The sequence below is a fragment of the Hemitrygon akajei genome, chromosome 3 (genome assembly GCF_048418815.1).
Source record: "Hemitrygon akajei chromosome 3, sHemAka1.3, whole genome shotgun sequence".
Classification (NCBI taxonomy): domain Eukaryota; kingdom Metazoa; phylum Chordata; class Chondrichthyes; order Myliobatiformes; family Dasyatidae; genus Hemitrygon; species Hemitrygon akajei.
Window position 1 is genome coordinate 89,336,390 of NC_133126.1, and position 144,179 is coordinate 89,480,568.

A 144,179-nucleotide genomic window follows, 5' to 3' on the forward strand; every position below is an offset into this window, starting at 1 on the left:
TGTGGTATGGAAACTGGACAGCGGTGGACAGGAGGCTCTATAACCGGTGGTTAAAACTGCCCAGTGCATCTCTGTCACCAGTCTGCCCATCACCAAGGACATATAGACAGAAAGGTGCAGGAAAAAGTCCATCAATACCGTAAAAGGTCCCATTTATGGACTGTTTGTCCCACTCCCATTAGAGGAGAGGCTAAGCAACATCCATGCCAGGATCACTAGACTCAAAAACAGTTACTACCCCCAAGCTGTCAGGCTGTACCATACTTCCATTAACCCAGCCCACCACCATCACATCCACATCAGCCACTCCTCTCAACATTCCCTCAGCACCCTTCATCCCTCATGCTTACACTCCACACCTCCTACCTACACTGACACAGTCACTGTCCTTCGTCTGCTGCTACCTAGAAGTGTTTTTTCTGCCAAGAGTCACTTGTTACTTTATCATTTCCTGTCAGTCACCTTGCGTTCAGATACTCCTGTATCACTTTGTGCACATACAATCAGTCCATGTACTTCAGCTAATCTTATGTATATACGACCACACTCTGTTTCTTGTACATTCTGTTCATGGTTTTGTTTTATATTTATATTTATGATATTTATTATTATGTACTTTAGATTATTTTGTGGGTTTTGTTTTGCTGCATCAGATCCAGAGTAACAATATTTTGTTCTCCTTTACACTCGCGAACTGAAGAATCATGTATCTTGAATCCTCCAACAACAGGGGAGATGTGAGGTGGAGGTATACAATAACACAAAGAGCTTTGAGTTATGGAATCTTGCCCTCGTGCAAGTGACCATTTGGCCCAATTTGCCTTGGTCAGTTGTTTATCCTATTCCACTTTTCTGTCCACACTTTTCCTTGGCCCTTCAAACTATTTTCCCTTTCTGCTCCTTTGAAATCCAATTCTTTTTCCTAAGTATGCTCGCATACCCTTGTGTCAGTGTTCAGGCAGACAAGAACAACTCACTGAGTAAAGGACTGTAACCATATTGGCCTGCTTTATTTCAGTTCATTCCAAGGATGAATGTTATTTCAAAAGACTGCTCTCTCATTAGGGAGAACTTGAATAGTAATGAGTGTTTTTTTTCAGTTCATCTTCTGAGACAAGAGGATGGTTGGGATGTCTACCATTTACTGCCCCTAGATGGGATGGTTTGTTGTGGCTGATATTTAGGAGCCTCTGATCTGAAGTATTAACCCCGTTTTCTCTTCCACAGATGCTGATTAACCAGAATGTTCCATTTGTATCTCTACACAATTACATTTGGCAGCAAATGCATCTGAAAACTCTCCCTTTATTTTGTGTTCCCTTGTATCTCCCAACTGGAAAATCTCTTTGAATTGCATATCTGACCTATAAAATGCAAATTTTCCTTTTCCATTGCATGCTTCACTGTAGCTCTGAACAGCAAGACAGGTATATTCTATGTTTCACTGCCTCTCTCAACTGGAAAATCCCCCTATACATGTCGGAGTAGTTCTTTTTATATTGCTGGTTTTACAATAACTCTGGACTGAAACTGTCTCTTTTTATCTGATGCTTCTCAGAACTCCAGAATCTGAACTTACTGTCTGACAGCAAATTTCACAACAGCTTACCAGGAAATTCTCCTTTCACTTTATCAGTTTCACTGTAACTCGTTCTGATGAAAGGCCATTGGCCAGAAACATTAATCCTCTCTTCTCCATCCATAGATGCTGCCTGACCTGCTGAATACTTCCAGCATATTGCAGTGGCTCTGATATCCACTGAGTAAAGATGGGAGATCTGGAAGGATGCCTATTGAACTAATAATTCCACAATCGTAGTTACTTTTTACGTTACTTTATTTTGTATTAATTGAATTGAAACTCCACAGCTATCATGATTGGATCTAAAATTGGGTTTCCATGTTATGTCCATTAATTTAACCACTGCACCACCACAGGCGATTCAACCATCCATGAAATAGAAAATACTTGACCTGAAATTGGACAATGTTGGCTCCTGCATCAGCAAGTATCAAGAATATGTTTTAGAACCACACCCACTGAGCACTTGCTCTTAAGTACTCATGAACAGTTGGGTGGAGGTCACCTGACATCTCCTAAGGTGGCAGCTCTCTCCAGTACCTTGACACCAAAATAGAAAATAATAGGTAAGTAAAGTTTATGGCAGGATACTGAGGAGTTGATGGAGTACATTTTCACCTTTCTGGAGTACAATCATTCTCTCTGTCTCTTTCTCCTGCCCTCACACCCTTGTTTTTCTCTCTTCTCTGGGACAGCAGGCTGTTTCTTTACAGCCCTGGCTTTTAAATGACAAAGGGCCAGCTTCCAAGCCCAAGTGGTTAGGAGAGAAATGAGATCTCTCACATTACACCTGTCACTGGGAGAACTGGTCCAGTGCGTGGGTTAGATACAACCCTACCCTTCTAACTTCTGCTCTCTGAAAAAACCCAGAAAGGATAAATTCGTCTTTGGCCACCAACTCCACTGTACATCCAGTTCCATTGCTGTCACAGAGCTCATTAGAAGCTGCAAGGGAAGTACAACTAGCAATTCTACCCCCTCCTGGCACGTATCCATGCAAACGGCCCAAGTGCTACACCTGCCTATATACCTCTTCGCTCACCTCCGTTCAGGGCTCAAAACAATCCTTCCAGGTGAGGTAACACTTCACCTGTGAATCTGTTGGGGCCGTCCATTGTGTCTAATGCTCCTGATGTGGCCTCCTCTACATTGGTGAGACCCTTTGTAAACTGGAGATTATTGTATTGAACACCTCCGCATCATCCACCACAACCAGGATTTACCAGTATCCAAACATTTTAATTCCAATTGCCATTTCTGTTCCTGTACCAACGTGTCAGTCCACAGCCTCGTCTTGTGCCAACATGAGGCTGCCCTCAGGGTGGAGGAGCAACACTTTATATTTGGTCTGGGTAGCCTCTAACCTGATGGCATGAATATCAATTCCTCCTTCTGGTAAACATTCCCTTTCCCCCAACCTTTTTATTCTGGCATCTTCCCCCCTTCGTTCTCATTCCTGAAGAACGGTCTCGGCCCAAAATGTCAGCTATCTATTGATTTCTACAGATGCTGCCTGGCCTGCGAGTTCCTCCAGGATTTTGTGTGGGTTCCTTTGGATTTCCAGCATCTGCAGACTTCCTTGATTTAAGATTGCCCTGAAAGCACTTCAGAATCACTTGAACAAATAGAGATATCACACTCCTGCACCAATTAGTGGTGTTGAAAGGAAGTAAATGAAAAGAACTTGAAATTTTCTGTCCTTGCACAAATTATGGACATCCCATGTGGTGAAGGCCACTGTGTTATAGGGACTGTGGTCGTGCTTTCAGATTGTGCAGCTCAGCAGCTGGCAGTTCTGAAGAGAAATTGGCAACCTGCAGATACCGAAAATCTTAGATAAAACAGTAGAAATTGCTGGGAATGTAGAGGGGCGAGCAACACACACAAACGCAGATATCTGAGCTAACCCTTCAGGTCTTCAAACTTCTGTTATTTCCACAAATGCTGAGAGTTTCCAGAATTTTCTGTTTTTAGTTCTGAAGGGAGTATTGTGTTAAGAGTAGTGGATGAAACTGCCAGTTCCTGAATTCTAACTTCCTCCACTGTTGAACTCTGATGTGTCGAGCAGACAGGCTGGATACACTTCAGAACTGGCTCCCCCGGAAACGCTTCACAACAGCCATAACTAGCTTAGCCCCATTCCTTTGAAAAGGATCACTGACACAAATGGAAAAGTAAAGATTTTTTTTAAAAATTATCAATACTAATACTTTTAATTTATATCTAATAGATGTGTTCTATAGAGATTTATTAATGTAATAATCAGTACTTTAGTAATTGGTTTATATTATTGTCACATGTACCTGGGGTCCTGTCGTAAACTCTGTATACCTGTCTGGACACGCCCCTCTGCTGACTGCTCCTGTGGCTCCTCCCACAGACCCCTGTATAAAGGCAATTGGGGCACTGCTCCTCCCTCAGTCTTCGACATGTCGTGCTCCCTTTTCGCTGTTAATAAAAGCCTATCGTTCACTTCCAGTCTCCTAGAGTTATTGATGGTGCATCAATTTTATTAACAGCGATTTTAAAACATGGAGAGCATTTTACGACCCGACAGATTGGATCTCAACCCTCAATCCCAATGCTTTCGAACTCTGGCTCGCATGCTTCAAATTGTACCTGGAGGAGATTCAAGAGACCGAGCCTGCCACAATGTGCAGAGTTCTCCTCTCCAGGGTCAGTCCAAGGGTCTACTCCATTATCAAGGACCAATCAAACTACCAGGGCGCAATGGATGCCCTCAGAAGACAATACTTGCGGCCGGTGAACACCGTCTACGCAAGACATCGCTTAGCGACATGGCAGCAGCGGGCAGGAGAGTCGAGCGCTGAGTTCGTCCGGGCCCTACAGACACTCGTGCGGGCCTGCGATTGCAGGGGGCTGATGGAGGAACAGCATGCGGAGCTCCTGGTACGAGACACCTTCGTTACGGGGATCAGGTCAGTGTACATGCGCCAGCGGCTGCTGGAATGAGCCAATCTTACCTTACATTCAGCGATTGAGCTGGCCGACACGCTGGAGGCCGCTCTGCACAACGCTGATGCTCTCCAGGCGCGCAATCTCCCGCCGGCCCTGTGGACGCCGCAGACCCCGCAACCCGCCAGCGAATCGACCACGGCTGCTGCCAGTCACAAATCTGTGAAGTGTTACTTCTGCGGACTTGAGAAGCACCCCCAAAAATGCTGCCCGGCCCAAGAAGCTACCTGCTCCAGTTGCGGAAAGAAGGGCCACTTCGCCAAGGCCTGTAAGTCCAAACCGCAAGCGGGGTCGAGCAGCGCCGTGTGCGAGGCATGAGGGTCGCCATCTTGGTCACTGCCATCTTGCCTGCCTGCTGCGTGCGAGACATGGGGGCAGCCATCTTGTTCAGCGCCACCTCGCACAGCCTACAAACCACATGTGCTTACCGGGCAGCCCACCGCGCCGGACCAAGATGGCGATGCAAAACTGGCCTCCGTGACCTTCAACCAAAGTGCTCCACACCAGCTCGCAAGGTCAATGATGGACATCCTGGTGGAGGGGCGCAGGACTAGCTGCCTGTTTGACACGGGCAACACAGAGAGTTTTATTCACCCGGACACAGTGCAACGCTGCGGACTTGTGACACGGCCGGTAAGCCAGAGGGTCACCATGGCTTCTGGGTCGCACACAACAGACATCCGGGGGGGGGGGGGGGGTTGTGTAACGACACTAGTGGTGCAGGGCACAGAATATCGGGACTTTGCGCTACTGGTCATGCCTCAACTGTGTGCCCCTTGCTATTGGGGCTCGACTTCCAGAGCCACCTGAAAAGTGTGACAATGGAGTATGATGGGCCCCTCCCACCAATCACTGTCGGAAATCCTCAGTTCTGTAGGAATACATCACATACCCCGCTACTGACCACACACACACACCGACCCGCACATCCCACCCAACACCATGCCAGCAGCCGCGCTACAGACACCACTTGCAGCCTCTCCACCCTCAAGATCCCTCCCCCACCACTGTTCACCAACCTGACCCCCAACTGTAAACCTGTGGGAACTAAAAGCAGGAGGTACAGTGTGGGGGACAGGGCCTTTATTAATTCGGAGGTGCAGCGGCTGTTCAGGGAGGGGATCATTGAGACAAGCACAAGTCCTTGGAGGGCCCAGGTGGTCGTTGTTCAGACCGGGCAGAAAAATAGGATGGTCGTGGACTATAGCCAGACCATCAATAGGTTCACGCAGCTTGACGCGTACCCCCTACCCCGCATCACGGATATGGTCAATCAGATAGCTCAGTACAAGGTGTACTTGACCATAGACCTGAAATCCGCTTACCATCAGCTCCCCATCCGCCCGGAGGACCACCCCTACACTGCCTTTGAGGCAGGCGGCAGGCTCTATCACTTCCTGCGCATCCCCTTCAGTGTCACGAATGGTGTCTCTGTCTTCCAGAGGGAAGTGGACCGGATGGTGGCCACGTTCCCATATCTGGATAACATCACCATCTGCGGTCACGACTGGCAGGATCAGGACACCAACCTCCAACGATTTTTCCAAACGGCCAAAACTTTTAACCTTACCTATAACAGGGACAAGTATGTGTTTGGAACCACCCGACTTGCTCTTCTTGGATATGTCGTGGAGAACGGGGTCATCGGCCCTGACCCCGACCGTATACTCCCCCTTCCCACCACCATCAGAGCCCTCAGACGGTGCCTGGGCTTCTTTTCCTATTACGCCCAATGGGTCCCTCACTACGCAGACAAGGCCCGCCCCCTGGTCAAGTCCTCTGTATTTCCCCTCTCAGTCGAGGCCCGCGTGGCCTTCAGCCGCATTAAAGGGGACATTGCCAAAGCAGCGATGCATGCGGTGGACGAGACCATTCCCTTCCAAGTAGAGAGTGACGCCTCTGATTTCGCGCTGGCTGCTACCCTCAATCAGGCAGGAAGGCCGGTAGCATTCTTTTCTCGTACCCTTCAAAGGCCCTGAAATTCAGCACTCCGCAGTGGAGAAAGAAGCCCAGGCCATAGTGGAAGCTATTAGGCACTGGAGGCACTATCTCGCCGGCAAAAGGTTCACCTTGCTGACCGACCAGCGCTCAGTCTCGTTCATGTTTAGCAACCAACAGCGGGGCAAAATAAAAAATGATAAAATTTTGCGGTGGAGAATAGAACTCTCCACCTACAACTATGATATCCTGTACTGGCCTGGAAGGCTCAATGAGCCCCCTGATGCCCTATCCCGGGGAGCGTGTGCCAGCACGCAGCTCGACCGGCTATACGCCCTCCATGCAGATCTTTGCCAACCGGGGGTCACCCGGCTTTTCCATTTCATGAAAGCCCAGAACCTGCCTTAGTCCCTTGAGGAAATCAGGACGATGACCAGGGACTGCCAAGTCTGCGCTGAGTGCAAACCGCACTTCTACCGTCCTGAAAAGGCACAACTTATCAAGGCCACCCGCCCCTTTGAGCGACTGAGTGTCGACTTTAAAGGCCCCCTTCCCTCCACCGACCGCAATGTATACTTTCTTAACATAATCAATGAGTACTCGTGGTTCCCCTTTGCCATCCCCTGCCCCGATACCACTGCCACATCCGTCATAAAAGCCCTGCACCAGCTCTTCACTCTGTTCGGATATCCCTGCTATATCCACAGTGATAGAGGGTCCTTGTTTATGAGTGACGAGCTGCGCCAATACCTGCTGGCTAGGGGTATTGCTACTAGTAGGACCACGAGCTATAATCCCCGGGGAAATGGACAGGTGGAGAGGGAGAATGCCACTGTGTGGAAGGTCACACTCTTAGCCTTTAAGTCAAAAGGGATTGCCGGTCTCTCGATGGCAGGAGGTCCTCCCTGAGGCGCTCCACTCCATCCGCTCCCCGTTATGCACGTCCACCAATGCCACCCCCCATGAGCGACTCTTTTCTTTTCCCAGGAAGTCAGCCACCGGGACAACCCTACCGGCTTGGCTGACGTCCCCAGGGCCAGTGCTGCTCCGGAAACATGCGAGGAGCAATAAATACTCCCCGCTGGTCGAGAGGGTTCACCTACTTCATGCGAACCCCCAGTATGCCTATGTGGTCTTACCTGATGGGCAGGAGGACACGGTCTCCATCCGCGACCTGGCGCCCACAGGAGCAGCAGACCACTACCCCGAACACTCCACGGTGACTATGAACCCCGTACCCACCGATGTATATACCCACGAGACACCGCGCACACCAAGCCCTACACAGACTCCTCACGATACTCCCATACCGGGCGCCACGCACACGCACGAGGGATTACTGATGCCTAACGGGCTGGCACCTCAAGTCAGGCCGGAGCCAGCACAACCACCGTCACCGGTGCAATCACCACCGGTGCTACGTAGATCGCAGCGACAGACTCGACCGCCTGATAGACTTAACCTGTAAATATACTTGTAAGAAACTTCGCCCCATGGGGACTCTCTTTTAAAACAAAGGAGGGGTGAATGTGGTGAACTACATATACCTGTCTGGACACGCCCCTCTGCTGACTGCTCCTGTGGCTCCTCCCACAGACCCTGTATAAATGCGATTGGGGCACTGCTCCTCCCTCAGTCTTCGACATGTCGTGCTCCCTTTTCGCTGTTAATAAAAGCCTATCGTTCACCTCCAGTGTCCGAGAGTTATTGATGGTGCATCAGGTGCAATGCAAAACTTAGTTTTGCACGCCATCTGGACAGATCATCTCACAACAATTTCCCAGGGCTGAAATGGCTGCCACAAGAGGACACGGGTTTAAGATGCTGGGAAGTAGGTACAGAGAAGATGTCAGGGGTTAGTCTTTTTACTCAGAGAGTGGTGAGTGTGTGGAATGGGCTGCCGGCAATGGTGGAGGAGGCAAATATGATAGTGTATTTTAAGAGACTTTCAGATAGGTACATGGAGCTTAGTAAAATAGGGGGCTATAGGTAAGCCTAGTAATTTCTAAGGTAGGGACATGTTCGGCACAACTTTGTGGACCAAAGGGCCTGTATTGTGCTGTACATTTTCTATGTTTCTAACATCATGTCCTCTCCTATTGGGTATGATGGTATCTTATGCCCAATAGGAGAGGGATAAAAGAGAACATCCTAAATGGATGGGGTCTTTGACTGCACTGGCTGCTTTACCGAAGCAGCAAGGGGGGCCGGTTTCTGTGATTTACTGAGCAATGTCCGAAACTCTCTGCAGTTCCTTGCAGTCATGGTCAGAGAATTGCCACACCAAGCTGTGATGCATTCAGATAGTGCATTTATAAAAATTGGTGAGTGATGAGTTTTAATTTTTGAGTCTATCCCCAATTAGCAAAGATATTTAGAAGATGCCAAAAAGGACAAGCTGTGCACAGGCTGGCAGAGAGTTTCAGGAGCAAGGTCCTGGGATCCGAGGCAAAGCCATCACCCTCACACACCTCTACCTCATGGAGTTCCTTCTCATCTAGACCTGTGCAATCATGCAAGGTCCAATAGGAACCTGAAGAAATGAGAAACACAATGTGACCATCATAAGAAACATTCTCCCGATCCAAAGATTTTTGACTATATAGAACATAGAACATAGACAATACAGCACAGCACAGGCCCTTCGGCCCACAATGTTGTGCCGACCCACAATACGTGTTTGTATTGGCAGAAGAATAATCAAAGAAACAGATTGGAGGTAATTGTTAAAGTCAAAAATGTTTATTCTTGCACACCTTGTTGTGACTGAAATTTAATATCTGGGAGGTTAGTGGAAGCAGATTTAATGAAAAGTTTTCAGAGGAAATTAAATACATATTGTACACAAAAAGGACAGATTTGCAGTGACACTGAAAATGAATAGGAGAGTGGGACTAATTGGATAGCTCTTTCAGAGAGCCAGTGTTGGTGTGATGGTGTTCATCTGCACTGCACAATTCTATGACCTTTTAAATCTTTCATCTGTTATTTTAAATGATTCTGTTGACCTATAGATTTATTTTATGCTATTTTAGGGTATTAGCATTTAGCAGTGTCTGTGATCTATCTCTTGATGTGGTGTGATATAGAAAGGGACTATGTTGGAGCGCATTTCGGAGACCGAGACGATTTCCTGGCAGTCCAAGTGCTAATTGCTTCCTTGATCAACGCTGTCTATGATTTAACAGGAATATTTCCACTTCCATATTCTGAGGGAGTTCTGCAGATTCAGGGCATGTCACCGTAGCGGTCAGCGCAATGCTATTACAGCTCAGGGTGTCGGAGGTCAGAGTTCAATCCCAGCATCCTCTGTAAGGAGTTTGCACGTCCTCTCGGTGGACGTGTGGGTTTGCTCCGGACCAAAGACGCACCAATTAGTAGGTTGGTTGATAATTGCAAATTGTCTTATGATTGAACTTGGGTTAAACCGGAGGTTGCTGGCAGCACAGGTCGAAGTGCTGGAAGGGCCTATTTCATACGGTATCTCCAAATAAATAAAAATAAAATATAACGGAGAGTAGACACTCATGCTTTGGACTGTAAAATGATAAGGATGGATGTCAGGCATCACTTGAGATTAATGAGAGTTTTATGTCGACGGCTGAGCAGAGTGATTTAAAGAGCCCCTTGAGTGTTTAGAGTAATTTTTGAGCTAATGGCTTGGTTCACTGCTCAGCTCTGTTTAAATAATCTTTTCCCACCTTTTGACGCGATTTCCAGATATCTATTAAGCAAAGTCAGTATTTGAAAGTGATGTACCAGAGGCAAAAGCCCATAGGAACACACTCGTAGTGGCATAGCTTGGGGACACATTTAATAGGAAGTTGACAGGCAACTTTTTTTTTTAAACAGAGGGTGATATACCTATGAAAGCAAGTGTCTGAGGCATGTACAATAACAACATTAAAAAGACAATTGAACAGGTATGTGGGTAGGAAAGAATTGGAACTTTATGGGATGGTTTTGGATTGGCATCTTGGTCAGTGTGAACCAGATGGATCGAAGAGCCTTTTTCTGTGCTGCATGAATCTTTGACTTACGTATATGCAATACTAGCTTTGTGTGGATTAGCATTTTGTTATTTCTTCTACTGAAACTTGATCTGAGGTCTTTGATTGATACGAAGAATGAAAACTGATTGATCCGTGCTGCTGTTTCTGAGCTTGAAGGTTCCAGACACATTGAAACTGCTTAAAAAATAAATACAGGTCACTGAATTATGGACCCAGACATTAACTGAGACGTGTACAAGGAGCTAGGTGGTATGGTGGGTGGAGTGTAGAGTGGGAAAGAGGGATGCCATGTCTCATTAGATGTCAGGGTCAGACGACCATTGGTGAAGAAAGAGAGTATAGGAGTGATAAAAAGGGTTGGAAGGCACAGCCAATAATGGGAAGCTACATTTTGGGGATATTAAGAGGCCAGAACTGGAGCAGCACTGATATTCAAGAAGTCTGTGGGCAGAAATAGGGAGGGAAGGAACATGAAGAAGTTTGAACAACAGTTTTAAGACTGAGTGAAGGCTTAGCACAAGGCCTTCTCCCCCCTCCCATCAGGCAGAAAATACAAGAGGAGGAAAACATGCATTACCAGGCTCAAGGATAGCTTCCCTTGTATGACCTCAATGTGCTGACAAAGATAAAAATATCTGTATGGATGTGATGCAAAACTTTGTCACATGTGACAATAATAAACTGAGTGCCAATGGCATTGGTGAATTAGGCAGCGATGTGTCCTAGTGATGGGTCTCAGCCCAAAATGTTAACTGTTTACTCCTCTTCAAAGTATTACCTGACCTGCTGAGTTCCTCCAGCATCTTGTGTGCATTGCTTGAGATTTACAGCATCTGCAAAATCCCTTGTATTTCGAGTTTTGAGTGACCTCAAATGCATGGAGGATAGAATCTGGGAGATCGGTGAAGTCTAGCTAATGCACAGGGAAATGCTTCAGCAGCAGGTGCTGTGAAGTAGGGCAGGGTTTTATCAAAGTTCCATGGATGAGAAAAGGGAGGCTTTGTAAAGGTGTGCGTATAAAATTAGATGTTCTTCCGAGTCGGATATGAACCAGAACTTTTGTCATCTTCGTGTCCGTTTGCCAGGAAGAGGGGTAGGTCAATAGCTGAAGAATGGAGCTGAAGACAATGGTTTTCCCTCATGAGAGGAAATTTCTACTCATCCAGACAAACACTGACAAATTAGTTCTGGGTTCAGGTCAGCAGAGGTGATGCTATATAAGGCTCAGAACTGTCTGCATATGCGTGGAGACTATTTTCAGATTAAAGCCCTTCCTGTGCTGCTTATCACTTTGCTTTGTCTACACGTAGGCCATCACTTCACTCCTCCTACCCACACCTCCCACTTCCTCCCATCCCCATTTACCCGATGCTTCCCCTTACCCCTTTTCACTTTGATTGCCACAAGCCCTCATAAAGTACAAACAATGGTCCATGCTCCCATTTGAGTCACTCAGCAGCCTGCTCTTGTCTGTTCTGCCAGAGAGCTGTTACCCCTTTGCAAAAGTACCCCACCTACCAGATGCAGAAGCAGTGTGCAACAGAAACACAAAGATGGGAACTTAGCGACACAGTTAAATATCACTGTTTCACATGTCATGCCGCCACCAGACCTAGACTTTTGACAATAAGTGAAATCTGATCAGTTTGTAAGATAGTACATACCAAACCACACATTATTTCTGCTGAAACACATCCATGCATTGGCTAGACTTTATTATTCCAACGCTTTTGTGACCTGTTTCCCTTGTCCTCCCCTCTATAAATCTGAGGCTATTCTAATTTCATCTGCACCAACCCCTTCACAATGGCTTTGCTCCAGCCTCAGGCTAAGCAATGGCTCAACTCTCTTACACAATCACACCCTTCTGACGTTTGTAGTCCATTCTAGCCTATAACAGACTTGCCTTTGCTAGGACTAATATAACTTTCCCTGTCTATCTCTCTCACAGGAAGGCAGGAAAGTTACTGTATATTAGTCCCAGAAAAGATGACAAAGGTGGTGTTTGTCACCCTGGCCTTCATCGGTGAGGACACTGTTTGGAAGAGTTGGGATGTTATGTAACAGTTGTGCAAAATGTTGGTGAGACCACATTTGGATAATTGTGTACAGTTTTGTCTATCCTGTGATAGGAAAGACATCAGAGAATGCAGAGAATATTTATGAGGATGTTGCCAGAACTCAAGGCTTGAGTTAAAGGGAGAGCCTGGGCAAGCTGGGACTTGATTCATTGGCATCTGAGAGATTGAGTGGATTCCTTATCAAGGTGTATAAGACCACAAGGAGCATTGATGGGTGAATGCACAGTCTTATTCCCAGAGAAGGGAATCTAAAACCGGAGGGTATAGCTATAAGATGCCAGCTGAAGGTTTAAAAAGGACCTGCGGAGCAACTTTCGAGAGTGGTGGGTATGTGGATTGAGCTCCAGAGGGGGTGGTTGAGGAAAGTCCAATAACACAAATTAAAAAGACATTTGGTTAAGTATGTGGATAGGACAGGTTAGAGGAATCCTTGCAACGGGTGTGGAAACACCAATGCCCTAAAACAGAAAACCTGCAGGGAATGGTGGATGTGGCTCTGACCATCGTGAGTAAGGCACCCCCCCACCACCATTAAGCATATCTGCACCAGGCGTTGTCGCAGGGGGCAGCGTCTGCCGTTGGCAACCCCTAACACCTAGGTCATGCCCTCTTCTCGCTGCTGTCATCGGGAAGAAAGCTCAGGAGCCTCAGGACTCATGCCATCAGGTTCAGGAACAGTTACTACCCCTCAAACATCAGGCTCCTGAACCAAAGGGGATAACTTCACTTGCTCCATCACCAAAGTGCTCCCACAACATATGGACTCACTTTCAAGGACTTTTCATCTCATAATAATTATTATTTCTTTCTTTTTGTATTTGCGCAGTTTGTTGTCTTTTGCGCATTGGTTGTATGCCCAGCTGGTGTGGTCTTTCATTGATTCGATTATTCTATTCTGCATTATTGAGTATGCCTGCAAAGAAGGTGAACCTTGAGGTTGTATAGGCTGATACATATGTACTTTGATAATAATTTTACCCTGAACTTTGAAGGACACATGCACATGGGATCAGTTCGGTAGATACTGTTGGGGGCATGAGTGAGCTGAACTGGTTTCTATGCTGTTTGCCAGGGCTTCAAGTTATCCAACAGGGATGATGGAAGGTGACAATTGAAGATCCTTCTAAGGGTGTGTTATTAAGTTGGTGAACTGTACACTAGCTCAGACACTCACACGTGGCTAGGGTTTGACCGGGTCCCCAGCCAGCGGGGGACGGTGGTGGACTCAGGGACATCATTGAGTCTTAGGTGTCAGATGACACAGGCCACCCAAGTTCTGCTTGGCTGGTACTAGCTCTGGGGACTTCTCCACGGCAGCAAGCAAAGCACAAGCACTGGCCGGTCTTCTGAGTACACTGACCACAGTCGCGGGGAACTGTAGGAATCTGCCTCAGGCGTGAGTGGGAACATGTGGCAAGGTGTGTCCAATGTGTCTTGCATCCAGCGAGTGACCACCTTCCTCGAGGCATCTGACCACAGTTATACAGGACTTCACCTGGAAGGCTGTATGCAACCCTCATCTCCATAGCCAAAAAAACATCATATACCTGCAGAAGACAGAGGGCTGCACACTGGGACAGCTAGTAAAGCTGCTCTCTCACTGCTTCAGCAACTGGCTTCTGGTTGTCTGTGCAGAGTTTGCACATTCTTCCTGTGACAGCTGAGTTTCCTCCAGGTGCTCTGGGTTCTTCCCATTTCCTGATGATACAAAGGTTGGTTGGGTAATTAGCCCCAGAGCATAGCTGCGTGGTAAATTTGGGAGCAATTCATCGGAAGAGAGAACGACAAAAGGGGATTAATGTAGGTGTAGTGTAAATGGGTGTTTGCTGGTCAGCATGAACTTGACAAGCTGAAAGCTCTGTCTCTATGTTGTCAGACTTGATGACTTTCCATAATTCATCTGATTTGCTCCACGATAGTGCATTTGTCTTACAGGGAGAGACCGAGTATAATCAACGTCTATTCTCTCGTACTTCAAAGAATGAGAGTTGATCTAATTGAACCATACAGAACCCTGTTCCTCCTCCCCACCTTGCATTTCTGTCCAAGGTCTGACATTACATGGATGTCCCTATCAATTACTTCTTTCTGGCACAACGGTTAAGCAGGTTTTCAGTGAAGAGCCACCAAGCCTCCCCGACAGCCAAAGCAAGGTTCAAAAGATGGGATGTCGATGTGCCTCCTGCCAGCATCTCTGCTCTCTCCAAACGGGCCCATCAATAGAGCTCTAGCTGAACGTTAAGAACTGGGCTCCAGGCAAATCAGTACAGACTTCTCTTCAACTGTAACTCCATAATAGCTTAAAATACTGGAGACCCAAATAGTTAACCACAAATTAAGTTATGAATTGCTGACCTCTTCTTATAATGTTAGCACAATTTTTTAAATGTCACAGCAGACTGACGAGTTCATCTACTGAGGATATATGGATGACACTAAGGAATAATAAAGGTACAACCACACTAATGGGATTATATTATCGACCACTCAATAGTCAGTGATATTTAGAGGAGCAAATTTATAGAGAGATCACAGACTGTTGCAAGAAACATAAGGTTCTAAGAGTAGATGATTTCAGCTTTCCACTTATTAACTGGAACTCCCCAGGCTGTAAAAGGGTTGGATGAGACAGAGTTTGTCAAATAGTTTCAAGGAAGTTTCCTTATTCAATATACTGTATAGAGGTCCCAACTAGAGAAGGTACAATACTGGATCTCCTATTAGGGAACGAGACAGAAAGGTGACAAAAATGCGTGTAGGAGGGAAACACTTCAGATCCAGTGATCATAATTCCATTAGTTTCTAGATAATTATGGAGAAGGATAGGTTTGGTTCTCCAAATAGATTCTAAATTGGAGAAAGGCCAATTTTGGTGGCATCAGAATGTATCTGGCAAGTGTGGATTGTGGTAGATTATTTTCTGGCAATGGTATGCTTGGTAAGCGGGAGACTTACAAAAAAGAAATCTTGAGAGTACAGAGTTTGTACATCCCTGTCAGAATAAAAGGCAAGGCTTACAGGTTTAAGGAACTTTGGTTTCTGAGAGATATTGAGGCCTGGTTAAGAAGGAGAAGGTGGTGCTTAGCAGGTATCAACAAAAGGAACAAATAAGTACTTGAGCAGTGTAAGAAATGAAAGAGAATATTTAGAGGGATATCAGGAGAGCTAGGCTAAAAGAAAACATGAGGTTGTTCTAGCAAACAAGGTGAAGGATAACCCCAAGGGTTTCTACAGATATTTTAAGAGCAAAAAGATAGCAAGGTACAAAATTGGTTGCACTTGAAAATCAGCAGGGTCATCTATGCATGGAGCCAAAAAAACTGGGAGAGATTTTAAATGTATTTTTCTGCATCTGTAATTACTAGGGAGACAAATACAAAGCCCATATCAGTGAAGCAAAATAGCTTTGAGGTCATTGACTGTATACAGATTATATAGAGGAGGAGGTACTTGGTGTCTTGAGATAATTTTAGGGTGGATAAATCCCCAGGGCCTGACAAAGTGTTCCCTCAGAAATTTCAGAGTCCACTAGAAGAGAATGTAAAACATCCTTAGTCATGAGTGAGGTGCTGGAGGATTGGAGGATAGCTAAGGTTGTTCCAATGTTATAGGCTGGTGAGTCTGATGTCAGTAGTGGGTAAACTATTGGAAGGTGTTCTAAGGGACCAGATATACAAGTGTTTGAATAGACAAGGCCTGATTAGGGATAGTCAACATGCTACATCATGCCTAACCAAACTTTGAGTTTTTCGAGGAAGTTACCAGGAAAGTTGATGAAGGCAGTGGATGTTGTCTACATGGACCTTAGCAAAGTATTTGACAAGGTCCCACCTGGGAGGTCCCACCTCAGTCACTTGGTATTCAGGATGAGGTAATAAATTAGATTCAACATTGGTTTTGTGGAAGAAGCCAGAGAATGGTAGAAAATGGTTGTCTCGCTGAGTAGAAGCCTGTGAGTAGTGTGTTGTAGGGATCCGGTCTGAGTCTGTAGTTGTTTGTCATCTATATCAGCAATCTGGATGACAATGTGGTAAGCTAGATCAGCATATTTGCAGATGACATCAAGATTGGGGGTGTAGTGGATAGTGAGGAAGGCCAACAAAGCTTGCAGCAGAATCTAGACCAGCTGGAAAAATGGGCTGAAAATCGGCAGAATGGAACTTAATGCAGACAAATCTGAACGTGCACTTGAGAGGACAAGCCAGGGTAAGACCTACACAGTGAACAGAAGGGCTCTGAGTGTGGTAGAACAAAGGGAGCTGGGAATACAGATCCATAATCCCTTGAAAGTGGCATCGCAGGTAGATAGCTGTAAAGAGAGCTTTTAGCACATTGGCCTTCATAAATTAAAATATTGAGTACAGGAGCTAGGATATTATGTTGAGGTTGAACAAGACATTAGTCTAATTTGGAGTATTGTGTGCAGTTGTGGTCATCCTACCTACAGTGAAGATATGGATAAGACTGAAGGAGTTCTGAGAAAATTTACAAAGATGTTGCTGAGACTTGACAATCTGAGTTCTAGGGAAAGTTTGGATAGGTTAGGACTCAGTTCCCTGGAGCAAAGGAGAATGAGGGGAGATTTGATACAGCTATACAAAATTATGAGGGGTATAGGTTGAATAAATGCAAGCAGCCTTTTTCCACTGAGGTTGGGTGAGACTAGAACCAGAGGTCTTGGTTCAAGCACAAAAGTTGAAATATTAAAGAAGAACCTGAGGGGCAATTTCTTCACTCAGAGGGTGGTGAGAGTGTGGAATGAGTAGGAGTGGTGGATGAGGGTTGGGTTTTAACAGTTAAGAGAAGTCTGGATAGGTCCATTGATGGTACAAGTATGGAGGGATATAATCTAGATGCAAGTTGATGTGACTAGGCAAGAACTAGATGGACTGAAGGGCCTATTTCTATGTTGTAGTTCTCTGTGACTCAATGACATGTTGCCACTTGCATAATATTTAAGATTATTTCACAGAGTCATAGAAAAGAATAGCACAGAAATAGACCCTTCAGCCCATCTAGTCTATGTCGAGCCTTTGAATTTGCCAACTCACATCAACCTGCACCAGGACCATAGACCTCCAAAGCCCTACCACCCATGTACCTATCCAAACTTCTCTTAAACGCTGAAATCAAGCTTGCTTGTACCACTAGTATTGGCAGCTCGTTCCACATTCTCACAACCCTCTGAGTGAAGAAGTTTCCCTTCATATTCCCCTTAAACTTTTTCAACTTCTGCCCTTATCCCATGGCTCTAGTTGTAGTCCCATCCAACCTCAGTGGAAAAAGCCTGCTTGCATTTACCCTACCTACACCCCTCAGTTTTGTATACCCCTATCAAATTAGGCCTCGTCAATATCTTATACAACTTCAACATAACATCCTGTACTCAATACTTTGATCTACGAAGGCCAACATGCCAGAAGATTTCTTTCTGACCCTACCCACCTGTGATAGTTTCAATGAGCTATGGACCTGATCCCTTTGCTCGACCACACTCCTCAGTGACCTACCGCTCACTGTGTAAGACTGATTGGTCCTACCGAACTGCAACATCTCACACTTGTCTGCATTAACTTCTGTCAATTAAATTGATCGGTCTAAGCACTGTATTTTTCTCCAACATGTTAACATAAGAAGATTCAAAGGCAGCAATTTTAAGCAGCTGAGCCACAACCAGGTCTCAGCATACACATTGTAATATCGCTCCACTTGGGATTCACAATCCTGGAGTAATGATCCAGAGAGCAAGAAGCAAAGAAAGTTGTTCATTAATTAAGTAAATCTGAAATACAGAACTGTATGATTACGGTTGATAGTGAATCTATCAGACAGGTTAAGGAATGGAAATCTTCTGACCATTGCTTGCCCAGATAACTTTTCATTTCAGACTCGCAGTAATGTGGCTGACTCTTAATTGGCCGGTGAAATGACCCAGCAAGCGATCAGTTGGTGGGCAAAAGGAAGGGGGTAATAAATACTGGGCTTTCTGGTGACGCAGCAATTAAAACAATGTGTCTGTGTTTGCACACATAGCATGGCATTGAGCTGCCCTCCACCTGTATCACAGCCTGTGACAGGGAACTGCATTGTCCCTGTGTCTTGCTGCATGGCGTAAGAATCAGAGATTTGAAACACAATTGTTTTACATTTACATACTTGCTCATTATTATACAATTCAGAGGTTCCAGGTTTGGTGAAAAGTGGTTTCAAGAATCTACTTCTGAGTCCTTTCTGTTCGGTATCTTTCACAGACATTGCATTATGCAACTGTAATTAGATATGCTCAATCATTGTTATATTTCACATTGATTTAATTAAGTCAGAGTCTTAGAGCAATGCTCCCACAACTTTCAAAGGCACTTCATCTCATGTTCTCAATCTTTATTGCTTACTTATTAATTATTATTATTATTATTATTATTATTATTATTATTATTATTATTTCTTCTTTTTGTATTTGTGGAGTTTGTTGCCTTCTTCACTCAGGACAAATCCCCTTGTTGGGTGATCTTTCATTGATACCATTATGGTTATTACTCTATAGATCTACTGAGTATGCCCACAAGAAAATGAATCTCTGGGTTGTATATGGTGACGTACACGTACGTTAATAATAAATTTACTTTGAATTTTGAACATGAAAATAAGTCCCTGGTCCCACTGAGTCTGCTCTGACTATTAAGAACAAAGAAGAGAAAATCTGCAGATTTGGAAATCCAAGCAACACACAAAATACTGGAGGAACTCAGCAGGCCAGGCAGCTTCTATGGAAAAGAGTACAGTCGACGTTTCGGACTGAGACCCTTCAGCAGGACTGGAGAAAAATAGATGATTTAAAAGGTGGGGGAAGGGGAGAGAGAAACAACAGCTGAGAGCTGAAACTGGGAGGGGGAGGGGTGAAGTGAAGAGCTGGGAGGTTGATTGGTAAAAGAGATAAAGGGCTGGAGAAGAGAGAATCTAATAGGAGAGGACAGAAGGTCATGGGAAAAAGAAAAGGGGGAGGAGCACCAGAGGGAGGCGATGGGAAGGCAAGGAGATAAGGTGAGAGAGGGAAAAGGGGGTCGGGAATGATGAAGGGGGAGGGTTATTACCAGGTTCGAGAAATTGATGTTCATGCCATCAGGTTGGAGGCTACCCAGGCAGAACATAAGGTGTTGTTCCTCCAAGCCGAGTGTGGCCTCATCGCGATATCAGAGGAGGCCATGGATTGACATATCGGAATGGGAAGTGGAATTAAAATGGGTGGCCACTGGGTGATCCCGCTTTTTCTGGTGGACAGAATGTAGGTGCTCGGTGCAAAGCGGTCTCCGAATCATTGTCAGGTCTCACCGACGTACAGGAGGCCACACTGGGTGCACTGGGTACAGTAGATGACCCCAACAGACTCATCAGTGAAGTGTTGCCGCACCTGGAAGGACTGTTTGGGGCCCTGAATGGTAGAGAGGGAGGAGGTGTAGCACTTGTTCCACTTGCAGGTCTAAGTCCCAGGAGGGAGATCAGTGGGGAGGGAGGAATAGACAAGTGAGTCATGTAGGGAGCCATCCCTGCAGAGAAAAGAAAGTGAGGGGGTGGGGGAAGATGTGCTTGGTGGGGGGATCCCGTTGAAGATGGCAGAATTTCCAGAGAATTATGTGCTGGACATGGAGGCTGGTGGGGTGGTAGATGAGGACAAGAGGAACCCTATCCCTGGTAGGGTGGCCTGTAATATCACTGCACCCTTCCAGGAATGTGATATTAAATCTACTCCTCATCTTTTTTTTCCTCCAGTCCTGCTGAAGGGTCTCGGCCAAAATGTCAAATGTCTTTTCCATAGACGCGGCCTGGCCTGCTGAGTTCCTCCAGCATTTTGTGTCTGATTATTAAGCACCTATTTTCACTTTAGCCCACTTTATTTCCCCTCTAGATTCAAAGATTCAAAGTACATTTATTATCAAAGAATGTATAAAATTATATAACCTTGAGATTTGTCTGCTTACAGGCAGCCACAAAGCAAAAAACCTGAAAGAACCCAATTAAGAAAAGAAAGGGCACCCCCAGTTTGCAGAGAAAGAGAGAAAAAAAAATCACAAATCATGCAAACAATAGAAGCAAGCAACAACAACAACAGCATTCTGAAACCAAATGGAATCCTTAGATCCAAATCCCTGGAGCAGCCCGGAGCAGGCCCAAAGCCTCAGTCTCAGCTCATCATACTTGTGAGGCAAATGGCTGCAAAACTCACAAGCACAAAGCACAGCAGCCGTGCAATCTCACAGCCTCAGCGCTGCGGGGAAGAGGAGTGAATCACCTACCACTTTATCTATATGTTATGGGGAGTCCACTGTACCTAACCTACCCTTCAACCGCATGTCTATAGAGCGTGAGAGGAAGCGGGAGCGTGCACAGGTCACTGAGGGAACGTACAGACTCCTCGTAGATAGCACCCGAGGACAAGATTGAACCTGGGGTCACCAGCACTGTGAGCCTGCAGCACTTTTAGCGGAGTCCGTGTGCCAGCCATGATGTAGCGGTCTGCTCAGGTTTATGAAGAATTATGGCAATGCCTTCCTTACTAAGTCTCCACTCTTTGCCCTATTACACTCTCTTGTTCCCATGAAGAACGAGGTCTTCACAGGAGTCTCCTATTCCTACTGACAGTGCGTCACCACTGAAGGTCTGGCAAGGTCATAATCCTAAATCTGGAACCCATTGCCAGCCTACGTTTTCCACTGGCTACCTGTTGTTCCCTCTGGCAGTCTTTGAGCCACACTAACTCTGCATAGTAATATATACCCACTAACTCCATATGTAGTAATGCATATCCACTAATTCTATAGGTAGTAATATACAGTATATATGTGACAGCTGCTGTCTTCCAAGTCCGCAGGGTCAGAGTGCTTTAGAGGGGTCACCTTGGATCACTGTTTTGACCTTTGGCGGATACTAGTTTGATTGATCCTACTAAGGGCTGAGCTTACAGGTACATGCACTCCGCAGGCTTAAAGAAAATAGATAAACTTGTTAAAAGATGAAATGGAGTCTCCACCTTTTTTATATGTTCAGATATAACAGATAGGGCTGCAGTTTGTATGTTCAGTGTGGATCCAAAAGGCAGTGTCTAGACATCAATATCTGACCTCACTGCGCAAAGCAGGACGAGACAAAGTACTGTAGTACATTTTGCTCCCATACAATAGGGTTAACACTGATCACTGAGAAAGCAGTGAGATTTTCCCAAAGCCTTATGCCAAAGAAAATAATTCAGTTTGTTTTCCATGTTGTAAGAAGCTAGCTGGGCCATTTCTATTTTCACTTGCTCTCTCTGTATGCAAGTTGCCTTTTGCAATATTTACTCGACCCGGCTCTCCTACTGAACGTACCATTCTCTCTGCATGTAGTTGAAAAACACTTGGATCATATATTTGATTAATTTTGAACTAATAAAACAATATAAAGTTCAAGTTTCAGACTATGATGATGAATTGGCTGGCACGGTAGCGTAGTGGTTAGCATAACACTATTGCAGCACCCGTGACCCGGGTTCAATTCTGGCCACTGGCTGTAAAGAGTTTGTACATTCTCCCCGTGACCTCATGTGTTTCCTCCGGATGCTCCACTTTCCTCCCACATTCCAAGGCGTCTGAGCTAGAAGATTAATCAGCCACGTGGGTGTAATTAGGCTGCACAGACCTGGTGGGCCAAAAGGGTCTATTACCACAGTACAGGTGTCCTCCCTCCCTTTACAAAGGTAGAGCGTTCCTATGAAACCTTTCTTAAGCCGAAATGGCGCAAAGCGAAGAAACATTAATTTATATGGGAAACATTTTCGTAAAAACGAAAATCCTCTTTGTAATGTGAAAACTGGCTACTAATGTAGGTCTTTTGTAAAAGCGAAGTGGCGTAAAGCGGACATTTGTAAAGCGGGGGGCATCTGTGTGTCTTCAAAACTAAACTAAATTTAAACTAAACTAAATAAGCATATTTTAGTTGAAATTCACTCAGTGCCACATCATTAGGTACCTCCTGTACCGAGTAAAGTGGCCACAGAGTGTATGCCCATGGTCTTCTGCCGCTGTAGCCCCTTCAATGTTCGATGTGTGTCCGTTCAAAGATGCTCTTCTGCACACTACTGTTTTAACACCTGTTTATTTGAGTTACTGTTGCCTTCTTATCAGCTTGAACCAGCCTGGCCATTCTCCTCCGACCTCTCTCATTAACAGTGTTTACACCCACAAAACTGCTGCTTGCTGGATGTTTTGTTATTTGCACCATTCTCAGTAAACTCTGGACCAGGAGCTCCAAACCTGAGATACACAGACCCCTCGTTTAATGATAAGGCTCCATGGTGTAAAGATGTTTGGGAACCGCTCCTCCTGAGACTGTCTTGTGTGAAGATCCCAGGAAATCAGCAGTTTTTGAGATACTCAAACCACCCCATTTGGCACCAACAATCATTCCATGATCAAAGTCACTTGGATCACGTTTCTTCCCCATTCTGATGTTTGATCTGAACAACTGAACCTCTTGACCATGCCCACGTCCTTTTATGCATCAAGTTGCTGCCAGGTGACTGGCTGATTAGATATTTGCATTAACAAACAGGTGTACACCAAATAAGTTGTTCTCTGAGTGACCACGACCTTGTCGTTGGGTTTGGAAGCTTGTACACCTCAATGACAAGGAGAGTTAGTTGGCTGGAGTCAGGACTTTATGCATGGCTCTTGGTAGGGTCACCCATGCCAAACAGGTCAATGTGTAGAGGCTAGGCTAAGAGTGGTCCATCAGTCCTCCAGATTCAGGGGTTCAGCTCAGGACTAACAACCTGACTGGTAAAACAAAATTGTTACAGAAACAGCAATGAAAAATCCTTCTACATCTGCGCGTGACGGTATTCCTGAGTCTCCACCTGGGACTTGCATGACCGACAGTAGTGAAAACTGAGTTACTGACATGATGAAGAAAGCCCTGGACACCACCAGAGATGGAGGACCTTCAATGCTGCCCTTAACGGGCAGTCAAGAGTGTACATTTACTGATTTAGTGTCTCTCATCATTCAAAGAGACCAACTAATGTATCCCAAACTGTAAACAGTGAACAATGAAGCATGCTACATCATTCACTGTGCTGGTTATAAATTAATAGAGTAAAGGAAGTGGGCCTTGCAATGGAAACTATCCAAATGCAACAGGAAGAAAAGAACTTGTTGAAGTCATGATACACCTCAATGATGAAGGTTGGGCCCAGCGGCCTACTGAGGGACTGCTCCTAAAGGAGGAAGGCTTGTTCCTCGCTGAATTCAGGAGGCTTGCGCTCAAGCTTCCTCCACACTTGTACAGTCATATGGCACAGAAGTGGGTCCTTTCAGCTGCCCCTATTCGTGCCAACCTATCAACACTAATTCCATTTACCTTCATCAGTCCTGTATCCCTATTTATCTTTTCCATCCCTGTGTAAACACTTTTAAATATTACAACTGTAATCTGCAAATTCAATGTATAAAGTAAACCTGTCCCTTTCTAGGCTAAAAAGATAATAAAGGAACAGATTACCAAAGCACTGAGCTGTGGGTAGAGATGATCTATAATGTGGGGGCAGATATAAGCAGTTTCAGTGACTTACAGGATGCGGGGTTGAAATCCTGATATAAAATGAACAGGAAACCAAGACTTTGCAAGATCTCTATTTGTTCATCTATTTAACTTATTTGTTCATTCAGAATTTGTAGATACTTCTGACAAGACTAGAATCCAGTGCCAAGGTTCCTCAAAACTGCACAGCTGGAACAAAATCATAACATTGCCACAGACGGGTGCAGAGGCCAAGTCATTGAGTATATTTAAAGCAGAGGTTGATAGGTTCTTAATTAGTAAGGGCATCAGAAGTTATAGGGGGACTACGAGAGAATGGGGTTTGAGAGGAATAATAAATCTCCCATGATCAAACAGCAGAACAGACTGAACAGGCTGAATGGCTTAATTCTGTTCCTTTGTCTCATTGTCTTTTGGATTCACCCAATGTGAGAACTTGATCCCAGTGACACAAAGGAATGGCAATATATCCCAAAACCAGTGGAGGCGGAGATGTTCCCATGGCCTAGCCACCCCGTCTGTTTGAATGACAGATTTGGCAGTGGCATAGAAGGCTTTGCACATTGCTGTAAACTGCACATACAGCTTCTGTTATCTAGCATGATCTAACCCTCGCTGCAGCTTCCAGTCCTTTCAGTATCAGGTACACCTCAACATGCTCTTGCTTTCTCAATGAACGAGGATTGACTTGAAGGTAATGGAACATCAAACATTATCGTACAGTAAAGGCTCTTCATCTCCTGATGTTGTGCCAACCGATTCTAAAATCATTCTATCCCTTCTATCCCACATAACCCTGCATTTCTATCATCCATGTGCCTATTTAAGAGCACCTTAAATGTCCCTAAATATCTGCCTCTACACACACACCACTCTTTGTGTAAAAAAAAAATCCCCCTAACGTTCACCCTAATACTTTCCTCCAATCACCTTAAAATTATGCCCTCATATATGAGCCATTTCGGCTCTGGGGGAGAAAAAGGTCTGTGCACCTGATCTATGCCTCTCCTCATCTTGTACACCTCTTTCAAGTTTCCTTTCATTCTCCTTCGCTCCAAAAAGAAAAGCCCTAGCTCACTCAGCCTATCCTCAAAAGACATACCCTCTAATCTAGGCTGCATCCTGGCAAATCTCCTCTGCACCTTTTCTAAAGCTTCAACATGCTTCCTGTAATGAAGTGACCAGAACTGAACACAATATTCCAAGTGTGGTCTAACCAGGGTTTTAAAGAGCTGCAACATTATCTCACGGCTCTTGAACTCAGTCCCCCGACTAATGAAGGCCAACACACTATACACCTTCTTAACAACCCTATCAATATGCGTGGCAACTTTGAGGGATTTATGGACATGGGCACCAAGATTCCTCTGTTCCTCCACATTGCTATAAACCCTGCAATTAACCCTAGATTCTACCTTCAAATTTGACCTTCCAAAGTGAATCACTTCATATTTTTCCAGGTTGAACTCCATCTGCCACTTCTCAGCCCAGCTCTGAATCCTGTCAATGTCCCGTTATAACTTACGGCAACCTTCTACACTATCTACAACTCTGCCAACCTGTTTCATCTGCAAACCTACTGACCCACCATTCCACTTCCTCATCCAAGTTATTTATGCACAAAAAATGCAAAATCACCAACAGCGGTCCCAGAACAGATCCCTGGAGAACACCACTAGGGACGGACTTTGGGCAGAGTACTCTCCATCTACAACAGCCCTGAATGTACTCTGGGCAAGTCAATTCAGTATCCACAAAGCCAAGTTTCACTAGATTCCGTGCCTCCTGACTTCCTGAATGAGCCTACCATGGGGAATCTTATCAAAAGCCTTACAAAAATCCATATACACCACATTCCTTGTTCTACCTTCATCAAGGAATTCAGTCAGGTTTGTGAGACATGCCATGCCTCTCGCAAAGCAATCCTGACTATCCACAATCATACTATGATTAGATGGAGCAGGGTTAGATTATAGTGGAATGCAGACAAACAGTTGCCAATGCCGTAAGGATTCTCAGTCCACCTGCTTTAAACAGTGGTGGTAGCTATGCAAATAAAAAGGGTGTTTCTATCAGCTCTTCAGTATCTAGGCGTTCTGCCAGATGCTTATGTCAGGGATTTTGCAAGCTCAGCTGGGCTGAGCACACTCTTGCTGTGACCAGCCCCAATGCCTGGGTCAAACCTCTCTGATATGTCTGGTTTTATTCCTATTATCTTTCTACCAGCTACAATAATCAACATCAAATTCAGCAGACCTGGATCAGTACTAAGATTATTAATTTCCTGTATTAAAAATGTGCACAAGTTTGCAGCTACAAATGATACTACAAGTTTTTTTTTCCAAAAGTGTTGCTTCCTCAGAAATATTTTTCGTTTATGATGGACCACTTAAAGCTGAACACAAATATAATTTCAGACTAGTTGCATTGCATAGGAACTTGGAGAAACAAGAAATTAATTTTTATTGAATATAATGCATTTAATTGCACACTTGTGCTGTCACTTTGCAAAAGTTCAACTAAGATAAAAATGTTTTGTTGATGATTTTCATTTGTACTCAGTGTCTAAGGCTTCTCGCTTCAGTCTCTAACAATAATCAGTCATCATCGATGGATTCCAGTTACCCTGATACTGTTTCTCCATGACCGCAATGTCCTGGTGAAACCTTTCACCAGGCTCATTACTAACACTGCCAGGATTTGCAGGGAAGAAGTCTAAACGGGAATGCAGAAAATAAATCCTTAGTGACATGTTGCACTTCATGGTTTTGTAGGCTTCAAGCATGTTGTCAACCAGCTGCACGTTGTTTGGTGCTCTGTAGTTGCCAAAAAAGTTTTAAACAACATCCTTGAATGCCTTCTACGTGATTTTCTGTGGCCCCACTAGACTTTCTTCGAATTGCCTGTCATTGATGACCTGTTCAATTTGTGGTCCAACAAAAATGCCTTAATCTTGGCATCAGTTATTTTGACTTGAATTACGAATTGAAACAACATATTTAGGCAATTCCAAAAATGTTTCAGAAGTTTAACAGTTCATCTCTTGAGCCTCCCAATTTTCATCTATTGTACTTGGTTCTTCCTTCCCTATCTGTATATAATGCACTGAGTTAAGTGAAAAGGGATTGAGTTCCCCATTCAGTGAAGAGCAGGATTGCATAGCGAAGGTAAACAGAGTTCTGTACTTCAGTGACTGTGTATCAGTAGGTGTGTATGAACATGGTTGCGGTCCTCACTGAGTGGTCAGCAGGATTATTGTCTTCAGTCAAAAGAAGATTTTGTCTTGCCTGACAGAAGTGAGTTCTTTTCTGAGTGATAGTGAGCACGAGTGAGTTCCTTGCCACGTAGGGGTAAGTTTCTCACTGAAGAGTTTTGTTCTTCACTGAATGATGGTGAGGATATCAGTCCATAATCAGTAGAAATATTCCCTGATATGCTGACAGGATACCTCTTAGAGTTTTACAGAGTTACGTGTATTCTTCCTCCCACTACGGTACCACCATGTCTGCACCCTGTGGGAAACAAGTGTGTGAATGAAAAAGTCATAGATGCTGCAAATACAATGAAACTTGAAGAAGCAAACACTGGAAATACTCAGTCGTCAGGCAGCATCTGCAGAAAGAGAAATAGTTAATGTTCCTCGATTCTTCATTATAACTGGGAAAGGTAGAAAACAAGTTTGTCTTCAGTAAGTAGGAAGATAGTGGGGGAATGGGTAACATTAATGTTTGGTTAGAAACTGTTAAGTATTTCCTTTGTTCAGCCACCCATCCTCAGTCTATTTTTTTTATTTTCCTTTCCCAATTTGACAAAGGGTTCAGGACAAATTTGTGATGGAGGAGTTTGATATGTTGGGTGAAACTACGACTATGTCGAGCTGATTGCTTGACTAAATGGTAGGGCAGCTTGGTGGAGCAGACTCGATGGGCTGAATGGTCTAATTCTACTCCTATCTTTTATGGTCTTAAGTGTCCAGTTGTTTGCACCTTCTTTTATGACTTATGTAAAGAACTGGCAACAACTTACAGATAGCAATCTAACAAGAAGCCTCAACTTCTAGTTAGTGAGAGACCATAATCACTGGTTCCCTGGCCCCCACCGCCTTATTTTCACCATGGACGTCCAGTCCCTACATACCTCCATCCCCCACCAGGACGGTCTCAAAGCTCTTCGCTTCTTTTTGGATTCCACACCTAACCAATTCCCCTCTTCCACCACTCTCCTCCGTCTAGCGGAATTAGTTCTTACTCTCAATAATTTCTCCTTTGGCTCCTCCCACTTCCTCCAAACCAAGGGTGTAGTCATGGACACCAGTATGGGTCCCAGTTATGCCTGCCTTTTTCTTGGCTTTGTGGAACAGTCCATGTTCCAACTCTATACGGGTATCCGTCCCCCACTTTTCCTTTGCTACATCAACAAATGCATTGGCGCTGCCTCCTGCACACATGCTGAGCTCGTTGACTTCATTAACTTTGCCTCCAACTTTCACCCTGCCTTCAAATTTACCTGGTCCATTTCCAACACCCAACTCACCTTTCTTGATCTTTCTGTCTCCATCTCTGGAGACGGCTTATCTACTGATATCTACTATAAGCTTACGGACTCTCACAGTCACCTGGACTATTCCTCTTCCCACCCTGTGTCTTGCAAAAATGCTATCCCCTTCTCACAATTCCTCCGTCTCCGCCGTATCTGCTCTCAGGATGAGGCTTTTCATTCCAGGACAAAAGAGATGTCTTCCTTTTTTAAACAAAGGGGCTTCCCTTCTTCCACCATCAACTCTGTTCTCAAATGCATCTCTCCTATTTCTCGCACATCTGCCCTCACCCCATCCGCACACCACCCAACTAGGGATAAGGTTCCCCTTGTCCTCACCTACAACCCCACCAGACTTCAGGTCCAACGTATAATTCTCTGTAACTTCCCCACCTCCAACGGGATCCCACTACCAAACACATTTTTCCCTCCCCCCCCTTTCTGCTTTCCGCAGGGATCGCTCCCTACACGACTCCCTTGTCCACTCGTCCCCCCCATCCCTTCCCACCGATTTCCCTCTTGGCACTTATCCTTGTAAGCAGAATAAGTGCTACACCTGCCCTTACACTTCCTCCCTCACCACCATTCAGGGCCCCAGACAGTCCTTCCAGGTGAGTTGACACTTCACCTGTGAGTCGGCTGGTGTGGTATACTGCGTCCGGTGTTCCCGGTGTAGCCTTCTATATATTGGCGAGACAAGATGCAGACTGGGAGACCGTTTCGCTGAACACCTACGCTCTGTCCACCAGAGAAAGCAGGATCTCCCAGTGGCCACACATTTTAATTCCACGTCCCATTCACATTCTGATATGTCTATCCATGGCCTCCTCTACTGTCAAAATGAATCCAAACTCAGATTGGAGGAACAACACCTTATATACCGGCTGGGTAGCCTCCAACCTGATGGCATGAACATTGACTTCTCTAACTTCCGTTAATGCCCCTCCTCCCCTTCTTACCCCATCCCTGACATATTTAGTTGTTTGGTTTTTCTCTCTCTCTCTCTGACCAGCACTCTGCCTGTTCTCCATCTCCCTCTGGTGCTCCTCCCCTCCCCCTTTCTTTCTCCCTCAGCCTCCCGTCCCATGATCCTTTCCCTTCTCCAGCTCTGTATCACTTTCGCCAATCACCTTTCCAGCTCTTAGCTTCACCCCACCCCCTCCGGACTTCTCCTATCATTTCGCGTTTCCCCCTCCCCCCACTACTTTCAAATCTCTTACTATCTTTCCTTTCAGTTAGTCCTGACGAAGGGTCTCAGCCCGAAAGATCGACAGCGCTTCTCCCTATAGATGCTGCCTGGCCTGCTGCGTTCCACCAGCATTTTGTGTGTGTTGTTTGAATTTCCAGCATCTGCAGATTTCCTCGTGTTTGCACCATAATCACTGTCAACTTTGTGGGCTTGTAATGAGAACATAGGTAAAAGCAAGCCATTCTGTACATCATGCCATTTGTTGAATTTTGGATTGGACCAATAAAGCTTCATCTTGCTTTCCGTCACAATCAATGGAACCTGGCACACTGGGGTCAGTAGAAAATATTGTAGGACATAACTGCATCCAGACATGAGAAAAATACTGATGACCTGCTCAAAGCTCCCAACAATGACTGGTACTTCAATCAGTAAAAGAAATTAAAGATTTTGCTTTCTGCCAATGTGGTCTGGGCAAATAAGAGTTCACATTGTAACCTCCACCAACCATCAGGCTCTTGAACAAAAGGGGATAACTACACTCATTCTATTTCTGGTGTCCCCACAACTGATGGTCTCACTTTAAGGACTTTACTTGTTACTTTATACTCTTTATTTATTGCTCTGTGTTGATATTTGCATTTGCACAGTTTGTTGTTCATTGATCCTGTTTACAGTTACTGTTCTATAGATGCCTGGAGGAAAAAGAATTTCAGGGTTCTATGTGGTGACGTGTATGTACTCTAATAATAAATTTTACTTTGAACTTTCCCACAGCAAGACCTCACAATCAGAGGTCAGCAAAGGCTTGTGATGAAGCTCAGGGTATCCCTTGACCTGGTCCACTGCCACACTGCCTTTGTTCTTTAAAGGACCAAGAAATAAACCTCGAGTTTGTAGATCATACAGCCAATCCAGCCAGAATGTTGAAGATATACCACCATTTTGCACTAAGCAAGCTTGCACCATGTGACTAAAAACTAAATACTGATGCTTGGTGAGGATTAACTATTCTGCAGCACAGCAAGAAGAATGTTCTAACTCTTCTTTGATATACAGCATGGGATATTTTATCTACCTGAGAGGGCAGGCAGATTCTTAGATTAAAATCTGATCCAAAAAGATGCTGCTTTCTACATTGCAACGTCTCCTCAGTTTAAGATTTGGAATTTTCTAAGTGGTTACATTGGAAATCAATTTTAACAAGTGGTATATGACCAGAGGCATCAATAGGAAAACCATCAAACCAAGCTGTGTTTTAGCCTGAAGTCAATTTTTTTAATTAATAATTTTTAAAAGTTTATTACATCTGTTGACAGAGAAGTCAATATGTATTGCTGCCTTTCACTCTAAATACTACTACATTCAGAAGATAGAAATTGCACAGGTTCTAGTCACACAGAAAACTCAGTAACCTTGACTCCTAATGTTGTCCTAATTGGTTTTTAGCATATTACAGAAACTTTGTAATGACAGTATAGGTTGTACAATAAATCACAAAGCAATCATTTAAACCAGAGAAAATTACATACCAGAGCGGTGGCATTACATTAAGTGTAATCTGGACAGTTATTTCTTGGCAAATGTTGTGATTGTGTCAACATTTATTCTCCCTTGTCCAGCTACATGTTAGATTTTCTTTCAGAGTATCCCTCTTTAAGTAATTCTCTCTTCTTAGCTTTTACTCCAACTTCCTGCTTCAACTTTAATACCCATTCCCTCTACTTCTTCATTCTGTCTATCTCATTCTTTCCTTCTCTGTCCCCCCTCCCAGTTTGGTCTTTCTTCTACTCTGTTATTACATCTCTTTCTCCTCGCCCCCATTTTTATTTTCATTTTAATCTTTTCAAATTTCTCCCTCTTGCCCACAAATAGTCCCAGTCTCTTTCCCAGGATAGTGAAACCCAAAACTAGAGGGCATAGGTTTAAAGTGACAGAAGGAAGAGTTAAAGGGGACATGAGGGCATTTTTCCCCACTCACAAAGGGAGGTGGGCATATTGAACACTGCCAGAGAAAGTGGTAGAGGTGGGTACAATTGTGATGCTTAGAAAGCACTTCATAGGTTCATAGCTCGGAAGGCTTTAAAAGGTCCAGGTAAACTGGAGTAGCTCAGTAAGGTAACTTGGCTGGCATAAACGAGTTGGGCCAAAGTGCCTGTTTGTCATGCTCTATGAGGGAACTAAAAAGTGATGGAGGAGGTCGCAATGGGGAGTGGGACATGTAATGATGATCTAGAGGGCTATTTGGCACTCAGGAAACCAGGGAGATCAAGTGTTTATTAGCCTTTGCCAAATTTAATAGCAGGATGCATGCGATAAATTTAGATTTTCTTTCCCATTTGCAGTCTTTCTGATTGGAAGGTCTGCCTGAGATTGGTAAAGGCAAAGACTCTGGACAAGTGTAAGGAACATCTGGACAAACATCTGAATAGCCAAGGCATTATAGGCTGTGGATCAAGTGCTGGTAAATGGAACTAGTATAGATTGAGACTTGATGGGTGTAATAGATTGAGAAACTAGCTGGACAAGGTGTGTAAAGGAGAAAGGGAAACCTAGAGTCTGGGAGACATCATTTGGGGAAAAAGAGAAAGGAGAATGCAACGAAAGATATCGTTATGGGAAGGGACAGGGATCCATGGAGAACATGAGATTACTCTGGGAATTTGACCTTTTAGGCACAAACAAAACCATTAAGGTGTGTATCTCAAGCAGTAGTAAATCAAGGCAACTAGACTCGTTGCATTGTCTAGAAGACATTTCGCCACTCATCCAAGAGGCTTCCTCAGTTCCAATCCATGGTGAGTAGTTTTCCAGTTTATAAACTTCTCATTATCTCTACGACTCTTAACAACCCTCATGTGATTGCTATACCTTTAAACAACTCACAGAGTTTATATGCCAGAAACAGGGAACATGAACAACAACCTGAGCAGGGAAGTTATGGTAGGGTACAGGAACCATGGTGTACAAAGGCTGTAATAAATCTAGTCAAGAAGAAAAGAAAAGCTTACAAAAGGTTCAGAGAGCTAGGTAATGTTAGAGATCTAGAAGATTAAAAGGCTAACAGGAAGGAGCTTAAAAAGGAAATTAGGAGAGCCAGAAGGGGCCATGAGAAGGCCTTGGCAGGCAGGATTATGGAAAACCCCAAGGCATTCTACAAGTATGTGAAGAGCAAGAGGATAAGACGTGAAAGAATAGGACCTATCAAGTGTGACAGTGGGAAAGTGTGTATGGAAACGGAGAGAATAGCAGAGATACTTAATGAATACTTTAATACCTCAGTATTCACTATGGAAAAGGATCTTGGTGATTGTAGTGCTGACTTGCAGCAGACTGAAAATCTTGAGTATGTAGATATTAAGAAAGAGGATGTGCTGGAGCTTTTGGAAAGCATCGTTGAATAAGTCGCTGGGACCGAATAAGATGTATCCCAGGCTTCTGTGGGAGGCAAGAGAGGAAATTGCTGAGCCTCTGGCAATGATCTTTGAATCATCAATGGGGATGGGAGAGGTTCCAGAGGATTGGAGGGTTGCAGATATTGTTCCTTTATTCAACTTGGATAAAGGATGGTATGTTGCTTCCCTGGTGCCAGGGTCCAAGACATCTCAGATTGGGTGCAGGTTATTCTCGAGAGGGAGGGCAAGAATCCAGATGTTGTGGTCCATGTAGGGACCAATGACGTGGGTAGGATGAGTGAGGGGGTCCTGCGTAGGGAGTTCAGGGAGTTAGGTACGAAGCTGAAGGGCAGGACCCCCAGGGTAACAATCTCAGGATTGCTACCTGTGCCACGTGCGAGTGAGGCAAGGAACAGAAAGATTATACAGATTAATATGTGGCTGAGAGGATGGTGCAGGAGGGAGGGCTTCAGGTTTGTAGATAATTGGGCTTCGTTCCAGGGAAGGTGGGATCTGTTCCAAAGGGACGGTTTACACCTGAACTGGAGCGGTACTAACATTCTTGCAGGGAAGTTTGCTAGTGCTTCTTGGGGGGGGTTTAAACTAAATTTGTAGGGGGCGGGGATCCAGAATGTGAGAGAGGATAGCGAGAGGAAGAATAAAGGACAGGTGGGGACTACACGGTTCCGGAATATTAAGTGTGTAGTAGAGAAAGGTGAGGCGGAACAAGTGATAAGGAGGACACGTGTACAGAGGGATGGTCTGACGGAACATGGAGTTAAATGTGTTGAAAGAATAAGTAAATTTAGGAAGGACAACAAAATTCTAGGGGCGTATAGCCCGATGGGAGTTCGGGGAGCTGGGTTAAGCACAATAGGCAGCGATTCAAACAGAGAGAGGAGAAATGGGCTAAAAATTCTATATCTGAATGCACGAAGTGTCAGAAATAAGGCGGATGAGCTTGAAGCCCAGGTGCGAATGGGTAACTATGATGTTGTTGGGATAACGGAGACATGGCTGCAGGGAGATCAGACCTGGGAAATGAATGTACAAGGGTATACGTGCTATCGTAGGGACAGAAATGTGGGCAGAGGGGGTGGGGTGGCCCTGTTGGTGAGGAATGAGATTCAGTCCTTTGCAAGGGGGGACATAGGGTCAGGAGAAGTAGAGTCTGTGTGGATAGAATTGAGGAACAGTAAGGGCAAAAGGATCCAAATGGGTGTTGTCTACAGGCCACCAAACAGTAGCATGGATATTGGGTGCAAGTTGAATAGGGAGTTAACATTGGCATGTGGCGAAGGTAATGTCGCAGTAGTTATGGGGGATTTCAACATGCAGGTGAACTGGGAGAATCAGGTTGGTGCTGGACCACAGGATAGGGAGTTTGTAGAGTGCCTATGGGATGCATTCTTGGAACAGCTTGTACGAGAGCTGACCAGGGACAAGACTATTCTGGATTTAGTGTTATGTAATGAACAGGATTTGATAAGCGATCTTGCAGTAAGGGAGCCATTAGGAGGTAGTGATCATAATATGATAAGTTTTTATCTGCAATTTGAAAAGGATAAGGGCAGCTCGGAGGTGTCAGTGTTGCAGTTGAACAGGAGAAACTATGGAGCCATGAGGGAGGAGCTGGCCAAAGTTGACTGGACGGATATCCTAGCAGAAAAGACAGTGGAACAGCAATGGCAGGTATTCTTGGGAATAATACACAAGGTGCAAAATCAGTTCATCCCCCAGAGAAGGAAGAATTCAAAGGGGGGAAAGGGGCCACAGTGGTTGACAAAGGAAGTCAGAGATTGCATAGCATTAAAAAAAAAGTAAGTATGACAGAGCTAAGGTGAGTGGGAGGACAGATGATTGGGAAATTTTTAAGGAACAACAGAACTTAACTAAAAAGACAATACAGGGAGAAAAAATGAGGTACGAACGCAAGCTAGCCAGGAATATAAAGGAAGATAGCAAAAGCTTTTTTAGGAATGTGAAGAGAAAGAAGATAGTTAAGAACAATGTTGGGCCCTTGAAGAATGAATTGGGTGAAATTGTTATTGGAAACAGAGAAACGGCAGAAGAATTTAATGAGTACTTTAGATCTGTTTTCACTAAGGAAGACACAAGCAATCTCCCAGATGTATGGATGGGCCAAGGACATAGGGTAACAGAGGAAATGAAACAGATTGACATTAGGAAGGAAACGGTGATGAGAAGACTGATGGGACTGAAGGCTGACAAATCCCCAGGTCCAGATGGTCAGCATCCTAGGGTACTAAAGGAGGTGGCCCTGGAAATTGCGGATGCATTGGTAATCATTTTCCAATGTTCCTTAGATTCAGGATCAGTTCCTGAGGATTGGAGAATGGCTAATGTTATCCCACTTTTTAAGAAAGGAGGGAGGGAGAAAACAGAGAACTATTGACCTGTTAGCCTGACGTTGGTGGTGGGAAAGATGCTAGAGTCCATTATTAAGGATGAAATAGTGGCATATCTAGATAGCAGTGATAGGATTGGGCCGAGCCAGCATGGATTTACCAAGCGTAAATCATGCTTGACTAATCTGTTGGAGTTTTTCGAGGATGTAACCAGGAAGTTAGACAAGGGAGATCCAGTGGATGTAGTGTACCTCGATTTTCAGAAGGCATTTGATAAGGTCCCACATAGGAGATTGGTGGGTAAAATCAAAGCTCAGGGCATTGGGGGGAAGACATTGACATGGATAGAAAACTGGTTGGCAGATAGAAAGCAAAGGGTAGCGGTGAATGGGTGTTTCTCGGAATGGCAGGTGGTGACTAGTGGGGTGCCACAGGGCTCGGTATTGGGACCACAGCTGTTTACAATTTACGTCAACGATTTGGATGAAGGCATTGAAAATAACATCAGCAAATTTGCTGATGATACTAAGCTGGGTGGCGGTGTGACATGTGATGAGGATGTTAGGAGAATTCACGGTGACTTGGATAGGCTGGGTGAGTGGGCAGATACTTGGCAGATGACGTTTAATGTGAATAAGTGTGAGGTTATCCACTTTGGGAGTAAGAACAGGAAGGCAGATTATTATCTGAATGGTGTAGAGTTAGGTAAAGGAGAAATACAAAGAGATCTAGGAGTCCTTGTTCATCAGTCACTGAAGGTGAATGAGCAAGTGCAGCAGGCAGTGAGGAAGGCTAATGGAATGTTGGCCTTTATTACAAAGGGAATTGAGTACAAGAGCAAGGAAATCCTCTTGCATTTGTACAGAGCCCTGGTGAGACCACACCTGGAGTATTGTGTACAGTTTTGGTCTCCAGGGTTAAGGAAGAACATCCTGGCTGTAGAGGAAGTGCAGTGTAGATTCACGAAGTTAATTCCTGGGATGTCTGGACTGTCTTACGCAGAGAGGTTAGAGAGACTGGGCTTGTACACGCTGGAATTAAGGAGATTGAGAGGGGATCTGATTGAAACATATAAGATTATTAAGGGATTGGACAAGATAGAGGCAGGAAATATGTTCCAGATGCTGGGAGAGTCCAGTACCAGAGGGCATGGTTTGAGAATAAGGGGTAGGTCATTTAGGACAGAGTTAAGGAAAAACTTCTTCTCCCAGAGAGTTGTGGGGGTCTGGAATGCACTGCCTCGGAAGGTAGTGGAGGCCAATTCTCTGGATGCGTTCAAGAAGGAGCTAGATAGGTATCTTATGGATAGGGGAATCAAGGGATATGGGGACAAGGCAGGAACCGGGTATTGATAGTAGTTGATCAGCCATGATCTCAAAATGGCGGTGCAGGCTTGAAGGGCCGAATGGTCTACTTCTGCACCTATTGTCTATTGTCTATAAGAAAGGGAGTAGAGATAGCCCAGGAAATTATAGACCAGTGAGTCTTACTTCAGTGATTGGTAAGTTGATGGAGAAGATCCTGAGAGGCAGGATTTATGAACATTTGGAGAGATATAATATGATTAGGAGTAGTCAGCATGATTTTGTCAAGGGCAGGTTGTGCCTTACGAGCCTGATTGAATTTTTTGAGGATGTGACTAAACACATTGATGTCAGAGCAGTAGATGTCGTGTATATGGATTTCAGCAAGGCATTTGATAAGGTACCCCATGCAAGGCTTATTGAGAAAGTAAGGAGGCATGGGATCCAAGGGGACGTTGCTTTGTGGATCCAGAACTGGCTTGCCCACAGAAGGCAAAGAGTGGTTGTAGACAGGTCATATTCTGCATGGAGGTCGGTGACCAGTGATGTGTCTCAGGGATCTGTTCTGGGACCCCTCCTCTTTGTGGTTTTATAAATGACCTGGATGAGGAAGTGGAGGGATGGATTAGTAGGTTTGCTGATGACACAAAGGTTGGGGGTATTGTGGATAGTGTGGAGGACTGTCAAAGGTTACAGCAGGACATTGATAGGATGCAAAACTGGGCTGAGAGTGGCAGATGGAGTTCAACCCAGCTAAGTGTGAAGTGGTTCATTTTGGTAGGTCAAGTATGATGTCAGAATATAATATTAATGGTAAGACTCTTGGCAGTGTGTGGAGGATCAGAGGGATCTTGGGGTTCCATAGGACGCTCAAAGCAGCTGTGCAGGTTGACTCTGGTTAAGAAGGCATACAGTGTATTGGCCTTCATTAATCGTGGAATTGAATTTAGGAGCTGGGAGGTAATGTTGCAGCTATATAGGACCCTGGTCAGAACCCACTTGGAGTGCTCAGTTCTGGTCGCCTCACTACGGGAAGGATGTGGAAACCATAGAAAGGGTGCAGAGGAGATTCACAAGGATGTTGCCTGGATTGGGGAGCATGCCTTATGAGAACAGGTTGAGTGAACTTGGCCTTTTCTCCTTGGAGCGACGGAGGATGAGAGGTGACCTGACAGAGGTGTACAAGATGATGAGAGGCATTAATCGTGTGGATAGTCAGAGGCTTTTTCCTAGAGCTGAAGTGGTTGCCACAAGAGGACACAGGTTTGAGGTGCTGGGGAGTAGGTACAGAGGAGATGTCAGGGGTAAGTTTTTTTACACAGAGAGTGGTGAGTGCGTGGAATGGGTTGCCGGCAATGGTGGTGGAGATGGATACGATAGGGTCTTTTAAGAGACTTTTGGATAGGTACGTGGGGCTTAGAAAAATAGAGGGCTATGTGTAAGCCTAGTAATTTCTAAGGTAGGGACATGTTCGGCACAACTTTGTGGGCCGAAGGGCCTGTATTGTGCTGTAGGTTTTCTATTTTCTAAAACTACCCACCATGGATCAGAATGCTTGATATATAATTACCTGGATGACTGGGAACCTTCAGAGACACATTGAGGAGCGGAAGAGGGAGGGAGGGAGGGAGGGAGGGGTGTGGGTGCAATTAAGTTGATCACAGGTGAGGTTAATAAGTACAGTACCTTGATGGATTGCCTCTGTCTTGTCTTCTTGTGGCACAGACACTGGAAAAAATGAACACCTTCCATGGATCAGCCCACTTGCATTTTTTGTGTTAAACTTGGAGATTAAACATCTTGGCAGATAGTTTAAAATGGGAATAATCCAGGATTGGATAGGTTACAAAAAAAGTGATGTCGACAGAACTGGAAGGATGAGAGGCTGGATAGGCTGGGAATTTTCCCCTCACTGCAGCTCAGGAGTGACATTATGTGGTTTATAAAATCGTGCGGAGTACAGACAAGTTAAATAACCAGAGTGTTTTCCCTAGGGTCATCCAAAACTAGAAGACAGAGGATTAAAGTGAGAGAGGAAAGGTGTGAAAGGGTTCCGAAGGGCAAGTTTTTCTGCACAGAGGATGGTGCTGATATAGAATGAGCTGCCAGAGGTGGTGATCAAAAGACATTTGGACCCAGTAGGCCAAAGGACCACTTTATGTGCTGTATGATTCTCAGCCTCCTCACCAAAACTGTTTCTGGAGGGAGGTTAAAATTACTCCAGGCACACTTTATAATTTCACTAAAGCTCAAGTGGTGCCTGTACAGTTATGCCCTCCACAGAACTATTTCTGGAAGCCAGGTACCTGAGTTGGGCGTGCACATTAGATGGGTTACAAGGCATGGCCATCCCAATGAGTCATATACATGGAGAAGGCAGCAGCTGCATCTCTACATCCCCAGGGAAACCCAGTACATTCCTACCCAGGAACCTTGGTACCAAAGGCTGAATTGCATATTCAGGAGAAGCAGTCTTTCAATTATGGTGGAAGAAAGTGATGCCTCTTTTTCAAAAAAAAAGCTAAACTGTATTACTTGCTAAAATAATTCCATCATAAAGACAGGAAAGTACAGAAAATATTTAGCAGGTGAAGAAGATCTGAAGAGAGAGAAATGCTAGAGACAGACTCCTGAATTTACTAAAAGCACAAGTGAAACATGACAACATAAAGATCTGGTCAGGGTATTATCAAAGAAACTAAGATATTTTACTATTAACAGACTGTTTTGTCCCTCAACTATGAATAACTTGTTCACAATCTGCGCATCAGTCTACCTTCAAAAACGATTGATTTAGTAGAGGTGGTTCAAGGATGATTCTTGAATTTATTTACTTATTTAGAGATCCAGCATGGAACAGATCCTCCCAGCAAAGTCCCCAACAACCCACCGATTTAATCCTATTCAGATTGTTGGACAATTTACAATGACCAATTAACCTACTAACTGGTATGTCTTTGGACTGTGGGAGGAAACCCACACGCACGCTGGAAGAAATGTAGAAACTGGTTTACAGAGGATGCTGGAATTGAATTCCAATGCCCTCAGCTGTGCAAACCGCTACACTGCCACGGCAGTGAGATTCACTGAACAGAACACCTGATTAAAACGGGGAGATGTGTAAATGATATATATTCAATTTAAACTGAATGCTCAGCACATAAGGAACAAACACAACTTAAATATAAATAAATAATACAGATAGTGAAAGTAGTAACAGCTTTTCCCAGTTTGTGCAATCAATATCCCAATGTATAATCTATTTAAAATAGCCTCAGGAATACTTGGTTAAGAATGGCATTAAAGGTTAATAGAACAAATCTTAGCAGTATTTGTTCTTTGGAATATGATGATATTAAGGATACAGATAAGAGGTACCATTTGTAGAAAAACAAACAGTAACTCCTGTATATTATTCTTTCATGACCTGAAAATATCTAAGGGTCAACCAATAAATTTATTTCAAAACGTATTCCATTTATAATTCTTCACAAAGCACATTAACTAATTACTGTAGGATTAGTTTCTGGATAAATATTGGATAAAATAATGGGGAAGACATCACTGTTTTCCAGCTAGGATCGTTTGTGTCCAGCTGAGAGAGCCTTCACTTCAGTACTTACTGCTGTCCTACCTGCATTTAGCAGCCACCCATTTGCACCAGATAGTCGTTTCTTCAAATTCCAGTACAAAAATTCTCACAGTAGTACATAATTACAATTATCACTGAACCAATTAACCAACCTGTACCTAATCACAATTATCAGTGAACCAATTATTGCTTAGTTGTTGCTATAAACTCACTGTAGGGTTGATATTTTGTATTTTAATCATTACAGATAGAGTAAGACCATGTTTCTCTCAATTCAACTCATTAACTCCCTCCTGCCTGAAGTAAGACCTGGACCCACTGCAATTTACCTCAATGTAGCTGAGGTAGGACCTGGACCCAAGACATGAACATCCCTTAAGAACAGAGATGAGGAGGAATTTCTTTAACCAGAGAGTGGTGAATCTGTGAAGTCAATGCCACAGATGGCTGTGGAGACTAAGTTATTGGGTATATTTAAAGCTGAAGTTGATAGGTTCTTGATTAGGAAGGGCAGCAAAGTTTAAGGGGAGAAGGCAGGAGACCGGGTTGAAAGGGATAATAAATCTCCCATGATGGAATAGCCGATTGGCCTGATACTGTTGCAATGGCTTCTGGGCTAGTTTGCCTACTGCAGCAACAGATCTGTGTTGGACACAATCTCACTGACTCTCCTCTCTGATGTGAAGCGCTTAGTAAACAACAAAATGTGTCAAGCTGCTGTTTATCAACTAAAGCTCAGCATTAATCCCATCATGCCCTCATGAGCCATCGCTAAGCTTCTAAACCTGGTTGTCTATATCTCCATCTGCAATGGCTTTGTAATTGGGAGACTACAGCTGGTGTGGATTGGTGATAACATCTCCTCCTCATTGACAATCAACACAGGCGTACCTCAGAGATGAATGCTTAGCCCACTGCTCTACTATCATGTCTGTCTAGTTAAGCACAGCTCAAACAACATCTATAAGTTAATAGATAATTGGTAAAATCTCAGATGACAATGAGGAGGCATACAGTGGTGAGTCAGATCAGTTAGTTGAGTGGTGTCGCAATAATAACCACACACTCAGCACCAAGGAATTGACTCTGGACTTCAGGATGGGAATGCTGGGAGAACACATACAGTTCTCTTTGAGGGTTTAGTGGTGGAAAGGACGATCAGCTTTAAGTTCCTTGGTGTTAACATCTCAGAGGGTCTAATACAGGTGCAACACGTCGATGCACACCACTTTGTGAGGAGTTTGAGGAGATTTGGTAAGTCACCAAAGACTCCTGCAAATCTCTACAGATATCTGGTGGAGTTTGCTTCACTGCCTGGCACGGAGGCTCCCATGCACAGGATTGCCAGTGGTTGCAGAGCTTTCATAGACTCAGCCAACCCTCCCCCCCCCCCCCATCACTGAGGACACCTTCCAGAAGCTGGCATTCAGCAATAGGGACCCTCACCATCTGGGACATGACATCTTCCTTTTACCACCACTGGGGAGGAGGCACAGGAGCCCGAAGAGCCACACTCAAAGATTCAGAAACAGCTTTTTTTTCTGCTTCTGCCACTAGATTTCTGTATGGTCCATGAACATTAACTAATTATTCCTTTTATTGGCACTATTTATTTCTAGTTTATAGTAAATTTCCGTGTACTATACTGCTGTTACAAAACAACAAATTTCACCTTATATAAAACAGTCATAAATAAACCTGATATTCTCTCAAAATGCGTCAATACCACTCATTCTTCCAATTTAAATAATGCATCCATGAAGTGTTTGAGAGGCTGGTATCGAGAATCCAGCCCACCAGAGGACGGCTGGACGGACGCTAGATCGTGGAAGTTAGCAGTCCTCGGACATAAAAGCATCTGTTGATGTCTGTCCCATGCGTCAATGCACTTCTCACTGGAAATACACGCCTTGTCCCAGAAATGCATGGTAAAATGGCGAAGTCCCCTGCAACCCCATCCCCAGCGAAATCCTACCACAAGCACACACAAGCGGACCAGCTGTCAAAACTCTTCAACAGTTTGGAATGTCTGAGAATCTCTCTGACCTGCACGTATACTGAAAATTATTCGTACTACTAAGTAATAAATGTTTCGAAAGGATTGTGTTTTTATAAAGTTAAAAATGTCTTAAGTCGATTTCCTACAGAAATCACGTTATAACCAACAATTAAATATTTTAAGTTAACTCGGCATTTAAAAAAAAATTATATGGAAAGTTTAGATAGTCGCTCAGTCCGTGCTGTGTAAAATAGGGCAGATCAGAAGTCAGATTTTCCCGCCAGCTCCTCTGTGAAACTTGCCGGAAATCGACACTCCTTCGCTTCACTCCACCATCCATTCCCAGCCGGAGTGACCTCACGGAGGACCTCTCAGAAACGGACCGATTTCCTTGAGTCGCTCACAGAGCTGATTTGGTTTGTTAAATTGACCTTCCTTGCAGAAGGTGTGTTGTCACTGGTTTGACATTGTACGGGAAAGATTGTACTGCCGACAGTGCGGTGCTCCCTCAGTCCTGCATGAGACTGTCAGTCCAGGAGATGTGCTGAGGTAGTCAGGGCATGGTCAAGGAAAAACCACTGCTTGGTCAGTATTGCAATACTGGGTAGTCTCTGGCTACGCGAATACTGAGGCGGTCAGAGAAATTCATGGAGAGATTGGGGTGGATGCAGTCAGTATCATTGTGGCTGCTTCAGGAATGAGGTTATTATCAAGAGGCTAGAAATGGAGGAATACGGGTCTGAAGCGTTGCAGAGGAGAAGGAGATCAGGTCATTGAAGCGATTAAAGAGTGAAGTCGGCGAGATGGAAGTAGATGCTATGGAGGAACGGCAAGGTGCTCAATTCAGGGTCAACTGGAAGGGGTTTAGCCCCTGTGACGGGAGTGTGTTCATGGGATGCCGGGGTGTACCCAGGGGTCCGGTACGTCAAACCAGTTCAGCTTGCATTACCGGACCACGTTTCCAGCCAGCGTGTTTTGTTTATTGGGGGGGGGGGGGGGGGGAAATAAGGGCCAAAACGTCATGTGCCACTTTTATCATGGTGATGTCACGTACAAGTGACCTGATTATGCGAGGTGCGTCCCAAAGTGCCAAAACATGCGAAAGCCCCGTCTTGGCTTTTGTTACGTTTCTGCCCACTCTTCTGCTTACGTTTGCAGACGTTAACGTGAACAAATGTTTGCCCCGCGCAGCAAACAATGCACACTGGATAAAACAGGTGGAGACTGGTTCGCGCATTTACTGCATGTTCGGGTGGAAAGAGGGACAATCCGCTTTTTGGCCGTCTCCGGCAGTGGCGCAGTACTGCAAACAAACAGGCGAAGGGGTTAGGGATGACTCGTCTAGCAGTTGAATGAAAGTGATGCTCTGTAAACAATCGCAAAGACCCTTCTAGGTAGAAGACTCTATTTTTTATTGTGAAGTAATGCTGTGCGTGTCCGGAGCCTTCCTATTGCTAACATCACTTTGATTTTACTTTTGTTTTCATTTTATTTTTAATCTCTAGGTCCTTGGCCGTTCCGATAAGGGACGTGTGGACGTGTGCGTGATTTGCAGAATGTTGCATTCCAGTTCGCGGCGGAGTCACGTTCCCGGAAGCGGAGCATGACATGTTTTTTTTCGTCGATTGCCATTAAACTCCTCCAGCATCTGGAGTTAACGTCGTTGAAGGGGCGGGAGAGAAAGAATGCTCTCAAAATTGAACTGCGTAGTACGCCGCGTCTCAGTTGTTTGTAAACTTCGATTCAAGGTATAGTTTCCAATCAAAGTGATCTATTTTCAGCTGATATCACCCATCCTCTTTCTGGAAGGGCAAAATGCGAAAGAAGTTAAAAGTCTAATCGGCCTGTCTTAATTCGATTGCTATACTCTCTTAAGTGGGAAGCTAATATTTATAAATGTTATCCGTGAACGATCGTTCCTCCCTAACTAACCAAAGAGGAAAGACCTGCCGTTTTCAATTCCTTTGGAAACAGATTGAGTATGTTGAAAGCCGATTCTTGAATATGATCGATCATTGATTGGGAAGCGATCCGACCGATATAGTGTATGCTGTCGGAGTTTACATTCATTCCAGGAAGAAGGGTAAGCTTTTAACTGGGGGCGGGGGTGGGACGAAGGTTAGCTGTCTTTGCAGACCTTGGCCGAATCCCCCACGCATTCATCGTGGGGTGCACTTTTCTGCGCACACCCCGTCCTCTCCCGAGTGTCTCCGCCTCCTTCATTATTTATCCATTACCGCGGACCATATGGCAACCGTTACTTTTACTTTTGTTATGCAAATTTAATTTTTCTTTTGCGCACGTAATATTACCCACCAAAAAAAAACAACATGGCGCAGGGGAAGCCGGAGCTGGGCTGAAAAGTTGCTGCCTATATTTTTTTCTGGGGGAGGGGGGAAGAAATAAAATGAGCGTGTACACATAACACGGCGCTGGTTCGTGCGGAGCGGCGGCGCGAGAAGCCCAGGTAAGTGTCAGGCTGTCAGTCACCGACTTGTCCGGGGATCTGGGCTCGGCGCGCGGCGCGGCGCGGCGCGGACCGCACCGGACCGGACCTGCGAGACTCGCGCTGCTACCATTACATGCACTGGCCTTAAAAAAAAAGCACTTTTAAGTAGGTACCATATCCGCCACTCAGCGCGGATGCAATGCAAGGAGGGGAGTTAACCTCACCTACAAAGTTCCCGGTTATTTTAAAGGCGAGAAAGGCAATTTTTAAGGGGGGGGGGAATGGGTGATGGAGAGTGATTGACGGGCCGCGGCAGTTGGCTCCAGGCTCAGGCCGGCTGGGTATCCCGGGAGCCCCGTGTTTACCTCAGGAGCGGCGGCCGCCACCGCCGTTGCCTTCGCAGGCCGGGAGGCGGACGCCTGGGGCTGGAGGCCGGCCCGCCGTCCGCTGTAGGAGTCCCAGCCCGGCACCGGAGGCCGGGGCTGCGGAAGGGCAGCGAGACCGTTCCCTCTCACCCGCGGCGGCCGTGACCCCCGCCATCTTCTGAAACCCGGGGTAGAAGGAAGTGATAGGCTGAGGAGGGAAGGGCGATGAGGTAAAATAGTGGGGAGAAAACTCGGTGGAATGGAGATGAGACAATGAGTGATAGTTGGGACTGAAAGGCAGAAGGGGATATTGAAAAATCCAGAGAGAAATTGGGGAAGTGGCGCTCAGAAGGCAGGGAGGAGAGGATGTGAATTGGGAAGGAGTTATAGAAAGAAATAAGACAATAATGAAGGGGAGGTGTTCAAAAGGTTGTATTGACTTTAAAGAAGTAGAAGAGGGATGAGGTGGAATTGCAGGTTACCAAAAAGAAATAGATGGGTAGCATAGTGAAGAAGAGAACAAAAAAATTCATGGGCAACTTGAGGGAATTTCTGGAGAAAAGAGGGTATGAGTGCATGAGAGAGAGGGAAAGAAGGCGTCCAGTATAATGGAGATTGTACTCAATACATTATAGAGCAGAGAAAACCAAAGTGCTCTAAAGGGATTGAAAAGGAAGAAGGGAATATGAGTAAAAAGGTGAGGGTGAATTGAGGGGAGAATATGTTGAATATGAAATAGAAGAGGGGATGGAATACTATTGGAGAAAGGGGGAAGTGAATAAAGCTGAAAAGGAGAAGTGGAATTTGAAAATCAAGAGGTGATGGGAGGATGGAGTAAAGGAGAGGGTTAAGAGAAGAAAAATGAGTGATTTGGAAGTTGAAGGAAGAAAGCTGAAACCAAAGAGAAAGGGCAAGAGATTAAATGCTTGGAGTTAGTAAATGTAGGAGAGCTACAGTCAGGAAGATGGAATGAGAAGTGGAGTAGAGCAAGCTGGGAGAGATGATACAAAGTGTAAAGGGATTGGGGAATTTAAAAAATAGCAATAGGCTCAGAATAATTCAAAAATATCTGGACTACAAAAGGTACCAATTGGGGGAAAAAGTCCAATCTAGCCTAATTCTATCATAATTGCCCAATATGTCACAACTCCTCAATTGCACATCCAAGTACTTTTTAAATAAAGGTAGAGAGGTTTTTGCCATCTCTTTTGTATGCAGTAAATCCCAGACTCTAACTGCTCTCTGGGTGGAGATTTACAAAAATCCTCTATTTAAGCCACTTATAACTTTATATGCCTTATTGAAGTGTTCACTAAATTTCCACTTTTCTAAAGAGAACAATTATGGTTTATCCAATCTGTCCTTGTAGCTACCATTGTTGAGTCCTAGCAATCTCTTTGAACATTTTCCAGCACAATTACACCTTCCTTGTAATGAGATGAACTCTTTGCAGTGCTTGCTGTAACCTAATAATTCTAGAAACATAGAAAACCACACAATACAGGCCCTTTGGCCCAGAATACTGTGCCGAACATGTACTTACTTTAGAAATGACCTTGGGTTACTCATAGCCCTCTACTTTTCTAAGCTCCATGTGCCTATCCAAGAGTCTCTTAAAAGACCCTATTGTATCCGTCTCCAACCACCGTGACCAGCAGCCCATTCAACACACTCACCACTCTCTGCGTATATAAAAGAACTTACATCTGACATCTCTTCTGCACTGACTTCTAAGCACCTTAAAACTGTTCTCTCATTTTAGCCATTTCAGCCCTGGGAAAAAGCCTCTGACTATCCACACGATCAATGCCTCTCGTCATCTTATACACCTCTATCAGGTCACCTCTCATCCTATGTCGCTCCAAGGAATAAAGGCCTTGGTTCACTCAACCTATTCTCATAAGGCATGCTCGCCAATCCAGGCAACATCCTTGTAAATCTCCTCTGCACCCTTTCTATAGTTTACACATCCTTCATGTAGTGAGGTGACCAGAACTGAGCACAGCACTCCCAAGTAGGGTCTGACCAGGGTCCTATATGATTTTAGTCTTCTGGTCAGCTAATAAAACCACCTTCTTGACTTGTCTAACTTCCTTTAATGTGTTATACACTCAACCTGTTATCCAACCATTTATTGTTGAATGCTTTGCCTTCCTTCTGTGGATTAAATTCTATTTTCCATCTTTCTGCCAACTGACCAAATCATCTTTATCTTTCATATTCACTGTCAAACACAACAGCTTTCTGGTATGTGGGCTTTACTGACAGAGAGCAGTTTTGCATGTTTGCTTCCAAACAGATTTGCTGGACCATTTCTATGGGTCTGGAGTTGCACAGAAGCAATATAAAAATGGTTGACTGATTTCAGTTTATTAACTAAATCCACAGCTTCTGGGATGTGATTTGCACTCTGGTCTGTAGATCGATAGACCACTCTCCTCCCCCGCCCCGGCAACTTAATCACTGCCGCCACCATACTTGTTCAAATCATCTGCAAGCTTCTTCCTCAAAAGAACTGGCACAAACAAGAGAAAAAATTATAATGGAGTGGAATAGAAAGGGGAAAGGGAAATATAAGATCTAGTGAGATGGAAGGTAGACGAAGAAATGGAGTGGGCAGAAATAAACCAATTTGGGACTAGGGTTGCAGAAAAGGGAAAATGAAAGGAGCTAAGATGTGCGTGAGCCATTGATGGGAAGATGATCATGTGACTGTTTATTTGGTCAAAGACTTAAGTTGTAAAGTTCCTTTTTTAATCCTCTAAATCTGTAAAGTTGCTTCAATGTGGATTATATGGAGCAGTACAGTAAATTGAGGGAGGAGTATTTAGTTCTAGGAGAGGATATTATGGTGGTAAAGAGGAAGGTTCCATGATGACAGGAATATAAGGGACAAAAATAATGTTGAAAAGACCTGGAGTATACAAGTATTTACTTGACCTAATTTGATGAAACTGCAAGATTGTTGGGTGGAAATCAGAAGGGGATCGGGGATTGGAGAAAAGCATTTTTCTTTCTCCCATGTTTCTTGTAATTGGAAGCAAAGAAAGTTAATAGTATTTGAGGTGCTGAAACCAGGTCTAGCAGTGGCAAATCAAAGTGATAGCCTAATGCATATATTTACTGTTGCGATTATTGGCTTTGAGAAGATAGGTAATAGACTCTGTCACTTGATGTGGGTGGGAACATTAAAAAAGCAAGATGGGGTTGTTAGAGCCATGCTATAACTAAAGGATTTAAATGAGAAGTATGTTTATGCAAAAAAAGCTATTATCCATGTTTTGAGAGATTTTTAAACTTGAAGCAGTGCGGCGGGTGAATTTTAAATACATTTGGAGAGGGAGCAACTTCTTCAGAGTTTAAAAAAAATTAGTCGTGTGTAGAAGAGTGACTATCTAGTAAACAGGATTTGAATGGAACTTGTGGGTGTTTAACAATCTGGCAATGTTGTAAATTTAAAAGGGACAGATATTTTTGAAGTCCAGAATATTGAAGGTAATGTTATGGAAGACTAGCAGCCAGGGAATTCAGCAGAACAATATAGGAAGCCTGAGGATAGCAGAGAAATTTAAATAGTGATGGAGAGGCACAAAAGTGGAAAGTGTACCATTTTGTTTTGCAGGCCTACTTTGCCATTTGTTTGTGCATTGAAACTTCCTTCTATTTATTTGTTTTGGTTTTGCAAACCTTACTACACATAGTTAGGAAAAAAAATCTACAATTTCAGTTCTGAAAATTCCATTTAATGTGAGTTAGTGGAGTGCAGGGTGAAAGACATCTTCTGGAATTGAGGGGAAAATATGGGTGAAGGAATGGTGTTCACTGCGAACTGTGAAGGCTTTTTAAAAAGTGAGTGTATTTCCTGTATTATAGAACAGGTGTAGACGAGTAACAGGGAGGACTTCAGTAAAAATGATAGCTGAGAATGTTTTAAGCAGGAGGAATAATGACTATATGTGATAGTTTAAAAAGCATTCAAGGTGCCCCAATGGTTTGAAAGGAGAAACATATTTAATGGAGTTCCATAGTGGAATGCAATGGACTTCAATTTAAAATTATTTTAAATTTATCAGAATGTTTAGGGTGGGGAAGAAGGAAGATGTGCCTTTCTGTAAAAGGGTGGCAGAATCCAATTTGTAGCATAGCAGTTAGAGCATCACCAATGACCTGGATTCAATTTGCATACGTTATCTGTAAAGAGTTTGTATGTTCTTCCCGTAACCATGTGAGTTTCCAAAGATGTACGGGTTAGTAGGTTAATTGGTCACACAGGTGTAATTGAGTGGCATTGGTTTGTTGAACCAGAAGGGTCCATTACTATGCTGTATCTCTAAGTAGTATCATGTAAACTGTCCACTGCTTTTTAATCATTTGCTCAGCTGGACATTGTGTGAAATTAGCTCCAGTTTGAGCTGAAATTGTATAATGAACAAGTCAGTTTTAACATAACAGGAAGTTGAGAATTTGTTTTTTCTAGAAGTGGTGTTAACCTGTTCTCTACTTCCATACTTGCTGCTAGAAATCCTGAGATTAAACCACTTTGTGTGTATTTGGTGGCCTGGGACTGACTTTTCAAATCTCAGGTAATTAACATGAATGGAATCATGAATAAGGGCAGTGATTTAACCAGCATCTTTTAGAAAAGTGTGGGATCTGTAGCCTGAATCAGAAGAGAGCTGCTGCAGGATGTTTAATTTGCTTGAAGTGGTTTCTTATTCGGTACCAATGACAGGCTGACATTTTGAAGTAGAAGTAGTCTGGTGTACTGTGTGTTGGGGAAGATGATGTGATTCTGGGTTGGTTTCAGTGAGTTCCTAATGTCAAAATGCTTTCCAAAAAAATGGAGTAAGCACTTTAATGCTCAGTGATGTGCAGCTCATCTAATATTTTAACTCTCCCATAATCAAAGAAATAAGGTTCATAGTTCACAAGATTTTAGGGTCGTATATATTGTGTAATCACTTGTGAATTACACTTTGTGAATTCTGTAAGATCATCCTTTTAATGTTTTTTCTTGCCTTAGATGCATGACCCATCACTTCAAGTATTGATTCATCTTTGGGGGTTTTTACTACTTTAATTTCATGTTGTCATCCTAGTGATAAAGAATGTTACAGTCTGATTCGATCTTTCCTTGGAAGGGTGGGCCCAGAGTTGTGATCAATTACCAAAAAAACTATATACAGTAATAAACCTTCAAAGGATCTGAATTGTTGACTGTTTTTCTTCCCTCAGATGCAGCCTGTCATGCTAAGTACTTCTAGCATTTTCTGTCTTGTTTCGATTTACCGCATCTGCAATTTTTATTTACACTTTTAATTCACATTTAGGTGATCAGGATTGCCAAATAACTAGCAGATTATTGGAGGTTTACTATAACTGACCTTGTTCCTAAGCCTGTAGCACATCAGGCCAATTGTGAGGCTTCACGTATCTCAGCTTCCTCTTAACACATACTGGATGAGAATAAAAACTAAAAGAATATTGTAGACCATCTATAAATATTCCACTGCACTGCCCTTGTGTAATCTGTGACAATTTGTAAACTTTATTGATCAGGACAAGACATTAATTGTGAGTGTTAAAGGTCAGTAATCAAGATAATATCAGTTGAAATTTTGGAAGTTGATAGGGAGAATAAATTTGAAATGGACTGCTGCCACTTTATTTAGCATTGTAGGAGATGAGAATTAGGCACTGATTTCAGTTTAACTTGAATATTTGGCAGTAGATATTTCTACTGTGCACCTGAGATAAACTGTACTGTGAGGATTGCAGTGAGTGCCATGTTGCTGTTTGCTCCAAGTTTGCTGGATTTCCAGAACCATTGTCAGGCATTGTATTTGTTTGCATTATACCCTGGTGTAGAATCTGCAGGATGTTTGTAGAATAGACAAAATGATTAATTTTCCCCAAGTGTAAAGCATATCCTGAAGCCTGTATAATCAGTTATAATCAATTAAAATCATTTGCAAAAGATACTGAAATCAAAATATCCCTACAACAACTTCAACATGATTGCCTAGGGGCAAATGCTTAATGTTGTCTATCAGTCTGTTCTGTAATACTTGGTGCTATTTTACAATGAATAAATGTTTTTACATGCTACTGCTACAGAACAAAATAGAGATGATTAAAAGGAGACATTAGTTTTGAAGATGTCATCCACGTGCTGATAATGTGACCAACTTAATCATGGAATTCATTAGAAATGATGATGTGCTTGTTGAAAAATCAGTGGAAGGTACAACAAATAACAATCTGTTCCATTAGTTTGTGGAAGTTACAACCTAGAATCAGACCAGTTTTGTTGTCATCCTCTAGGACAATGTTTCTAATTGCACATCCCCTTTCTTGTTTTGTCCAATTACCTCCATTTCTGTTGGTCACATATAAATTATAAATACCAGTTTCATTTCAGCTTTGATCACTAATTCTGTTTGTGTGAAGCCACAAAATTTCATGGTTAAACAAATGCATTTCTCTTGCGATGAAACGAGAAAATTTTAAGGACTGAAATGTTTGTTTTTGTAGTGGGAAATAGAGGATATCTGAAAATACCATGCATCTGTGGAAAAAAGTAATGAAGGTTTGTGCTAAAAATTAAGATACAAAAGGTCTTCTGTTACTCCAATGTTTTTTGTTTGGAAATTGGGCTATCCAGATGAACAACTAAACTACTGTAGTTCAGGTGTCCATAAGAATGAGACTTGCTGTAGTGAGTAATAGGTCCTGATAAAGCATTTCTCCTTCAGCAAGATCACCAAAAGTAGACTAATGGCTCTTTCATTTGTTTTGTGCTGTGCTGTCCTGCCCACATAATAATGGATGTTCTTGGAACATGATGGGATGGTTAGTGTTTTTGGAATATCCTGAGGATGTGATTAGGGGTTTGCAAATGTAAGTTTAATTTTATGGCCTAACATTATTCTTTGCACCTTTTCTGATACAAAGTGAGTAAGATGAGGCAGGTTCCAGGTTTTGTCACTCAGTCAATTTCTGCTACCCTGTTGCTAAAATTTATTTTGACCCACCATCATAGAGATGCCAGAAGAACAAAATCAGTTGATTGACTCCAGTGACTTGTTTTTGGATGAAGTTATTGAAGTTTTGTCAAAGACTTCTATCCAACTTTTACTCAACTGTCTCAGTCTTTTGCTTCAGCTGTGAGCTGAATTGGTTCTCATGAACACACGGTGATGCTGCAAGTATATCAGTTGAATAATCTGTTGGTGGCAGTTGTTTTTGTCTCAAAACATTGAATTGAATAATAACACTGCAAGGTGTTTTTCTTGGCTGAATTCAAATTAAAAGGTTGTAAATTGAGAGGGGTATATTATATTACACAGTTTCAGGACAAAAACCATTTAAATAAGATACAGGAGAGTTGTTGGCACCAGTGGTGTGTACTCTAGAATGGTTTACACCTACAAGACAGGAGAGCTGTTGAGCTGAGTTCAGAGATTTAAGTGTATTCTCAGATTCCAGCTGATTAATTATTTATACTTTATAAAGATATATGTACTGTAGTGATGTGTTGCTATGCATGCCATTATCTCTGCTAATTTAATTAATACAACATTATCCCACTTCACTTATTTTAGCTGACTGCTTATTTTTGTACTGAGTATTTGTTGTGCTTTTACTTTGATTGGAGTTTGAGCAAGTTTTTAAGGATGGTTTGCAGCCTGATTCATATTGTGTGGATTTGATGTCAGGTGAACTAAAGAGATTTACAAAGTTAATATGATGAATTATTCTTGAAGTGGTTGTCTATCTGGAGTTTCACTGTTATGCAGCACCATGCTATTGAGTGCATAGCTGCTAGGTGATGCATTACAGATTATGTTCTAAAGTACAAATATGTATGAGAGAGATGCTGAAAGTTTGATTTTTTGGGGGGAAAAAAGGTTGTCACATGTTTTGTTTTTAGTTATTGTTGCAACTTTCTGGTGACTTTTATGGTAATTGTTAGCTGTGAATTTTGCAGTTCATGTCGTCTGGAGTTTATTTAGAGGTTGCTCAGAGTGCTGAAATAATACATTCCAGTTTATGTTATGGTTTGTGTTCAGTAAACACTAGATAGGTGTGTTGATTGCCATCCAAAGTTGACCTTTTTTGTCCTGACTAGCTGTCTCCTGGCTAGGACAGAAAATATGTCAGATTCTGTTGCATCTATCTCAACTTTAAAACCCTTAACAATCAATGAAATATTTCGCTGTTTGGGTTGATGGTATTCTACTTCACTGCAAATCTGTATGAGGCAAGAGTGCTACCTTCTGGGGTTTTCGAATGGCCAGATGGAGACAAGGCTAAAGTGAGTGGTGTAAATTGCCTGGTAAGCAATTCTTACTTACAGAATTTGTCCTGTTCTTTGAGATGTTAATAAATTGTAGTCATTTTCTTTAAAACATACTTCATTTCCTTAAAAGAAACATGTAGGCATAGAGGGTGTCCCCGGGTTACGAACGTCTGACTTACGAACAACTCGTACTTGCAAGCAGCCTGTCATAAAGCCTATTATATTAAAAATTCGTCAGCTCGAGGAAGAAGAACACCATCTGCCATTTTAAGTCGGATCACGTTGCCGTTAACACTGTTGATTGTGTAACTTTGTATTTGGCGTAAATTTTTCTTAGCAAGATTCACCCTGACCTCCTTTTCCAGTCAGCACCACCCCCACTTGTCCCATTTAATCTGTCTCAGTGTGGGAGGACTTCAGGACCCGGGGGAGTTCGGGACCCGCCACCCATGGCTGCTGCTGAATCCACAGTGTTTCTGTTCCGTTGACAGAAAACAATCGCAATTGAAAATAAAGTGGAAATAATAAAGCAATTGGAAAGAGGTGAAAGGCCATCGGTCATTGGAACAGCATTAGGCTACAGTCAGTCAACGATTGGAACAATTTTAAAGGATAAAGTAAGAATAATGGAGCATGCGAAAGGCCCTGCCCCGATGAAAGCTACAATTATTACTAAGCAACGCAGTGGTTTAATTATTGAAATACATACATTTCTGAAGTGTTTTATATGCATAGAAAGGTAAAATATATACTTTCTACTAAGACAAACGTTTGACTGACTGACGCTAAGTAATACCAGATGTACCTGTTCTGAATTACATAGAACATAGAAATCTACAGCACATTACAGGCCCTTCGGCCCACAATGTTGTGTATGTACAAATCCGACTTAAAGACGGACTCGGGAACGGAACTCGTTCGTAACCCGGGGACACACTATAGTTTTAAAAACTATGTTGTATTAGGATAACTAGAATTCCTGTGCAACCAATATTTGAGAGATGAGCTCTGTGATTGGTCTGTGTAAAACTCCTTGTAGACTTGTAGCCTGTTAGTTTCTTTCTTAGTTTGAGTAATGATGAAATTGGCATGATTGATGTAATGTTGTTTTGGTGTGGAAGCATTACATATACTTTGAAGTACTGAAAGTTTAAATCACAAGGTTTAAATTTTTCTTTTATTTTAGATACTGACCTTACAGATGAGTGCATAAAGGAGAAACTTGCAGTTTTCTGGTACAAAGCTGATTGTTTTTCTTAGCTGAGTACATGTTTGCTTTCCCTTCAATGCTATGGCCATCCCCAGCTGGCAAGAACAGAAGAGAAACCCATTCCTCAGGGTTTCATCCGTCAGTACTGAATTGTAATTGATTTCTAGGCATTATCTTAGCAGTGGTGGGAGTGAGGGAGGATCTGGCGGAACATGAAGCCACCTCCGGTAGCTTCATTATGATCAAGAACTGAGATACCATAATCATATACCTGATGCTTGGTACTTTTATTTCCATTCTTGATTGCCATTTCACAGAGCAACTTACGGTGACATTTCAGATGGTAGCTAAGAGATGTGGACCTCAAGTTGTATATGTGCCATACTGGATTAAAGTGATATACAGAACTGTGCAAAAGTCTTAAGTATATGTGTATATGTATGTGTATATGTGGAGAGCAAGCTTGTAAATCTGGCGGGAGCTAAGCATGTTGGGAATGGTGAAGAACCACGGGAGAGGTGGGACAGGTGGCAGAGAAGGAGTGCCAGGGGCAAGGGGTGGTTTGGTACAGACACACCCAGTCCTGAGACACCAGGCAAGGGCATTTGATTCCAACCAATTGGTTTGGAATTACAGAATGTCTGTCTCATCCTTCTCACTCCCTCCTCTCTCCCTTCCCTTTTTCCCAACTATGATTCCCCTCTCCCTGCCCCCTTCCCACTCTTAGTCCACAACAGAGACCCATATCAGAATCAGGTTTATTATCACTCACGTGCCATGAATTTTGTCTTACAGCAGTAGTACAGTGCAATACATATAAAATATATTTGTGTGTAAGAATTTTGTACAGTCTTGTAGTTCCTTCCTTAAGGAAGGACATCAGTGGATCAAATAGGTTTTTTTGACAGTCCAATAATTTTATTGTCACAATTGAAACAACAGATTTCAAAAAGTACCAGGATTTGTTGTTGAGGAACCTCGGCATACAGTTCTGTGAATATGGTTTAGAAATTGGGATTAGACTGGGTGGCATTTCACAAACCTGTTGTAAAAATCCTCTGATTCTCTTGCTAATATTAAATACTAGATCCAGTAGAGGCTGTGCGACCAGCAGCATCTCAACTGCTGTCTGAAGATCTGTGCCCTACAACTTAACTGTTCTGACATACCTAAACACTGACACCAACCTGTCAATGTGTAACATTTGCCCTGATGCATCCTGTCCTCAAAAGATGCAAAAATCCAATCCATCCTATTACCACCTATTTGATTTATTCTTATTCGTCAGCAAACTGGTAGCACTGTCAACGACACTCTCTTCATTTGGGCACATCTCCCCGTTAACTGGCTCAGTTGGGTTTTTACCAGAAATACTCAGTTCCAGATCCCATCACACCCTTGGTCCAAAGGAGATTTCCTGAAGGTAGGTGACTGTGCCTGCTCTGAACATCAAGGCAGCATTTGTCAGAGTAGCATTAACATGCCCTGGTAAACTGAAATCAATGGGCATCAAAGAAAATAGTGCTCCCTCTAACGGAAGGTGGTTAGAGTTGTTGGGGGTCAAGACATGATTGCAGGGCTGCTCAGGATAGTGTTCTAAATCCATATAAATCTAGAGCTACTTCATCAGTAACTTTCCTTCCATCATTGAATCTAAGGTAAGGGTATTCAGTGATTTGCACAATGATCAAGTTGTAACCCATCCTGTAATGTTTTAACATTCCTCTGGGGTAGATAAATGTCAGTAAGCATTTCTGTTATATGATCATCCCTATATAGGAGAGTTTAACCTCTATCCTTGATGTTGAATATCCTGGGGTGGTTGCCATGATCTAGAAGCCCAACGGGACCAATGGCAAATTCAGTGACCATAAGAACGAGTCAGAGGCTGTGTATCATGCCTGAGTGACTCAACTCCTGACATCTTATGAGCATCCCACAATTTACAAGACACATCAGGATATAAATAGAAGCAGAATCAGATTTAATATTGCTTGCATATGTCATGAAATTTGTTAACTTTCCAGCAGTAGTACGATGAAATACTGATAAATATAGAGAAAAATGTTGTTGCATTTAGGATATATATGTCTATTAAGTAGTTAAAATAAGTCATGCAAAAAAACCCAGAAATAAATGATGCCATTTAAAACTCAGATGATAGAGGGGAAGAAGCTGTTCCTGAATCACTGAGTGTGTGCCTTCAGGCTTCTGTACCTCCTTCCCGATGGTAACAGTGTGAAGAGGGCATGTCCTTGGTGGTGGGGATCCTTAATGATGTATGCTGCCTTCCTAAGGCACTGCTCCTTGAAAATGTTTTAGATACTGCGAGGCTGGTATGCATGATGGATCTGACTAATTTTACAAGTTTTTGCAACTTGATCTTGTGCATCAGCCCTCCCTACATCAGACAGTGAGGGAGCCAGTTGGAATACTCTTCATGGTACATTTGTAGAGGTTTTTGAATGTTTTAATTGACAAACCAAATCTCAAACTCCTAATGAAATATAGCCAGTGTCTTGCCTTTATAGCTGCATCATTATGTTCTGTCTAGATTAGGTCCTCAGAGATATTGACACCCAGGAACTTGAAATTGCTCACTCTCTCCACTTCTGATTCTTCTATGAGGATTGGTTTGTGTTCCTTCGTTTTGCCCTTCCTGAATTCTACAATCAGTTCTTTGGTTTTGCTGACGATGAGTGCAACATCATGGTGCTGCAACACCACTCAACTAACTGGTGTATCTTGCTCCTGTGCACCCTTTCGTTACCATCTGAAATTCTGCCAACAGTAGTTGTATCATCAGCAAATTTATAGATAGCATTTGAGCTATGCCTAGCCACACAGTCATGGTTGTAGAGAGAGTAGAGCAGTGGGCTAAGCACAAAACCCTGTGATGCACTGCCGTTGATTGTCAGCAAGGTGAAGATGTTACTTCTGATCCGCACAGATTATGGTCTTCCGGTTATGAAGTCGAGGATCCAGTTGCAGAAGAAGGTACAGAGGCCTAGCTTCTGTGGCTTTTTGATCAGGAATACTCTGCATTTGCCTTGATGTGTATCACTTCATCAGTTCGAAAGAAGTTCATTGCCAACCAGGACAAAGCCTGCTTGCTTGTCATCCTTAACAGTCATTCCATCCTCCAGTTGTGCATAGTGGCTGCTGCATTTGCCATTTTAGTTGCTTGCTCAGGATATTATAATAACCTGCAACCTCTACTTTCAAGATTGATGTGCACAGTGGGTGTATAGGAACACTACCTCCTGCAGGTTTCCATCCAAGACGCACATCAAACTGACTTGGAACTGTGTTGCTGGCGCTTCAGTATGGATTCCAAATCCTTAAACTCCTTCCGCAATGGTACTGTAGGAGCACGTTGACAAAAAGAACTGCAGATGCTCAAGGTGACAGCTCACTGCCATCTTCTCAGTGGCACTTAAAAGACTGTAGTTAAATGCTAATCTTGCCAGTGATATCTCGAACTCAGAAGAATAAATGGATTAAAAGAATTTACTTTGCTTTCTGTAAACTGATGTAAAATTCCCCAGATGCTTTAAGTGGGGGTAAATGTATGTCTGCATCACAAATGCAACAGCAATATATGAGAGGTGTGAGAAATCAAAATAAAATGGCAAGTACTGAAAATATTCAGCAGGTTACTCAGTATCTGTGGAGAAAGAAAGGAGTTAATGTTTTGCATCTATTATCTTCATAATAGCCTACAGACAACATTAAAAATTATCTAAATGTTATTGCAGTTTGAAAGAGACACTAAAGGTTGCAGATGCTGGAATGTGGAGCAACAAAAAAGCTGCTGGAGGAGCTCAGTGGGTTCAACAACATCTGTGGGAGAAAAGGAATTGTAAAAATTTTTAGGTCAAAACTCTGCATAGTTTATCCGAAGCATTGATAATTCTTTTCCTCCCACAGTTACTATTCAACCTGCTGAGTTCCTCCAGCAGTTTATTTGTTGCTGTAATTTGTGGGAGCTTGCTTTTGCAAACTCTTTGTTCCAAAACCACAATTTGATATTAAGCACTTTGGCTAATTCAAGGTCAGGAATCCCTGAACAAGTTCATCTTGTGTTTACTCTCACACAGGCGCTGTCTCTTAGCTATTCTCCTTTTATTGCTCTCCATTCCTTCTATATTGGTAACTTGCATTCATTCTTGTTCTTTCTCATTATTTTCATGATTTGAGTTTGAGGTGCCAAAACATTTTGAGATCTTTCTCATCAGTTTCTATAGTCAGTAAAAGAGAGATAGCAAGAGATTGCATGGAGGACTAGTCATCACCGTCCAAGTTCTATACCAGGTGTGGGTTAATTTGAGTATACTGAAATACTTGGAAAGTAGTGCATGAAAGTGTTAGTTCTTAAATAGGTAGTGAGAAGGTATTTGGGAGCACAGATTCCAGTTGTTGTTGATTTATCATTGAGACATTAATATCAGCTACAAAGTTAACAAACTGTATAGAATCTCAGTTTCTAAACATGTCTGCTTTATAAGTTGTGTGACTTGCCTGAATCCTTACTGGTTGGGTATTTCCTAGTTTCTGTGTGGTCCACATGACCTGATGTAAGGTGGTCTGTTCCTAAAGGATGTGGGCTAGGTAAGTTAAAGCCACATTAGATGGGAGACTCTCTGGAGATGAGGTCATGTGATGTGGGGTGAGCTCATGCAAATACAGGCCAGCTCTGAATGGGGAGTTTGTGTGAGATCCAGTCTTTTTTCACGACCTTTCTCGCGTTTGTTCAGAGAGACTACTCTTTCTAAGTGGACCATGACATGCATATCCCTGCTTGTAATACTGCCTAGGTTTTGTATAGTGTGACAAAGATGATCTGAATATTTAAGTAAACTTGTTTGGTGCATCTCTTTTATTTAATTCTTGAGTCTGCCTGACCTGATCGTAAAGTATGGTTAAACAGATTGTCAATTTGAAGTGACACTGAAGACCATAATAATCCTTGGCTGAAATACTGTTACTAGCTATTTAAAATGAATTATTTTACAAAGGTAATTAATACACATTTTCCAAAGCATATCTGTGTCACTGTATTAAATGACGAGGTCAAGAAGATGAGGCATAGAGGAAGAGAGAAATGGCCTGGTTTCTGTGATTTGGCTTCAGTGCAGTTTCATTGTCATCTGTCACATAATTACTCAAACTGCACTCGTTTGCTACTCAGCATTCCTGAAATGGATTTTAATTAAAGCATAATAATTATGAACCAAACATTTATTCTGTTTGTCAAGCTGACTGGCTAACAAGTTCACTAATGGTGAATAGCAATTTATTGTCATCACATTGCTGCTCAGTTTATCATTATTGGGGAATGCTTTTTGTTAAGTCAAATAAATAGGAATCTGAATGGAATATAGTTGAAGCTGTAAGTCTGTTTGTTGACATATTATGAATGCTTCTCTAGCATGTGAGATAGTTTCATAGAAAATTATACTTTTTTCCCAGGGAGGGAATCATTTAGTGCCTTTCACAAACTCGGGACATTCCAACCCACTGTAAGTGGGTCAATTCTTTTCATAGTGTAGAAAATTACAGTAACTTTGCACACAGCAATGGTATGTTGGTTGAGAAATAAATATTGGCCAATGAACAGGTAGGTATCTTTTTTCCAGCTCAGAATAGAAAGTAGACCATTTAGCCTCTTGTGCTAGGGAAAAAGAGACCCAATAATTTGTTGCTTGAATTATTCTATATCAAATTTTACAAAATTGCTGTTATAAAATACTTGCTGAGTGTTGTGCTGAAGGGCAAGCTTGGATGATCTATTCAAATCTTAGGCCCCTAGGGCCAGGCATACAATTAAGAGGAATGTTACCTGAGGCAAAACAGAGAACTCCTAATGAGTAGATTCTTCGTTTCCTTGAATATACATCATAGTCAGTTAACGCATTAGCAAAAACATAATTTTTTCTTGAACCACAGTCCAGAAACCTGTGTTGTATTCTGACTTCATTCGCGGTTTTGCCTTGGGAGCAAAGCAAAGTGAGGGGAATTAATTACTTTAGGTTTTGACCTTGAGGCTAATTCGTTCAACGTGCACGAAATTGCTGTTATTGGAACTTCACAAGAAGTGCTTGAGAAATGAAATGAAAGGAGTGGACCAAGTTAGGAGTTAAATGTCTCAATGGTACTCAATTTTGTGAGTAATATCTAAGGGGGGGGGGATTTCCCTTGTTTGTTATAAAGGAACTGTAGTTGAAAGTACAGTGGAAACTAGAAGTGTTTAAGTTATTTAAGTAGCGGGACAGATTAATAACTAAACATGTTTCAATAATGAGATGTATACATAAATGATGGTTTGTGAGTAGCTCTCTATGTTTTGCATTTGGATCACAGTGTGAGGATCCAGAAAAGACAAAATACACAAGTATGTGAAAAATTATTAAAGAAAACTAGACTTGGTAATGAAAACATTGAAAGTACTAATGATTGTAAAACCTAATCTCATTCACTAAAATCTACTGTCCTTCTGCATGGCTTGTGTGTTATTCCATCAGAATATTCAGCACCCCCCCCCCCCATGCTTATTCCACTATGCATAATATCTTGGCAGATCTTTTACCTCAGTGCCAGTTTGCTGTACTAATCCCCCAGCCCACAATTCCCTTAACATCTAAACACTTATTGATCTGTACCTATATATTTGTTAATTGGGCCTCTCCCACAGTCATGAGATTTACAAAGATATATTACTGTTTGAGTAATCTAATTTTGTTTCATCTGTCTTTGTTTTAGAGTCATAGATAATAAAACATGGAAACAGGCCCTTTGGTCCAACTCATTCCTGTTAACTAATTTGCCTAATTCAGCAAGTCCAATTGACCCTCGTTTGGCTCATATCTCTCTAAATCTTTTCTGTCGAGGTGCCCTTTAAACATCATAATTGTGCCTGGCTCCACCATTTCCTCGGGTAACTCATTCTCTGTGCGAGAAGAGTTTCCCCCCTCAAGTCTTTTAACTACTCACCCTACTTTAAACATCTACCTTCAAACATTTGTTTCCTCTACCGTAAGGAGAACAGTGTGGCTGTTCGTCTTATTGACTTTATAAACCTCTAACACTACCTTTCAGTCTCCTATGCTCCGGGGGGAAAAAGTCCCAAGTCCCAGTCTCTCCTTAAAATTTCAACTCTTCAGTCCCAGTAATGTCCTCATATCTCTTTTTGCACTCTCTGCAGTTTGATGACATGCTTTCTATAGCATGGTGACCAGCCACCCTGATGCATCAGACATCCCAAAATATGTAGTTGGTTGGTTAACTGATCTCTAATTTGGTAGAATTCTGTTGGAAGTTGATGGGAATGCGGAATAAATGTTTAGGATTTGTATAAAATAGTGTAGGATGAGTTAAATGGATGCCTGATAGTTGGCAGGAACTTGGTTGGTTTAGCTGTGCTGTAGGATGCCATGGGCCTTAGATTTTCAAAATAATATTTCCTGGCAATCAATGTGTTTTCTGAAGTCTGGTGAAAAAGAGGCAAAATTGGCAGGTTAGATGAATAATATTAAGTACAAGAAAGTGATTGGACTTTTTGAGGATTCAGGAAGGTTTTGTCTGACAGCAAAGCTGATGTTGCAGTTCTGTAATTTAAAATAAAATACTAATAAGGCATTGGTTGATCAATTAATTTAGTAATGCTAGTGGTTCCCAGAATTGGGGCTGGAAGCACTAATATGGAAGTGTTTAAAAACTGCTTAGGAATAATCAACGCAGTGCAAGGTTAATTTTTATAAAAGGTTTTTATGTTGACCTGCTTAGTGTGCCTTTGACCATTGTTAGTCATGTCATTAGCATCCAGACAGCTTTTGAAATTAGGATTAAATTTTCTGGATTACTCAATTTTAATCAGGTGTGTCATGGGTTGTGGGTGGAGAGATGTGGAAAAAAATTGCCTTGCACATCCTCGTACCCAAATGTTTAATATCCCGTAAAGTATTTTTGAAATGTAGTCACTATAGTATTAAATGAAATGCTCATCACCCTTTAATGCCTTCTTGAGGGAGCAGAGAGACCTATCATCTTGACGGAAAGTGCAGTAGCGTAATTTACCGCATCAAAATGACATGTTAGATTACGCTAAGCCTTTTGTAGAGCACTACAGCACAGATGTAGGCTCTTAGGCCGATCTAGTCCACACCGAAATACAGGTGGCCCCCGTTTTTTGAACTTTCGCTTTACGACAGCTTGCTGTTGTGAAAGACCTACATTAGTACCTGTTTTCGCTAACCAAAGAGGATTTTCGCTTTTACGAAAAAAAGATGCTCGCTTTATACATGTGTATACCCCGAGAAAGACTACCATGACTGTGAAGCCTTGTGCGTGCAGTTGTGTGCGCACGCGTGTACATGCCTATTTTTTTCTCTCCAAATCAATTTCAGCTCACTGTCTTCCCGATTTTGACAAGTGAAACTACACCGTACATAAAATATTTCTACTTTATATAGGCTGTATATTTATCATATCATTCCTGCTTTTACTATATGTTAGTGTTATTTTGGGTCTTATGTGTTTATTTGGTTTGATTTAGTAGGTTATTTTTTGGATCCGGGAATGCTCAAAATTTTTTTCCCATATCAATTAATGGTAATTGCTTCTTCGCTTTATGACATTTCGGCTTACAAACAGTTTCATAGGAATGGTCTACCGTCGGTAAGCAGGGGAAACCTGTAATATTCTATCTAACCTGCACCCGGACCATAGCCTTCCATACCCCTCCCATCATGTACCTATCCAAATTTCTCTTAAATGTAATCGAACCTGCTGGTTGCTCATTCCACACTCTGACTGAAGAAGTTCCTCCTCATGTTCAGCTTAAACATTTCACCTTTCACCCTTAACTCATGACCTCTAGTTCTAGTCTCATCCAGTCTCAAAGGAAAAAAGCCTGCTTACATTTACCCTATCTAAACCCCATATGATTTTGTCTGCCACTATCAAATCTACCCTCATTCTTCTCCGCTTCAGGGAATAAAGTCCTAACCTAATCAGCCTTTCCCTGTAACTCAGTGCCTCAAGTCCCAGCAACATCCTTGAAAATTTTCTCTGTATTCTTTCAATCTTATTGACTATTTTCCTGTAGGTAAATGACCAGAACTGGACATAATAGTCCAAATTAAGCCTCACTAATGTCTTGTGCAACTTCAACATCTCAACTCCTGTACTCAGGTCTTTCATTTGTGAATGCCAATATGTGAAAGCTTTCAAGTTGTATTCCCAGATCCCTCTGTTTTATCTCACACAGCAGTGCCCTACCATTCACCGAGTAAGTACTACCCTGGTTTGTCCTACAAAGTGCAACACTTCACACTTGTCTGCATTAATTTCCTTCTGCTATTTTTCAACCTGTTTTCTCAGCTGGTCCAAAGCCCGCTTCAAACTTTGACAGCCTTCTTTGCTGTCTACTGCATCGTGCCTTCATCTTGGTATCAACTGCAAATTTGCTGATACGATTTACCACAGTATCATCCAGATCGTTCTATTCAGAGAGGCTTCTAGCACTCTTTGGCTTCTCCCACAAAGACAATGTTTAATCCAATTTACTATCTCTGAACCTTTTTGACTAATCTCCCATGTGGGACCTTGTCAAAGGCCTTGTTAAAGTTCCATTGCCTTTGCTTCATCAACTTTCCTGATAACTTCCTCAAAAACTAAGATTGGTTATACATAAATACTCAACTAGATGTTTGACTGGGAATGATATCTGTGAATCTTAGTGAGATATTAGTGCTGCTCAGATTGTGGTGTTTTAAGATAAGAAAATATGTAGAATATTATAAGACAGATATATGCCACTGATATCAAGTTCATATCCCATAACTTCAAGTTTTTCCCCAATAGTCCTTTATACTTGAAGTTGTTTATTTTTTTAAAATACACTGATTCAACAAATTTTCAATACCATACTGTATTAAAGTTGTTCTTATTGATGTGAACTATATTGCAAGGAGCGACCATTCCAGAATTATTTCACCAGCTGTAAGATATTTGGGAACATCCTAAAGTTGTAAAAGGCTTCTCAATGCTTCATTGTCTAGAATTTCTTGTCAGAATCAGGTTTATTATCACCGGCATGTGATGTGAAATTTGTTGACTTAGCAGCAGTAGTTCAATGCAATACATAAGCCTAGCAGAGAGAAAAAAATAATAATAATAAATAAACAAGCAAGTCAATTACAAATATTGAATAGATTTTTAAAAATGTGCAAAAACAGAAATGCTGTATATTTTTGTAAAAAAGTGAGGTAGTGTCCAAGGATTCAATGTCCATTTAGGAATTGGATGGCAGAGGGGAAGAAGCTGTTCCTGAATAGCCACACTGTCATGTATATGTAGAGAGTAGAGCAGTGGGCTAAGCACACACCCCTGAGGTGCACCAGTGTCAGGTCATTTCTTAAACTCCTGCACAAAAGTATGACTTCTCCTTTACAATTATTATTTCTCATCCCTAGTTAAATAATTCTGTGGAAAGCTTTGCGTAAGTGGTTTCAGATTTAAGATTTTGGACTTCCCTTAGTATGACTTGCATCAGAGAGACTCTAAAGAACTTTGCCATTGGATATGAAACTAGTTGGGTAAAGTTCTAAGAGTGTACCTAACATGGAAGGTAAAGCTTGAAAGAGTTTTTAATAGCTGTGACTTATATTGCTGATCCTCATACTAAACAATGTCTCACTGTTTGGCCCAGTGGCTTCCGTTTGCTATGAATGCCCATTAGTCACCTACACAGCAATTCCTGAAGTTAAGAGTGTAGAATGGAGTTAAAGGTGTCTTGAAATAGGAATGAACAGTGTGCCAAGTTGAAACCTTTATTGGTTACATCCTAAAATAGTTTATTAAACTGGAATGCCAGGGTGCAAATGAATCCATTTCATGGTCCCTTTAACTTGCAATCTATTGAAATTTCTCCACTTCTCACATAATTTTCATCACTTCATTATCAGCAGGTCTTTGGCTGCATAGGCATTGAATTCTGAATTATTTTAAACCTGTCTCTCTCTCTCTTCCAATTCTCTCCATAAAACTTGCCAAAACCTGACCAAAGTTTACATTGCTAACCAAAGCTTCCTGTAACCTGGTGTCTTATTTTAGTTGCTAACTTCATTGACAAACTCTTTTACAAATTTAAAAGACTTAAAGAAGTGCATATTGTAATATGGTTCCAGTATCTAAATAAAAGGTTGATTTTCTTCTGTGGGAAAAGAAACAGTTGAAGATGTTTCATTGGAACTGAAAAGTAGACTAGACCTTGTAAAGCAGCAGGGAGGGGAAGGAGGTCTCTAAGAGGGTGAAACCTAGTTAGTGAGTGAGTGAGCAGGTAGTGACAACATAGACAAAAGGACATGGAAGAATGTGGAAGTTGCAAAATGCAGAGTAGGAGGGTATGCCTGGCAGGTCAGGCTAGGGCTGTCGGGCACACCCAGAAAGAGAGAAAGCAGCAGGGGGATACCTATGTTAGTATATAACTAATACAGAAATATCAAGTTACCTGAAGTTGTAGAGTTCCACCGTTGAACCGGATGATTATAATGTGCCCAGACAGAAGATTCCTTCATTTTCAAGTAAGCTTGACCAGAATGGCATCTTCACAACGTGCAGTGTGCTCCAGAAAACTAATGAAATACAAGTATTTAGACTGGAAGTATTTACTCTTGTCTAATATATTTTTTAAAATTTGTTTGGCAGAGAGCTTTTTATTTTAATTATTGTTGTAGTCTACTTGGCAGCACTTCCTGCAGGCATCTCAATCAGTAAAGAACATTAAAAATGGGCTGCTCCGATAAATATTGAAAAGTGAGTAGCACTCTTATTTCTGTTGAAAGTTTATGGGTGTTCATTGCACTTGAGCTGGACTTAAAGTGTACATTCAGAGCAGATTAAAGGGGGGGGGGTGCTTTTGGAGAAGCCATGTTTCTGAGGAGATGTCAAACTAAACATTTCATCATCTTTCCACACTCACAAAAGACTTCACAGCACAATTCAAAGGGGTCAGGACAAATACTCAGTGTTCTGATCAATACTTCTCACAGCACAATATATGCAATACCTGGAGAAGCCATTCCTTGTCACAAATAAGCACATTCCTTTCATTTAAACAAGTTCTTCATTGGCTGTAATTCATATGGGGATATGAGGCAACTGCTGAGATTTGTGTTGGATCCACCAGCTCTACCTCAAAACGTAGGGATATGCTTCATGTGCAGTCAGATGGGTATTTTATAGGATGGTGATTCCTTCCACTGTTTACAGTGGTATTCCATGTGCTTCCAATTCCCAGGAGTCAGTAGAGTGTTGTACTTTCAAGGACATTTTGAAAACATTCTTGAATCTTCTGTTCATTGAGTAATCTTTCCATGACACATTTGAATAGAATAGAAAGACTGCTTCAGGAGTGTGGTATTCCCTGTCCATCTGAATGACATAGCCTGCTCAATAAACTGGGGGAAGACGACAACCTTGATTGACTTCTGCCTCAGGTGTTTTGTTTAAGTTTATAGAGGCAGGTTTTATTTATTTTTTGAGATACAGCATGGAATAGGCCCTTCCGGCCCTTGGTGCTGCACCACCCAGCAACCCCAAATTTAACCCTAACCTAATCAAGGAACAATTTATAACAATCATTTAACCTATCAACTGGTACATCTTTGGACTGTGGGAGGAAACCGGGACATCCAGACAAAACCCATGCATGATAGGGAAAATGTACAAACTCCTTACAGACAGCGGTGGGGTTACTGGAATTCTTCCAGCACTTTGGGATCCCTTATGTGGTTAGTCCAACATCTGGAAGTATTGAGGAGAGCAAGGTCATTGCTGCCTGATAGAGAAGTTTGATATGAGATTTCAGTCCTATATCATGGAATATGCTTGGTCAGCCAAAGACTATGTTGATGTACAGAAAGGTGATGGTGTGTTTCATCCACGGATGTCTTACTTGAAAAATGGTGGATATGAGAAATGGACCATGTTTTTCAGTGTCTCACCATGAACTTGAAGGTGGTATTGTACATTGATGGTGGTGCAGATTGGTTGTAGATCTTTGATTTTTGAGTGTAAGGGCTGTTATCCTTTTTATGTTTAATGAATGGGTCAAAGTTAACTTGGAGCACCCAAATGTGGGTATCATTTGCTGCTGTTGCTACCAAGTGTGAGATAACCATGGTTCTAGAATGGAGACTACATGGGTTCAACATCTTATTTGCTGTGCTCTATTGGAAATCTTGTTGAGGTGTAACATTGCAGAAAGAAAGATTGACTGCACCAAGATAATCTCTGTGGATCAGATTAGTTAGGTTAATGGATACAATGTTATCATTAAGTAAATGAATGAATTTCTGCAAGCAGCAGAATTTGAGGGTACTTTTCCGTCCTTTTGGGTTGCCAAAGTTTAGCATTTGGTAAATGTCAAAATAGGCATGTTACATCTCCTGGAGTTGTTCAGAGGTGAAAATCCTGTCTGCTGTGTGTCTATAGGATAAAATCCACACTGTAATTCCAGCAGTTGTGCACTGGCCACTGGGCAGAGCTTTAACATCTTGCTGTTAAAGAATACACTTATAACTGGAGTGTCAGCTTGACAAGGTCAACACTCTGGAGCCAATTCCAAATAAGAGAGTATGTAAGTTACAGAGAAATATTATTCACTTTTCTATGAATAGTTGTATGTTCCATATTTTCCCAATAAATGCATGTAAAAAGACTCAGTATTACTTAGGCAGATATTAAATCCTGAACCAATATTGTTTTTCAAAAGAAACCACTCCAGGGACTATTTTACTAACCTTGTTATTGCAGTTGGAGAGTACCAATGTTTCTTGGTGTCACTTTCATGCTCCAAAGTACCCTCAAAAAAATTTTTCATTATGTGCAACTATGCACTAATCAAAGCAAGATCTTGCTGTGATTTGAATGTGTCCTTGCACAATTTGTTCTAAACTACCTCCAATTTCAAATGAAGCTTAGAGACGCGAGAGACTGCTGATGCTGGAATCTGAAGCATTAAAAGAGGGTCAGGCAGTGCTGTCTGTTTCTCTACACATGCTGGTTAGATCTCAGCTGAAACGTTCTGTCTAATTTTGGGTACCTTACTGCTGGAAGAATGTCAGTACTTTTGAAAAGATGCAGAGGAAATTTAACTGATTAATAAATGAGTTGTTATCTGGCAAAACTTTTTTTTAACAAAAGCAATGATTGTTCTCTCAAGTTTAACTGCTTGATGTTGAAGAATGAGGGATTTTGAGATGATAGCTCATGGAAGATAAATGTTGTGGCTTAAAAACCGAGTAAGTATAGAGTTATGATCATTGGCAAAACATATTCTGAGTGGTTAAAAAGTATAGTTTCATAAAGCAAGCTGTTGTGTGATCTGGGAAAGACTGCCTGAAAGAATGTGATGTAAATGGGTTAAATAGAAATTTTCAAAAGGATTTGCATTTGATTCTAAAATAACTGGGAGTCAAGGCCAGGAATTGGATAGCAAAGAGGAGTGGATGGTCTTCTATACTGCTCAGTTTTATAATTCAGGAGTGCAGTGTTTGTTTTAAAACACTTGGGTTGTAGTTGGCAAGGTGGCTTTAAGGATTGTGTTTGGTAGAAAATCAGTGCTAACATAAATTGTGTAAGGTAGCTCAAAAAAAAATCACAGGCATGTGGCTTCGGAAGCTTTTTTTTTGAAGCTTTGACCGTATGGTTGTCATCATTGTTAATTTTCTGTCTATTACAAACTCGTTGAGAACATTTCAACTCTTAAAGTGTTATCTATGTATACATGTACAGACACTTGCGCTCACGCACACACACAGACATGCACAAGACTTGTGATGTGCAGTTTCCAGATAGCATTTATAGTTAACTATCCCTTTTGGATGAGATAGGGATGGGGACAGGGTAGGAGGAGAGACCACTGTTCAGTGATAACAGCTCACTGTGGCTGTACTTTGTGGGATCAGCTGTGTAGTGGTTAGGTTTCTGAACCAGTGATTTGGGGCAACAGATTAATAATAAAGAAAAATTTGAGGCACATAATGAAAGATACTGGTTTACTGTGCCCCAGAGTCTGTTCCCCATTCATTCAGTTTTCGTATGAGTGATTTGTATTTTAACTTCACCTGCCTGCCTTGGTTCAATAGCTCTAATAAAATAATTGTTTTGATCAATTTTGAATATTTTTCTGTAAAATAACCCCCCACCTATACCCTTCTGTGCGCAAAGTGTGTCTTGAGTATCCACTGAGAAACATTGCTTTAACTTGTATTATTTGTCTTGTTTCTGGGCTCTCCCCACCCCCTCCTCCATGAGGGAATTACAATTTCTCTCCATCCATTTTACCAAATCCCTTAATCATATAAAAACACCCTAAATTAGGTCATGCCTAACAAGTTTCATGTTGTTTTTCATGTTGTTTGGGAAGCAGTTACGTAAACTGCTCAACTAAAGAATATGCCATAAATTAGACGTGTTCCCTAGTTATTCACACTGTCAATTAAGGGGATTTGCTGCTAGTTTACAGTATTGATACAGCTTACTTCCTCTTTGTAAGGAATATTTAAAACTTTGTACTTGATAAAAATAGTCCATTTATTTTTTTTTCCCCTTAATGGTTTCAGTGAGTTGGTGATCTGTAATGATGTCTACCCAGCATTCATTTGAAGCCCCAGCCCCAGGCAAGCATCTATTACATCAGATATCACCAATTCTGTGGGGACTACTAGCAATCAGTTCAGCTCATGATTTGAAGTAAATTCTGTGTGTCTGCTGCTTGCCTTCACTGATTGTTGTTTAGAGGTGTGTGGTCTGTTTTCAATGAGTAAGTCTGGTTAATGAAACCTTCCCAGTTATTAATCCATTGGATTGTATTTTTCTTTCTCCTTTATCTTCTCTATCTACCTCCTTGATTGTTCCTTGTCTATGCCCCACTATTACATCCCCCTCAAAGTGTTTAAGGTGGTTTATTTGAAGTTATTGCCAATATTGAGTGAGACATGATATCTCTTGTGCAATACACAAAATACTGGAGGAACTCAGCAAGTCAGGCAGCATCTGTGGCGGGGAGTAAGCAGTCAGCATTTTGGGCTGAGACTTCCATCAGGACTGAAAAGAAATGGGGCAGAAGCCAGAAAAAGGATGTAAGAGGAATGAAAGAAGTACAAGCTAACAGGTGATAGGTGAGGCAAAAGTGAGTGTGTTGGGGGGGGGGGGGGAAATGAAGTAAGAAGCTAGGAGGGGATAGGCAGAAGAAGTAAAGGACTGAAGAAGAAGGAATCTGATAGGAGAAGAGGGTAGACCATAGAAGGGGAAGGAGGAGGGAAACCTGAAGGAAATAATGGGCAAGTGAGTAGAAGAGAAGGGGTGAAGAGGGTAATCAGAATAGGGAATGGTAAAAGAGAGAAGGAAGAAGAGAATAGAAATTACCAGAAGTTGGAGAAATTAATGTTTATGCCATCAGGTTGGAAGATGAAATATGAGGTGTTGTTCCTCTAATCTGAGTTTGGCCTTATTCTGGCAGTAAAGGAGACTGTTGATGGATGTGTCAAAATGGAATGTGAAGTCAATTTGAAATGGGGATCCTCCAGGAGATCCCATTTTTGCAGTTGAATGAGCGAAAGTGTGTGATGAAGTGGTCCCCCTATCTACCTCGGGTCTCACCAATGTAGAGGAGGCTGTTCTGGGAGCACAGTAGGTGACCCTGAAAGCCTCACAAGTGAAATGTCGCTGCACCTGGAAGAACTGTTTGGGACCCTGAATGGTGGTGAAGGAGGTTGTATAGGTCAGGTATAGCATTTGTCATGATTGTAGGGATCATTGCCAGGAGGGAGATCAGTGGACAAAGGAGTCACATAAAGAGCAATCACTACAGGATCTGAGATATCTTGTGTCCATTCATAAACTTCATTTTTCAGTTTGTACAACAGTATTAACTACGTTGGATATCAATTAGTTTGGTTCAGTAGTTCCAGAGATGGTGGGTTGTATTCCTACCATGGCTTCAGTTGTTTAAGGAAGTTCAAAGGGCTGCTATTAGTAAATGTGTACATGTCTTAGAATTTTTTTTGTAAAATCCTGTCTGCCTAAAAGAAGCATCCTGATCTGGCCTCACAAGGATCGTAGCTTTGCTGACTCTTAACAGTCACTAAGTTGCCGAGGAAACCATTCAGTCATATGAAGCTGTGAAGATTAGCGATAAATAACAGGCAATCTCAATCATGCTCATGCTATAGAATTGAATTATAACACTGGTGAAAGCAATTAACTTTGAAGTTAGAGATCTGGGAGGGATGTAGAAATATTTCAATTAAATACCAATTTGTTATTGTTCCTAACTCCCAGTTTCGAGTGACACATGTTACTGAAATCAGGTGAGAGCTTATTTTATAGTGACCTACTCCAAACAGCTTTGTGAAGCTTTAGCTTAAAGATCCATGGCCCTCTCTAACACTCTGAGCCTTGCACATTTTGACAACCAAGGGTGAATGTAGTCCTTAAGGCAAGTCTGCAAAGCACATGTGACTTGTCTCATCTTCTCACAATTCAAGCTGAAATCACTTTGCAGGAAATCCAGATAATTTTGGAGCCGAGCTTCACTTCAGCAAGGTTTCATATATGCCATTCACTGACTGCTATGTTTTAAGAAGAATAGTAAGTGTGATGTAAAGTAGTTTCCCTGAATTGCTGGTCTATGTGAGTAACTTGCACTCTTGTGATTTTTTTTTATGTGCCCTCTTTTTATATTGCACATTCCCCCACCCTAAAATAATGTATCTGATGGCCCCCTTTTTAACAGAGTTTCCAGTAGTCCACTTCCTTTCAGCAGACCCTCACCCAAGTTTACCTAAGTCAAGGCACTTTCCACTAAGCAGAAGCAGAGTTTATTTACTTAAGTAGACTAGAGCACTGTGCAGCCTTGATGAGGGGTGGGAATTGCTGTCTGGTAGGATTGATTTAAAACTGTTAAGATTCTTTCTGGTGCTGATACACGAGTGTGGTGTCTCGGTGCGTTGGTTTGCTTTTGACATAAGTCTCTGTTCTGCATTTCACAGGTCTAATTATGAAATGTCCTGCCTCTTGATGTCGTATGACATGAACTGCACTGATTGTAACGTGAGCAGCTTAAGCAGCACAGCCATGGGAAAGATGATGCTGGGGCACAATGGAGTCAGAAGCAGCAGAGAATATAAAGATAGGGCTGCTGATGGTGAGAGCAAACAGGAGTATCTTCCTAAGTACCGCAAAACGTATCCGCTCCGGAAACGCATTCATTGTCAGTCAGGCGATATCTCTTCCCTGGAAATTGCCAAGGATCTGGAAGGGATGTCGGTTGACGGAGCGAGTCCTACACAGGCCATCACAGAGCACTGGGATTACCAAGGCAGCCTTGACAGACTACGAGCAGAAGGGCCTAAGGAAGAGAGAACTGAGGACACTGGCAAGGAGAACGACCGGACAGCAGCTGTGGTGCCACGTGCTGCTGAGCCACGCCCTCGAAGGCTGGCTAGCTTGAATGCAGAGGCGGTCAACAACCTGCTGCTGGAACGCGAGGACTTCCCATCATCCAGCCGTCGATGCCGGAGGAGCACCAGCTGTAGCACGGAGTATACAGAGGGCAAGGCTGGGCATCCGGCCAAACGGCGGATGGGAAGCCTGGGCAGCTCGTCAGATGGCGAGGTCTTCGCCAAGGCCGAGAACGGCACTGCTCTGGCCAGTGGCAGCTGCCCAAATGTATCAGCTGAATCGCCAGCCAAAAAGCGTATGGCCAGCCTCAATGCTGCTGCATTTCTCAAGTTGAGCAATGCCAAGGACAATTCTGCCACCCGCCGCAGCCGGGCCGATGGGGAGGGCAAGCCCGGAAGGAGGGTGCCCTGCTCACACTCACTGGCTGGGCAGCAGTGCATGCAAGCCAAGAGGAAGGACCCAAGGAGCAGCATCGCTGCTGGACCATCACCAGTTGCCAGCACTGTGGACTGCGAAAGGCCGCCAAGGAAGGAATCTGCCTTTTCGGGTGGCTTGTCCCGTACTGCAGACCTTCCCTGCCAATATGCAGACAAGGCCAAGCAATATTTACGTCAATTCTCAATGCTTGTTGGAGATCAAGCCATGGTTCAGCCTAAGTGTCAGGCTATGGAGGGGAGCATGCCTTCAAGTGCTGACTTTACACAGCCGTTCCAGTCGCACTCGAAGTTGACTCTGCTGGATAATTTTGTGTCTGCTTCAGACCACTATGACCTGCTGCCTCCTGATGTCTGTCTTGCTTCCTCAGTGGATGACCTCTACTTACAGTATGATAGAAATGACCTATTGCCCATTGGATGCAACTCTCCACGCAGCTGCTCCATGTGTTCAGCCAGTTTCTCCTGTTGTACCTTACCTGATGACGAAGGGACCCTACTCATGTCACAGAGCACTGTACCCTCAGGTATCCCTTTCTCATGTGCTCCATGCAGGAACTCCCTTTGCTTTGTGGGAGATACAGCTTCTGTACAGTGTGTGGGTGTCACTGGCTATGATCTTTGCCGAATGCTTCATCCATCACTGAGTACGGACATAGTCGGGAGGACTTTAAACTCAAGCCAAACAAACTCTCTACACAAACTAGGACAGAAAACAGGTAAGAAATCACCATTAGTAGAGCTTTTAAGATATCATCATGGACTGAGATGGTAGGTTTCCATTGGATGAATCTGAAATCTTTGAAAAGACGTTTCAATTTTCCTCTGAATTTTGCTGTTTTGGTGCAGTAACTTTGAGGTATAAATGTTCAAGGTAGTCAGTTAATGAATCCAGGAATATTTGCATTTCTCTGAGAGCGATTTGATTGTGGTACATAAAGGAGTTGAGATGTTATGTAGATGGGCTGAAGGACTTCTGCAGTAATCATGTTAAGGAGAGAAATAATATTCACTATAATGTAACAAGCTGGGAGGAAGCTTTTGTGGAGCAGGAGTGCTAGCATTGATTTTGGTGTGAGTGGCCAGTCCCTTTGAGTTTTGACTCTCACATGTGACCTATTTCTCTGATGCATTTTGGTCTTGCATCCAGCCAAGATGAAGACTGACTTCTCTACACCATCCTTGGCCACAGCCTCACACTATACACAATTTAACAATGTTGAACTGGATTTTATTCACTCATTGGAACTACACTTGGTTATCTTTCCAATGATGGCTAAACTTGAAATTCTAGCCCTTATGTTCAAGACTTTCATGACATCCCCCTTTACTACCTTAATCCTTGCAATAATTCTGCTACCTAGACTCGTAACTTTGGATTTCCCTCTTTAAAAAAACTCTGTTCTTTTTATGTCCTCCCATAAAACTGACAAACTTCTAGTGACCTCTTTTGCAGTTGTATGGGTTAGCCTGACCATAACAGCTGTAAAATGTAATGATCTTTTTCTTATAATGAGGGTGGTACGATAGTGTAGTGGTTAACATAACACTTTACAGTATCAGTGACCCCAGTTCATTTCCCGCTGCTGTCCGTGAGGAGTTTGTATATTCTCCCCATGACCATGTGGATTTCCTCCAGGTGCTCCAGTTTCCTCCTAAAGCTGTACCAATTGGTAGGTTAATTGTTCATTATAAATTGTCCTGTGATTTGGTTGGGGTGTTTAAAACTTTTGCACAGTACTATATTTTCAATGTGGAGCAGACAGCAAGTTTGTAAATCTGGTGGGAGCAAGGGATGTTGGGAATGGCGAGTCTGTGGGAAGGGTATGGGGAGGTAGCAGAGAAGGTTTGTCAGGGACGGGAATGAGTCTGGTGTGGGTGCAGATACACCCAGCTCTAAGACACAAAATCATTTGATTCCAAATGATTGGTTTATAGATCATTACTGAATGTCTTTTCTGGTGCTTCCCGCTCCCTCTCCTCTCCATTCTCCTTTTTCCAACTGTGATTCTCTTCTCCCTGCCTCCTTCCTGCTCTCAGTCCACAATAGAGACACATATCAGAATCAGGTTTGTCATCACTCACATTTGTTTTTGGGGCAGCAGTTCAGTGTAGTACATAAAATTACTCCAGTACTGTGCAAAAGTCTTGGGCACATATTTATAGCTAGGGTACCTAAGATTTTTGCAGTACTGTGTATGATGCTTTTGCATCGTTGCATCACATAGCATTTAGACCTCCTCTGGTATAACAGAGGTACGGTCTTGAGACCATGAACAGAAACCAATGCAGGAGATTCTCTGGCTCTGACTAGATAGTTGCAATGGAGTCAGGCAGGTGTGGTTTTTCCAATGTGGATGTTGCTGGGGATGCATAGTTGTTCATGTCAATGAAAAGAAGAAGATAGCATTATATGTCATGTACAATCAAAACAGTGAAATTTATCATTTGCGTCACATCAAGTCAGTGAGGATTGTGCTAGGGGGAAGTCTGCAAGTGTCACCATGTTTCCAACCCTGGCCTGAGCATTGGAAACTGAAATGCCTGGAAGAAACCCACATGGTCATGGGAAGAACGTACAAACTCCTTACAGTCACAGGAGTCAAAACCCAATTGGTGATCACTGGTGCTGCAAAGGGTTTCCGCTAACCACTATACTATTGTGCCGCCCCATTCAATCCTGCAAGCACATCTATATCATCTAACTGTACTCTTAATTACCTACATTGGTTTCATTGCTTTCACCTTATCAAATACCAGATCCAATCCTATAATCCGTGTCCCTCCAGTCTCTGCAACCCTTTTTTTTGCCAAGAAACACCCACATGGCTGATAGTTGATCATGTCACAGGTTTTCTTAAAATCTATACTTCACCAAGCATTTAATGATAGCAGAAGAGATTGCAGATGCTATAAATTTAGAGCACCTCAGCCAAGGGCCAGAAGAATGGTGAGAAGGAAAAATTTAGTCGCCAGGGTATCCCTGTGGTCTGTTTTGATATTGAGCTGAGGCAGGTGCCTAACTGAACAGATTCATCTAAGGAGTTTTAGGAAAGATGGATTTGGGAATTTTTGTTGGAAAGTAAAGAGATGTTAGGGATAGATTGGTTGAATGTCAAGACAGATGTAAAGCATTCTTTTTTTGGATAGAGTGGTGATAACAGATGATTTTAAGAAAGAGGTATTGTACTTGGGAAGCTAATGTGGGTGGTGCGTTTGGGAGAATAACAGAATAATTAGGTGGCCAGCATTTCATTGGGAATAGAGGCGTAAGAACATGCAGTTGGTATAGTAGATGAGCCCAGCTTGACAAGAAAGAGCAGAGACAGGATGCAGTTAGACAAAGATGCAATGTTTCACCTAGCCAGGGCAAAGACTTTGAAATTTGTCTCATTAGTTTTGAGGAAGGGGTGGAAGTCTAAGATGCAGATAGTCACATTGTGCCAATGTCTACACACTCCCTGATCTTGTGAAGGAAAGAAGAAAAAGGAAGTTTTAAGCTGATGGTTTGCAGTTGGAGGGGAAAGGGTGGAAAATTAGGGCATATCTTGGCAAACCAAGAGGATTTTGGTAATGTACTGCAAGGAGATGTGATGAAGTATATGTAGTCTACCATTTCTGTTCAGTTCTTCATTATTTAGCCTGAAGGGAGTAGAGATGAGAAAGATGTTGGAGATGCACCAAAAAGTGAGAGAGTAATGAGCATCAAAAATGGTAGTGATGTAGTTCAGAGTTCTCTAATTGCAAATGGGGAGCCCAAGGCTGAATCTTGCTGCACAAACTAAAGTAATTTAGCCTGTGATGGTTCTTTTGAAAGAGCTGTCCACTATCCCCAACTCTTTTTCTTCATGGTTTTTAAGTGTTCCAGATTTTGATTAAAAATTTTTAAATTTATTTAGATAATTTAATTGCTGAATACTGAACTAGTCCTTGTAAAAAAAGGTAGGTTAATGTCAGTCACAATTTATCAGTAGGGTGGCAATTACTCACCAACTGTTCAAATGCATTAATATACTGTCTGTAGCAGTTCTGGCCTGATTTATTTATTTAGAGATACAATGCAAAATAGGCCCTCTCGGCCCACTAAGCTGTACTGCCCAGCAGCACACCAATTTAACCTTAGCCTAATCATAGGACAATTTACAATGACCATTTGGATCCCATCAATCAGTGAATGTGTTACCATTATCTATTTGGGAATACCTTTTGGCTATGGTAATATTGTTAATTTGCTGGGAGAGAACTCTTGACTCTTTCATGGGATTGGGAATGGGTGATGTGAAACTTCTTAGAACGGCACTGGTTTATGGCAGGAACTGGAAGACATTCCTTCTTCATTCGCCAATTGCAAATTTAATGCTTGGAGAATTAATGATCTGAACCAATCTGCTTATGTGCCACTTGCTGGATTGTCGACCAAACTTCCAAAATCTGATTTGAACAAATTTTGGAGGATCTGCCTTGGGTGTAGCAGCTATGACACACTGTCAGCAGCACTGTTGTATCTGAGCCCGAATGCAAAGGATCCAAATTCTGCTTCAGGTATTTCAGGATGTTTTAAGTATGCTGGCACTCCTATTGCTTATGGATTCATTGCACTCTGGGAAATAGCAGCTGGAAGGCTGAGGCATTAAATCAAAGCATTGGTACTGAAAGAGCAAATTCAATTAAATGGCAATATTTCAAAGAAGAGTGAGGAACTTGAATCCTGGCCCATATTTTATCTTTGAAGTGAGATACCTATAACATAAACGGATCAGTTTTTAGTGGTGACAGTGTATTTTTAGAGCAGTCACCTAATGATGCTCTCTGGGACATCCTGAGGCAGTGGAAGGGAATGTACAGACTGTCTTCCCAAATCTTTGGTGACAGGGATCCTAGGAGCCAAGCAGACAACTATTGACCACACTGTTGCTTCCTTTCTGCTAGTGCAAACTGGACTGTTCAGTGAGTTTGCTTCTGGGCTCAGATGATAGTTGGGGGGAGAAAAAAGTTCATTCCAGTTTCTTCAATATTCTTGTGATGCACAACACTGAATACATCATTAAATTCCTTCCATGCATTTCAATCTTGCAAACAGTATTGGAGGCAACTTGCTCCTGCTGCGCGCTCTGTGTTTGAAACAAAAGAAGGTGCTGTAGGTTTTATGTCGCACCCTCTAAGGTGGGATATTTTGTGACAGTGAGTGGAACAACTGGAACTCGTATTGGAACCAGTGTTATAAGCAGAGAGGAAACGTAGTGGTTAGCACAACCCTTTACAGTAGAGGCAACCCGGATTCAATTCCCGCTGCTGCCTGTAAGAAGTTTGTACATTCTACCCATGATCGTGTGTGTTTCCTTCCACAGTTCAAAGACCGACTGGTTGGTAGGTTAATTGGTCAGTGTAAATCATCCCATGATAAGTCCAGGGTTAAATCAAAGGATTGCTGGGCAGCATGGTTTGAACGGCTGGAAGGGCCTTTTCCATGCTGTATCTCAATAAATCAAAAACATTGAACAACACCCCACAGTCTGGCCTCTCAAGATTATTCCCTGTATCATTGCTAGTGAAGCTGGATAGATGACCAGTGAGGTGATCAAATTCCTGGCCATTAGGACTCACAGGACAAAGAGTAACAGAATAAAAAGTTCTTATGTCGAAAGAGGAAGTATTAAGTTTATTTCAAAAGAAAGCTGCAAGCCCTTCACAGGAGCCACGGATTTAGAGAAGGAAATCCAGAACTTGGAGCTGAAGGTACAAACTAACTGCGAAGGAAATGAGGGCATAAGCATAGATTCTGATTTGCAGTGTTTAATGTCACTGCCAAAGAAGAAATTGATAGCAAGCTAGAGAAGCCTTGTCACATACACACCAAAACTCCAGTGCTTTGAATCTGGATATTCAAACTTATTAAACTTGGTTTAATAATAATAGGAAATTATCATTCCACTTGTCCTTTTTTAAATGTTTTGCCATATGTTGCTGTTCTGCACCAGTTTTAATCACGATGGGTTCTGCATGTATCAGCCATATTGTTGTCTGCTGTCTGCACCTACTGTTGTGAACTTCTAAAGTCTGCTTGGTCCTGAAAGTAATGTTAAACTGCAAGTTTGGAAGAATTTAGCTTATTAGGATTTGGAATAATCCTCTGGTCTTTTGGCCTGCATGAAACTGAATCCCTCACCTACGGCTTGGCACGTAAATGGATTTTAATTGTATCAGCGCTACACGACCAAATTGAATGACCTGAGAGCTGCCCGCTGCTGTAAGAGGGCATTAATTTGGAAAGCGCTCTCATAGCAATCTTTAATTTTATTCCACTGTCTAGCCTTGTGGAAGGGAAAAAAAAAATTAGAAGTAGCGAAAGTCCCCTTTTAACTTAATGATGTGGATAGAGTTGACATATAACAATGTCATGGTAATTCAAAGGGCATTTCACAGCATTGCAACAGGCTTAAAATTACTAATTACATCAGGAGGTTTACAGTTGCCTTCTCTGTAAATGATTAATGTATTTTGGAAAGACATCTGACACATGTGTGCTGTACAAAAGTCTTGGGAGCATATATAATCTAGGGTGCATAAGACTTCAGCACGGTACTATATTTGTCCACATGGAGCGGAGAGTCAATCTGTAAATGTAGTGGGATCAGAGGATGTTGGAAATGGTGAAGGTGGAATGCCTTGGGAGGTGTGTGGGACAGGTGGAGAAAGAGTGCCAGGTGTGGGGATTGGCACAGGTGCAGACACACCCAGCCCTGAGACACCTGGCAAGGTCATTTGATTCCAAACAATTGGTTTATTGATCATTACAGAATGTATCTCTGGTGCTTCCCACTCACTATTCTCTGCCTTCCTCTTTTCCCAACCAATATTCCCCTCTACCTGCACCCCCCCCCCCCCCACCCAACTCTGTCTGCAGTAGAGAGCCGTATCAGAATCAGGTTTATCATCACTCACACAGGTCATGACGTTAATTTTATTTTTTGCGGCAGCAGTACAGTGCAATACATAAAATTAAAGTACTATACAAAAGTCCTGGGTACTCGAACTATATAAGTGCGTAAGACTTTTACGCAGTACTATATACAAGTTCAAAATAAATTTATTATCAAAGTATGAGGATTAACAAACACCAATGTGTGGAAGAAGGCAAACTGTGCAAATAAAAAATACCAAGAACATGAATTGTAGAAAGAATCCTCGAAAGTGAATCTGTAGGTTGTGGAATCAGCTCAGAAAAGTGGTGAATAAAGTTGCCCACACTAGCTCAGGGGCCCGATGGGTGTAGGGTAATAACTGTTCCTGAACCTGGTGGTATGGGACACAAGGCTTCTAAACTTCCTGCTCGATGGTAGTACAGAGAAGAGGGCATGGCCTAGATGATGGGGGTCTTTGATGGATGTTGCTTTATTGTGAGGTACCTCATGAGGTACCAGTGCAGCTTTATAATTGAGCAAAAAATGAGCTGTTAGACAAATTCACCAGATCAGACAGCACTTTTAAAGGGAAATAGACATTGGCTGTCCACTTCCCTCTTCAAATGCTGCCTGACCGGCTGAGTTTATCCAGCAGCTTGTTTGCTCCACATTTCAACAATCTTCTTTGTCTCCAGTCTTTATACCTTATCTGTGCCACACAATTATAATTATAATGGATGTGGGTATATCACATCTTCAGTTGAATAACAGAATAAGAATAATTCATCACCATCAGTTTGTTGTCATTTATTTTTATGTTGAAATGAATCTGTTAGTGTTTAATCCTTTTCTCTTTTGCTTTATAGACAAGTATAAGTCCTTGGAGCCACTCTGTGTAACCACCCCAGTCACAGGTCATCCGGTGTCACCAGCAAATCCTCTCTCAGGTTGTCCTGTGCCTACAGCTCCTTCTGCTGCTGAGCCTGTCCCCCAAATCCAGCGCCCTGGTTTGGACACACCAGCAACCACTAGGCCCCACACCTTATCTATGCTGAAGCTGACCCGAGAGTGTCCACAGAGTTCCAAACCTTCCAACAGCTCCAAGTCCAGCCTCCGTAATGCAGTTTATCAGCCTGCCCAGCAGAATAAAGCTGGCACAGGCCATACAGAAAGTAGGCAGCAGAGAATCAGCAGGAGACGAGCCACGAATGGCTGGCTGCCTGTAGGGGAGCCCTACGAGAAACCAGTTTATGTCGTGGTGAGTAGATTTTGAAGATGCTATTCTTAAAGATGAGATAATTTGCTCTTTGTGAAGCCAAAACAATGGAGGCTACAAGTTAACTTTAGCTCTTTAATATAACATTTAGTAGTGTGTAGAAGAGAGGACATGTTCATTTTTTCCCCTCAACAACAGCATCTAATTAATTTTAAAGTGCATTTAAAGAGTGGGAAGCAAATGTTGGTGGGGGAAGGAGTGGTGAGAACTGCAGACACTTTGTACAGAGAAGGTTTCCGTAATGTGTTATTCTTTTTGTCATCAGTTGTTGTCTAAGGGATTAGTATAGATCAGAGAAATGAGAATAGTTATCTTGTTCCCTTAAATCCTTATTGATGCTGAAGAGCAGTTCAAGGAAAAACTGGATTTTTGGAGGTGCTATCTTCCAGCTGAGATGGGAGTAGACTCTCACATGGTGGATTGGATAGTGGACTACTTGACAGATAGACCTCAGTATGTGCGGTTGGGAGACTGTAGGTCTGACACGGTGGTCAGCAGCACAGGAGCGCCGCAGGGAACCGTACTCTCTCCGGTCCTGTTCACCCTGTACACATCAGACTTCCAATATAACTCGGAGTCCTGCCATGTGCAGAAGTTCGCTGATGATACGGCCATAGTGGGGTGTGTCAGGAATGGACAGGAGGAGGAGTATAGGAAACTGATACAGGACTTTGTGATATGGTGCAACTCAAACTACCTGCGTCTCAATATCACCAAGACCAAGGAGATGGTGGTGGACTTTAGGAGATCTAGGCCTCATATGGAGCCAGTGATCATTAATGGAGAATGTGTGGAGCAGGTTAAGACCTACAAGTATCTGGGAGTACAGTTAGACGAGAAGCTAGACTGGACTGCCAACACAGATGCCTTGTGCAGGAAGGCACAGAGTCGACTGTACTTCCTAAGAAGGTTGGCGTCATTCAATGTCTGTAGTGAGATGCTGAAGATGTTCTATAGGTCAGTTGTGGAGAGCGCCCTCTTCTTTGTGGTGGCGTGTTGGGGAGGAAGCATTAAGAAGAGGGACGCCTCACGTCTTAATAAGCTGGTAAGGAAGGCGGGCTCTGTCGTGGGCAAAGTACTGGAGAGTTTAACATTGGTAGCTGAGCGAAGGGCGCTGAGTAGGCTACGGTCAATTATGGATAACTCTGAACATCCTCTACATAGCACCATCCAGAGACAGAGAAGCAGTTTCAGCGACAGGTTACTATCGATACAATGCTCCTCAGACAGGATGAAGAGGTCAATACTCCCCAATGCCATTAGGCTTTACAATTCTACCGCCAGGACTTAAGAACTTTTTAAAAGCTATTATTAATGCTTTTTGAGATAGTGATTTAGATGCATATCATATTTTTTTACTGAGTTAAGTATTGTATGTAATTAGTTTTGCTACAACCAGTGTATGGGACATTGGAAAAAAAGTTGAATTTCCCCATGGGGATGAATAAAGTATCTATCTATCTATCTATCTATCTATCTATCTATCTATCTATCTATCTAAGTTGAGGTTCCTTTCTGGGCATTGTTGGGAAAGGGGTTCTCTTCATCACTAGTTACCCCAACCGGGATCACAGGCAATTGCATCATTCAGTGGTGGTGTGTGAGAGGGAGCTTTTTCATACAAAAGGAGTGGAAAATATGGATTAGTCTTCGAGAAGATTGAGGCTGGGGGCCAATTGAGCACTCAAAACAGAGACTGAAAGTTTCTTATTAAGGTTATGGAACTAAAGGCAGTAACTTAAGCTAAATATTAGCCATGTCCTAATTAAACCTCAGAGCTGGTTTGAAGGACTAAGTGGCTTCTTCCTATTTCTTTGTTGTTAAAATGTGATTTGGCTGCAGCATAGGCCAGTGTAGAGCTTGTGGGAAATCATCTGTCCTTTGCCCGGCAGGGTGTCAGTAAGTACAGGCATAAGTTACAATGTTTGACTGTACCTCTGTAAGCAGAAGAGTTCTGTCTAGCACTGACTCTGCAGCTAACCACGCTGCACCAAACATGAAGCTTTGTACTCATTCTGCTAGTTTGTCATCCTATTGTTGCGCAGGTCAACCATGTGAAAGGGGGAGCATTCATCAGAATGTTAACACTGTAAATTAAAAGCAGATCCAAACACTGAGAGGGTTTGCAATCTCATCTCTATTAAATACTTTTCATCCAAACTGAATGACACCATACATATTTCAACACTAAATGGTTCAGATAAATCTGCAGTTACACTCTGGTACTGTGATTATTCATTCTCAGTGATATTGTGGGACACTTGTTCAGTTACTCCAAAGGGGTCATCCTTCAGTTTTGTATTTTAAGAGGAAAGAGGCCCAATAACTCCTCAGCTTTAATATCAATATTGCAACTTTAATATTGCAACTTTGTTTTGTTTTCCCAGTTTGTATGTATATATATGTTAGGTAGCAGACACCTGTATTGATATTTATATTGAATGTCTTTTCCAAAATACACAGTTGATCATGACTTTTAAATTGTAGAATAAGTACCTTTTCAGTTTCAAAAAATGATTCATAATATATGCAAAGAAAGAAACAGTGCAAAAATGGCATTCTTGGTCATTACATTCAGCAGTAAATGTTTAAAAAAAAGCAAACACAAACGAACACCATTGATACATTGCTCTAGGTAATACTCCTTTCATTGTCAGAGAAGCTCCACCCCCACCCCCGACTCAGTCTCTCCAGTTGTTGTAGCAGAAGGACCCTAGACTGTGGTCCTTCCCCACACAGCCCCACACATTTGTTGCACCCAGCTTCAGTGTACCCTTCAGTAAGTACTCCTGCAGTCTGGACTGTGCCTTTCAGCATTTCCTCACCTCTTGCATAGCTGGAAGACCAACAAATTTTGAGCAGATCTAAGTGTGTCTTTCATCCAGTCATTGACTGTCCAGCAGCAATTAATGTCTGTCTCATTGTGTGATTCTAAGAACAGCTCGTAGTTCAGAATCCTCTTTAAGCCGCTGCTGGAGAGGAACCGAAACACAGAACCTTGCATTCTTGTCCACACTCTCTTTGCGAATATTTAATCTACAAGAAGGTGTGCGATTACCTTTTTCCCACTGCAACCATCTTGAGGGCAGTATGCATTGGGAGTGATAGGTCATCTGTACAGAAAGCCTCTGACTAGTAGTGCCTTTCTCACTGCCAGCCAAGCAAGTCTTGGTGTTTGTTGGTCAGATCTGACAATGGAGAATTCTTTTAGATGGTTAGGACCACTTGCACAGAGAACAAACACATGGAATTCATTGTGTCCCTGTCCTGCAGTGTCTGTAGTACGCTCTGCACTGACCGATACCTGTGATGTGCACTTTCAGTCCACATACCACCTGGTACAGCCACACACAAATGTAGTCATCAGGATGAGGGCAGCATTAGGTACATTTTTGCCCCCATTTTCTGGGGATTTGTGCATTGTGACCCAATAGTCTCGCTCTACCGTGAACCCCGAGATAAACCGGAAGACGTCCTGGGTGATTACAAGACAGGATCACAAACGCCATGCCTGTGTGAAGCACAGCAGTCATGCAAAGATATCACCCCTGATAACCAAATTATTGACAGAGAACATAGTTTCCACAATCACAATTTTTTACCTTTCTAGTCCTAGTCAGTTATTGTTGCATGCCTCAGACCCTTTAGAGTACACTCCAGTGCTTTCAGAGGGTCAGGCCTAACAGTGATTGGGCAAGTCATTTGCTGAAGAGTATGGTCTTTCTCTTCCTATGGTTGATACCGGCCACCTCCAATCCCAACTAGAATTGGTTGCAAATACTTATCACTCTGCAAACTGATGGTGGATTCAACAGAAGATGGTGCTATCATCCACGTACAGGGAGGTTTTGGCTTGTGTGCCTCTACTGCCAAGCAGTTTCACCCCTCATGTACTCTCGTCCTTCTTGATGGATTCAGCAAGTAGCACACAAGTAAGATGGAAGAGTGGATAACCCTGCCTGACTCCAGACTTGATGGGGAAAGCTATCAGTGTTCTACCCATTGATTTGGACTTTACTATACATATCTTTGCAGAATAGATCTATTTTCTTAGATTTGGGGCCCAAAACTCTTCTCAATACCCCAAATGCAGTCTGACCAATGCCTTATGAAGTCTCAAAATTGCATCCTTCCTTTTATATTCTAGTCCTCTTGAAATGAATGCTAACTTTGCATTTGCCTTCCTTACTACCGACTCAACCTGTAAGCTATGCTCTAGGGAATCTTTGACTTACACTCCCAAGTCCCTTTGTATGTCCACTTTCTGAATTTGCTCCCCATTTAGAAGGCAGTCTTCGCCTTTATTCCTTCTATCAAAGCGTTTGATCATAAGCTTCCATACACAATATTCCATCTGCTGTGTCATTGTACATTTTCAATAGATTTGTCAGGCAAGATTTCCCTTAAAGAAAACCATACTGACTTCTGCCTATTTTATCATGTGCTTCCAAGTACCCCGAAGTCTCTATAACATCTTGTCAAGCATTGAAGTCAGGCTAATTGGCCTATAATTTCATGCCTTTTGCATCCCTTCCATAAACATTTGCAGTTTTCCAGTCTTCAAGAACCATTCCAGAATCTAGTGATTCTTGAAAGATCATTACTAATGCTTCAGCAATCTCTCCAGCTACTTCTTTTTGAACCCTGAGGTGTAGTCTATCTGGTCCAGGTGATTTATCTACCTTCAGACCTTTCAGCTTCCCAAGCACGTTCTCCTTAGTAATAACAACTACACTCACTTCTGTCCCCTGACACTCTTGAATTTCTCGCATACTATTGTGTCTTCCGTAGTGGAAATCATTTATTCAGTTCGTCCACCAATTCTTTGTCCCCGTTACTATCTTTCGATGTAATTTTACAGCAATCCAATGTCCACTCTCACCTCTCTTTTATTCTTTATATATCTGGGGGGTGGGATTTTAGTATCCTCTTTTATATCCCCTTCATATTTCTTCTTTTCACTCCTTTGCTTTTTTAGTTCATTCTGTTGCTTTTTAAAAGCTTCCTAATCCTCTAACTTCCCAATATTTTATACCATATTATACGCCGTCTTTTGCTTTTATACTGTCTTTGACTTCCCTTGTCACCCATGGTTGCCTCATCCTCCCTTTTAGAATGCTTCTTTGGGATGAACTGATCTTGCATTTTCTGAATTAATCCCAGAAATGCCAGCCATTGCTTCTGTACCATTATCCTTGCAAGGGTCCTCTTCCAAGCAACTTTGGCCAGTTCTTCTCTCATGTGTCTGTAATTCTCTCTACCCCACTGCAATACCAATGCACCTGAGTTTTGCTTCTCTCTTTCAAATATTAATTCATCATATATGATTGCTGCCTCCTAAGGGTTCCTTTACCTTAAGCTCTCTAATCAAATATCGTTCATAATGCAGCATTCACTCCAGAAATACCTTTTCCCTAATGGAGCCATCCACAAATTGCTCTAAAAAGCCATCTTATAAGCATTCCACAAATTCTTCCTGGAATCAAGTGCCAACCTGATTTTCCTAATCTACCCTCATATTGAAATCCCTCATGAGTATGCCCTATTTACATGCCTTTTTTTAAATCTCCCATTGTAATTTGTACCCCACATCCTGTCTACTATTCAGAAGTCTAATAACTCACATAAGTGTAATTTTACCCTTGCAGTTTGTTAACTCTATCCGCAAGAATTTTGTCTTCTGAGCCTATGTCACTTTCTAAGGAATTGATTTCATTTTATTTAACCAACAGAACCACCCCCTACCCCCTCTACCCAACTGCCTGTCCTTTCAATACAATGTGTATCCTTGGATGTTAGGCTCCCAGCTATGATTCCCTTTCAGCCACAATTCAGTGACGCCCACAGCATCATATCTGTCCATTTCTAACTGCACTACAAGATTATCTGCCTTACTTCGCAGACAGTGTGCATTCAAATATAACATCTTCAATCCTGTATTCACCACCGTTCTTTTCAATTTTGCCTCCATGTTACTGAAATTAAATTACTAATAAATTTCTAAATTTCCCATTTTATTCTGGAAACTTCAGTGACCTCTCCTGCACTCCTTCCCTTTTAATTTATCCATGAGTCATCCAGGCTGTTGAACCCAGCCTCTATCATTTAATTTAAAGCCCATAGCTGTTGAATTCCTTTTGTAATCCCCTCTGCATTGAAATTGATGGTGTTGCTGAACAGACGTGAGGTCATTCAGAACTATTACTTTTTGCTTAATTCTACCTCAGGTGATAAGGATTGCTAACCTGTCTCTTTTCATGGAAGTTGTACACCACTGATTTACAGGATAAGAATATTGCCACTTTTTACCCTCGCTTGAACATAGTGGTAAAGTGTGGCAGCCTTCTGGTAAAGGTTCTACCGTGCTATTGTTTAGGGTGCTTCATGAGAAGGAGGATGAGAGGAGACATGATAGAGGTGTACAAGATATTAAGAGGAAGAGACAGAGTGGACAGCCAGCGCCTCTTCCCCAGGGCAGCACTGCTCTGTACAAGAGGACGTGGCTTTAAGGTAAGGGGAGGGAAGTTCAAGGGGGATATTAGAGGAAGGTTTTTCACTCAGAGAGTGGTTGGTCGTGGAATGCACTACCTGAGTCAGTGGTGGAGGCAGATACACTAGTGAAGTTTAAGAGACTACTAGACAGGTATATGGAGGAATTTAAGGTGGGGGGGGGGGTTATATGGGAGGCAGGGTTTGAGGGTCGGCACAACATTGTGGGCCGTAGAGCCTGTACTGTGCTGTACTGTTCTTTGTTCTATGATTTATACCCAGCATCAGTGAAATAATGTGCTATATTTCTAAGCCAATATTGCTCAACTTTCCATTTGGCTCATAGAGGTGTTACATATGGCCTCGTCTGGTAGAGGTTACAGTTTTAGGAGCTGCTCTGTAGTGAAGGATATGTTTTGAGATTTTTCAATTGAAAGCCAAAGGCAAATTTGTGACCAATTTGACTGCATGGAAATAAAAATATGTACCTTTTGATGAATGGATGCAAGAACTTGCAGTTGATTGTTGTATTTAGCAATCTCTTCAGAGTCTAGCTGTCAGTTTCTCAAACTGTTCATCACAAAAAAGTTGTCAGAGGCTCTGTACTTTTGTTAAGTGAATAAGCACAGAAATCGGATGGAATATAATTAGAAAAATGTGAGGTCATGCACTTTCCTTGTTTTATTTCTACCCAAAGTATTTTTTTTAAATTGTTTGAGATTGAAGGCTTTTCATGTCCCAAAGGACCTGTTTATTCTTAGTATACAAGTCATTGAAAGCTGAGATGGAGAGTCAGCAAACATTTAAGAGGCAAATTGGCTTTTATTGCAAGACAATTTGAGTACCAAGTGCCTTGCTGTTGTACAGGGTTCCGGTAAGATGACTTCTGAAATATTGCATATAGGCCTGTAATAGACAAAGTGCAGCATTGTTAGTTAGTTTGATTCCTGAAATGGCAGCTTTGTCAGACTGGGGTCATATTGCTTCGAATTTAGCAGAATGAGAGATGATCTCATTGAAATAAGCAAAATGATTAGAAATCTGATAGGGTAAATCCATAGTTGATGTTTGTCCTGACTAGAATATCTAGAAACAAGTGTCAAGGTATCAGCATAAGCGGTTTGCCATTCAAGACAGATGAAAAGGAATTTTTCCACCAAGAAGATGGAGAATATTAAGAATTTTCTATCTATGCGGGCTGTGGAGGTCCTTTTGACATTTAGTCAATAAACACATATGTATTTGTTGGCTTGCACAGTGCCCTGAAAAAGTATTCAGCCCCCAACTTTTTGTTCACGTAGATGAGTATTAGAACCAGGGATTTTGAAAAGTTTCACAGAGCATTTTTATTTGTGAATCGCATGCTCTCTTTTTCTCAGAAGAGCCCCAAAATTGTAAAGCATGAAAAACTAAAAATTCAAAAACTATAATGTTAGCAGTTTAAAAGTATTCATCCCCCTTTTCCCAGTACTTAGTTGAACCACCTCTTGCGGCTATTGCAGCCAGTAGTCTTTTTGGATGTCTCTAATTGTTTTGCACAACATGATGGAGCAAGATTTGCCCATTCCCCCTGACAAAATTGATCAAGCTGTGCAATCCAGGATCTCTCTACATTTAACAGCATTAATCTTCCTACCAACCTGACAGGTCGCTGTGTAGTATTAAGAAGTCAGCTTCTCTCAGGCCTCTTGTGACCCTGGCTATGTTTTTTAAAGGTCATAGCAGCTATGAGCTTGATAAAAAGAGTATAAATGCACAAATGCTTTCCCATAAGATAAGCTGAGCGGGTGACAGTAGCCTTGGTGTGGGAAACATATTGTGCCTTGGGAGGGAATCGGAGAGGTGTGCTGAGCACTTAACAATAGCCAATTGTTTTGGGAGGAGGATGGCCCTGAGGAGGTTCTGTACAAACAAAGCATTCTGAATAGGGGTTCCTGTGGAAGTGAGAAATCCCCTGTGCACCCAAAGTTGGCTGAAGTCATGGGCGACACTAAATGCATAGCGGGGGTCTGTAAAAATGTTGGCCACTTTAGCCAAAATACAAGCTCTGGTTAGGGCAAAGAGTTCCGCTTTTTGGGCTGATACAGGGGGCTGCAAGGATGCAGACTCGAGCACAGCTGAGTCATTTACAACCGCATAGCCGCTGAAGCGGCTGCCACACTCAGAGACAGAGGAACTACCATCGACGTAAAGGATTAAATTAAAAAGGAAAGCCTTATCTGAGCGATCCAGGCGGGGGGTCAGTCAGAAAGTGGTTCTGCTTTAAACAGTCATGGGGTGGCTCTGTGAGATCTTCAGGTGGGCTTTCTAGAAAAATGGCGGGGTTCATGGTAGTACAGTAGGCAAAGGTGATAAGTAGGTTATTAAAGAGTGCTACCTCATATCCATTCAATCTATCCTGGGTGAGGTTTGTTGGGAGGTCAAAAGCGCAGTTACAGTGTGTGAGGAATAAACAACTGTAGGCTGCTGTTACGAGAGAGTAAATGGCTGGGAGCATCTGTGAACATGGTGGGAGACCCCTTGCCACTGGGTCTAAGCGGGTGAAGAACTATGCCACCCATCTTTTCCTATCTCCATGGGTCAGAGTAAGGACTGCTGTAGCGCAGTCTTCCAGGACAGTAACAAATAACTGGAAGAGGCGGTCATAGAGGGGACGTCCCAGGGCCAGAACACTGGCCAATGCCTGTTTAAAAGCATCCCTTTGTTCTTGTGTGAATTCGAAAGGTTCCACCATCTGGCTGGACGCCAGGGGTGAGAGGTGTTTAGTTAGGAGGGCAACGTTGGGTAACCACTGTCTGCAAAAGTTCACTAGGCCCAAGAAGACCCTCATACTCTTCGGTGTGGTTGGTCGTGGGGTAGCAATGATGGGTGTTACTCGTTCAGGGGTGAGCTTGTCTCTCATATACACTCAATAGGGTGCCCAGGAATTTCACCTTACGTTGAGCACGTTTTACCTTATGAGTTTTACTCCAGGAGTGGAGGGCATTAAGGAGCTTGTTATTTTCTTGTCTATTGGCGGGTTCAGAAGGGCTGGCTAGCAACAGGTCGTCTATGTATTGGATAATGGGCGACCCCCCCCCCGGCAGCTGCAAGTCCTTAAGTTGGTTATGTAGGATTTGAGAGAAAATGGTTGGGGAGTGGACAAATCCTTGTGGAAGGCATGTCCAAGTGTATTGCTGGCCTTGGAAAGTAAAGGCAAACAAATACTGGGATTCAGGGGACAAGGGAATTGTAAAAAAAAACATGCTGCAGGTCAATGATAGTGAAAATACTTGAGTCCACAGGGACATTACTAAGAATGGTGGCGGGGTTGGGGACGACAGGATGGAAAGGTTCAACTATTTCATTTATCTTTCGTAAATCTTGTACCAGGCGCCACTCTCTCTGTCCAGGTTTGGGGACGGGTAGAATAGGGGTGTTACAAGGTGATTGGCAAGGGACCAAGATGCCCTGTTTGCAAAAGGAGTCCACCAGGGAAGTGACACTGTCAACAGCATCCTTCCGAAGGGGGTATTGTGGAATGGAGGGCAGCTGTACCCCCTGTTTCACCAGAATTTGCACTGGGGTCACAGAGGTTAGACCTACCTCAACCTTTGACGCGGCCCATAAGACAGGGGCTGGCTCATCCAAGACGAGGTGGTGAGACTGGTGACGATGGACACAGCCTGTTACCGAAAAAGGGGTAAGGTAATAAGTCAAAATTCCATCTGATAACATCTGGGGAGTTCCGAGGAGGCTCGGGTCTGCCTGATCCTACAGTCGGCAGGCTAGAAACCCTAACTCCTTTGGTTTGTGTCCTGCAGCCACTGACAAAGGTGATGTGGGGAGCCACAAGACCCATCTGGCTCCATATCTCAGTAGGCACCTGAACTAATAATGCTGCTCCCTCCTTACCCTTCTGTAACCTAGTGCTGTGTCTCTCTGCACCCACTTCAGGGTCCTGATCTTCGCGTGGGGGATTTCCCCTCTTAACAACCAGTCTAAGGCAGGGTGTCCGAGACAGGCACTTTCAAACAATATTATCCACTATACTTCAAAGTTTTGAGATCTCTAACCCCAGATACCTTAAGTGTGAGGACTAGACCCTTACCTTTTTACAACTTAATTGTAAGGACTCGAACCTCACCTTCTTGCACCTTAAGTTTGAGGACTTAAACCTCACCTTCTGAGTTATTTCGATCTACCCGATGCAAAGACACCACGTACTACAGTGAAAGTAACTTTAACTCTTTATTAGCAAGTTACTCGAGAGAACCCTCCTTAAGCACTCTCTCTCCTACTCTGGTCAGCATCGTAATCCTCACACAGATACTTCAAAACCTCCCAAGATTTAGGATTACCCTGCTGGTCATATACACTAATCCCTTGTCTTCGGGCATTATGTTCCCAATTGTTCTGTCTAGACTTGGTGTTTAATTCCTCGGCTGTCTTTCTCCATGTCGACATTAATAATTTCCACCTTTCTGCACACCTCCATTTCCACAGCGCTTCCTCCGCTTTGATACTGTTACCCAAATCCCAGTGGACATCTAGTGGCCATATCTCATTCCCTAGTTTTTTTTTTATTTAATGACGCCAACAGTCTGTGGAAATCATTTTCATCTCCCGGGTTGTCTTTACAAAGTTTAAATAAAGGGCTATTAGACCCTGATTTATCAAGGGTCTGACCCATTTCAGAAAAGCAATCCCATAGTATGATGCTGCCTCCACCATACTTTACAGTAGGGATGGTGTCACCTGGCTGATGAGCAGTATTAGATTTGCATTACACATATTGCTTAGTGTTGAGGCCAAAAAGTTTCACTTCAGTCTCATCCAACCACAAGACCTTCTTCAATATCTTTACAGTATCTTCTAAGTCAGGGGTTGGCAACATTTTTGCCTCTGTGGGGCGGATCGCATATTAATGAGCAGACGGTAGGCCAGATAAATGCCATAAAAATGAAATATGGGAACATCTAGTTATGTATTGCCTCAAATTAATGAATAATGCATGCTAGAAAATCATTTGTGCTTAAGGTTGCCTACCCCTGTTCTAAGTGAGGCTTTTCAAACTCTTTAAAGATGAGGATAATCGTCTTTCTTTAGCAGTACGTGTGCTATAAATCTAATACTGTGCATCAGCCAGGTGACACTATCCCTACTGTAAAGTATGGTGGAGGTAGCATCATGCTATGAGGATGTTTTTCAGCAGCAAGGGCTGGAAATCTGGTCAGGTTTGATGGGAAGATGAATGCTGCTAGATTCAGAGAGATCCTGGATTAAAAACCTACTAGTCTCTGCCAGAAACCATAAACTAGGGAAGAAGTTTGTGTTTCAGTAGGACAACGGCCCATAGCGCACTACCAGAGTAACCTTGGAGTAGCTTCAAATGAAGAAAATTTATATCCTTGTGTGGCCTAATCAGAGTCCTGAACTTAACCCGATTTAAACAGTGCAGATAAGAACTCAAGGCCCTTTTTGGACCTTCGAGCCATGCTGCCCAGGAACCCCCAACAATGATTTAGCCCTAATGCAATCGCAGGACAATTTACAATGACCATTGTAAATTGTGGGAGGAAACCGCAGCACCCAGGGAAAGTCAACGCGTTCCGCACGGAGAATGTACAGAGATTCTTACAAAGGATGCTGAGATTGAACTCTGAACTATGACATCCTGAGCTAGACTGCGTCGTGCTAACTGCTACACTACCATGGCGCCTTGTGGAATATACCTAATATCAATCAAAACAGTAGAAAGTGCCATGGACAGTTCCAACCTCACTGATCCACGGTTGTGAATTCCTCTAGACTCTGATTCCAGGCTTCACCACATCCTTGAACTAAACATAAAGAAAGGAAATGAATTTCAGGTGCTAGATACCTTCTTTGTGAAGGCAGCATTTAACTGACTGTACATAAGGGAGTTCTAATAGAATTGAATGGGGTTAGAAGAGGGAATAGCTTTCACTAGTTTGAATCCTGCTTTTCACCAAGGAGAGTGGTTGAAAGTTAAAGAAATGTTGTGAACAGTCTTTAATGGAGTCACCAAGGCCAGCTACTTGCTCTCACATTGTCCCACCTCCCCCCGATATCGATAATATTCAAGCATGTGCTGTCAGGTGTTGGTTCCTGCATGAATTTGTTTTTATTGATGCAAACAAGTGTCTGTTTCTTTAGTCATTCAGTGGCATTTCCAAATTAGCCTAAAGTAATTATCGTAGCATTTTCCTTTAAAAGGAATTAGACAAGCTACACAGCAGGTCAGAGGCTGGTTGTTCTGCAACCCCTACCCCACCTCATGACTTTTCCACCACTTACAGTAATCAGGGATGCATGGATAAGTACAGCTCCACCTATACGAAAACTACATAGAATCCAGGACGAAGCAACTATTTTGGTAGGCATTCCATGCATCCCACCACTTCCTGTGCAATGTACCTTTTTAAGATGCTCCGTAGCCATTTAAAATTTCATTTTGATAGCTGTTGTCATAGATCACCTGGATGGACAAAGGCAGAAGTGTCATTGGAGCCTACAAATGTCCTTCAGTGTCACAGCATCCTGACTTGGAAATATTTTGCTTCATTATCACTATGTCAAAATTCTGAAGCTTGGTCTCAGTTCTTTCAGAGTTTCAGTGGTTCAAGGTGAAAGTTCACCACCATCTCACCACCTTTGAGAGAGCTGGCACTTATATGCTTTAAATTAAAAGAGATTGTCTGTAATGCCCACATCCCTTAACAAAACCAAAAAATAAATAACTGAATTCATTCTCAAATTGCCATGATTATATTTCATTTGGTGTTCTTTTGTTGAAAGACAGTTGCCCTAGTGATACACTTGGGAAATAGTACGCTGTCAGAAGCACATGCTCTCCCTTTATTTTTCAAGGGAAAAAGGTTGAAAATAGTGTTGAAATGTTAGTTGAGGTGATGTAGATAGATAGATACTTTATTCATCCCCATGGGGAAATTCAACATTTTTTCCAATGTCCCATACACTTGTAGTAGCAAAACTAATTACATACAATACTTAACTCAGTAAAAATATGATATGCATCTAAATCACTCTCTCAAAAAGCATTAATAATAGCTTTTAAAAAGTTCTTAAGTAGTTTACTTAAATACATTAAATACAATCAACCCCGGCACTTTAACATATCTTACTCCTGGCGGTTGAATTGTAAAGCCTAATGGCATTGGGGAGTATTGACCTCTTCATCCTGTCTGAGGAGCATTGCATCGATAGTAACCTGTCGCTGAAACTGCTTCTCTGTCTCTGGATGGTGCTATGTAGAGGATGTTCAGGGTTTTCCATAATTGACCGTAGCCTACTCAGCGCCCTTCGCTCAGCTACTGATGTTATACTCTCCAGTACTTTGCCCAAGACAGAGCCCGCCTTCCTTACTAGCTTATTAAAACGTGAGGCGTCCCTCTTCTTAATGCTGCCTCCCCAACACGCCACCACAAAGAAGAGGGCGCTCTCCACAACTGACCTATAGAACATCTTCAGCATCTCACTACAGACATTGAATGACGCCAACCTTCTAAGGAAGTACAGTCGACTCTGTGCCTTCCTGCACAAGGCATCTGTGTTGGCAGTCCAGTCTAGCTTCTCGTCTAACTGTACTCCCAGATACTTGTAGGTCTTAACCTGCTCCACTCATTCTCCATTAATGATCACTGGCTCCATGTGAGGCCTAGGTCTCCTAAAGTCCACCACCATCTCCTTTGTATTTATGTTCTCCTCAGTGCACCTTTAACATTGTACAATGTCCTTCCAGTGGAGCAGTTTTTTTTAAAAAAGCACATAACTAAAGCCGGTTTGTTAACAGGGCTTCATTCATTATGCACCAAGTCTTATGTTGTGGATGATCATGGTCTTACTGTGACCATGATTGTTCTTGGCAAATTGTTTTACAGAAGTGGTTTGCTATTACCTTCTGGGCAGTGTCCTTACAAGACTGGTGAGCCCAACCATTATCAATACTCTTCAGAGATTGTCTGCCTGGTGTCAGTGGTTGCAGAACTTCTGATATTCACCAGCTGCTCATACGACCATCCACCACCTGCTCCCATGGCTTCAAGTGACCCTGATCAGTAAACAGGTGCTGCACCTTGCCCAAAGATGACCTGCAGGCTAGCGGAGAGCAGGCGTGCCCCACATCTCCGTTGGTAGAGGTGTATCTCCACTCCGCCACCCAAGTTAACAGAGCAGAAGTGGAAAAGGATGAAATAAGACTGGCAGCAAGCATAAAAGGGAATCCAAAAACATTCTGTAGGCAAGTGAAGAGGAGAACGTTGTAAGAGGAGAGTTGCTGGGGCTAATCAGAGATCAATAAAGAAAACTTGCTGAGACAGAAAGTGTGGCTAATATACTGAATGAGTATTTGCACCGATCTTTGTCACGGAAGTTGTTACTCAAGCCTCGGGAAGGAAGAAGTGGTTAATTTTCTGAAAAGGTAGTGGTGAGGCACTCGGAGCAATAGGTCAAAATCGGCAGTCACTTGGACTAATAGATTGATCGGAGAAAGCCAGCATGATGTGGCAAACTAACCAGCAATAGAGTTTTTGATGTGTAAGAAAATTGATGAGACATAGTTATTTTATATATGGACTTCCAAAAGGCAGTCGAATGGCATCAGCAGAAATTGTTAAAACTTCCAGTTGTCACATATTTCCAACATTTTCTGTTTTCTGTTTTATTTCTGATTTCCACTATATGTAGTTTTTTTAAATTTACAAACATGTCATCAATGTTGAAGGCAGTGGAAAGAAAGGTGTATCAATCCAGTTCTAGATGCCACCCTTTAGGACAGATGTGAAAGTATCAGAGATCTGTAGTAGTGATTTACCAAAATTGTTCCAGCGCTGAGGAGCTAGTTATTGTATGTTGATGCACTGAAGAAGTTGAATTGTTCTTTTCAACAGCAGAAGTTGTGAGGGATTCTTAGCCTACATTTTTCATGATTTTGAACATTAAGTAGAATGAAAATTATTCCCAATAACCAGGGGAATGAGGTGTTTAATAGAAGAGCAATAAGTGAAATAAGGGAGGGGGAATATCTGAATTGTAAATGTCTTTGAAGTGGAAGTGTATTTAAAGGGGAGTTTCCTCAACATCTTTAAAGAAAATTTACAGGACCACTGCTATGAGGGCAGTGGTGTGAAACTATAGTCGGCCCTCCTTATCCGTCGGGGATTGGTTCTGGCACCCCCCATGGATACCAAAAAATGCAGATGCTCAAGTCTCTTATTTAATCTGTCTCAATGCGGTGGTCTTTAGGACCCAGTGGAACCCTGGACCTTATTTAACCCGTATCAGTGCAGTGGACTTTAGGACCTGGTGCAGCTCTGAATCCGCAGTGTTTCTGTTCACAAAAATAATCACGATCACCATTGAAAATAAAGTGGAAGTAATAAAGCGATCGGAAAGAGGTGAAACGTCATCGGAAAAGCGTTAGACTACAGTCGGTCAATGATCAGAACAATTTTAATGGAGCATTTGAAAGGCCTTGCCCCGGTGAAAGCTACAATTATTACTAAGCAACACAGTGGTTTAATTATTGAAATACATATGTTTCTTACGTGTTTTATATGCATAGAAAGGTAAAAAATATACTATATACTAAGACAAATGTTTTACTGAGGCGACATAATACCTGTCCCGACTTCAAATCCGACTTAAAGACGGACTCAGGAATGGAACTCGTTCATAACCCGGGGACTGCTTGTACTTTTAAATCATCTCTAGATTACTTATAATATCTAATACAATGTAAATGCTATGTAAATAGTTGTTATGCTGTATTGTTTAGGGGAAAATGACAGGAAAAAAAAGGTCTGTACATGCTCAAACAATGAGTGCTGGAGAGAGAACTTCCGGGTTTTCCTGATCCACGATTGGTTGGATCCACGGATGCGGAACCCGCGGATAAGGAGGGCTGACTGTACCCAGATTGTTACTTGAAGCCAGTATAGACTCAGTGGGCCAAATAGCCTTTATGATGCAATAAATCAGAACCAGCTTTATTATCACTGTCACATGTTGTAAAATATGTTTGGTAGCAGTACAGTGCAATGCATTAAAATGCCATGTTACAATAAGAAACACAAAAATAAATAATGCAAAAAGAGAGCAAAATAGTGAGGCAGTGTGTATGGGCCATTCAGACTTCTGAGGAGGGGAGAAAGCTGTTCTTAAAACATTGAGTGTGCTTCTTCAGGCTCTTTGCCTCCTACCTAATGGTACTAATGAGAAGATGGCATGTACAGGATGGTGTGTCCTTAATGGCAGATGCTATCTCCTTGAGGCACCATCTTATGAGTATGTTCTCAGTGATGAGCAGGGCTGTGTCAATGATGGAGCTGGCTGAGTGTTCAACCCTCTGCAGCCGCTTGTGATCCTGTGCATTGGAGGCTCCAGATCTGGCAGTGATGCAACCAGAAGAATGCAGTACATGGTACATCTGTAGAAATTTCCTAGAGTCTTTGATGACATACCAAATCTCCTCAAAATCTTAATGAGATGTAGTCGTTGGTGTGCTGCTTTCATAATTGCATCAGTATGTTGGGCCCAGGATAAGTCCTCTGAGATGTTGATGCCCAAGAACATGAAGCTACTTACTCTTTCCACTACTGACCCCTTATGAGGACTGGTGGGTGTACTTCTGACTTCCCCTTCCTAAAGTCCACAATCAATTCCTTGGTCTTACTGACATTGAGTGCAATGTTGTTGTGACATAACTCAACCAGTAATCTATTTCACTCCTCATCACTACCTAAAATTTGGCCAGCAACAGTTGTGCCATTGGTAAATTTATAGGTGATGTTTGAGCTGTGCCAAGCCACATTATCATGTTTATAAAGAGTACAGTAGTGGGCAAAGCACACATCCTTGAGATTCAGCTACATTGATTGTCTAGTGAGGAGATGTTATTTCCAATCCAGACTGGCTGTGGTCTCCTGGTGAGAAAGTTAAGGATTCAGTTGCAGACGGAGGTACAGAGCCCCAGGTTTTGAAGCTGGTTGATTAATAATGTGAGAGTGATGAAGTTGAATGCTGAGATGTTACCAATAAACAATTTGATGTGGGTACTGCTGTTGTCAGATGGTCCAAGGCTGAGTGGAGAGCTAGTGAGATTACATCTGCTGCAGCCCTGCAACAGGTTCAGGTCCTTGTTTGGGAGTTAATTCTAAACATGATGAAATCTCTCAAAGCACTTCATCACAGAATGCTCCCCAGATAATAGTCATTGAAGTAGCTCACCCTGCTCATCTTGGGCACTGCTATGATTGAGCACAACTTCTGGAGATAAATAGTAATCTGTTTCCACAACAAGATTGCACTACAGCTTTGAGGTAATTGAGAAACTGATCTGCTCTGGTGTTGTTTATGAAGGCAGAATGCTGCTTATCTAGCTGGAGAACTTTGCTCCAGGAGTTACATTGTGAGAGCTTAAGTATGACAGCATGTTATTTTGACATCACAACAAAGTATTATCACAGAAAATCCTGGGAACACTCAGGATAGGTGATTTATGTGGAAGAAGAAACAGAGTTAAAGGTTTCAGTCTGAGACCACACTGTTCTCTGCAACTTAAACCCCTATTCTCTCCAACCTGAAATATTAGCTTTGTCTCTTTCATGAAATACTGTCTGACCTGCTGAGTGTTTCCAGCTTTTTCTGTTTTTTTAAATTTATAACATTAGGAGTAGCAGTCATTTAACCATGGAGTGATTATTCAAACCACAATCTTCTGACTTGGAGATGATTGCAATAAGTTGAGTAATCAAGCCACATGTTTGTCATGTTTGGCTGATTCCTTGAAATACTATATTTGTCCTTGGCACTCATCAGTCAAAAGAATAACAAGGTTGAGGCATGGTTAACATCTACTGTAGCACCATATCCAAAACTAGGACCATCTTTACAGAATAATAATTAGTATAAAATCCAGTGGGAAATTTGAGCCAAGTATCTTTAGTCACAAGGAAGAATTTGGGCATTGAAGCTCGGTGAAATAGTTGGGGTTGCAGGCTTAAGCATGTCGAAGGGGAAGCTAGATAAATGCACAAGGGAGAAAAGAAAAGTTAATAGATGAGTTAAGTTGTGTGGAGTAATAGAATGTCATGAATCTATTGGGCCCAAAGTGAATTCGCTGCACTTTCTAGTGCCTATTGTGGGGTGAGAACAAGATCTCTTTGCTTTAAGGCATTTCATAATATTGTCAAATAAGTGATTTTTATATGCTAACAAGTTTTGATACTAATATGAATAGAAGATTAAAGAAAGGGAAATCAATTGTGGAAAAAGAAACTAGTTGCTCATTAGTTGGTGGAATATTATTTGCATGATACCACCAGGCCAGTACTGGGTGCTTAGCCATTCACAAATTGCACTGGCTGGAATATAGCATTCACCTTAAGCAGCTTATATTACTTTGTGGACTAAGTGAGAAGGTGCTTCACCTTTCTTCCTGCTTCCATACACAGGAGAACACCTGCATTTCCACACAGGACTCCTGGTGTTGCCTGTGATGACTTGCATGAAAATACAGATGGTAATTGTATCAAAATTACAAGCGATGCTTGTAGGTCAGTGGAGTTGGAGCATTTCATCTTTGACCTGGAAAGTTAACTCTGTTTCTTGACCTACAAATGCAGCCTGGCCTGCAGAGTATTTCCAGCAATTTTTATATTTTAATTGTCTTTAAAAAGCAATGATCGTTAGGACTGCAGCTTGGTGGAACAAGAAAAAACATGGCAAGGGTCACCTGATTTACTTGAATTGTTAAAGACTTTTACAATTTAACTGTTGAATGTTCATTTAGAAATGTTAGTACAATCAAACAGCGATGGCAATGTTTCTCTGAAAGTACCGTCATTACTTCTAATAAGCGTACAAATTAAGAAGCCTTTGTGTTCTCAAAAGTTAGTGAGCAGCCTTAGATTTTGCCAAACCAACATTTTCTAAGAATCAAGAAATGTCCCAATTGGAGTTATTCCAATCGCAAATCTTTTTTATTTAAGTTTCCTTTTTCTGCTCTATGTAACTGAATTCAGAAATATGTGCTTCTTATAAGTTGTGTTCTTTTGTAGTTTATCATTCAGCTGATTACTTCTGTTTTGCTGTTTCTTTGCAAGCTAAAGCATAATTTTTTTATTTTTGGAGGTAAAAGTTTGTATTTTTGACTAGATATTTGGCTAGAGTTTCTAATGTGATTTTATGTCTGAACCCTAAAGCTAAATAAAAAATTCTTATTTGAAGTCCATACTTGTCTGAAAGTGAGGTTATAGTCCATTTATTTCATCCTATCTGTTAATTATCGTCAGAGCCTTTTACTACTTGATATGTCTACTGAGATGCACACACCAAATCAGGTGTCATTTTGAAATTACTTCATTAGTTAATCGTAGCAGGAAGAATTTACTATAGTTTTCTGTGGTAAAACTGTTTACGATCGCAGATGTTTTTCATGCTTCATATTTGCTCATCATTTAGGAGGAAGCTCTTTATCTCATTAAGCCTGTTTCAACACTCAGACCAATCCCAACAATTCCATTCCTTCAGTTACTTCCCAGTAATCTATTCTTTCATATGCCCATTAACCACCCCACCCCACCTCTGGCATTAAAGCTCCAGACATTTATGTGAATACACTAACAATTTAGGTTATGATTTGAGTGCATGAAGGAATTTGTTGCCTATCTGTACACTTGGCACCCTTGTGCATGCTGGTTTGCATTGTCTTCTGATCCAGAAATACCTCAAATTTAAAATCCTTGTACTAGTGATCACGTTTTCCATGGCTTTGGCCCTCCTCCCTCTATTCATCTTCAGACGTAATAACTCTTGAGTTCTCTGACCTCCATGGTTTCTGCCACCTGAGCCCAAACTCTAATTTCCTTTCTAAACCCCTGCTCTAAGCTGCTCCCAGAGACCGTATTTTCACCAAATTTCATTGCATATGATGATGTATTTTAATGTTGCTCAAGTTGTGTGAATATTACTTCTGTAAAGTGCTCCGGGGAAGTTTTCAGGGGCATTTGAAGATGCACTATCAGTGCATCAGGTTGTCAAGGATCAGGTTAAAATTGCCTAGGATGTACCTTTGCAATTGTACAATCTGTCAACATCATTAGGGTGAATTTTGTAGGTAGAAGAGTACTTCACATAAATTGGTGCTTTAGTAGGAGACTATATAGGGACATTATGAATACCACGGTGCAGTGAGATTGAGAGAGTGCTATTCTGGATTAAGCTACTTGACTCTATTGAGGCCTGTTTCCTGTAAGCAAGCTTTGTACAGTTTGTACCCTGCACATTGATGAGAGAAATATGGAGATTATCTACATTGATAATTTTTTGGATATTTACCCTTAATAGACTGTATACCAGAAGAGGCATCATAATTTTATGTGCAGAGTTGTGCTAATACACACTGAGATTTGTATTACTTTTCAGGATAGGTACAGAAAGCTCTTTCAAAGCACCTTTCACAAGCAAGATACCGCAGTCTTTAATGAAGTGTGTTTGAATTGTAGCCACTATTTGAGTGTAAACAGCAAATAGCTGTGCAGTGCTGATTTAGACATTACAATCCTGTCCATATAATATAGAATCTCATATTTTTGCAAGAATATATTCTGTCTATTACCATAGGAAGAACTAGGTTCCTGTAATTTTTTTTAGTATTTGTTTGATAGGTCAAATGAATGTACTTGGTTTAACACTCCATGGAAAAGATATTAACTTCTGATATGTGGTACTTCCTCAGTAGCAAATTACATGCATCTGACCGGATTTTGTTTTACAAAGTCTGTGATCTGGACCTCAACCTGTCCCCTTCTGAATGACGAACAGAAAATCTGTAGATGCTGAAAATCCAAGCACTGCACACAAAATTCAGGAGGAACTCTACAGGCCAGGCAGCATCTAGGAAAAGAGTATAGATAACGTTTCAGGCTGAAGCCCTTTGGCAGGACTGGAGAAAAAAAAGCTGAGGAGTGGATTTAAAAGTTGGGGGGAGGGAAGAGAGTAACACCAGGTGATAGATGAAACCTGAAAGGGGAGGGGATGAAGTATAGAGCTGGGAAGTAAATTGATAGAAGAGACAGAAGGCCATGGAAGAAAGAAAACGGGAAGAGCACCAGAGGGAGGGATGAGCGGATAGGAGTTAAGTTAAGAGAGGGAAAAGGGGATGTGTCACATTCCGATATGTCTATCCATGGCTCCTCCACCTTTGGGATGAGGCCACACTTAGGTTGGGGGAACAGCGCCTTGTATTTCTTTTGGGTAGCCTCCAACCTGATGGCATGAACATCAGTTTCTCAAACTTCTAGTAATGCTCCCACCTCCCCTTCACAATTTTCCATCCCTTTTATCCCCTCTCATCTTATCCCCTTGCCTGCCCTCAACTCCCTTTGATGCTCCTCCCCCCTTTTCTTTCTTCCATAGCCTTCTGTCTCTCACCAATTTACTTCCCAGTTCTTTACTTTATCCTGTCCCCCTCCAGGTTTTACCTATCACTTGGTGTTTCTCTCTCCTCCTCCTCCTCCCACCTTTTAAATCTACTCCTCAGCCTTTTTTCTCCAGTCCTGCCAAAGGGTCTCAGCCCGAAACATTGATTATACTCGTTTTCTGGATGCTGCCTGGTCTGGTAAGTTCCTCCAGCATTTTGTATGTGTTGCCCTTCTGAATGAGTCACTTGACCTTTCTCCTTGTCCATGCTGTTTCCAGTTGATTATCTGACCCTTTTTGCTCTCCAGGGTGAAGTGCAGCCCCTGCTTCGTAAGTGTTACTCAGCTGTTGAAAGGGATGGAGAAGTGGTCAAGGTTCGGGACACTGTTTTATTGAAGTCAGGACCTAGGAAGAAGTCAATTCCATATGTTGCCAAGGTTTCTGCACTCTGGGAGGACCCTACATCAGGTAAGTCAATTGATCCAATGTAAAAGCAAAGCAGGGCATGCAAGGAAACATCGTGCCTCTTACCCATAAGACTTAATAATCTGAACCATGTGAACCTTTCTAAATGTTAACATGAAACATGAGTTCTCATTGTTTTCTTTTTCCATTCTCCATAACACTAGCATTAGCTAGCAGAGTCCCAGCTCTCATCAGGGTCATTTTCCACATGCTTGTGTCTGCCGACCTTAATTGTTGCTGTTTGCAAAAGGCCATGATTTTAAAATGTTTGTGCTTGTGTTTAAATCCTTCCATGACCTTTCCCCTTTCTATCTATTAATCTTTCCCAGTCTTACAGTCCACTTCTGGCCTCCTGGTCATTCCTGCATTAATTGCTGCATCCTTTGGCCAGTAGAGGTGTAGCTGGAAGTCCTTTGCTAAAGCTCTCCACCTTGTCCAAAGGTATCCCTTACCAGTCTTTGGCCTCTCACATAGCTTAGGTCCCAAATTATGGTATCGCTCCTATGAAGCCCCAGTGGATGTGTTTCCATGCAAGGTGGTTGTTGTTCTTGGTGTAGTTGAATATCCTGTTTATTTAGGTATTCCAGAGAGAAAGAGAACCACAAAGTAGGAAATAGAGAGATTGAAAAGGGTACAAATTCAGTGTAGTCACTGTTTAAAAGTAATATAATGGGAATAACGAATCACTTATGCTTCCCCTTGATGTAACTTGGTTTTCTGCATGACCCTTCTGCAGAACTCCTCAGTCCAATACTAGATCTTTCTGCTTGGCCATTCTAATAGCTAGAGGTTAGAAATGGATATCCTCTATAGTTGCTTCTGAAAGGTGCTGTTCCTGTAAGCATCTTTTGTGAGGGCTGCCACGTGGGGATATCCCTGTTATTCAGTCAGCAGTGTGTGGTTGGAATTTCATGCCATATCCAGTGTTCCTGTCAATAAGGAAATCCCCTTCAAAGCAGCATCAGCAAAGCATCAGCTAGGGGTGTCTAAGAGCAGTTCGTATGTGCCCACCAGCATGTTTATTGCCTCTACAACTCAGCATTGTGCTGTTGATACCCAAGTGAGAACTCCCAAAGAGCTGACCCACAATTTAGTGTAAATTGTGTCCAGTTCCCGTGCTTGTCCTTCTCTCTAGTCCAGCTGTGGGTGTTGCGTTACTTGAAAAAGCGGCCTTCCACTTTTGTAAAGGGATTGAAGAGCTGAGAGCTCTTTAGTACTGCAGTTGTTTAGTGTCGGCTGGAAGATTGTGAAGGGACATTTATTGCTTGGGAGGGTTATTGTGCTCAATAAGATGTCAAGGGAGTTGCGCAAGGCAGATGGCCTGTGAAATACCATAGTGATTGATGTTTGGTGGCAGGCAGCAGAAAGGAAATGGGACCACCCCTTTCTGTGCTCTGAGTACCGTGCAGAAGCTTGCTATGGGAATGCTGTCACTCCATTGCTCAGCAAATTTATCGTCTGTCTGACTTTCAAATCTTCAGTCAGATTACCAGTAGCTTCTACTGCCAAATGCAAGACACTGGGAAACCACTTCACCTTGGATTGATCCATTTCTAAAGGCTTGGCATTAGAATTCAAATCCTTAGATTCAGCCCTTCATTTCTTCCCTGTATTGTCACTCTGGCAGTCCTCACAGTAAGCAATAATGTAAGACTGCAGGAGCAGACTAGGGATTCTAGTCTCTTGCTTTAGTAAAAAGGTAATGTCTTTACTCTCTAGCAAAGATTATTATAATGTAGGAGGATACCACTCAGTCCATAATGTCTGTGCCAGCTATTTGAGACGGAAGTATCCAGTTACTTTTACTTTTCTGCTCTTGGTCTGTGGCCCATTAACATTATTATTTTTAAATGAGTACCTAATTCCCCCTTTTTTTTAAGCTTTCTATCCAGTCTATTTCTGTCATTCTTTCAGGACAACATTCCATTTCATCATAGCTCACTGTGCTTAAAAAAAAAAGTCTCTTTCTGCCCCACTAAACTTTATCCAAGATTGCCAAATCCAGATCTAACCTCCCCTGGGCTATGCTCAGATGGCTAGCAAATCTGCAGTTCTTCCATAATTTGAGGCTTTGTCATAAATATTTCACACATCTGCCACTTGTGATGTTAAGTGGTACTTTCTGCTGTTCAATTGGTAACATTAAGCACTCATTACAGAAGGCTTTGTAAATCTCCCTAGTTGTGTCTCACTGCTCAGCCAGTGAAAGGGGAGCTGCTGGACCCAGCCTTTACACAGAATTACTTGGAATTTACAGCACAGAATTAGGTCATCCTTTGCACTTTGTTGATACTCGCACAAACCTCATCTTACACTCAACGTCATCCCTTATTCTTTCACGCTGATCTGAATTCCTCTCAATCATTTATTCTGCTAATACATTCCAATTTAAACCATACTCTGGTAACACAGAAGGAAAATTTGCATTTAATTTGGCTTTCCTTGTGTCCTTCTCAGGATGTTGTAGTTTACAGCCAGTGAAATACATGTGAAGTGTCATTATCCCTTATGATATTCTACATTTTGTAGTCCGTTGAATGTGGTTTCAGCCTACACTGAAAAGTTGGTGTCTAATTTTAAGGACTTTTATTGACATCCTGATTGTTAAGAGAATCGAACCCAGAATATTAAGTCTTCCTTACTGGATCAGAGACCTTTAATTTTCTTGGCTCTCTGAGCTGCTTAAAAGGGTCTCTGGATGGGTAGCTTTGCAAGGAGGCAGTTTGGAACCAAGTGTTTGTCCTTCACATGATTTGAGTTTGTAAATCTAAACTTTTCAGTCATTTGTGATGAGGCTGCTGTGAACAGCATTTCTAATGTTTTTGTCCCATGTCCGTGTTTCTAGATCTGCTGATGCTGGAGCTAGTGCTATGTAACCAGTAATGTTAGCTCCTTTGTGATGTTGGAGAAATGAATTCCTGTTTTCCTAATCTGCTTAGTGTGCTGGCAGATGATCTTAGACTGTGGCAGCTGAGGAATTCTTCAGAATTCATGGGATGATTGTTCTTCAGTTCCAAGCCTGATCTTTTCTTTACCAACCTTCACACGAGGGGAATAACTGGCTACCCAGTCTTTTCTCCTTCCTATTCACTTTTACTTTCAATCTAATGATCCAGAGTCTCTATGGAAGAGGAATTTTCAGCAATTTATTTAGAAGTGATTCTTGTATGTTGTTGTTTGAAACATTGTCAGTACTTGCATTAAGTCTTGCTGGTGTTGACGGCTCAGTACTATAATTTTGATGCATTTCATACTAAACCAAAAGGAAGACATAGTTTTTAAAACATAATCAATTTAATTATTTGCCATCTCTAAAGGGATCCTATCACTAAACATATCTTTACCTCCTCCACTTTCCTCAGGGATCAGTCCTTCCATGATTTTCTTGTCCATTTGTCTGTCCCCACTAATCTCCCTCTGGCACCTCCCTGCAAGCGGCCTAAGGGCAACACCTGCAAATACACCACCTCCCTCACCTCTGTAAAGAGCCCAAGGCAGCCCTTCCAGGTGAGACTGCACTTCACCTGCAAATCTTCTGGGGTCGTCTATTGTGTCCAGTGCTCCTGATGCAGCCTCCTCTACATTGGTGAGACCTGTCATAAATTACAACCGCTTCAACAAGCACCTCTGCACCATCCACCACAAGTGGGACTTGCCAGTGGCCAAGCATATTAATTCTGATTCTCATTCCCGTTTTGATGTGTCTTGTGCTAAGATGAGGCCACCCTGAGGGTGGAGGAACAACACCTTATATTGTTCTGAGTAGCTGCCAGCCTGATGGCATGAATATTGATTTCTCATTCCGGTAAGCAAATCCCCCTCTATTCCCCACTCTGACCTTTTACCTCTTCTTACCTACCTATTACTTCCCCCAGGTCCCCTCCTCCTTAGCTTTCTCACCCATCTGGCTTCACCTATCACCTTTTTCCCTCTTTCCCCTCCCCCTCCTTTTCCAGAAGAATGGTTTTGGCCCAAAATATCAACTATCTATTCATTTATGTAGGTGCTGCCTGACCTGCTGATTTCATCCAGTGTTTTATCTTGCCATAAATTTTAACAATAATTTGAGAGTTAATTCTCTTTCTGGTTGACTGAACCAGTGGTAGAATCTTTCTAGAGACTAGAGTGGGACCAGGTAATTAAAACATCCTTGTGTATCAGTGTATAAGTCAGGCACCAAGTGCTAATCACACCTGTTTAATTTTAGTCAAATGTTAGTCTTGTCTGCTTGTAGCACGTGGGCTTTGTTCAGCCCTGTGCCCTTGCTGCTGTGAGAAATTCTCTGTAATACTGGTTCAAATTCAATGGTTGTGAAACGTGTGATACAAACACTGCTCTTTCGGGGGAAGCCAGTCTAATGTGGAATTGCTGCAGGCTGAGAGAAATTCACAGAGCAGGAGTCAGTGTGGCCCTGTCTCAAAATGTTTGGGGTACTTCTTCACAGTGTTGCTCAGTTAATAAAAGTATCATAGATGCATAGCCACTAGTGTGGTGAGCACATCAGCCATTTCACAAGTTCCCAGAAAAGCCAGTGCAATGACCTGATAATCTCCCTTATTGATGTTGGTTGAAGAGTGAAAACTGGCTGGGATACCAGTGAGAGAGCTCCCTGTCTGTTTGGTGAATCGACAGAGCAGAGCCACTTTAAAAGTTGCAGTGCAATCATTCTGCTGTGGATTAACAACCTAAGTCTTTGGAGTAAAGACACAAAACAAGAGCAGCAGTCTACCACAAGTCCCTCAAGCCTGTTTTGCCATTAAATAAGGTAATGGCTTATCTGTATTTAACTCTACTGGGAAACTACTAAATATCAAATATTCGGATGAAAGTTCCCAAAGAAGTTTTTGACTCCATCTTTAGACATGTATGGTTTGTTCGTCTGATATAGTGTCTTGGATAAACAAAAGAAAAGACAATATTGTTGCAACGTGTGTTCAAGTTTGTCATTCAACCATACATGCATACTGATGAATACAGCCAAACGAAAGCATTACTCCACGGTGCATAACACAGTGCCAACAGTCATACACAGCACAGGCACACATAGCACATGTAAGACAGCAGTAAAATACAGTCATACAAGAAAATCAGTCTTGAGTCCCCCAGTCCATGAATGTTGTAACAGTCTGTAGTGGAACACAATACCGCTTGTCTGCAGCCGAGTAAGTACTGTGGGCCAGCACATGGTCCAGCATGGACACCATGCCATGCTACCTCCGGCACTCCGGTGGAAAGGCCAACAGCACTTCACCCTGGGCCGCTACAAATGGGCGCCACCACAGTCTGATGCCTAGTCCTTACAACAACCAAGGATTGTTTGCCAATAAACCAATGAATTGTATTTGAAGCATTCTACATCACCAATGTCCAAGAGGGTCCTGCGATAACAAGACAAGTGACGAAGATGATCACTCGCTGTTGGATTGCAATGTCCAGCAGGGTCTTATGATCATAAAAATACATTTAAATAAAAGACAATAGCACCTTCATTGACCCTGTAGATGCCACAATGTCCAAGCATGCTTCCGTCTTACCAGAAGTGGAGTGTATGTGCTGATTTTACAATCATCTTAGTTGTCCATGAGTTTATATATGCACCTGCTTCTGAATATTTGTCAGCAAGGAAACTCATGATATCAATCACAGGTGCACTGATGTTCTTATGACAGAACATTGAATAGCCCGTTCACACAAGTCTGGCGCAGGTAGTAGATTTGGATCAAAATGAATCATATGTAATTAATGAAATTCATAATCTATCAAGTAGCTACAGATAATTGATGCATCTGTCACAGAACTTGGATTGGATTACAAGTGGATGCTGACCACGTGATAAAAGCTGATGAAAGGATGGTGTAGCGCAAAACATGAACTGAATAAGAAATGGTGGGTGGAGCCGATCTCTACCACAAATGAAATGGTACATCACCAGACTGCATTATGTAACAGCATTCCAAGATCACAAGGCATGTCTCGTGCAAAGATGTATATGTTGTGCATTTTATTCTCTGGAGATCTCCATCTAATCCTGGGTGGAGCTAAGTAGCAATTTGTCATTTTTATTAAATATACAATTGTTTTGTATCTTGAGTTCCCATTGTGGTAGTTTGGTGAGTGAATGAGGTATTAAATTCTGAGTGATCCCCTGCTGATCATTTTATAGAACTCAGCAGTTCCGTCAACAATCAATAGAACTATGGGCCATCCGTCTAAATGTGGGCTTACCAAATGGTGGTGCTTACTACTCATTTTCTGTTCTCAAAAATGCATTCCCAGTGGCCACTACCATCGGGATTTGTTCTTCCCTGCTTTCATTCCAGCCATACCTTTTAAAGTAGCAGTGGCCCTGTGGCTTGTTTAAGGATTGAACTGTAAACCTTTATGATCTAGATAGTTTAAAAAGAATGCTGCATAGCAGTTTCATTAGTAAACTGCTTTAAACTTGCAACAAATCTAGTTCCTATTTCCTTTGTGTGAAGGAGATCACCAGGAGATCAGCCGTTTCTGAGATATCCAAACTACCCTGTATGGTACCAATAATCATTCTGTGGTCAAAGTCACTTGGATAACATTTCTACCCCATCCTAATGTTTGGTCTGAACATCTTAACCATGTCTGCATGCATTTATGCATTGAGTTGCTGCCGGGTGATTGGCTGATTAGATATTTACGTTAATGAGCAGGTATACCTAATAAAGTGGCCATTGGGTGTATATTTCTAGCAGCAGTCAGTAGATCAGCTGGGAATTTGCAGTTCTAGTCTTTGTTTCAATAAAAACTCTATGTAGAATGTCAGTTATTACATGTGCGGAGATCAAGTAAAATTATGAATTGCAGATGCAGTTTGGTGTACTGATTTATGAAATACAGCTACACATGTGGTGAGTGATGTTACATCTGGGTAACAGTCCCTGCCTTATATCAACATACATTTGATCTTCCTCTCCATGTGGATCTACATATTGCTAGATTTGCCACCAAAATTATGGAGTACAAATATTTTGTGAAAGGTTACATGGGGAACTGCATGCATAGAGCACTCTCCACTGTTTTAAATGCAAAAATAATTTCTAATCTTGTGATTGGAGTGGATGTACTTCGATTTGAGATTGATTAGTTATCTGGTTTTCTATATTTTTGAATGTAGTTGTCATGGATGAAGCTGGAATTTTCCGCACAGCTGAGTTGCCTCAATGAGATAGTAGGGGTCTTTGCTGAAACTTGTAGAGGCTAGAGGTTTGACACAACAGAATGGCTTCTCAAGTCACTTTAGAATCAAGCTTAAAAACTAGACTGGACTGAAGCAACAATGGCAAAAATGTCAAATTTCTCTCAGTAAATGATAATTGTGAGACCATTTGAGTTTTGAGAGTTTGATAGCTTTTCAATAATTGAGTTCATATTCCCCAATTCATATCGTGGGATTTGGACTAAGTTCTCTAGACAACTCGAGCAGCAAACCTACCGTAGCAGCGCAGCAGCTCTTGTGCAACAAGCCCAATATAGTTGTTTGCAGGGATGTTTATCAAATCCCTAGAGGTACCTGAAGTTGCCAAGTCTATTGTACAAGTTTGAGTGGTTATTGTAGCTTTCACCTGAGTTTGCGCTCACTAAAGTGTTACTTTCTTCTTGTAGGGGAACTCATGATGAGCCTTTACTGGTACTACAGGCCTGAGCACATCCAGGGAGGCAGAAATCCCAGCATTCACTGTGAGGTGAGCATCACCATCCTTCCCTACAAAATTAGGCAGTCCTTTCTACATCCTCTCCTTAGTCTCTTGCTCTGTGCCTTTGACCCTATTCTGGTCTTTTCTCCTTATTCTATCTCTTGCTCTTTGCCTTTTGCGATATTAGCGTCTCTCACTAGCATCAGTCTTGTGCCTTGATATGTGGTGGTGTGACTTCTTGAACTTCATTGTGCTTTTGTCTTAGCTTTTTTTAGGTGGTTATTGCTTTTTGTTTTATTGCAATTACTTTCGATGTATAATGAAACGGTGACTGAGTGAAGTCAGAGGAAGAACGGGACTTTCCTTGTCCTGTACCACATATAGCATGGAGGTTAACATACTAATGAATTAGAAAGTATTATAGGCCATTAACTGTAATTATTTTTGAATACAGCAGGGTTAAGAGCAAATGAGCAATGAATGGCAGGTTTATCTAGTTTAGGTGCTGCTTTTCATGGGACCTGAGAGAGCCACTTTTCCTCTGGTGAAAGTAGGCTGAAACAAAGCGAAATCCAACATGCACCAATTCACTACTGGAATCCTGACTTTCACATAAGGTAGTGGAGCAGGTACGGATGACAGGATGACACCTCTCTAATGAAGGAGGTGTAAGGCTCTCTTCCCTCCGCTAGCCTGTAGGTCACCCTTGGGCAAGGTGTAGCACCTGCCTAGGTCTCGATCATGATCAAGGGAAGCCATTGGAGCAGGTGGTAGATGGTCACATGAGCAGCTGGTGCATAATCACAAATTCTGGTTATGTGACAGTGATACCAGGCAGACAAATCTCTAAAGAATATTGATAATGGCTGGGGTCACCCATCTTGTAAATACACTACCCAGAAGAAGGCAATAGCAAGCCACTTCTGTAGAGATATTTGCCATGAACAGTCATGTTCAGAAGACCATGATCGCCCACGCCATATAGCACAGCACATAATGATGATGAGTAAAGCAGATCGTGGGACAGAACACAGCAAACTGAGAAAAACAGTAACTCTCTCCCAACTCATTGTGCTCATGGTAGTCAGGTGCAATTAGGGACAAAGCCTGTCCTGATTCAGGGTCCTGACCTGAAACCACTTCAACAGTTCCTTCTCCACTACAACCTCATCACCACTAATATTGTTTGGCCAGCTGAGTTCCTCTAATAGTTTGTTGCTCAGATTCCAATATTTGCATTTGTTTGTCTGGAGAATAAATGTCTTTAAAAAGAAAATTGAAATAGAAGTAGATTTGGGGCATTTGACCCCTTGTTACCCCTTTCCTGTGCAATTTCCATGCCCTCGATAACCTTAAATCAAAAATCTTGTCAACCCCTGCCTCGAATGTTCTCAGCAACCAAGCTTACACAGTCTTTGGTAGGGAACTCCAAAGGAATTAACAGGCAGGATAGACAAAGGAGAGTCTGTGGATGGTGTTTGCTTAGATTTTCAGGCCTTTGACAAGATGCTGCACATGAGGCTGCTTAACAAGATAAGAATCCATGGTATTACAGGAAGATAGTACTAGGCATGCCCTTTTCTCACTGTTACCATTAGGTAGGAGGTACAGAAGCCTGAAGGCACACACTCAGCAATTCAGGACCAGCTTCTTCCCCTCTGCCATCCGATTCCTAAATGAACATTGAATCTTCAGACACTACCTCATTTTTTTAAATATACAGTATTTCTGTTTTTGCATGTTTTAAAAATCTATTCAATATACATATACTGTAATTGTTTTACTTATTATTTTTTTATTTTATGTATTTTTTCTCTCTGCTAGATTATGTATTGCATTGAACTGCTGCTGCTAAGTTAACAAATTTCACATCACATGCCAGTGATAATAAACCTGATTCTGAGCATGAAGAGAAGATTGGATGACTAGCAGGAGGCAAAGGGTGGGAATAAAGGACACCTTTTTTGGTTGGCTGCCAGTGACTAGTGGTGTTCTGCAGGGATCGGTTTTGAAGCCGCTTCTTTTCACATAATATTGTCAACAATTTAGATGGAATTGATGGCTTTATGGCCATGTTTACAGATGATACAAAGATATCTGGAGGGACATGTAGTGTTGAAGCAAGAGTCTACAGGAGGATTTAGATTGGGAGAGGCTAAGTGGTAGAAGGAATATAGTGCAGGGAAGTGTATGGTCATGCATGTTGGCAGAAAGAATAAAGGCATAGAGTATTTTCTAAACGGGGAGAAACTTCAAAAATCAGAGATGGAAAGTGACTTGGGACTCCTCGTGCAGGATTCCCTAAAAGTTAATTTGCAGATTAAATCGATGGTGAGGAAGGCAAATGCAATGTTGGCATTCATTTTGAGAGGACTGGAATATAACAGCAAAGATGTAATGCTGTAACTTTATAAGGCATTGGTCAGACTATACTTGGAGTAGTGTGAGCAGTTTTGGGCCCCTTATCTAAGAAAGGATGTTCTGACATCGGAGAGGGTCCAGAGGAGGTTCACGAAAATTATTCTGGGATTAAAAGGGTTAACATTTGAAGAACATTTGATAGCTCTAGCCTGATCTTACTGAGTTTAGAAGAATGGGGGGGGGGGGGGGGGGACTTCACTGAAGTCTAAAATATTGAAAGGCCTGGATAGAGTGGATGTGGAGAGGATATATCCTATAATGGGTGAGTCTAGGACCAGAGGGCGCAGTCTCGGAACAGAGGAACTTCTATTTAGAACAGAGATGGAATTTCTAAAATGAAATGGCCTAATTCTACTCCTATGTCTTACGGCCTAAACTTTAAGGCTCTCTATCAGTTTTGAATGGTAAACCCCTTATTTTGATACTGACCCATACCTCTAGATCTCCCAGCTGGAGAAACATCTACCCCGTCATGCCATTTCAGAATTTCATACATTTCATTGAGCCATCTCTTTCATTAGTCTTTCAAATTTGTAATGGAACCTTGAACTTTTTTTTCACACAGGGAGTCAACTCCTAAAGAGCTTTGAATGTACTTTTTTTTACTAGCAAAAATGGGCTCTGCCCTTGCATGACAAATAAAACTAGATCTTAATTACTCAAAGTACCAATTCTGAGCAGGCCTAGCTCCCTTTTTACTACAAGGGAGAAATTTCATTGTTGCTGGTAAGTGCACTATTACTCCTTTGTTGCTCGGTTAGCCAAGGAACCACAAGTTCCTTTGAAGTTGTGATGACATCTTGTCTAAGCTGACTGAGACTGAATACATCAGGTTTATTAATTTGTCTCCATCCCCACCAGAATGAAATCTTTGCTTCTCGGCACCAAGATGAGAACAGTGTCGCCTGCATTGAAGAGAAATGTTACGTGCTGACTTTCTCTGAGTACTGTAGGTGAGTGACACTGGGCTTTCCAGTTCTATGGCCAATGGAAAAGACAAGTTGGTTCAAAAAGATGCTCAGGGTGGATCCTTAAACGTAAAGTAGTAGCTAATAAATGGGATTTGAGAGACACTATTCCTTAATGACTGGAATAGGGGACTGAGTATCTCACAACTGGATTAAGTCAATATATACATGTATTGAAAAGAAAGTTGGGTGAAATCATAGAGGATAAAAGAAACATGGAAAGAGGTGGATGATCAGTCCCAAGAAGATAACCAGATAGGAACCAAAATGGAGTGGGTGGTTAGATGGGTATCTTGTGTGTATTTTTTCTTTGCTTTTGCACTGCCCTTGGCCACACTTTTACTTGAGAAGTAGGTCACTCCACTTCTTAAGCATGATGCACTCTCAGCTGTATCAAGACTGATTTAACTTTATATCCCTGTTTGCATTGACCAACAAAAAACATAACATCCTGAAGGGTCCAATTGTTTCCCATTTTAGAGATGCTGAGGGAAAAGATTATATCAATTTTCCCTTCTTCATATGGAAAAGGTCTTCCTGATTTTGCTTCTGAATAACACTGAACAAATATTTTTCTCCCACAAATTCTGCATATTGGAAATATTCGCTAAATATATATCTTTCTTGCTGTTTGTTGTTCTAAAAACCTGGGATAGATCTTCCATCCTCAATTTTAAGCCCAGCAACATTCTGATGAATCTATATTGTACTCACTCCAAGGTCAATGTATCTTCCTGAGCCATGGTGTTCAGAATTGAATGCAGTAGCCAGATGGGACCTGACCAAGGCTGGCATAACAATCATCACCATGTCCCTCTGAGATGCATTGAATGAAAATTGTTAATTGTCTGCAAAGTTGCTTGCAATTGGGGCTTTGAGGTGCACAGGTAGGCTCTGATATAAGATGCAGGAGATTCTGCAGGTGCTGGAAATCTTGAGCAACACGCAAAATGCTGGAGGAACTCTGAAGGTCAGATGGCATCTATGGAAGGGAATAAACCGTTGACATTTTGGGCTTAAGAAGGGTGAAGCCCCAAGTGTTAGCATTTTTCCCCCTCCATAGATACTGCCTCCAGCATTTTGTGTTTGTTGGTCTTGCACAAAATGTTACTGGTGTAGAGTCTTTGAGAACTTGTCATTCTCATTCATCTTCTCATCTTGGCTTTCCACAGATTCTGTGCCTTGGCAAAATGGCGAGAGGAAGGATTTCCTGATCAGAGGCTAGTAGTACCACCCTCTGAAGAGTATTCTACACCTTCACACCGCAAGGTCCCAGAAAACACAGATCCTGATCTGGTGTTCATTTGCAGGCACGTTTATGACTTTCGTCATGGCCGAACTCTGAAAAACCCACAATAGTTATGGCACTTCCCAGATTCCAAGAGACCTCAGGTGTAAAAAAACTGAGCACGCAGCAACAGAAAGAAACCAGAATGAATGGATTTTGACTGGAGATGTAATTCCACAAAGCCTTCCTGATGGACAACTGATACTCTTACCTTTGCCTTATGTACATAGATTAGATGAATTTTTATGACCTGCTCAATTGACTGGATACCAAAGGACAGTGACCGACCTGAAGACTGGCTCCTGAGAAATGGTGCTAGTTTCTGCACTAACCAATTCAACTGTCATCACAACACTCGAGTCACTTTTCTCATCCTCATCCTTCATCACCACTAACAACGGGTCCCATTTCCCAAAAGATTGCTGATGCATTTCACAATTTCTATCCATTAAACGCAGCGACAAGAGATATTGCACTTGTATTCCAAACCAATTTATTTCTCAAATGACCTTTGCCCAATTTCCAAGCTGGCCATCAGTGAATGCCAGCACTAAAATGTTTACGTCTGAATTCGGATATCATTCCAAATTCTTTCTCTTTTTTTCTTTATTTTTAATTATTATTTCAAAGAAAATTGCTTATTGGAATTAAATTTCAAAAATGTATTGACTTTTGAGGAAGAAAAATTAATATATGATTTAAGTTTGATAGCTATGTTTGAAGAGACCTTTTTAAAAAAAATAGTTCTTTCTCTACTGATGTTCTGATGTTTTCACTTGAAAGGTTTAATAATGTTTGAAGTGTTAGGCCCATGGTCAATAGAATTAAAGATGTTTCTTGAGGAACTATAGTTTCTTAGTTTTTTTTGGCCTTTAAAAGGAGTAGCCTATGCATTCATTATGCCCTTCACTAATACTTCTGTCATTATTCAGTGCCATGAGTTCTTATTGAGATTTGCCAGAAACCCAAGCTTCTGGTCATCTGATTTAAAATGGACATCATCCTCCAACAGATTCCAGCTATCCTGGCATCAGCTTAGTGTCACCAGCAACCTGACTCAGTTTTAAGGCTCCAAGGAAATAGTCAATATTATTCTTTAAAGAGCCATTCGCAATACCTTGAATCACTTTGTAGACATTAAAAATACTACTTCAAATAAAAGGCAGAAGATGCTTGGTATGACAGACAATGTCTGTGCTAAGAGAAATAAAGGTAATGTCTTGGGTGGACCTGGAAATGCAGGTTTTAAAAATTGATGGAAGGTTAGCAATTAGATGAAGGCAAAAGGGAATAAATGGTATTGGGATCACAGTGCTAGCTAAATGGATAAGCAATAAGAGATAGGTTAGAGATATTAAATTCATTGTCACAGCAACTGTCTTGGAAATAGAGCAATCTGGAAGACTGTGGAGCACCTTATTGAAAACTGAAGTAGTGTTTCACAGGAGCCTGAAACACAAGACAGGGAAAGTTACAGTGACCAAAAGAGCTGGATTATGCTTGTAGACTGAACAGTAATAATTCACAAAACAGTCAGTCCATATTTGATTTCCTCAGGCTAGAGGTATTGTGAATAAGTAAATTGAAAGTTGTGACATTAAATTGCTAATCTGCACAGAGGGGGAACATAGTAGCCTTGGACTACAGAAAAGATGGGAAATAAAAGAGCAAGTATTTTGTACACATACTACTTGTACAGAAAGAAAGGGAAATTACTAGCAATGTAGTTGTACCGCAGGTGGCAAAGGAAGTGGAGTGGTGTGGAAGGTTCTTCAGAAAAGGTATAAGGAATAGTTCTTAAAAGTGTGAGGAATGGGAGTGAAAATTAGATCATGGGTTCACACAGGATGTAGAGGCTTGTAAGGAAGAAGGCGTCAATAAAAGAAACCCTATAATGTATCTAACATGGAATACAAGATGTGAGCAGTTTAAATGCAATGAATTGAGAGTTCTTTGCATGCAGGAGCAGCATCAATTGAGGAAAGGACCATCAGAAGTACTAATGGTGCAGTAAGAATATGCAAAGAAGCAAGGTGTTGAATCTTCACTGGAAGTAGGGTAAAAACAAGAACCTATGGGGTTAAGTCTTGCGCTTTCAATTAATATGCAGGTGTGTGTATCTCAGAAAAGAACATAGCAAAAAGGAGGAATCAAGCAAGGGGAAGGAAACATGGAAATAAAAGCGAAGTTGACATCTTTAAATTGGGAGGACAGGAGACAGCAGCAGAAGTCTTTTCATTCTGCGTAGGGAGGGAAAGGTAGAGAAAAGGACTGCACTACAGATAGGAAAGAAATGTTCTACATAACACAGAGAACTGTTTAAGTCCCTGCTAGTTGGTGGTGAAGGAGCAACTGTAGCAGCTCCTGAGATTAAAGAAGATTTGCCAGGGATCAAAGTGGGATGGGCGAAAGACATGAGCATACCTGCAAGTCAAGAAGAGAATGGTCCCTGTGTAAAGTAGAAAGAGAGGTGGGGGAGGGGCGGTGAGGAGATGTGGCCAGTAGTGGGATCCTGTTGCTTAGTATGCTAGTTGTGGAAACCATTTGGGTGCTAGGTCAAGACCAGGGGAAATCCATCTCTTTTCTGCCTGGGGAGGGGTGGTGAGAACAGAACTGCAAGATATGGAGGAAATGTACGTTCGGTGGCCACTTTATTAGGTATAGGACTGGAATCCAGTGTGGTCTTCTGCTGCTGTAGCCCATCCACTTCAAGGTTATTTGAGTCACCCTCGCCTTCCTTTGAGCTTGAACCAGTGTGGCCGTTCTTGTCCATACTGCACCAACCGCCGCCACTGGGCTATAAACGTGCAGGAGCAGTGTGTGCTCAAGGGGACACACGCTGTCTCGGCTGAGGCTCGAACTAACACCCTTCAGATCGCCAGCCCAAAGCCTTAATCACTTGGCCATGTGCCAACATTATCCTCTGGCCACTCTCATTAATAAGGCTTTTTTGCCCACAGAATAATGGATGTTTTTGTTTTTTGCACCTTTCTCTGTAAATTCTAGAGACTTGTGTGTGAAAATCCCATGAGATCAACAGTTTTTAAGATGCTCAGACAACTCCATCTGGCATCGACAATCATTCTGCAGTCAAAGTCACTTGGATCACATTTCTTACCCATTCTGATGTTTGGTCTGAACAACAACTGAACCTTTTGACTACGTCTGTATGCTTTTGTGCATTGAGTTGCTGCCACATGATTGGCTGATTAGATGTTTGCATTAATGAACAGCTGTACCTGATAAAGTGGTCACTGAATGGATATAAGAGCTTTGTCAATGATGGAAGAAGGGGAGCCATGCTTCCTGAAGAACCCAAGAGGAAAACCTCATCTTGAGAATAGATGCAACTAATAGAGAAACTGAGAGTAGGGGATAGTTTCCTTACACGTAGGAGGAAGTATAGTTGAAGTAGGTGTGGATTCCATTAGTTTATGATAGATATTGGTGAATAGTTTGTTTCCTGAGAGACATGTCCAGAAAAGGAAGAGGTGTAAAATGGTCCAGGTGAATTTGGGCAGGGAGTAATTTGATGACAAAGGTAATAAAATTGAGTTCTGCAGAAGCACAGTTATAGATATAGCAGAGAAAAAATTGGGGAGGGCGACTAGAGTAGATTTGAAGACTGTTCCACATAGACAACGAAAAGACAGGCACTGCTGGAGCCCACGTGAGTGTCCATTACTACACCTTTGATAGGCAGATGGTGAAGATGAGGTGGTTGGAAGCAGAGAATTGGCAGTAATCAAAATAATGGAAAGCTTTGTTGTCCAGGATATAGATAGGAAGAAACTGGGTAAGGGGAGATAGAATAGTTGAGGTATAAGGAGATGCATTTGGTTGGGCAAGAGCTGGCAGAAGCAATAGGTCAACCAGCGCAATCCTTTTTGTGGATTTTGAAAGAAGGGAGCTATGGTCAGGTTGGAGACAGTGGATGGATCATGTCCTGATGCATTGAGATCTGTAAATGTCCAGGAGACAGTGATCATGTGTTTGTTCATGGAATCTTGGCTTCTAGAAGTCAGTGTGCCAGACCACAACAGCTCCCCTCTCTTATCTGCAGGTTGGGATTGGTGTGAACTGGGTAAGCTTGGAATGGGTGAGGGAAGTGGGGGAGTTACAGCCATGTCATGTCAGCAATTAAAGCTGAAAAAGACAAAAGGCCAGAAGGGCTGTCCAAATGGAAGGGACGTGCTTGAGGCATTAGAGAAGGTCATCATTGGGGGTGGGGGTGTGAGGAAGAGGGGAATGATTTCCTGACAAATGAGCATGGAGGTGAAGGTAGCAGAAGAGTTCAGCATCATCTTGGGACTGAAACCCATTGAGGTGCAGGCACAAATGTACGAAAGTGAGTTTGAAAGTTCAGTTTCAGGGTTAAGTAAATGGGTGGATGTGGAGCTGAAGCTAATCATTGCAACTGGGGAATTTATATCTGGGTCATTAAATGCATCTCTAACATGAAGCTTGCATCTGTGTGGTAACTGAATGAGGCAGTTATCACATAATGACACAAACAACCCATGTACAGTAGTTCACTGATATATTTTAGGGACAGAAACATCTCATCCTTAACTAGTTAGGTTCAAGAATTGCAGTTGATGAAATGTTCTACCTAGCCACTAAGGAGACAGTTTAGGGGTGGGTAGTAAATGTCAAAGTCATGAATTAAAAATATTTTCTAAAAAGTTCTTGGGTTAACATCTTGTGAAAGATGGCACCTCCAACCATGCAGGTCCATTTTAGTCTGCAGTGAGGGATGATCCGAGTTTTTGCTCAAATGTTTGGAATGGGCTTTCAACCCACAACCTTGCAGCTTCAAGGTTTCCCACTCAACCGTTCAGAAGCAGAATAACATGAGAAACACTGGAAAAAGACAAATCAGTCTACATTCAAAATGGAAAAAAGGTAGGTTAGTGTTTGTTTTTGATGCCCTTTTGTTAGAATTGGGTAACCAATAAATATGCAGGGGGTGTGGTGAGTGAATGTTATATAATAGTGAGCAGAATGATGTAGAATTACACTTAGGTACAGCATTTATCATTGGATTTACAAAATGTTTTCACAGAGCTTGGTTAAATATTAGATTCAGATATATCACATGTACATCGAAACAGAAATGCATCATTTGCATTAACCAGCAAGCCTAAAGGTGTTCTAGGAGCAGCCTGCAAGTGTCACCACACATTCCAATGGCAAATAACATGCACAATATGCTCAGCAGAACAGAACAAGCAATGAAATGACAACAGCAAATCAAGCTCTTTTCCTCCGTCACATCCATGCAGGCAGTCCTCAAACCACAGGACAGTCTGTACCACCGATAGACTCACCGACAATAGGCTTCTGACTTCTCTAGTGACTTCAGCCATTGGATATCAGCTTCTGAACTTCCAATCAGGTATCGGGCTTTGATTTTTCAATAGCTGATAACGGGTCACAAACTCCAGACCATGAACACTGGACTTGCTGACTCACTTTCCTAGGGGTCACTGGCTCTCATGTCCCATGCTCACACAGACATACAATCTCAGGGCCCACTGATCCGGGGGTCTAGCTGACCTAGTGGGCCACCAGTACTCCTTGTCCTCATCCACAGCACTAACCAGCTCGACATTCACAGATGTTCTTCATCACCACATTGGCCATGTGGCGTGGAGGCGTGGACTGCAGATGTCTTTTGTCCCATGTCCGCATTGCTGTCCTTTAACCATGAGTGGAAGCCTAGATTTTCGACACCCATTCATGTAACTGTCCTTTGAGAACAGAGTGAAGGCCTGGATTTGGGATGACATTGGCTCCATTGCACATCGCTGGTCTTTGAGCATGGAGTGAAGGTCTATACTCCAGCCTGACCTCTAACTCCTCCACATCTCTGTCCCTAAACCCTAACCTGGCCCCTAGCTTCACCATCTGCCCTCAAAATCATCACAACTAAATCTGGGCCACAACCTTGATGAAAACCACAGATTGACACCACCTTGGGATGGCTTAGTGGTGCTTCAGTGGAAATACGCTGGCATCTATCAAAAAATCATATAAGATGTTTGAAATGGAGATACTGAGAAAGGGAAGAGTAGAGTCAGAATGGAACCACGTGGAGGTTGAATACAGGTTCTATCTGAATGCAGGGAGGAATACCAATACAGTCATTGCTGTACCTAGAAGAGTTGATAAGTATTGAATAGGACAAACAAAGATTCCAATTGCTATATAGAAAGGTATGCGTTCAAGCTACACAAGTCCCTTTGATCTGGAAAAAGTGATTGGAGTTGAAGGTGAAAGTTGTTTAATGCGAAAACAAGTTCAGCTAAGTCCGAGTGTTGGTGAAGGGAACAGTCTGAACCTTACTAGAGAAAGATGCAGAGGTCTCTTGGACTACCCTGGTATGGGATGGATGTGCAGAGGGATTGTTGTACGCCCGTGGTAAAGTGATCTGGTAGGGACCAAGGAATTGTCTGCTGTGAAAGGTAGAAAAAGGCATCAGAGGTATCACATAAGTGTTGGAAAGGACAGGATCAAGAGAGAAAGGATAGATTTGAGGCATAATGAAATAATTGCACTGTGGCAAGAGCAAGCTAATACCATAGGCCTGACTGCAGTCCTACAACTGTATATGGACAGAAGCTTGAATGATGATCTAGGAGCGTTCTTGAGTAGGGGTATAGCCAGTTCTCTCACTACCATACTTGTTCATCTGGTTGCACGTGTTCTACAACTCCAATCATTTTTTTCCAGATGAAAGGCATAGTTATAGGGACTTGCATGAGCCCAAGCTACCTCTTTTGGGGGAAACAAAGTAGTCTTTGTTTCATTTTACCCATTCTATACCAAGCTGGCATATAAACAGCATCCCCACCACTGAAACTCCCCCTAACCAACAGCTGCCTTTCCCTTTACTTAATTCTACACTTTGGTTTCTTCCTCATTCCCTAATTTTGAGCTTTCTTCTCTGCTCCATTACAAGGGCTTTGATGCTTGCAAGCACGAGAACCTTGTAGATCAGGTTAGCTCTGCCTGTCTGTTGAGATCCCCTTCACTGCCACTTCTCAGCTTCCCTGGATCAAGATAGGAAAAACCTCAATCCCTTCCTGCACCCTTGCTGCTCAGAGGAATTTTCCCAGCCTTTAATGTGCCATGAGTTGAAGCACCCTTTCTCTACAGCTGGTTTTTGGTTGACTGGGTTTTGTCCTCTCAATGGGATTTTCCCTTTGCACAGGAAGCTGCCCCCTCCCCAACTAATCTATTCATCTATACATTTCCTGACAATTTCCTTTATAACCACAGCAGATGTGACATCTGTTTCTTGCATGTTTGTTGTCCAGAGGTCTTAAACCCCCCCCCCCCCAATGGAAGGTGCATTTGTATGTATCCTGCTTTTAATTAAGTGCATGCTACTCATTGCCTGACATAAGGTAAAATCCAAGGTTACCTGTCTGTTAGATCACTCCTAGTGCCTTGTCAATCCATCTCCCTTATTCCCATTCCTAATATATTTCAATGACTTCCTAATCAAGCCAAACTTTGCAAACTTTAGGGGCAGTATTACATTTCCTCAACAACATATAGCCTTGAGGTGCTGCCTGTTATTCTATGTTGAGTGCTCCATTTTGGATCCATACCAGCACCTTTCTGATGACTCCATTGCCTGAGTAATATTACCCAGAACAGGTGGTCCCTCGGTAATGATCAGGTCCTATTTTTGCAGATGTTCACAAGTCAATTTTGTTTGTCGTGGGGAAAATTTGCAAAGAATCATTTGATACAGTAACCATGCCTCCACAGTACGATAATGAATGGCATCAAAAGCACAGAAGACTGGTAAGAAAGAACAGTGAGCAAAAATGGAAAGAGGGGAAACTAGTTTTGCTATGTGTAGGAACAAATGTATGTACATATAAGTTTTAAATGTAATAGTATTTATGAAAGCTCGCTCATACGCACAGCTGTCTATAAATTTTACATACATAAACCAAGGATGGTCTGTAGTTTTTCCACTCCTAACCAAGAACCTCTCCATGCCTTGTCTCTCTGACAGGAAGCTTTTTATTAAAATGACACTAGTGCTGGCAAAATGAATTTGCGAAGCCACTTTAAAGTGTGACACTCTATCTGGTGAAAATACTCCCACAATGTTTTTGGGTGTGATTTCCAAGATTTCCAAGCAGCAGCAAAGGTTTAGTGATACATATCCAAATTGTGAGTTGTGTGCTTTGGATGATGAACCTCCTTCAGCGGACAGCCTAGCAAGCCAATAAGAGCTTGAGGTGCTGTCTAACGAGGCTTGGTAAGTTACTGTGGTAGATCTTGAAGATAAACCTTTGGCATTTGCCCTCTTCCCCCATTCACTTAAGTCAATCCTTTCTTATTTCTGTTTCCTTTTGAATAGTTGTCCATTTATTGAGCTGTTATTTTCAGCACCATTTTTTATTTGATATTGTGTCATAACGGTCTTTGATCCCTTAGTTGCTTTTGTAATGAAATGGAATATAGTAACTGGTATGTGCAAAGTGGTCCCACAGTCAGCTACATGAACGTGACTAGATTCCTTTATTGTTGGTATGTGTAATTCAGGAATAAGTATTGGTTGGGGAGGGCAGGGAATCAACCACCATTTAGAAGTGCTCCCTTTCGCCTGTAACAATTATTGCCTTCTTGAGACTTGGCCAACCTCTCTTTATATCTGGCTATCCAGCTGTTAGAGACCACCCAGTCAAAAATCTGCTTCCTCCTGTGATACTTTCTCCCAGCATTCCCTGATCAATTACATTCCAATTAGCAAGGCCCATTGGGGTTTTGTCAGAGACTGGGAGCTTGGCAATTAATTGACATAGAGATCTCATCTCTCCCAGATTCTACGTAAAGAGACTCCTCGCAAACTGAAGTGTACTGCCTGAAAGTGATTGAAACAACAGTAGCTTTAAGAAAAGAAATGGTTAATTATTTGGAAAGGAAAATTTGCATTACTACAGGGAAAGAGCAAGGAAGTAAAATTGACAAAGTCTCTTTCAAAGAATATGCATAAATCTGTTTATCCTAATGAACTTAAGTACCATAAGATTCAATGAACTGAAGTTTTCATCTGTAGTTTTAGCATAGTTTGCTGGCGGTCTAAACCCCTTGAATATTTAACAACACAAAAGCTAGAACAGGCAAACTGTTTCTGGCCCCTGAAGTGATATGGCTGATCCACTTTCCCACATTATCTTGAAATACTTGAACATTCATCATATTCTGACTCATTATCAATCTGTCATACTGAACTGTCATAGAGAATTCCAGCATACTTTGAATGAAAGATGTCCCAAATAGTTAATCTTCAGTCACTAATTTTTAGTTCAGGACACACTGGAAAAAGGAAAATAAGTGTCTAAATATAAAACAAGCCCAGACCTTTAAAATTTGTGTGTGACAATGAAATCATCTCTCATTCTCCTAAGCTCCAGTAAATATAAACCCAATTCTCTTCATAAGACACACCGCCAACTGCAACCCTGAAATCAACTTCTGCTGTTTTCTCTGTAAGGCCCTCTACTCTGCCCCAGCTGAACAGACCAAAACTGAATGCAGTGCTCCAAGTATAGCCTCACAGAGGCTTCAAATAACCATTTTGAGATCTGTTTCTTTTTCAACTTACATGCTTAGAAAATCACATTTCCAGTCTTTTAATGTTCCTAATTGTTCACTGCATCTGCACATTAAATTTCTGTGATTTATGCACATAAGCATTTAGGTCCCTCTGAATAGCAGGCAACATTTCCCCAGTCTATCTTTTTTTAAAAATAACCTGTATCTCTCCATATTATATTCCCATGGACACTTCATCACCTTACCTGTCTATATTCCTATGTAGCCTCTCTGCACCTTCTTCACATCTCATTTTCCCACCTCTGTAGGCTTAGATGGCATATGCTTAATCCCTCATCTGCATCATTGAACTAAGTCCTAAGCACTGATTGTTGTAGTACCCCACATATTATACTCTACCAGTCTCTTGCCCCCCCAAAAAAATCCACTTATTCAAAATCTCTTCATTAATCTGTTATTCAAGCTGTGCTGATGCTGTGCCCACAATGTTTTGATTCCATTTCTTAGAACTTGGACCATAAGATATAGGAGCAGAATTAGGCCATTTGGCCCATCAAGTCTGCTCCGCCATTCAATCATGGCTGATCCTTTTTTTCCCTTCCTCAGTCCCACTCCCTGGCCTTCTCTCCATAACCTCTACTGCCATGTCCAATCAAGAAGCTATCACTCTCTGCCTTAAATACACTCAATGATCTGGCCTTCACAGTTACCTATGAATACAACGAATAACACAAATTCACCACCCTCTGGCTAAAGAAATTTCTCTGCATCTCTGTTTTAAATGGATGCCTCTCTATCCTGAGGCTGTGCCTTCTTGTCCTAGACTCCCCCACCATGAGAAACATCCTTTCCCCATCTATTCTGTCTCAGCCTTTCAAAATTTGAAAAGTTTCAATGAGATCCCACCCTCATCCTTCTAAATTCCAGTAAGTACAGACCCAGCGCCATCAAATGTTCCCCGTGTGATAACCCTTTCATTCCTGGAATCATCCTTGTGAACCCCCTCTGAACCCTCTCCAGTTCCAGTATATCTTTTCTTAGAAGCCCAAAACTGTTCACAATACTCAGGTGAGCCTCACCAGTGCCTTACAAAGCTTTAGCATCACATCCTTGCTCTAGTATTCTAGACCTCTTGAAATAAATACTATAATTGCATTTGCCTTCTTCACCAACTCTACCTGCAAGTTAAACTTTAGCTTGTTCTGCATAAGGACTCCCAACTCCCTTTGGATTTTTGGATTTTCTCCCCATTTAGAAAATAGTCTTCACATCAATTTCTACTACCGAAGTGCATGGCCATGCATTTTGCAACATTGTATTTCATTTGCCACTTTCTTGCCCATTCTCCTAATCTGTACAAGTCCTTCTACATCCTACCTGTTTCCTCGACACTACCTGCCCCTCCACCAATCTTCTTATCATCTGCAAACTTGGTAACAAAGCCATCTATTCCATCATTTACATAATTGATAGACAGCATTAAAAAAATGGTCTCAACACCGACCCCTGTGGAACACCACTAGTCACTGGGAACCAACCAGAAAAGAGTCCTTGTATTCCCACACGCTGCCTCCTACCAATTAGCCAATGTTCTAACCATGCCAGTAACTTCCCTGTAATGCCTCATATGTGGCACCTTGTCAAAAGCCTTCTGACAGTCCAAATATGCAACATCTACTGCACCCCCTTTATCTATCCTAGTTGTAATCTTCTCAAAGAATTCCAACAGGTTCATCACTAGACACTAGATTACTACAGCACAGTACAGGCCCTTTGGCCCTCGATGTTGTGCCGACCCATATATTCCTTAAAACAAAGTACTAAACCCACACTATTCCATAACCCTTTATTTTTCTTTCATCCATGTGCCTGTCCAAGAGGCTCTTAAATACCCCTAATGTTTTAGCCTCCACCATCATCTCTGGCAAGTCATTCCAGGCACCCTCAACCCTCTGTGTAAATAAACTTAACCCTGATGTCTCCCCTAAACTTCCCTCCCTTAACTTTGTACATATGCCCTCTGGTGTTTGCTATTCGTGCCCTGGTAAACAGGTACTGGCTATCCACCCTATCTATGCCTCTCATAGTCTTGTAGACCTCTATCAAGTCCCCTCTCATTCTTCTACGCTCCAAAGAGAAAAGTCCCAGCTCTGCTAACCTTGCCTCATAAGACTTGTTTCCCAATCCAGGCAACATCCTGGTAAATCTCCTCTGCACCCTCTCCATAGCTTCCACACGCTTCCTATAATGAGGTGACCAGAACTGAACACAATACTCTGTGTGGTCTCACCAGAGATTTGTAGAGTTCCAACATGACCTCTCTACTCTTGAACTCAATCCCCCTGTTAATGAAGCCTAGCATCCCATAGGCCTTCTTAACTATCCTATCAACCTGTGCAGCAACCTTGAGGGATATATGGATTTGAACCCCAAGGTCCCTCGGTTCATCCACACTCCAGGGTAACTGACCATTAACCCTGTACTCAGCCTTCTGGTTTTTCCTTCCAAAATGCATCACCTCACACTTACCCGGATTGAACTCCATCTGCCACTTTTATGTCCAACTCTGCACGCTGTCTATATCCTCTTGTAACCTTTGACAACCTACAGCTCCATCCACAACTCCGACAATCTTCGTGTCATCCGCAAACTTACTCACCCTTCCTTCTGCCTCTTCATCCAGGTCATTTATAAAAATTACAAAGAGCAGGGGTCCCAGGACAGATCCTTGTGGCATTACACTAGTCACTAACCTCCAGGCAGAATACTTCCCTTCCATTACTACCCACTGCTTTCTTCCTGTAAGCCAATTTTTAATCTAAACAGCCAAGGTACCACTGATCCCATGCCTCATGACTTTCTGGATGAGTCTCTCGTGGGAGACCTTGTCAAATGCCTTGCTAAAATCCATGTAGAACACATCTACTGCCCTACCCTCATCAATTTCTTGTGTTACGTCTTCAAAAAACTCAATTAGGCTCGTGAGGCACGACCTTCCCTTCACAAAGCTATGTTGACTATCCTTGAGTAGACTGTACTTCTCCAAATGCTTGAAGATCCTATCTTTAAGAATCCTTTCCAATAGTTTGCAGACCACCGATGTAAGACTCACCAGTCTATAGTTCCCAGGATTCTCCCTATTACCTTTTTTAAACAAGGGAACTACATTTGCCATTCTCCAATCCTCCGGCACCTCCCCTGCAGCCAAAGAGGATTCAAAGATCATAGCTACTGCTCCAGCGATCTCTTCTCTCACTTCCCACAGCAACCTGGGTTCTATCACATATCAGACAAGATTTTCCCTTAAGAAAACCATAATGACTTTGTCCTATCTTGTCCTGTGTCACCAAGTACTCGTAACCTCACCCTTAACAATTGACTCCAACATCTTCCCAACCACTGAGGTCAGGCTAACTGGTCTATAATTTCCTTTCTGTTGCCTTCCTCCTCCCTTAAAAAGTGGAGTGGCATTTGCAATTTCCAGTCCTCTGGCACCATGCCAGAGTCCAATAATTTTTGAAAGATCATTACTGATTCCTCCCCCATCTCTACTGCTACCTCTTTCAGAACCCTAAGATAGATAGATAGATACTTTATTCATCCCCATGGGGAAATTCAACTTTTTTCCAATGTCCCATACACTTGTAGTAGCAAAACTAATTACATACAATACTTAACTCAGTAAAAAATATGATATGCATCTAAATCACTATCTCAAAAAGCATTAATAATAGCTTTTAAAAAGTTCTTAAGTCCTGGCGGTAGAATTGTAAAGCCTAATGGCATTGGGGAGTATTGACCTCTTCATCCTGTCTGAGGAGCATTGCATCGATAGTAACCTGTCGCTGAAACTGCTTCTCTGTCTCTGGATGGTGCTATGTAGAGGATGTTCAGGGTTTTCCATAATTGACCGTAGCCTACTCAGCGCCCTTCGCTCAGCTACCGATGTTAAACTCTCCAGTACTTTGCCCACGACAGAGCCCGCCTTCCTTACCAGCTTATTAAGACGTGAGGCGTCCCTCTTCTTAATGCTTCCTCCCCAACACGCCACCACAAAGAAGAGGGCGCTCTCCACAACTGACCTACAGAACATCTTCAGCATCTCACTACAGACATTGAATGACACCAACCTTCTTAGGAAGTACAGTCGACTCTGTGCCTTCCTGCACAAAGCATCTGTGTTGGCAGTCCGGCTGACTTATGTACCCTTAGGTCTTTCAGCTTTTTGAGCACCTTCTACTGATCTGATGCCATTCTTTACCAGCAGAGGCACACCATCCCCTCTGCCGATTTTACAAAAATATAAATATACTACAGTCCCCATCTGGTAATTAGAACTTCAAATAACTCGAACAAATTTATCTGATGCTTCTAATGTTGACTCTACTGAAGTGTATTACAATATTTCCCTGTTTCTGTCTCCACATGTTTTAACGTTTTCCCTAGCAGTAATGTCATGTTTTCTATTAAAGTAATTTTCTGTCCAACAATTTTCAATGGAGCTAAGGTTACCAGTCCTCCCCATATGGGCCTGAACTGCAGAAAGATTTATCTCTCAGGTTTCCAAGAGAGAGAAATCTTTATACTGGCTGCATTTCTGTGAGCTGTGGACAGTGTAGGGTGAACGCTGGAAAGTTTAGTGATGAAGATTAGATGGCAGTAGAGATTTGTTTGTTTAGTTGGAGGTGTGTTCCACAGGCCTTCCAGCCACACCGACACCCATGTGATCAATTAACCTACTAACCCCTACGTCTTTGGAATGTTGCAGGAAAGCATAGGAGATTCTGAGAAATTAAATAACGTATAAACAGTATTTACAATACCACATTGCATAAATAGGAAGTGTATCTAAAGAGGCATTAAAGCTGTTTTATCATGCAAAGAGGAAGATCTTTCGTTTCATCAGTCCCTTTGCTTCATTAACATAATAACCTAAATTTGGAAATACAAGCATCATTTCAAAGTTTGCCAAGTAATAACAAAACTCTTAGCTTATTAAGTGTGAAAAATACCCATGGTTTTCAGAAAAGGCATGGGACAGCTAACATTCAACATAGCAGAGTAAATTTAGCCGGGAAGATGAGCAACAACACTATGAACCAAATGGTAGAATGTTAAAAAGAGGTATAGTGACATGACCTGAAGTGTTCATTCCCAAATCTTTGAAGGTGGAAGGTTGATGAAAGGTGTGTGGAATTATTGGTGTTGTTAACAGAGGTATAGAATGTAAAAGCAAAGCAATTCTGTTGAACCTTAGACTCGAGCTGGGTGCTGTGTCCATTTCTGGGGATAACCCTGTAGGAAGCATCTGGAAGTCTTTGACAAAGTGCAGAGAGCGTTGTCTGGAATTGGCAAGAGATAAAAGGCTTCAGTAAGCCTTTATGACTCAAATGAGGGGATATAGCCTGAAGATTCAGGGAGTAGATTTAGGATGGAGATGAGGAGGAACTGCTTTTCCCAGAGAGTGGTGAATCTGTGGAATTCTCTACCCAATGAAGCAGTGGAGGCTACCTCAGTAAATATATTTAAGACAATGTTGGATAGATTTTTGCAGAGATGGGGAATTAAGGGTTATGTGGAAAAGGCTGGTGGGTGGAGATGAGTCAGTGACCAGATCAGCAATGATCTTACTGAATGGCGGAGCAGGCTCAACGGGCCAGATGGCTGACACCTGCTCCTATTTCTTATGTTCTTATGTAAGCACGGAAATTTTAGAAGGGGAACAGCTAAAAGGGAGAAAGCATTCAATAATCTGAATTAAGGTTATTATATAAAATGCAATTTTCTTATTTTAAAATAATATGAATAAAATCAAATACTTTCAGTGGCCACTTCATTAGATACATCTTTTACTTAATAAAGTGGCCACTGAGTGTTTGTGGTCTGCTACTGAAGCCCATCGACGTGTCGTGTGTTCGGAGACGTTCTTCAGTACATCACCGTTGTAACGTGTGGTTATTTGAGTTACTATCACCTTCCTGTCAGCTTGAATCAGTCTGAAAATTGTGTTCTATCCTCCCTCATTGATGAGGGTTTTTCACCCACAGAACTGCCCCTCACTGGATGTGCTTTGTTTTTTTTTTGCATCTTTCTCTGTAAACTCTAGGAACTGTTGTGTGGAAAAATCCCAGGAGGTCAGCAGTTTCTGAGATACTCAAACCACCCCATCTGGCACCAGCAATCATTCTTCAGTCAAGGTCACTTCTTCCCCATTCTAATGTTTACTCTAAATAACAACTGAATCACTTGACCATGTCTGTATACTTTTGTGCATTGATCAGATAATAGCATTAATGGGGGTGTACCTAATAAAGTGACCATTGAGTGTATATTACAACTATGAAAATAAAGGTAAACAAAGGGCCACAAAGAATGGTGGAAGGAAGTGGTTCCTCTGGCTTCCCAGTACCTCATCTAACCATTGTAAGCACTGTGTTTGCATTCTCTCATAATCCTTTGCATTTGAGACACTTGCTGGATTGGAACAGGAATTCTGTCCCCACGTTGTGACCCTTTCCGCATGTAAAACTGCTCCATGACACACTCCCTCAGACGTTGTCTCCAGGTGACAATCTTCACTGCACATAACAGAGCAACACTGAAGGTCCTGAGTGAAAGAAAATTGTTTCGGGACAACTGTTGGAGAGCCAGGAATTCATATTCCAGGGACTGCTTGTCCCAAGGTTCTGGTCTGTTCAGCACTCTGCACAATGGCAGAACTTGTGAGTAAAATAGAGAGTCTGACTGCTCCTGAAATATTTCTTTCCATTCAGAACAACCCCAGTTGTTTCCAACACTGCTGTTTTCTGGACAAGGTATTAATCCGAGGCACTCGGGTGGAAGGAAAGGGTGGCCTGAGAAAGGCTCTAACCATTGACTTAAAGGACAAGGAAGCGGTTTAGTGGAAGGAACGCCAGAGCTTTCTCTAGTCATTTGAGGACTTCGTGCCAGTGGGGGTTGGGAATACAGACAGAAGCAGACGAGGTTAAAAGCAGGCTATGATTTTGCTTCAATGTACAAACACTCGGGTAAGTGGGGAATAGTTTTTGTTTTTTTTGTCCATTTTGCATCTCCAGTTTCACTCATAACTTCAAGAAAGGAGGTGAGGGGTTGAGACTGTGAAAAGTAGGGGAAAGCCAAGAGTGTGCAAGGGTAGTTAATTGTCAGATTTCATTCTCTGTACTGGAGGCACTGAGAGTGCAGGTGCAGGAACCTGGAGCTAAAGCAAACCCACTGGAGGAACTCAGCAGGGCAGGCAGCATCTGTGGAGAGCAATGGTCAGCTGAAGTCTTGGGTCAAGACCCTTCATCCAGACTGAAAGAGAGAGCAGAGGTGGCCAGTATGAAATGGTGAATGGAAGGGTAAGCATTTGGTTGATCCAGGTGAGGGGAGAGATGGGCAGAAGGGGGTGGGAACATCAGCCTGGATAGGTGGAGGCAACTAAGGGTGGCAGATGATTAAATCTGGTAGGAAAGAAATGTAGAGCATGGACCCAAACAAGGGAAATGGGTGAGTGGAGGAAGGGACTGACCACAGGGGTGGGTTGGATAGATAAGGAAAAGGGGAAAAAAGGATAGAGTTCCATCAGAGTTCCTTAAGCAGTCTTCCTTTTTTAAACAAAGGGGCTTCCCTTCCTCCACAATCAACTCTGCTGTCAAACGCATCTCTCCCATTTCCCACACATCTGCCCTCACCCCATCCGCCCGCCACCCCACTCGGGATAGGGTTCCCCTTGTCCTCACCTACCACCCCACCAGCCTCCAGGTCCAACATATACATAATTCTCCGTAACTTCCACCACCTCCAACAGGATCCCACCACCAAGCACATCTTTCCTTTCCCCCCCCTTTCTGCTTTCCGCAGGGTCGCTCCCTACGTGACTCCCTTGTCCATTCGTCCCCCCCATCCCTTCCCACCGATCTCCCTCCTGGCACTTATCCTTGTAAGCAGAACAAGTGCTACACCTGCCCTTACACTTCCTCCCTCAACACCATTCAGGGCCCCAGACAGTCCTTCCAGGTGAGGCGACACTTCACCTGTGAATTGGCTGGTGTGGTATACTGCGTCCGGTGCTCCCGGTGTGGCCTTTTATATATTGGTGAGACCTGACGCAGACTGGGAGACCATTTCACTGAACACCTACGCTCTGTCCGCCACAGAAAGCAGGATCTCCCAGTGGCCACACATTTTAATTCCACGTCCCATTCCCATTCTGATATGTCTATCCATGGCCTCCTCTACTGTCGAGGTGAAGCCACACTCAGGTTGGAGGAACAACACCTTATATTCCATCTGGGTAGCCTCCAACCTGATGGCATGAACATTGCTTTCTCTAACACATTAATGCCCCTCCTCCCCTTCTTACCCCATCCCTGATTTATTTATTTCCCCCCCCCTCCTTTTCTCTCTCTCTCTGCCCATCACTCTGCCTGTTCTCCGTCTTGCTCTGGTGCTCCCCTCCCCCTTTCTTTCTCCCTAGGCCTCCCGTCCCATGATCCTTTCCCTTCTCCAGCTCTGTATCCCTTTTGCCAATCACCTTTCTGGCTCTCAGCTTCACCCCACTCCCTCTGGCCTTCTCCTGTCATTTCGGATTTCCCCCTCCCCCTCCTACTTTCAAATCTCTTACTATCCTTCCTTTCAGTTAGTCCTGATGAAGGGTCTCGGCCCGAAACGTCGACAGCGCTTCTCCCTATAGATGCTGCCTGGCCTGCTGTGTTCCACCAGCATTTTGTGTCTGTTGCCTGAATTTCCAGCATCTGCAGATTTCCTTGTGTTTGTGTCCTCTAGCAGTTTGTTGTTTTGTTCTGTAATGGCTTCTTTCTGTGAGAAGTGCAGAATCCATTTCCCAACACTCTGCAGGTTCTGGTGAAGCCTTATTGTGAGAGGGTGTTCCAGGGTATAGACCCAGTGATGACGAAAGGACAGTGGCATATTTACACTGAGTGAATGGTGTGTCCAGCCCGTCCAGGCAAATCACCATTGCAGGAATGGGGAGCTTCGGCAAGCAACAGCAGTGCATCCATGGTGCAGAGGTGGGAATGAGTATCGGCACTTAGTCAGAATCATACAGCACTACAGCACAGAAACAGGCCCTTTGGCCCATCTAGTCTATGCCAAAATAAGATTCTACCTAGTCCCATCGACCTGAACCATAACCCCCCACATCCCTCCCATCCATGTACTCTTAAATGACTGAAATCTTTTCTTCTCTACTGAAATCAAATGACTCTGAAATGCTGAAATCAAACTTGCTTGCACCATTTCCGTGGGCAGCTTGTGCCACGTTCTCACTTCCCTCTGAGTGAAGAGGTTCCCTCTCGTGTTCCCCTTAAATATTTCACCTTTCACTCTTAACCCAGGACCCTTAGTTCTAGCCTCACCCAGCCTCAGTGGAAAAAGCCCGCTTGGCATTCGCCCTAACTGTACCCCTCATAATTTTGTATACCTCTATCAAATCCCCCCTCATTCTGTGCTCCAGGGAATAAGATCCTGTTCCCTATAACTCAGATCCTCAAGTCCTGGCAAGGTCCTAGCAGATTTTCTCTGCACTAGTTCAAGCTTATTGGTCTCTTTCCTAGAGACAGGTGACCATTAAAGTGCACGATACTCAAAATCAGGCTGCACAAACATCACCAATGTCTTCCATCCGAGTAAGTGGGGAGTACACCGTCACAGGCCATGAAGTGTGCAGTTGGAGTGCAAGCTTCAATCTTTTCAGAGGCACAGAATGCCTGGCCTCTGTGCCTCTTACAGACCAACTGAATTTCTCCCAATGGTAGCTGGGGATGGCTGTGGTAGTGGCTGTATGTTCAGCGGGTGTTGCCAAAGGGGTCTCAGCAGGTTGCAGTGGGTGAATGGTGAAAACCATGTTCACTAGGAAATATAGGAAGAAGCACTGTCGACGTTTCGGGCCGAGACCCTTCGTCAGGACGTCCTGATGGAGGTTCTCGGCCCGAAACGTCGACAGTGCTTCTCCCTATAGATGCTGCCTGGCCTGCTGCGTTCCACCAGCATTTTGTGTGTGTTGCTTGAATTTCCAGCATCTGCAGATATCCTCATGTTCATTAGTAAATAACAGCAGGTCAAAATGAGAAGAATCCCATCTGTTTCTGAGGAAGTCTTGCCTGGATCAAAATGTAGTTTGCTGGGTGAGCGTATCTCTGCCCTGTCCCATTTCTGGTCCCGAGGTTGGTGGTGGTGAATCATGGCAGAGACAGCATCTGCCTGCTTATGAACAAAGCTGGCAGAATCCTGTGGTTGCACAGGGTCCAGACTCGTCTCTCCTGTTGGTTTGCAATGTCGGACTCCTCTCACGGCGGAAGTTCCACCTACAGAACCAACATGGTTATTCCTGGACATTTCAAGGTACGATCCTACCGCCCAGCTTTCTGGGAGCCTACAGATGGCACAGAGAGATGCTGTTGGGAATCAAATCCCTGTGGCTCATTATAAAGCAGTCCATGGAAAGAGGCAAAATGAAAATGGGGTCTTTGGCCAGCAAAGCCCACACTGATCCGATATTTCAAGCTAATCTTACAACAAACCTGTTTTATTTTCCCACAGAGTCCACCACTCACCTGACGAGGAAGACTTGTGTAGGCCACTTCAGCTACTAAACCACACATCTTGGTGATATGGGGTGAAGTTAGACCACCTGCAAACTTTGCACAGACAGACAGACACAGCAGCTGAGCTGGGATTATCCCCAGTGCTACGAGACAGCAGTTGTACAAGCTGAGCCACCCTGCCTGGTCCCATTCCCTACCTCTCTCACTGCAAACCTAGAACCTACTCACTTCCCTTCTGATGCCCCAGTAGACTGTGGTCACCCCCCGTCCCCCGCACACTACAGGTTGAGAGGTCTCGATCATAGTCACTGTTTCTTTTCCCCATCACTTTGAATCTGAGTTGTTACAGCATGTTCCAAGTGGAGCAGCTTCTCCACACTTCTGGACAGCCAGTGTTTGGGGCACCGTTGGATGCTGTGGGGCTGCATTCACCCTCGGCTCAGTGAAAGCGGGGCATTTTGTATGCCTTCTCTTCCCACCCACTGAGCCACGGCAATCGGAGGCTGGGTTGAGCCAAGCAGAGCTGGGCAGCACTCAGCATCCTGGCTTGCGGAGACTGGCATCCACCCTTGCCATGCCTGCTCACGCTCCTGTTTCCAGCATCCTCTCCCACACACAGTCTTTGTTCCTTATGAACAGCTCAGGTTACAAACGATTCTTGGGAATGGAACCCTTTTGTAACCTAAGGACTTACAGCAGCAGATCAGAATTAACTGTGACCTTTTCCCTCTCCGTCCGATCTACAGGTTTGTACTTGAGAGCAGCTTTATTCTAAGGCAATCACCCCCAGCTTCTCCACTCTAATCACTTGGCTGAAGACCTCATCCCAGGAAACATTCCTGTAACTCTGTGCAATAATCATCTAATTTCCCAGCCTCTCCAAATGGACTAATTACCTTAGTTGTGCTCTAATTCGTTGATATTTCTGTTTCTCAAGCTGTGTGTGATGCTGCTGCTAGTAGGTGTTATGTTGCTCCTGAGCATACATGTGTATGTTCAAGATTGTTTAATGTCACTTCCAGTAACAGAGAATGAAATAATAGTTACTCTGGATTTGAAGCAGCATCAAGAACACATTAAGATCAAGAACACAATAAATATAAATATATAAGAAAGCTTGCATACATAAATAGATTGTATGACCATTAAGTGACATTAGGCACAGGAGTTCCTGTACATAAGGTGGCTCTGACAGGAAATGATGAAGTAGTGGTGGAAGGGTGTGGGTTTAATGGGTGGAGGTGTTGACCAGATTTGCTGTTTGGGGAAAGTGACTGGTTGTGAGTCTGGTGTTCCTGGCGTGGATGCTGCGTAGCCTCCTCCTCGATGGGAGTGGGACAAGCAGCCCGTGAGCAGGGTGGGTGGGATCCTTCATGATGTTACTGGCACTTTTAACTTTTGACGGTAAATTTGACTTTGATCAGCTTTACTGAAGTTCACCATAACACACTCACTCACTCACTCACTCACAAATCCCAGGACCACATTCACTTTGCTAACTGCTCTGTCAGCTTGCCCTGTCTCATTCAAGAATTTTTACACACATTGACCCGGGACCTCTGGTCCTTGTGCCTTTAGAACTTGGCTATTTAATTGGCATTGTCTCTTTGCAAACTATCCCCCTTCGTGCATCTGTGTACTAACCTTCATCTGCCATTGGTCTGTCCATTCTAATAGACCATATACTCTTGAGGTCTATTACTACCCCTCTTGCTGTTAACCACCCCTCCAAGTCGGAGCAGTGCACAACCCTACCCAAACGATTCACATGTTAGAAAAAGGGCACTGCTCCTGAGAAAAGTTACTGCTTCCATTCCTGCAGATGAAAAGCTTTTCAAAGTGTGGTGAACTACATATACCTGTCTGGACACGCCCCCCCCCTGCTGACTGCTCCTGTGGCTCCTCCCACAGACCCCGGTATTAAGGCGATTGGAGGCACAGACCCTTCCTCAGTCTCCAGGATGTTGTGTGGTGGTCACTTGCTGCTTGTGCTTTCTTCCAGCCAATAAAAGCCTACCTTAACTCAAGTCTCCGAGAGTTATTGATGGTGCATCACAAAGGTTCATTTATTATCAAAGTATGCAACTCTGAAATTCTTCAATTCTCTGCGTAGCCATGAAACCAAGAAAGAAAAGAAAGGGAGCTCGATCATCAACCCCCAAATCCTAACTTCTCGCAAAAATACCGAACAAAAACAGAACAGGAGCGTTAATTCTCAAATCCTTCCACCCGCACAAAACAAAATGAGCAAAACAAATCAGGCACATCGAACCCCAAATCCCTCCTCCCGCAGAAAAAAACAAACTGGATCAGGCACATCGACCCTCAATCCCTCTTCCCACACAAAAGAAACCCGAGAGGATCAGGCAGGAAAACACAGAATATAAAAGCTATAAGACTGGAAAAAAAAGTTTATAGTCACAACCAACCCTGCACCACCATCATCATCCGTGAAGGTTTGTTTAACTATCATGTTCAAATAGTTACTTAAAAAATAAATCATTTTTACGTTTTTCCCTTTCAGAGTTCTTTGTGGAAGAGTTGTGGGGATTAATTTGTAATCCATGGGGAACTGACTGTCCACTGGGTGTACCAGACCACCAGGGAAGGAATGATCACGGCCACTCAGTCCCTCCAATGAGTGAGTAACACATGCACATTTCGGGAGGAGCTCAATACGTCATGCAGTTTCTGTCAAAGAAATTTAACAGTCTACGTTTCAAGCTGAAATCAATCCTGATGAAGGGTCTCTGTCAGAAATGTTGACTGTTTATATCCCTCCATAGATCTGCCTTATCTGATTTCCAGTGTCTGCAGAATCTCTCGTGTCCTCTGATGCATTCATGACTGTCCCGTGCCCGTCTTCCACTGACACAGCCTGACAAAGACAGCTCACTCACCCACTTATTAGACTGAGTGTCCGTCAACTCCGTCACCAAAGAGTTGGAAGCTTGGGAGCAGAGTTTCACAGCAGCTGGGTTGCCATGGTCAGAATCAGGTTTATTATCACTGGCATGTGTTGTGAAATTTAACTTAGCAGCAGCAGTTCAATGCAATACATCATACAGAAGAAGAAAAAAATAGTAATAAATAAACAATTCAAGCAATCAGTTACATTGAATAGATTAAAAATCATGCAAAACAGAAATAATATGTTATAAAAGTAAAGCAGTGTTCATAGGTTCAATGTCCATTTAGGAATTGGATAGTGGAAAGGAAGAAGCTGTTCCTGAATCGCTGAGTGTGTGCCTTCAGGCTTCTGTACCTCCTAGCAGATGGTAACAGAGAGGAAAGGGCATGTCCTGGGTGCTGGAGGTCCTTAATAATGGACGCTGCCTTTCTGAGTCACCACTCCCTAAAGATGTCCTGGGCACTTTGTAGGCTAGTACCCAAGATGGAGCCAACTAAATTTATGACTCTCTGCAGCTTCTTTCAGTCCTGTGCACTAACCCACCCTCCATACCAGACAGTGATACAACCTGTCAGCATGCTCTCCGTGGTACATCTATTGAAGTTTTGTTGACATACCAAATGTCTTCAAACTCCTAATGAAGTATAGTCGCCTTCTTAATAGCTGCATCGATATATTGGGACCAGGCTAGGTCCTCAGGGATCTTGACACCCAGGAACTTGAAACTGCTCACTCTCTCCACTTCTGATCCCTCTATGAGGATTGGTATGTGTTCCTTCGTCTTATCCTTCCTGAAGTCCACAATCAGCTCTTTTGTCTTACTGATGTTGAGTGCCAGATGTTGTTGTGACACCACTCCACTAGTTGGCATATCTCACTCCTGTACGCCCTCTCGTCACCACCTGAGATTCTACCAACAATGGTTGTATCGTCAGCAAATTTATAGATGGTATTTGAGCTCTGCCTAACCACACAGACATGGGTACAGAGAGAGTAGAACAGTGGGCTAAGCACACACCCCTGAGGTGCGCCAGTGTTGATCGTCAACAAGGAGGATATGTTATCACCAATCCGCACAGATTGTGGTCTTCCAGTTAGGAAGCTGAGAAACTAATTACAGAGGGAGGTACAGAGGCGCAGGTTCTGTAACTTCTCAATCAGGATTGTGGGAATGATGGTATTAAGTGCTGAGCTGCAGTCAATGAACAGCATCCTGACATGGGAGTTTGTGTTGTCCAGGTGGTCTAAGACGGTGGGGAGAGCCATTGAGATTGCATCTGCCGTTGACCTATTGTGGCAATAGGCAAATTGCGGTGGTAGCATAGCAATTAACGAGACACTATTAAAGCTCAGGGCATCGGAGTTAAGAGTTCAATTTTGGCACCGTCTGTAAGGACGTTGTACGCTCTTCCTGTGACCTTGCGTTTCCTCTGAATGCTTCAGTTTCCTCCTACAGTCCAAAGACATACCAGTTAGTAGGTTAATTGCAATTGTAAATTGTCCTGTGATTAGGCTAGGGTTTAATAGGTGGTATGGTTCATTGGGCCAGAGGGAACTGCTCCAGACTGTATCTCTTAAAAAAAATAAATAAACAGAGTCCAAACTTGTTTTAATTACAGTTCGCAGTAGGGTTTGGATCCTGGCCTGGTCTTGTCTGATTTTGGGTGAAGGGGACCAGTCTAGGTACAAAAGGCCAAACTTGGCACAAGGATGAACATGGCTCCGTGGGTAGAACTCTCACTCGGATCCTGGCTGAAAGCAGCCCATCCACTCAGAGCACACGGAACCTTCTGGCACAGCGGGAAGTCATTGTGCCTAAGGAAGTCCAGGCGAACTCTTCAGTACAGCAGTAGAAAGTGCATCATCTTTAGACGTGCCGGCTCTCAAATATAACATTGTCTTTAAGTCACACAGCACAGAGAAAGGCCCTTTAGCCCAACTCACCCACACTGACCACAGTGCCTAACCAAGCCTGACTTTGGCCAAACCCCCATTGTACCATCCCACTCTGCCTGTGAAATATGCCATGCTGCTCTTTTGAAGAGTTAGGGGGCTCGGCAGGCAACTATTTCATACATGAGGTGGCCAGCTCATTATTTAGAGGGATTTGCCATTCCTGAAATAGCTGCCATACTGTTTTGAATTACAACAGGGATAGGAGGTCTGTTGTAAAGTAGGAAAGCTGACAGAGCCCCGTCCGTTTGCGGCGTACTTGAGTGTGGCACCCTGCGGCCCTGCAAGGAGGTGTGTAAACACAAGTTCCTTCACAGGAGAATAGCAACTCGTACAGCGAACGAGACACAAGCAAACGAGGGGCGGTGCTTAACAGAGCAGGAAGCCGCTGAGGGGCTGCGCGGTCCACCTGTCCTGGGCTCTGCTGCCACCTGCTGGCTGCCCTGCCCAGGAAACAGAAGCAGCACCACAACTGAAAGGAGCCCGAGGAGTCAGACTCAGGTTTATCAGCTCCGAGACACGTTGTGAAATCTGTTTTGCGGCAGCAGTACATTACAACTACTAAAGATACAGAAAATAAGGAATGAACAATAATAAGTAGCAAGGTGGTGTTTATGGAGAGTTCAGAATTCTTATGGTGGAGGGGAATTGATGGTGAAGCTCTTCCTTAAATTGTTCAGTCTGGGTCTTCAGGTTCTTGTATCTCCACGTCAATGGTAGTAATGTGAAGAAGGCATGTCCTGAATGATGGACATCAACTTCTTAATATCATCCATGTGATCCATTGGCCTCGGGTCACATCAACAATACTCATACTTTCGTCAGGCTGTTTATAGCTCAGCCTTTAACTCGATCATTCCTACTGCTCGGATCAACAAGCTCCAAAACCTGGACCTCCGTACTTCCCTCTGCAACTGGATCCTCAACTCCCTCACCAGGAGGACAGGTCAGTGTGGATCGGGAATAACATCTCTCCTTCTGTGATAATCAACACCGGTGTAGATCAAAGATGTGTGTTTAGCCCACTGCTCTACTCTCTCTGCACCCATGACTGTGTGACTAGGCACAGTTCAACTGCCATCTGTAAATTTGCTGATGACAGAACTATTGTTGGCAGAATCTCAGATGGTGATGAGGCGTACAGGAGCGAGATAGATCAGCTGGTCAAGTAGTGTCGCAGCGACAACCTCACACTCAACGTCAGTAAGACCAAGACGCAATAGTAGGCAGCCGTCGATCCCAGGGGATGATGCATTTCCTCCTCTGGTGGGCTGTGTCCTCTCCAGGGTGCAAGCCTGGGCGGGAAGATGTTTCATGACATTCCTCTCCCATCTCACAGGTTAACATTGCCTCCAGTGTTCCACTACCATTCTCCTTCTGATCTACCTCTGTTCCTCCCATGTTTAATTCGTTTCTTATATCCCCTCCAGCTGATACCCGCACCCAATTTTTTTCCTCCTTGGTTTCATCCACTTGCTACCCCACAAATTTCACCCACAACATCCCTCCCCCATTTGGTTCCATCTGCTCTCCACCTCTCAAGATTCAAGATTGTTTAATGTCATTTCCAGAACACGAGTGTTAAGGAGAGCAAAATAATTGTTACTCCGGATCTGATACAGCATGAAAAAAACCCCACAAAAAATGAAGGACACAATAAATATCATTACATCAGATAACTTGTATTCAGAGACTGATTGTATCTTCATAAAGTGACGCTTGGCACAGGAGTGTCTGTATATAAAGTGAGTAACAGGAAATGATAGCGTAGTGCTAGGGGTGTCGAGGTGTTGGGTTAGTGGGTGGAGGTGTTGACCGGCTTTGCTGTTTGGGGAAAGTGACTGGTTGTGAGTCTGGTGGTCCTGGCGTGGATGCCGCGTAGCCTCCTCCCCGATGGGAGTGGGACAAGCAGCCCGTGAGCAGGGTGGGTGGGATCCTTCATGAAGTTGCTGCAGAGAGTAGTTTGTTCTCCAAGGTCGGTGGGACAACAGTGTTGAATGTCAAACTGAGATCCAGAAGTGTCCTTGTTTTCTAGGTTTGTCAGGGCCGGGTGCATGACGGATGCTATGGCATCTATGGTAGAGCTGCTCTGTCGGTAAGCACATTGGTGTGTCCAACATGGCAGGAATGGAGTTCTTGATGTGCGCCATCATCAGCCGTTCAAAGCTGCATGCTGATTGTGTCAGTGCCATTGGGTGATGGTCGGTTAGTTCTGAGGGTGTAGGGATGATGGTGGCTGATTTGAAGCATGTGAGGACAGCAACCTGGATGAGTAAATCATTGAAGATATCCATGAGATAGTGTGCACGCTGTGAGTGTTGTTTGGCAGGGGTTGACTCTCTATGGAGTCTGTCACATGTCTGGTGCTGTTACACACAGTGGCTGCTCACCTGGGAAAGGGACAGCTTTCACAGCCAGCGTTGCGTTTCCTGCTTTGAAGATGCATAAAGGTTTTTCAGAGCTTCAGGG

General features: G+C 42.7%; 1 protein-coding gene across 3 annotated transcripts; it reads left to right on the forward strand.

The window, feature by feature from the left end:
- The first annotated feature begins 43,758 nt into the window (after positions 1-43,758).
- Positions 43,759-117,538, forward strand: bahd1 (bromo adjacent homology domain containing 1). Of its 3 annotated transcripts, XM_073040312.1 has the most exons (8): positions 43,759-43,936; positions 44,048-44,290; positions 72,928-74,492; positions 81,542-81,933; positions 104,193-104,352; positions 111,985-112,064; positions 115,299-115,390; positions 116,578-117,538. In XM_073040312.1, the coding sequence occupies exons 3-8, from the start codon at positions 72,941-72,943 to the stop codon at positions 116,762-116,764; spliced, it is 2,463 nt and encodes an 820-aa protein (XP_072896413.1). In that variant the 5' UTR covers positions 43,759-43,936; positions 44,048-44,290; positions 72,928-72,940; the 3' UTR covers positions 116,765-117,538. The 3 variants fall into 3 exon arrangements, with proteins under 3 accessions (XP_072896413.1, XP_072896416.1, XP_072896414.1); XM_073040315.1 differs by lacking the exons at positions 43,759-43,936; positions 44,048-44,290 and adding an exon at positions 44,297-44,625; XM_073040313.1 differs by lacking the exons at positions 43,759-43,936; positions 44,048-44,290 and adding an exon at positions 44,868-45,009.
- The last annotated feature ends 26,641 nt before the right edge of the window (positions 117,539-144,179 follow it).

What these genes read in the sequence shown, in the direction of transcription:
- bahd1 (XM_073040312.1), top strand. Translation starts at nt 72,941, where the DNA reads ATGTCCTGCCTCTTGATGTCGTATGACATGAACTGCACTGATTGTAAC. An exon ending in AGAAACCAGTTTATGTCGTG is followed by an intron (nt 81,934 to 104,192) that starts GTGAGTAGATTT and finishes TTTGCTCTCCAG; the next exon opens with GGTGAAGTGCAGCCCCTGCT. An exon ending in CTGGGAGGACCCTACATCAG is followed by an intron (nt 104,353 to 111,984) that starts GTAAGTCAATTG and finishes TTCTTCTTGTAG; the next exon opens with GGGAACTCATGATGAGCCTT.